Source organism: Drosophila grimshawi, unplaced genomic scaffold, assembly GCF_018153295.1.
Source record: "Drosophila grimshawi isolate 15287-2541.00 unplaced genomic scaffold, ASM1815329v1 contig_848, whole genome shotgun sequence".
Lineage (NCBI taxonomy): Eukaryota > Metazoa > Arthropoda > Insecta > Diptera > Drosophilidae > Drosophila > Drosophila grimshawi.
Window position 1 is genome coordinate 16679601 of NW_025063692.1, and position 143303 is coordinate 16822903.

Below are 143303 nucleotides of genomic sequence, written 5' to 3' on the forward strand. Positions count from 1 at the left end.
AATTTCCAAATAACATGAACCGATAACCGATAACGATAACTAAACATTAAATATGGCATTTTAGGCGTGTTCGTACCAACCTACAATGGGTATCAAAGTATCGATGTAAATACAAAACCAACTTGGCCATGCCATATAAAATACAGTGTATTGCAGAGCGAGTGTATCTCCCAGTCGAGTACACTCCTCTTCTATGTGTTCACTTGATTTGCATTACAAATTCAAATTCAAATTCAAATTGAAATATGCAAATGCGTTTAGTGTGTAACTAAATGTTTCAAATTCCAAGCATTCCGCTTGGCAAATTCGCACAATTTGATGCGAATATAGAGAGACCAACAAGGACATAGAGAAAAATGCCAAATGTAAATCAATCAAATCTATTTTTAAAGCCTGATTGGCTTTAAGGCAACCAATTTTTTGTCGCCTGGGCAGCTCTGCTCAATCGCGCGTGAATTGTCATCATTCACAGCGAGCAGCTCGGCATTGTGTTGCCGTGTGTCGGGTGTACACAGCTGCCACCCACCCCTCCTCTCTGCCGCTCTCTTTATCTATTGCTCTCTCTATCTCTGTGTCTGTCTCTGTCTCTGTCTCTCTCTTTCTGTGTTGCTATTGTGCTCAATGTGCTGGCAAGCGTGACGGACGACGATACAAACAAATTTCCTGAGTGCCTTCTCACACACAGACAGTTGATGCGGGAGGCGGTGTTGGGGGGCAGTGAGGGGGGTAATGATATGATCGGTAACAGAGCCTCAACCAACACGACAACAACAACAATAACAACAACAATAACAACAACAACAACAACGACAAAACTCGCAATTACCGATGCACCCAAGTCGTAGGTCAATGCAATTAAGGCATCTCTTGACCGCAACAGCTAACGGAAGGGGTTGGGGTTAACACCGCAAAATGCCAGTCCAAAAAGGTGTCAACTCAATAAGCCCCCCCTCTCCTACTCACCCACCAAGAGCTCGCTTAGAGCAAAGTACAACTGATATTGCGAATTCGCTGTGCAATTTTTAAGCAAATACTTTCCTGTAACCATAAAAATCGCCAATAAGGAAAATACTTTATAAGTGCAAAATACTCATTAAAGCTTTTTTCAACGTTTTTTTGTGTAACTTCCTATGCAAGCTACTTGATTTTGCATATTTTTTATATTAGTTATAGTTTACGAACTTTGCACATAGCTGGGCATGTTTTAAGAACTAATAAAAGTTTAAGATTGTTTTCTTCTTTTTTTATTTGTCAATTGTAATTGATACATACCTAGATCAGTGTAGAGCGTTGTGTTCAGCACGATGTCGTTGAGGCCGTTCATTCCAGAGCCCAGGCACGAGTCGGAGTCCTCGTTCTCCTCGGCCAGTGTGGGCGGACCATCCCACAGCGCCTTGGCCGGACGTCGGACGCGATCGAGTCGCACTCGCGGTATATCCTCATAGCACACATCGCCCAGCTGTTGCAGCGAGAAAAAAATAATATATAAATAAAATATAGTTTGACTTACTTCAAGATGGGCAGAAATTGAGTTAGAATTGTAAGTTGATATGTAAGTTAGTATGTTTGAGCATTACCCACCTCTAGCTCCTTTTTGGGCGTAGCCGGGAATATCTACAAGTTAGTAGCGTTTAATGGTCCATGTTAGTGGGTGCAAGAGAATGAGAGAGAGAGAGAGAGAGCGTGGGGAAAAGAGATACAAAACAGATGCACAACATACATATACGATGAGCGATAGAATACATGTATATATGTACAAATATGTGTATATATAGTGGTATGCAGCTAACAGATACGATGTTGCACTCGCCAAACATTGCACGTTACACTTTACTCGTTACTTACTAGTTGGATCGTCGTTTATTACTGAAGCATTCGTAAATTCTTTATATTCTATCGTTACTCATTACTCGTTGCTGTCCATTCGTAAGTAATATTTCTTCATCGTTTCTAGACGTTCGTTGCTATTCGTTATTTGTAAGCAAGTTTATCGTTATTTTTAATTCGCTAATCGTCATTTGCAACTGTCTCGCTAGTCGTATTTGGTTACTCATCACTCGCTACACGTTTATCGTTACTTGCTAGTCGTTACTCGTTACTCCTGTCACTGGCTATTTTCGATTCGCATCTAAAAGTTATTCGCCAATCAGCACCCATTAGAAATATACTTATAAGCGTGCCTCGACTTGCAGCACGCTACTCGTTGGCCAGCACTCTCTTATCGTTATCGTATTTGCTGCACGCTGTGTGTGACTTGCCACTCGCTACTCACCGAAATCTCCTCGCTGCAGTAGGCGGTAAATGTTTGATCGTCCTGCTGCAGCACACAGTACAGCGGTCCCCAAGGCAGCGTTTTTATTAGGCGTGTCAGTTCACCCTCCGTTTCTGCAAAATAGCGAGAGAGAGAGAGAGAGAGAGAGACGAAAGATATATGTTAGATAACTATACAAGAAAGTAACAAGAAAGACAAAAATAATTTGGGGAGCAAAGTGTTACAGCAAAACCTATCATAGAATTCTATAGTTGATCTATGGATATGACAAAGGCTCAATCTTCACAAAAGTAATCTTAGTGGAAGGTGTTCTTTAAATCACCATTTGTACATAAATGATAAGCGAACATCTGTTTTTTTTTTGGTTTATAAGCTTAGTCATCAGTAGGTGGTGGTAGTCAATGCATCGGCTCTTCATATTCATTGAGTTCCTTAGTTAATTGCCACAAGTCAATATTCATTGCATATACACTGGCGCCATCTAGCAACGAGCGGCGATGTTAACTGTGCAAAACGGGGGAAAACCATTGCCTGCTTTCAGGCGGCGCAATGAAAAAAAATACCATTTTTGTGTGCGCGCGCAGCGAGAAAGCACAAGAAAATGACAAAAGCTAAAAAAACAGAGGAGCCCTCCTCCCCAACCCACCAACACAGCCATACCCCTTGGCAAACCCACAATTGTTTGTTTGTTGCCGCCGCTGCTGCTGCTGCTGCTGCTGCTGCTGCTGCTGCTGCTGTAGCTGGTGTTGCACGCATGCGTGTTGCTAATAAGACAGCGGTACTAACAAATTAGAAATGCATCTGCAATAGCAACTGCAACTGCGTCAAATGCCGTTTGTCTGTTGCAGTGTGCTGTGTGTGGAAAATTGTGAAAAACTGTATGCATTAGTAGTAAAAAAGAAAAGAATTACAAAAACAACAACTGACAATGGGCAACCAAGTTTAACTAAGTAACTGCTTACCCCCCCTCACACACACACACACACACACACACACCTCACACTAACGTCCGCTTCGTCTCCTCGTCAACAACTCCCATTTGCCTTGCCCGCATCAGATTCAATAATTTAATCTCATCGCCTTTGCGCCACCTCCTTGCCCCTCTCCACCCTCTCGTCGCTCTCGCGCTCACTTGTTGCGCGGCCCTGCAAAAATTTCAAAGTTCGTTTCACTTCGGTTCCTCCACGTTCTTGACGGCGAATGCGATAACAATGTAACAACAACAACAACAACAAGATAAATAATAAAAATGAAAAAAAAAATCGAGGGAAAACTGTTTTAATTTGCAGAGACCGACAGAACGAGAGAGAGAGAGAGAGAGAGAGAGGTAGAGAGAGATGAATTGGAGAGTGGGATAGAGATGTGGAGATGAGACGACCCAACACGACCCCAAAAAAAAAAAAAAAAAGAATAAAAACGTCAAACCAAAAGAAGAGTTATCTGCGAATATCCGATGAAAAATACCCTTTAAAGTAATCTGCGTAAATATGACTCTTCTAAAATAACTGCGAAAAAGATTTGTCACACAGGAATTGTAAATAAATAGTCATCAGATTAAAGTCCATATAAACATATAACAATAATAAAGGGCGCAAGATGTTGATAGAATGTTTGATCTTCACATAAACCCTGCCATAAACAAAGAATTAAACTCTTATCGTAAACAAAGAAAAAATTATATTCGATTTATTTAAGTTTTTGTTTAATGAAATGCAGAGTTGAGTAATGATGAATCCCCAATTTACTAAGAAAAACGATTAAAACGCAGAGCAATTCAATATTTACTCTTGTACAGTAAAGGAGATATAAAAAAAATAAACAATAATTTTCAGAAAATTATACGATTTCTTTGAAATTAATTAAAAAACGAGTAAAGTCGTCGCATAATGTTTAGTCTGGCTTGACTATCTGAGATGACTAACTTTGTAAGTTTGGTGCATATATTTATTACTTCTATTAATTATGTTATTATATTAAGTACATTAAGACACACTCAATGCACAAATTGAGATTCTCGTCTGGTAAGTGTATAGCAGTAGTAATAAACTCTAAGCCAATGTGGAGTCTCAGTGCGTGGGGGCAAGTACTTAGTACAAACAGGCGGCAATACGGTCTATGGGAAAAAAAGGGGGCAATTACTGTCGAGGGTGGAGGGTAGGTGAGGGGAGGGAAGGGGGGGGGGGGAGCATTGTCAGCTCTTGTGGCATCCATCACAACACGACTACGGCGAGCCATATTCAAATTACGGCGCCTGTCTGGCCACATTTAACACAAGTAATAAAAATAATAATAATAATAGTAATAAATAATAATATTGTATGTAATTGTGTGAAGACCACAACTGAAGCTCAACTTGAAGTCGACATCGACGTCGACGTCGACGTCGACGTCAGCGTTGCTCAGCAAGTTTGCCTTAATTTTGAAACGTTCGTTGGCAGTGTTTTTTTCTTCTTTTCTTTTTTTTCTCTTTTTTTTTTATTTTGTTTTCTTCATGATTTTTTTTCTGCTGTTTTTTGCATAAGAATTTCTCGCTTTCGAGTTCAATGCACTTGCCGAGGCGCTTTTCAACAGTAGCAGCAGCAGCAGCGGCAGCAGCAGCAGAAGCAGCAGCAGCAGCAGCAGCGGCAGCAGCAGCAGCGGCAGCAGCAGAGAGCTTTGCACTGGCCTCCGCTCAAGGGCAGCAGCGGGCCGGCGGGGAGGGGGGTGGGGCAGCAGCTGTGGCATTTAGTTTGCCCACCTGCCAAGCGGCAGCGTTCCAGTCACTGGTCACTGTTTAGAGAACAGCTGTTTGTTGGTTACGTCACACACACACACACACACACACACACAACATCGAATGGCTGCACAGGCGTCAGTTTGTTGTTGCAGCTTTTGTTATCGATCAGTTATCGATTAGCGTGCAATCGCACTGCTATCGCACATTTTCCAACACTGTTGTGTGCGGCTGGCTAATCACAGCTGCCGAGATAATACTGCACAACTTCGTGAGAATTTCAACAATTTGCGAACGCCAAGCGCCGTGCTTCAAGCTAAACCATTCTTCTGAAGCGGGTGTGGCGGGGGCAGGTGGACAGGTGGACAGGTGGGCGCATGCTGGCAGAATGCAACAGAATACTCGAATACTGAAGCCGCATATACCCTGCATAAATCCCAAAGAGATTCAAAGAAAGAGCAGAAGAAACTATATATGACTCCAACTGTATAAAGATAATTCTGATCAAGTTTTTTGCTAGGAAGGAGCTGCAAGGAATCGTTATCGATTACTCAGTAAAAATATTGAAAGAACTGTTGAACGATATATGAAACAAGTCCACAAAATACAGAAACTAAATATACTAACGGCATATATATGGCTAATTCAATAAATCAGCTCAATTTATAAAAATAAATAAGTCGAAGATTTATGTTTTGCTGAGTGTTCGGTTTGCTTCAGATTATCATGAATATTGCATTTTTCAAATCTTTCATATTTAACTTTGCAGCTATGTTGAACAGATCCAATTGTGGCTATTTTTATTTTTATTCTTATTTTTATTTTTATGCACTTTGCAGAGGATATTCTAATTTTGTGCTGACACTTGTAACGCATTGATGGAGACGAATATATATATATATATATATATATATATATATATATATTCTTGAACGGCATTGTGATGCCGATGCTCAATCTTGAAGCTATCTTCATGAAATTTGTTTGACTTCTTGCTGTAGGCAATAAACATATTTCGATTTTCAATGGTTTTTGTGTGGTTTGTCAAGATCTCCTACTGAAAATCTTTAACATTGGATGATTATATCATATATCTGCCATATAAATAATCGGGTAGATTTTCGAATAATAATTAACTTTAGAGATTGTCCGTTTGATTCCAGTCTGCAAGGTTATTTAATCTTCGGTGTGTGTAAGTCTGTCATTCTTTCTGGTTATTTTTATTTTGCGCAAAGATCTTAATAATTTTCTAAATTAAAAACAGGGGAACTCCATTCTTAAAGTGTTAATAAACCAAAGAAAAATATGATAAAAAGTCATTCAGAAAAACTTGATATTTAATTGATTGATTAAGAAAAGTTCAGGATCTGAAATCTTTTAGCTCTTTCACGATCAAATCAAACCAAATTGAAATTGAAATTGAAACTCGATTATTGGTCGGTCTAGTATCAAATTACACTCCACCCAAATTATGATTACAGCCAAATTAACAAAACGCAAGAAGAGCAACACAATTAAATTATCAAGCACCCCAAAAAAAAAAAAAAAAAAGCAAATAAAAAATAAAAACTTTACCAATTAAAAGTAATTTAAAATAATTTATGCGATGCGATGCGTCATGTGTGAGTGTGTGTGCTGTGTGTGTATGCTGTGTGTGTGTGTGTGGGAGGGTGTGGCTGAGTGTACATATGTTGCGGTTGATCGGGGTAGGTGTCGGGACAGCCGGGCGGAGGGGGGTATTGGGGGTGTTCAACTATGGTGACGATCGACGCAACAAGTTTGTCTCTGTTCTGTTTCCCCTCCTCTGTTTCTTTTGTGTTTCGTCTGTTTCCTTAGCTAAGCTGTTTTCATTCCAAAAGGAGAGGAATAACCGAGAAGCAGCAAAAAAACCTATTTGCAATTGGCTGTCGAAGGCGAAATACCCTAGATATTTATATATCGTATACACAAAAATACTTCCAGCCAAAATATGCAATGAGGCATTTCTAGCAATTAGCGGCATTGTGCTGCTGAAAACTCTAGCATTAACATAATATTATATATAGAATACAAATAAGACAATACACGCAGAGAAACATCGTTGTTCGTTCAATTAAAGTGAGTCCAGCGAAAGACCAAGCAATCAACCATAGTACAAATCATAATTATTTCTTTAATGTTCAAAATTAGCGTTTCAAAATAACCAAATTGGTCATGCAAAAGAATAATACAAATCTCAGGGATATAGTGTTACGATCCGTTCGACTTTGCTTATTGAAACTCGATTAAGATGCACATACAGATATATTATTATTGAAATCAATCGATCAATCGATCAGTGAGCACAATATAAAATGACACACACAAATACATATACATATATATATATACATATATACATATATATATATATATATATATATATATATATATAATAAAATTAGAATACCCTCGACAAGCATGCATGTAGGGCATCAAAAATGTGTGTTTCATTTTGTCATGGCAGGCGCCAACATGAGAAGCAACAACCAAAAGTTGCAGGGCGACAACAATGAAAGCTAAGACGCAGCTACTTCCGCATAGTCACAGCAGCTGTGCCACACAATGCAGCACCTCCTTCCACCCACAAAAAAAAAAAAAAAAAAACGCCAAACATATGCTTCCCTCTCCAGCAACACAACCTTCTCAGATGTGTGTGTGTGTGTGTGTGTGTGTGTGTGTGGGTGGGTGAAAAACTGACAGACGAACAACAGCAGCAGCAGTGGGTGTAGTTAGAGTGTAGGCATGAGAATGGGGGGTTGGGTGGGTGGAGAGAGGGGTTAGTGTGTTTGTGGCATCTAAAGTTTATGGATGTGCATTTTTGGATTTGGGCCATAATGTGCGTAGCGTAGAGCACAGCAGCCAGAAAGCAGAAGCCCATAAGTACAAACATGTGTATGTCTGTCTCGATCCACTCGATCCATTACCCCAACACCCCACCGGCAACCCTTTGGCCGTCTCTCCGCACATACAAACATGCAATCTAACACAAATAGTTGCGTAAATGCAACAACAACAGCAACAACAACAACAACAACAACAACAACAGCTTTTAATTAGGTTTATGGGAAATATGCGAAACGTAATGTTGGAAAAAAAAAATCGAAAAAAATCCGAGCAAATACTGAAGAAAAAACAAAAGAAAACAACAAACAAACAAAAGCGGAGTCGATCTCTCTTTCTCCCTCTCCCTCTCTCTCTCAATCTCTCTGTCTCTGTTTCGATTGCTTGTTGAGAGCCCCACTCTGCCTTGAGTCCCCTTCTGCGCCCCCCGCGCCCCCCCTCTCTGTGAACAAACAATGCAGAATTATAGCATAACTTGAATTTCGCATCATGTAATCAGCTCAAAGCCCGAAACTGAACCAAGTCGCGCCGCATTTTATTTGTCAATTCATTTATAGATTGTTTTTTTTTCTCCAGTCTGCTATTTGTTGTTTTTGTTTTTGTTTGTACCCTGTACACACTGAAAGTGATTCCAATTGGGTAGCATATAAAGCAACAACTTTTGTTCTCTGTTGAGACATCTTCTGGCTAAATATGAAAACTCGAAATAAAAAATTGAGGCTGTAAAACGTTTTTGAATTGAAGTTTTTTTTCTCTTCGCTGCAAAAAAATGCTGATCAGAGCCAGATGTAAAAAAAGAGAGTATGTCCCAAAGAGAGCATGTCCATCAAAGATATTTTCCACAGTGTAAAACAAGCCCAATCTGTAAAGGGCATCTTATAGTCGAGTTGTCTTACTTGTTTCTGTTTTTTTTTTTTTTTTTTTTTTTTTGTATCTTAACGATTGCGAAATTCATCAGACTAAAGAAACGAACACACATAATAACGAACGGCGTTTTAATTTTTCCTCAGCTTCTTCTTATTCTGCTGTTTTTCAGGGCGTATACGCAACGGAATTTTGTAATATTTCCTAGAAGACACGCGAATTTTTTGTGTGAGACATATGCATTAAATAAAATATTGTTGCCAAGTAATATTACGCATATGATCAGCTCACGATTTGTGCCAATTTTGTAATTTGATGGAATCATTTCAGAGATGGTTGCCTTCCGTTCATAGAAACTAAGGTGCTCCGAAGACGGGGTCAAACTGTTGATATATGTATGTGTATGTATATTGTATGGTTGTCCGATGTTTATACTCTTGTCGCCAAATGTTCGAAACATAATGAAATTGCTATCAAGTGAGTTTTGTCCGGTTATCTTGATACATCACAAAGTTGTCCATACAACAACATACAACAATCGGAATGGAAATGCTTTCTTTCTGCCTGTTACAAACTCTTGCAGAAAACCATTATACCCTGCTTACCAATTATTAATGGCTAATTTCCAAAATTTCGATTAATTAAACAATTTCATTAATTTATGATATATACAATATCAGAGACTGAGACGCAAAGTAATTTCAAAATGAACAGATCTAAGGAAAAATTGATTTTAGTTTTATACTTTTTATCAGAATCGGCTACGGAACTATTACCTTAAAATGTACAGGAATCGAAGTACGAGAAATCTACAAAATACTCTGCCATTTATCTTATGGAATGATAAGTTAATTTGTATTTTACTCAATCGTCTCTAAATGCTAACAAGCTGGAATAGCCCAAAGAAAACTAGGTGTGAGGAGGAGAAAAATATCTCTGAAGAAAGAACAAATAAATAAATAGGATTATGAGAAATTTGAGATTATACATCGATCGTAACTGGAACTGTCTCAGTTGATTTTTCAATGGTCCTGTTGGCATTTGAAATATATGTTTTCTATATTTTTTCCAGAAAGTAAATATTTATATATATTTTTGATCAGCATCAACAGCCTAGTTGATAAGCAAGTCGTGCTCAGAGACTATATGAGTTATAGCCTCGATTAAATCGACAAATTGCTGAAAAAATAAACAATTTTGAATATTCATCTTTTAAGTAAAATTTTCCTAACTTTTCTGTAAACAATACAATATTTATTTACTAGAGGTGTACGAGAATTTTGTCAGCTTCATTCGTTTGAATATTCGAGACTTATCTTTAGGGTATTCAGGTAGTCGAGCACTCTTAATTGTACTCTGATCTAGGCTTTCAATTTCGAATACATTGCTGAAACTTGGTACAGCTGCTTCTTGCTCTTCTCAAGTTCTTCTTATTACATGCCAACACAGACAAATAATTTGGCAGAAATGCCAGCCAACAACCTGTTGGATGAGATCATAATGTACGACAAAAAAAAAATCAACATGAGAAGCAAGTCCATTTAAAAGAATTAACGTTTGACACACATATATATATATACTTATTATAAACATATATATATATAGATATATATGTTTATAATAAGCCAATATTTGAGTTGATTCAGATAAGACCAGAAACTACAACTTGGCACATATAAATCGATAGTGATTAATGGTAATAATAGTAACACCCCAAGGATTTCCAGTTCTTCAAGTTCTTCTTCTTCTTCTTAAGTATATAACATTATTATTTGCATGTAATTTGAATTTCTGTAAGAACATTTTATCTACATATATATATGTATAAATATAAGAAAAAGAATTTTTAATTGCTTGTAATACACCACAATTGAAATTCTTTCGCTTGTAGTTTGTATGTAAATGAATAATACGGCTGCAGATCACGATAGTAATTTCGAGAACTTCTGATTGATATTTAATGATGATATTTAAATATTTTTCACCTGCGTTCGTTCATTTCGTTTCTGTTTTGTTGTTTGTTGTTTGCTTAATGACTTTCAGTTTTCAATTGATCAGCAAATGTGATATTATGTATCACTGCAAGCCAGCTCCTCCTCCCCAACTGCTTCCCTCAGAGCAACCAATCTCCTTTTGGCCAAGTTAACAAATGCCCCTCTGCATTACTGTTAATCTGTGCGTCTATCTCGTTTGGCATATGGTGGCTATAATTTCATGCGATCAACAGGTTTTGCAAATTTCCTTTTTTCTTTATATTTCTTAATGTTGGTTTCTTGTCGCTGCTGTTGTTGCAGTCGTCGTCGTTGTTATTGTTGTGGGGCATTGGAAAAACCTGAGACGCAGACGTGGCGGCAACGTGTTAATCCATGTCGACGTTTGACGTTTGCCAAAAACAACAACAAACTGTGGCAACGCGGAAGAAAAGGGGCCTGAGGGAGTGATGCGGGGGAGATGCGGGTTGGGAGTGTGACTATAAAGCCTGATTGGAACTGAGACAAACGTTGCGTCGTCGCCGACAAACGACGTCCCCACCACAAACACACACACACACTTGAGGAAAAAGTGAATTTTTTCATAGAAAGTTGCTGGGCAACATTTAGCGACGAGGAAGACGGGAGGAGGTCGAGGTGGCAGCTTCTGTAGCCAATACTTGAAAATAGAAAATGCAACAACAACAACAACAACGATAACAACAACAACAGCAACAGCAATGTGTTTTGCGTCTCTCTTTCGAGTTCCGAATTCTGTTTTTATGTTGTTTTTGTTTTTTGCAAGTTGTTTCACTTTCTAGGCTTCCATCCTTTCTTTGGCTCGCACTGCAGTCGCAAAACTAGCCGCAAACAGCGCATTGAACTTTCTTTGTACCGACAGGTGGCGCTGCCAGCGTCGTTTAACCCATAAACCAAATCGAACCATAAACAACAAGAATTAAACAACGGTAACGAAAATGACAGCTGCACTTTGCCTAAAAACAAAAGCAACAGCAACAAAAAATGAAAGAAAAACAAAAACTGTGCCACGGCGACGCGTCGCTAATGACGCCATCGGCAAACGTCGCGACGTTTACGATCTCGCTCTCCTTCTCTCCCACTCTTTTTCTGTGTGTGCGTCTCCCTCGCTCTCGCTCTAGCAAGCTTTCTTGCTCTCATCTCCTTTAACGCGCATTTGGCTGGGTTTCGAACGAGCTTAGAAGAAGCGAAAGATCAGAATAAATGAGTGCTCACTAAGCGATACCCTGTAGAGAGAAGGAGAGAGAGAGAGAGTCATGCAGAGGCATATGCACACAGTGTGGCCCGGAGAGGCAGCTGCCACGCCCTAAATTTCAACTTTACAGCGATAAAAAGTGTTTAAGATTACAATTTTTGAACAAACTGCAAGAGACGAAACTATTCACTGTAATACAATAAATAAAGTAATGAAAACATCTTACCCAGATTCTAGATTTTACCTTATAAATAAAAATACCTTGTGTATGATGAAAACCAACTACCCATTGATAAACATTAATTGCAGGGTATGCGGAGAAATGCCAAATGGCCTAAAAGCTATTTAGCTGAGCGGTGCGTGGCCCAAGAACCGTACCAAGACGTTAGTCCACTTAGCCAAAAGCCAAAAAAAAAAAAAAAAAAAAAAATATAAAAAAAAACAAAATCGAAGACGTGTTAACCAAGACGGTCAAGTGACATGCAAAGCGAAAGCGGCCAACAAACTTAAAACAACAACGCAACAACGCAGGCAGACAGGCAACAAACATGACAGAAATGATGTCAAGCCAGCGGGCATGAAGCAGCAGCAACAACAACAACAACTGGTCTCTGCAGCAGGGGGCAATGGCCAAACCCAGTTGAGACCTCTCCCTCTCTTTGTGTGTGTGTTGTGTGGGTGTTCAAAGGCAAGGCTAAGCGGCACAAAGTGCCGAAAGGCTGTTAGAATGTCACAATGACCTTGACACACCAACCGGGCACACACACACACAACTCGCACACTCACAACGAAACACACCTTCCTTCCGCTGCGGGCGCAAAAAAGAATAACAATAAAACAGCAAAAAAAAAAACAAAAAAAAAACCTTAAAACCATAAAGAAACGAACGATATGCGGTAAATATGGCAATAAGAGCTTTTGCCATTTGCCACTTGCCACTTGCCGCGAGAGACTGCCTTGAAGCCTTTATGTCACGACTCGACTTCATCGATGGGAAGCACCCACAACAACAAGCACTTTTGCCAGCCAGGCAACAAAAATGTTCAAATGAGTTTCGATCTTTTGGCAAGGAAAATGTTCTTGACGCTTTCAGCTTTGCTAACTGAAAATATTTGTTCAATTTGTAAGTCCGAATTCTTAATTAGCCTTATCAAGTGAATAATAATAATAATTTATTTAATAATAATAATTTATAATTAATCGAATATATATCTCAATTTCCATTTAGCCCTCAAGCAATTATACAATTTGTAATAAAAACTCAAAGAATTTTGATTCTGAGAACAAAGAAATGCATTAGCTAAATATTTTCGTATTTTGGGTTTTATTTTGAGAAGCACTCAATTAGATATCGCAATAAAATTTTAATTGGTGTCACAAGTCTTTAATTTTTGGCAGCTTAAATACTATCTATAGCTATAGCTATAACTATAGATATATTTAGGGGTAATAAACAAATTTTGGGTAAAAATGTATGAGAAATGCATTAGAAAAGCATTAAAAGTAAATGCAAGGTTAGCTCATAAACAAATTTATTTCTTTTCGTCGCCTGCACGTGTTGTCGTCGCTGATTTGTGTGTGTGTGTGTGAATGTGTGTGTGTGTGTGTGTAAAACAAGCAACCCCTCGAACTACAACAAAAACAACAAGAACAGCAACAGCGACAGCAAAAAAGTGAAGCGGATGAGCGACAGGTAAAAATGCTAATAGTAGATAACGGAAAACGGAAAACGGCAAACAACAACAACAACAACAGGAACAACAGCAAACAGTGACAGCCTGCCCAAAGTTGTTAGTTGTCTGCTGTTTGTTGTTGTTTTCGTTGTGGTTGTTGTTGCTGAGAGACAGCCCTGCTGAGTTTTCCCAGGCCAAGCGGCATTGCTTGCATTTGCACAGGTGCTCAAAGAGAGGGCAACGGAAGAGAGAGACAGACAGGCAGAGAGAGCGAGCGAGAGAGAGAGAGAGAGAGAGAAAGAGAGTCAAACAGCATCCGCAATATCTGAGCGAGCGTTGCCACCCTTAAAAACAAATACACACACACACGCACACACACACACACATGGGGACACAAATAAAGTAGCAGTCAAATCATGATTAAAGTTTTGTTTTGCAGTTATTTAACAAGTTTATATCTTTGTTGACCTCCACGGAATTGCCGTTACTTTAAGCTGCTTTTTCTCGATTCTTCTCCCTAATTCCCCCTCTCTTTTGTTTCATAAGTTCTTTTTGGCATGTCTAATTCTCACTCTCTTTAACTCTCCCTCTCATTTTCTTCTCTCTCTCTCTCTCTCTCTCTCTCTCGATGCATTCTTTCTTCTTCCTGTTTCACTGATAACATTGGAATTGCCTCGAGTATTGCATAATCATTGAAGTACTTTTGAAATTTGGTGACTTAGCTCAAAAACGTGGAATGAAATTGGCATTTCTGGTTGCCGGGCTTACGGGATGGGTCTATATATATATATATATATATATAATCGACATAATAGTAGTGCACACATATCTTCTGGGAAATATTACAAACAAATACTTAAAATATAGTTAAGATATGAACATTATATTTAAACACAAGCAATCAATATTGAAGACAATCATTTTTATATTTATTTATATTGCTTTTTTTTTTATTAAAATAATGTTCAAATTGATTATAGATTTTTATATTTTAGTACGTTTAGTATTTGGATAATAATCGTATTTGGAAACATTCCCAGATGAGAATAAAATCTTCGTTTATATTGAAGATTTTGAAGAGGTTTCGATTGTATGACCATAAAATGAGTTATATCTTTATTAAATGCTTTAAGATGCAGCGCAACATTTTTTTTGACCTCAACTGAAGCCTCTTAAAAATCAGTGGCCTAAAATGGTTGCTTCAATAATTATTTCATCATTTTGTGGAGCTTAACAATACGAATTGAAACAGGCGGAATTTGTCTGAGGTCAATTCTAGTTTCCGTTACTAATTTGTAAATTCTTAACTTCAATTTATATCAAATCTTTACTCTCTCTCTTTCTTTCTCCTTCTTGCTATCTCACTCTGTTAAAGGTATCTTTGATATTGTTTGTTGTGATTGTTGTTTTGCTTTTCGGCCATCAAATTGGAGCGTACATCCGCTTTCAGCCTGGTCAACTGCTGTTAACGCTGGCAGGTGTTGATGTGTGTGTGTCTGTGTGTGTTGAGATAGCGATTTACTCTTTATTGTATGCAATTACGTGAACTTATTAACTTTCTCCCAAACCAGTGGATCACCAATGTGACAAATAGAAAAAAGAAGAGAAAATACAAAAAAAAACATCAAACTTTTGAATGTGCTAAGTCATTATTTTGTCAAAAGAATCTAAAATATCAAAATCAATATATATGTTTTTTCTACTATATGACCAGGTAGCACCAGGTAGTTGTTATAGTTATGAGCAGAAAGCCAAACAGTTGAGATTTTTCAAGTTGTAAAAGATTTTGGCTGCTATTTTTCAATCCGATATCGAAGTTTGTATCTCGATAAAATATGATCCACATATTTAACTCCAAAGCGTAGATTGTTAAACTTAATCTGTATCTGTATCTGTATAACACGCAAATATTTGTGCAACATTCGAATTTTACAATGTTGAATGTGGCATATTCATCAGATTGCAATCGTATTATGCACAAATTGAGAATCCATTTTGGCAATGATCCCCTAATGCGTAAGGGTGCTGTGGGTGCTATTGGATGGGGGAAGGGGTAAGGGGGAGGGGAGGGGTTGTTGGGGTTATAATAGTATACGCTTACCACACACATCCAGCCAGCCCTCGACGCGACTAGGGTAGGAAATTGCATAGGCTCGATTCAGATACGTGCGACGTCCCATTTTTGTTGCTGGGTGGTTTTCTATTTTGCAATTTTGTGATTTTTTTGTTTTTTTTTTTTGTTTGGGATGCTGTTCCGGCACTCTCTCTCCCTTGCGCTCTTCTCTCTCTCTCTTTGCCGCTGTCTCTCTCGGTCTGTTTTGCGGGTCGTTATCTTTCGGCTTATCGACAAGTTGTCGAATAGCGGCTGCTGCCGCTGCTGCTGCTGCTGCTGTTGATTTTTGTTGTTGTCTGCTTAATTTGAATATTGATTTTGTTGTCGCTGGCTTTTGTTGCTATTCTTCTTTTTTTATTGCACTTGTCTTCGCCATATACACACACATATATACATATATATATATATTTATATATATGCAAACAAATTAAAATCAACGTTTCGTCGAGTTTCAGTTTTAAATTTCCATTTCTTGTTGTTGTTGGTGTTGTTTACAGCCTTTCGATTAAATGCTCAACCAACAAAAGCAACAACAACACAAAACAAAAGCGCGTTTCAAGAGCACAAGAAAATAATAAAAAAAAAATCATTTATAATCACGATTTTTGTTATATTTGTTTTGCTGTTTTTGTTGTTGTTGCTGTTATTTTTTTTTTGTCGGTTTCTTTACGCACACGGTTCAAGCTTGAATGCTTGCTGTCACTCTACCGCGCGCGCTCTCTTCTCTCCCTCTATTTTTGAAGTGTGTCCGTGTGTGTGATTATTATTTGAGCTATTTTAGCCTTTGCCTTTAACAGCTGAGTGCTCAACGATTTGAGAGAGAGAGAGAGAGATTGAGAATGAGAGGGGATGCTCGCTTCTCCAACTCCCTCCGCGCCTCTTATTGTTATTACTGTTGTTTCTCCACACACACACATACATTCGTATGGATATTGTTAATATTCTGCGTCGAAGGCCGGTCAGCGCATATTGAAGTTTTATTTATTGTTGCCGCTGCTGCTGCTGCTGTCGTTGTTGTTGTTATTGTTGCTCTTGTCGCGCCAACGAAACCAGAAACTTTTTTAGCAGTCACAGACACCGCTGCTGCTCTCACACACACACACACACAGGCATGTGCATACAAGTGCATATATCCATGCGCTTCAGTGTGTATTATTTTTAAAAATACAAAATCCAGCAACAACAAAACTGAAACAACACACGCACTGCCAACAAATACAAAAGACACACAAAAAATAGCACACACTTTTATTCAGTATGAAACAAAAAAAAAAAAAAACGTCACGAGATTTTTTCAAAATGCACCTCAATAGCGCGCGACGTCGGCAAATGCAACAACAAACATTTGAAGAATCAAAAAAAAAAAATCTAACTGTTTCGCTGCGTGCGCATAGAGACGCGCGTCGTGCCAACCGCGCAGCAACAAACATTAACTAACTATTAAACAGTGTGACCAACAGCTGCCAAAGTCGAAATACGCCAAATGCAAGAGCGATGAAAACGACAAAAAATACCGTTTAAGTACCAGCATCGCGGCACTTTCAGGCAGCAGCGAAAAGTATGCTGTGAACATTTTTAACTGATAGTAGACGACTTCAAAATAATTTAATTGATATTGCAAGATTTTGTGGATCAAACATTTTTGTTGCCTACTTTCAGGGATGCTGCTGAGAGAGGCACGCGCGCAATTTAAATGAAAACAATAATTTACTTGTTGAACGGTTTACATGAGTTTTAATAGTGCACATAATTAGTAGGTAGTTATTAGTATGTAATCAAATAAACATAAAATTAATAACATTATTTATAAGTAAGTAGTTCTTGAACTTGTTTTGTTGTTGCTGTTGTTGTTGTTACATTATTCGCTTTGCATTGATTTGTTGTGCAAATTTGCGTAAATAAATTACAATTACATCTACAACAGACAGCAACGCAAGAGCACAACAAATATTTTCTACTATATTTTATATAAATATGTATGTGTATGTGTCGATGTACATACATATGAGAAATAGTACATATACATATATATATATATATATTTATATTTATATATATATATATATATCTATGTTTATGTAGGTATACGCATATTTTTGTTCAGTCTTTGATTTTAAGCTTAACGGGTTAAAGAGAGAGGGAGATAAAAAAAAAAATTGTATACATATATATTATGTATGTATGTATGTGTGTGTATGTATGTATGTATTGTATGTGTGTATGCGTTTGCAGGTAAGCTAAGTTTGGGAATTGGGTTAATTATAATGATTTATCATTTTTGTTTTCATTCGTTTTGTTTTAACACATTTTCTGTGGAATGTGCTAGGAAATGTCCTTGACGGGGCACAGCCCCAATGGAACGCTTCAGTATCATCGTTAGCTATATGGATTACAGATTACATGTATGCATATATATATATATATATATATATATATATATATATATATATATATGTGCAGATTTTTATCATGCTTTGCCATTGCTTTTTCACATTTTGCTGGCCGCTGGCTGCTGCTGCTCCTCCTGGCTGCCGCATGATGATGCTGGCGCTGGTGATACCGACCCAGATCCAGATCCAGATCCAGACCCAGAACCAGATCCAGTACCGGAACCAGTGCCAGATGCCGACTCAGTTTCGATGGCCGCCTGCAGCTCGACGAATATGTCAATGAGATTGTTGATGCCAATCAAATAGCCATCCTCATGATTGCCCACCTTCCACGCCGCATAATGATCGATATGCATCTGTGCCGGCAGCGCCACCGTTTTGGCAAAATCAATAAGCCAAACGCTGGCGTGCGTCTGATCGTGGACGAACAGCAACGAGCTCCCAATCACCTCGTGCGTCTGGAAGAACTCCGATACGGCCAGGGTGGCGCGTATGGCCCGCAAGCGTTGAATATAACGTGGCTGTAAAATGATGTGTAACATTAGCCACATTTATCCAATATCCAATATCGGGCACAACAACAATGAACTAAGAGCGCTCTCGAGTCGAGATATGTCAATCATACTTCATTCTTCTTCAATCACCGTTCATTATTCATCAATCAAGTCCCAAATTGTGTACTTATAACAAGCAAAATAGAATTTCCATATGATTAATTGTACTCTCAATGGATTCAATATCTAATTGTAAGCAGATGCCTTTCTCAAAACATAATCAACCCTTTCGCTCTTTGAATCCGTACTTAAATTGATGCTTTGACAATATTTAATCAATTTACTGAGAACCGTTTCGATGTGTCCTTGGAATTCTTCTTTCAAAGAGTCAAACTCGCACAGTTTATATTTTTTTTTGGTCTTAACTTACCAGAATATGTGGATGGCCGCTGAGGAACTCGGAAAAAGCCAATTTGATTTGTTCGCGTGACTTGGTCGTTTTAAAATCTTTGGAACTGGTGCCATCGCTCTTCTTGATGCCCTGCAAAGCAAGAGAGTTGAGTGATGAGTAAGTGGGCAAGATGAAGGGGGGGGCAGAGGCACTCACCTCAATGCGAAAGCCCAGCGTGGCGGTGCTGGAGATGGTCTCGCGCCAGACCATGTAGCGTGGCTTGGTCACCGCCTTGGCGGCATGCTCCTCGGCATTGGGGGCCATTGCATCGATCTGTATCATCTTGTCGTACATATCTTTGCGCAGCTTCGGCTTCTCCTTGGCCTTGGAGAGCTCCTCCTCCAGATAGGTGCGCACGCCCACCTTGCAGTCCATAACGCACGGCTGCACGTAGTCGCTCAACAGATCCTGCAGCTGCAAATAGACTGCAAAATGCCGGGCAGTTAGAATATATATTTGCATACCTCCCGACATGATTTTGTAATAATCAGTCAATCATAATTGATAGACAATTAACCAGTAAGTCAGTAATCTATGAGTAAGTCGATCATTTAGTTAGCAAAGAGTTAGTCAATCATTCAGTCAGTTAGTCAATTAGTTAATCATTCAGTCAGTTAATCATTCAGTCAGTTACTCATTCAGTCAATTTGTTTATCCATCTATCAATTACTCAGATTAACAATTAACCAGTAAGTTAATATGTCATTAAGTTAACTATTCAGTTAGCAAATAGTAAATTATTTAGTCTGTCAATCAGTCAATTAGTCGAGTAAGTTAATCAGCTAAGAGGTCAATCAGTCGTTGAGTGTATACATAATTAGATAGTCAGAACTTACGTTCGCCATCCTCGCTAGTCACCTGACCCTTGTAGACGGGGACATACGGTCGCAGCACATCCTGCATCAGCACCTGAAAGCACTCCTCCTCCTTGGGGCAGAGTTTCTTGAGGACGGTGCCCGGCTCGGGACCGGCCTTGAAGTTGCCCTGATGACCGGCTAGCTGCACCCATGGATACCGCTGCTTCTTGTACGTTTGAAAGAAGGGCGTCCATTGCACAATGTTTCGTATCTTTCGCCAGCCGGAGCTCTAACAAAGACAAACAGACAGAAAAGGATATTGATATAATTGAAATGTGAGCATATCGTGACTTAGCGCCATCTATCGCTTGGCGTAATTGTTCATTAGATGGCGCCACTTAAATCATACGTTTCATTGAAAAGCGACAATGATTAAGCAACTCTTGTGTAAGCCACAGATAATTGCTGAATAGTACTAGACAAGCATCGGATAATGCCAAACAACAGCCAGATAAATATAAAAGCGGTCTAATAACGGCAATGACAGAGCAGCCATTCGGTTCGCGTGGGTTAGTCCACATCAGATAAGTGCTGATGTCGCCGTGTTGTGGCTGAATTCGGGGTCAATGATGCTGTATAGCACGACAGATGTCGAGAAGGGAGGTTAAGGGCGTCAACTGTTAATCAACAACGTCACTCGATTCTGGGTTAACTGTAGGTACTGTAGGATAAGAAATCCATATTATTGGATAATACCGGACAATCACGGATAAATCGGATGTTGTCCACCCGGTCAATCGGACAATTTCCAGATACTTTCCGGATAACCGCGGATAACACTCTCAATGATACTAGACATACTCAGAAAACGTTGGATAACACCGGATATATCGGATACTTTCCGGATAACCCCGGATAATACACTAACACACTCGGTAATACTAGACATACTCATAATATGTTGGATAACAGTGGATAAATCGGATACTTTCCGGATAACTCCGGATAACACTGTCAAAATTATTAGACATACTCAAAATACGTTGGATAACATCGGATAAAACGGATACTTTCCGGATAACACTCACAATAATACTAGACATACTCATAATACGTCGGATAACACCGGATAAACACGAATAACATAGCTTCACAGCAAGGAGCACAGCAGCATCCAAAGTATCCGTCTTACCTTCTTCGTGCTGCTTGCTGTGGAACCTGTGGAGCCCGTTGCCGTTGGGGAGGTGCCCGCCGATGTGGACACGTCGGAGTCCCATTCGGAGCTCAGATCATCGCTGCTGGCATAGCCATAGTCCCTTGGCATGGGCACCTCCAGCAGCGACTTGGAGTATTGTATGTAGCCGGGGCACAGACTCTGCCCCAACGGCGAATGACTGCGACGTGGCGTCGACGTCATCATCATGGGATGCGAGTGCTGCTGCGACAGTTTCCGCCCGGCAGATTGACTGGCATGCTCGCCGATATTGGCTGTGATGCTAATGGTGGGCATCGATAGCTTCTTTTCGGCACGCTGCTTAATGCCATGTGCCTGGGCAAAGGCCAGGCTGCATTTGCGTGGCTGCATATTGCCGCCGGAGTGTTTGCGTCTCAAGATCTTTTTGGTGGCGCCACCGCTGCTGCCAGCATTGCTGCCGCCACTTGCCGTCGCACCATGTGCCATTTCGGTCTCACTATCGCCATCATCACTATCGATATTCGGCACTTTGCTGCTGCTGCTGCTGGTGCTGTTGCTGATGTTGCGACCCACATTGCTGTCATCGAGATCATCGTCATCAACATCGGCATCGGCATCGGCATCGTCATCATCGGCATCGCCATCATCGTCAAAGCGCAGTTTCGCAATATCCTCGGGCAGGACGTCGGGGAAATGCAATAGCTTCACTGTCACCTTCTTGCCGGCCTCATTATAGTAGACCTCCTTGGCGCTCATCCTATCAAAGTCCTCGTAGATGCGCACCTGTGGCGATGTCACTGGCGTTGTTACTGGCGTTGTTACTGGCGTTGTCACTGGCGTCGTTATTGTTGTTGTTGTTGTTGGCGGTGACGTCGGTGTTGGGCTCTGGCCGTTAACGGCGGCTGTTGCGGGCGGTCGTGTGATTGCGCACACGGACATTTTACACGACATGTGACGGGCGTCGGAGCGACGTCCGCGACTTGCGCATTAGACGCACTGCTTCTGACCAAAAACAACGACTACACAGAGAATCAAAAGAATCGAAAGAATCAGTGGCTATCGCCAACTATTGTCACTTGTTGTTGTTGTTGACTTGTTGTTGGTTGCTTGTTGTTGTTGCTTGCTTGCTTGCTTGCTGCTTGCTGCATTTGACTTGATTGATTTCTGCGCATTTGCGAACCTGTTCGCGCCTAAGCCACTAAATGCTGAATGTTGAATGCTGATCGCTAGCAGCCAGCCACAATTGACCCACCGAGCAACCCCACCAACGACAAACGGCAAACGAACCAACTAACAAACACCGACTTGATGAATACTCTAACAATTATTAAGGCACACAGGACATCCTCTCTCTTTTAGAGACTTAGACTTAGAGCCGAGGCTGGGCAGAGAGATAGGATGTTTAGATGGATAGATTATTAATCACTTCCAATTAACTTCTGACCCCAACACAATCTGACAAGTGCTGTCAGCTTTTTAGACTATAATGCTACTTTCTGATAAGTATGAACTATATATTTGCTCCGACAATCTGCAAAAGCTAGTTGTGAAGTTGGCAGTTGGCGACTATTTATCAGATCAAACTATTGTGACCTGCCCAGAGGAACTAGGGACTAGATGGTCGTTAAACTATTTTGCCATTGTTGATTCTGTCATTATCTTGACTAGAAGCGCATCGGCAATTCGTTGTTGCATAGCTCAAAAGCAGGCTGGTGCTTTTTTGGGTTGTTGTCGACGTGTTGCTGTCGTTGTTGCTTTTGCAGTTGTTGCATTGGCGCACACATCAATCAAAATTGATTAAATTTAATGCCTACATACGTACACACATATGAGAGTTAGAGAGAGACAGAGGGAGAAGCGAGAGCGAGAGAGAGAGAGAGAGAGAGAGCGAAGCGCACGCATTTAAGTAGGCATTGCAGGAGCGTGCTGGCATCTCAACTGCTTTGCTTAGCTCCATCTGCGGCCCGACGAGAGGCCTCCACTTGCAAAATCGTCGAACCACCAACAAAAAAAAAAACACCCAAAAAACCACCTTAGGTAATTATGTATTGTGTATATCTATTAGCAGCAGCAGCAATCGCTAAGTCAACCCAAATCGGAACTAAACTGGCCCAGGCAGTGTTGGGGGCAAGGCGAAAAAACAACCGCATTATGATAATAATGGCAATGGTAATACCAACAACAACAAGAACAGCTCACAGCACAACCACAGCAGAATACAATATAGGGAATGCCAAGCAAGCTATCCAGTTACACACACACAAACTCAGACACAATAGATATAAATGTTAAATACAGTGAAAAATACAAAAATGATAAACGCAAAATTTGCAAATATCAAATTCAGATTAAAAATAATCGTTAAGATTTAAACAAAAAATTGTTTGCAATTCAACATAAATAAATCATTTGTTATACACAATTTGTTTATGTGGTTCAACATTTTCATTATGTTCAGTGTATAGCATTTAAAATTAATTTATACCCAAATCTTATTTTCAAACACTTTAATTCGAATCTTGAATTTTTTTTATTTTTTTTGCCTTTTTGTTTATTTTGAAATTGAAAATAATTTGCGAAGCATTGATTAAGTTGTGTGTGCGATCCACAGTACAGTGTACAGTGTAGTACACTGTAATTTCTCTCGCTCCGAAACATTTGACGTCATTTGCAAAAGTTATTCGTTGCGATAACGAACCACAACTTGTGGAACCTTGGAACGGCGACGTTGAATGAGGCAACTTTTGTATATAATACACACATACATACATATCAACAGTTGAATGTGTGTGTGTGTGTGTGTGTGTGTGTGCCCGCAGATAGACCACAATATGGTGACTATAAGTAGGCCGATCATCATGAAAGATACAACGCAACAATCAAATACAGCTGTAACTAGAGAGCGAGACAGAGAGATAGATAGAGATAGAGACAGAAGGTGATTGCCAAAGTAAAAGGAAGGAAGTACACAGGGCATGCTTCTGCACATGCTTATAAACATCCATATAAACATTCGCATTCACCAACGTATTTATGAAAACAATCAGTCTAGTACATATAAACAATCAGTAGAGGTATATAAACATTTATACACTTGAAGAAAACAAAATGCCCAAAAAAAAACAAAAGACATCCTTTCCAGTTGTTCATTCCTTAATTCCTAGCTGAATTTTGTAGAAAAAATATTCTGTCTTTTATTCTCAGAGTTCCTCAACTAAACCATTATCTTTTTGCTCTGCTGATTTGTGTAAAGAATGTTATTAATAAATGTTATTTTGGATTTTTAGAAATATTTTGCTTAAGACAAAAATAGAAAAACATTCCAGTTTGCAGGTATATATTGTTTGTGCTTAGTGCGATTGTTTTTCTGAGTGTATACGTGTATGTAAATAGCCAATATACTAGACTATTCGCAAGAAGTGCGCTTAATCGAAACTGAGCAATGTGCAACGTCAAACTGATAAAGGAACACACGAACTGAGCGAATTTGAACTGCCACACTCTGCTAGGGTCTAGAGTATATCAAATAATGCCCCGATTTGTCGCCGCACCCATATACTCTCTATATATATATATAGACTTTGTCTAGATAATCTGAAATGCGTCTTTGTTTTGTTTTCTGTGTATAATAAACATTTCGCGGCCTTGACTCACGCAATCTGAATTTAAGGCTATACACAAGAATTGGCTGGACTTTGTAGCAACCTGGACAAATATATATATATAAATATACATATATATAGAGTAAGCGTAAGACTAGGAGATACCCCAAATCAGGCTCGAAATATATTAAATCCAACATATAAATTGGGCAAGTGTTCTACACTTTTATGAAATCAATGGCATCGGAGATGCTTCCTTCTGTCTGCATGTTGCATACCAGGGCACCTCGGCATCAGCTCCATTTTGAATTGGATCAGAGAGTAAAAATCTACAATTCTCAACTCTCGAAGCTCTAAATCCTTCAGTATTGTCTATATTTTTATTTTTCCCTCTCTCTCTCTCTTCTCAACTTGCATTTCTCTGCTGTCTTTTGTCCTTTCTCTGCTGTCAGCTTCTGTTCTTCTTTCATCTACATAACTAAATAACTTCCTGCTCTTCTCGGAACTCACAGAAGTTCTCTTCCATTATCAATCTCATTAGTTAGTATATGTCTCTCTATCGCTCTGTCTCTCTCTCTCTCTCACACTGTCTCTATTTGTGTCTCACTCCAGTCTTTATTATTTTCAATCTTTATCTTTATATATATATATATTTTTATATATCCAGCTATCTATCTCTTCTATATGATCTGTCTCTATCTTTATCGTAATCTCTTCTCTTTCTCTCCCACTCTTCTTGCCCTGGTCCTTGTCTGCATTCACATTCGCTTGCTCCCTATTCTCTTCTCTTCTCTTCTTTTCTCTTCTCTCTGCATTACATTGTCTGGGGAAAGTGTCGAAAAAGGCAAATTGACTTTTTCGTTATCTAATTAAAAACAAAAACAAATTTTCGTCGACGACAACAGTTCGATATACGCCCAGAAATGTCTATTGATATAGATATAGATATATATATATGTATCTGTATATATATATAGATACAATATAGCTATCTGTATGTACATAGTTGTAGATATAGTTAGATAGAAACACACAAAACTATAGCTTGTATCTAGGTATGTACACAGATATACAAATGTGTCTGGAAAAACGTGTGCAAGTGGATGTATCTGGGTGTGGAGCGGTACGTAACGTCAGAGTTTTAACGATCTAACGATCCCAGCATTCCTCTTGCTGCTGCTGCTGCTGCTGCTACCACCCAGCCACCCCCACCACCCCACCTCAACACACTCCGCTTCCCTTCCAACCCTGATCCAGCTACCCCCGTCTGAGTCCAAGTCCGGACTGCGCTTAATGTGCGGCATTCACGCCGCATAACAATGACAAAAAAAAAAAAAAAGAAAAAAAAGCAACTTTTTTATTTTTTCATTTTGCTCTCTATGTGTGTGCGAGTGTGTGTGTGTGTGTGTGTGTGTGTGTGTGTGTGTGTATTTGTTGTTGTTTCTTAACTGCCGAAAGCTTAAAATTAATAAAGTAAACACTATTTTTTTATTATTTTTTTTTTCTATTTCGATTGCGTCGCTATTGACGCACAAAATGCGGTAGAATGGCCAGCTGGACACAGGGAGGTGGTGAGGGGGATGGAGGGGGAATGACTTGGGAGTGTGTAGAGAGAGGAGAGGAGCGGGTAGAGCAGTGAACGTAGCTCGTTGAACGTCATCGTGTGGGTGGTGGTGGTGGTTCAATGGGTGGTTGGTTGGTTTGGTTTGGTGTTGTTTGACTTGGTTTGGTTCGATGGAGCGATCAGAGCGGATGTGTATTGAACGATTGATGCCAATTATGGTGGCAATCGTGTGTGAAAGGGGGAGCTGCGCTGCGGGAGGGTGTGTGAGTGATTGTGTGATTGTGTGTGTGTGTATGAGTGTTTAAAGTAGATGGACATGGGTCGCCCATTTTTGGGGACGCTGGAGCTAAATGAGCTTCAATTGCCAAATTGATGCAAATGAAATTGTTGAATAAAACATGCGACAACACGCTCAAAAGACGATCGCGTCTATTATTATATAATTCACAATAGCTACACACACACACACACACACATAGACACACACACACATACACAGAAACACATACACACCTTTCTACCCCCCAGCACGCACATGCAAAGTGCGTAGCATTCTCTACATTGACGTCGTTGAAATGTTTACACAAACTTGAATTAATTTCATTGCAGAGCTGAATATCAGCCACCCCCCCTTTGAGTAGCCCCTGCCATCCGCACCCAATCGTTAAGACCTTTTCGCAACCCCCACGCCCTTTTCTTTGGCGCGTGCTTCAATTAACACTTTTTGCACTGGCAGCAGCAGCAAGAGCAGCAACAGCAGCAACAGCTGCAGTAATAAGAAGATGATGCAGCAGCAGCAGAACTTCAGCAAACCAACTGCGCAACTTGCAACAGCGTTCAGTGTTTCCAGCATTTCCAGTGGGAAACAAAATAAAGGTTGTCAGCACGCAAGCTTTCATGTTAAACAAGCAGCAACAAGAAGTGATGTGCACATACATACATACATACATACATACATATGTATATGTATGTACAAGTCAATTGGAAAAAAAATAACACACGCACACTCACAAAAAAAAAGAGGAAAAAAATAACAACAATAAAATAAGAAGACAAAATGAAAACACACAAATACGCGAGCCGAGGCAAAATTAAATTAATTTTTTTGTTTCAGTTTTTTGTTTTTGGAATATTTGTGTTGGTTTTTTTTTTTTTTTTTTTTTTGGAACAACACAAGCCGCAGCAGCAAGCGTCAGAAACAGCTCTGCTTAAGTTATTGTTGTTATTGAATGTAGTTGTTCTTGTTTCGTTTATTGATATTATTTTTATTTTCTTTTGTTATTGTTGTTCTTGTATTTGTTGTTGTTGTTGTTGCTGTAGTTACTGTTTCTGTTTGAGTTGCTGCAGCTGCGACGCGGGCCTGACATTGGCTTAAATCAAAAAAGAAAAAAGGAAACAAAACAAAAACAAAAACAAAACGCGCGGCGACAACAGGAAAATTCGCAACAATAACAGTTATAGTAACGATAACAGTAACGGTAACAGTAACAGTGACAGTAACAGTAGCTGTAGCTGTGGCCAAAATAACAGTGACAGATGCAGAGACACAGAGCCCAGCCGCACGCGATCGCTGCGAAAGCTCAACTGGTTGGGGGAGACAGACACACCGAGCCAGAGCCACTGCGCCAGCCGCAATGTTACGCGACGCGAAGCGACGCAACGCAACGCAACGCAACGCAACGCAACGTCCGCGATGAGCAGCGACGTAACGCAGTCATCGCCATCGTTAGCAGATATATTCAATAACACTGCGGAGTCCTCACTACAAATGGACTTGCGCAGCTGATAACAATAAGTGTAAGCAAGCAGCGAGCGGCGCACGACAAGAGAGAAAGAAATCAAGAGTGAGAGCGAGAGCGAAAATGAGAGCGAGAGTGAGAGTTGCAGTTGTGCTAGTGGGTGAGATGGCTGCGTTGCTGCGAAGGGCACAGACACAAAAGCAGTGTAAATGTGAAGCTTGCCATTGGTTGGCTCCCCGGTCAAAGCTCATTTTTCACTTGCTCAGCGAGCTCAATTATTTATTCATGGGTCAGTGACGTATATCGCTGCAGGGCGAGAGAGAGAGAGAGAGAGTTCGTAAACATCAGAGCGTAAATGAAAGGATAAAAGCAAAACTGAGTTAAAGCTTGAGAGAAATCAGCGAAGAGCGTCGTGGAATGTAATTTGATTCTTGTGATTCCTGGCTAAGTCTGCTTTTTCTTTGCTAAATTGATTTGGCTTAGTATTTCACTCTCAATTTCTTATATATATATATATATATATGTACATATGTATGCTTTTTAGATCTGCAACTTTCTCCATTTATTAAATTTTAAATCATGTGAAATGCACTCAAATTTGCTCTTTTTTCTTCCTTTTTATCTCCCTCTCTTTCTCTCTCGCATTGCTTGCCAGATTTTACATTTTATTCAATGAAATTTCCCCTAGCTTTCATACAACAACAACAACAGCAGCATGTATTTAACGCATGAGCTGCGCTGTAATAGTTGCTGCTACTGCTGCTGTTACTGCTGCTGTTACTGCTGCTGTTACTGCTGCTGCTACTGCTGCTGTTACCGCTGCTGCTACTGCTTCTGTTATTGCTGTTACTGTTGTTGCCGCTCTCAATGCGCTCTCATTATCTCTCATGCGCGCGCAGGTAAGGCCAAGCGCGTCAGCGTCGAGGCGTACGTCTCATCATCATAAAGTCTGTGACGTCAATGGCATCGGCATCGGCGTCGGCGTCGGCGACAACGATGCCAGCTTTCGGACCGGTCCAACAGTTCAATAATTCAATAATAATTCAATGCGACAACAACGACGCTGAAGCTGAGACCGAAGCCGTTTTGACCAAAGCTATCAAATGCTGCTGCTGCTGCTGCTTCGGCTGTGAAGCTAGCGCGCGTGCCAAAAAAAAAAACTAAAAGACTTTAATTGCAAAGCTTTCAATCGATCGTTTCAGTCAAGTTGCAAACCAGTCGAGAGCTTTCGCTCGCTCTGCCGATTAAAGCTAATTGAGTGCGAATGGAAGCAGCTTGCAAACGGCAGCGTTAACTAAAACCTGCGCCCCACCTGCGCTCCAGCTGCGCTTCACCTACCTTCTTCTTGGCCGCCTCGGCAGCGCTGATCACGTACAGATCGACAATGCCCAGGAGACAGTCGTCGCAGCGGCAGACATCCTCGCCAAATGCCAGTGAGCCCAGGCTGCTCGTCGAGTCCAGCGAATCGGTGCGACGCAGTCGGCTCACAATCGATGCAGCCCCGCTGCCGGCAGCAGCAGCAGCAGCGGTCGTTGACGCTGGCAGCGGTATGGAACTGGAACCGGCAATGGAACCGGAACCGGAAGCAGCATTAGCTGAACCAGCGCCACTGCCGGCTGCGGCCGCTGCTTCGATTTTGCGCGCCAGCAGCTGCTCCATTAGCGTGCGCGGACGCGAGGAGGAGGGAAACAACGCCATTTTGCTTTCCCAAAAACGCTTTAAATGCGCAACGTTGGAAAACAATAAATGCGGCAACACACGTGTGGCGCCAGGGCCCCTTTTTCTTTGCCTGCCGCAAGTTTTTTGCTTAAGTCTTTTGTTTTGCTCAGTGTTCGCTCTTCGCTTTAACTACGCTCAAAGTGCAACATACCTGCAATTAGACAACGAAAAATATACAGGGTATTAAAATTCAAGTTGAAGCAAAAAATAGTTACATTTATATTTAAATATCTCACATTGCATGATACAAGTTTGAAACCATTTATGACTGTACAAGGCTTGACCTTAGGGTATTCGTAGTCGAGCACGCTTTTTACCCCTACATATGCGCATATGTATAAAAGTAAATTGCTTTGCTTTCGTCGAATCAATTGTATTCTATTCAAGGCAATTTGAATACTATTTATTTCTCCTGATAAATAGTTAAGCATGTTTCGAAGATCGATTCAAGATTTCGTATACCAAATAATTTTTTAAAGAAAAAAAAACCAACTTAATAGAAAGTAATAAACTATTTATGTAGGCGATTTATTTCTACTTCACTTTGCAGGGTATTCAAATCTACAATCAACACTTTTCTCTGCCATTTCTAAATAGGAGTCCCTGTTTCTTTATACCCTGAACATAATCAAAAGGAAGGAAGCATCTACGCTTCCATTAAGTATATATATTCTTGATATCTATGGTTCTATGAAGCTTTTAACATATAGTGGGTATCTCATAGTCGAGCTGCCTCGACTTGAGCATTCAACTTGTGTGTTTCTTTGCATTTTTAGCTGCATCAAACAATTTCTCGTCTGTCGCATCTTATCGCAGGTGAAGTTTCAGTTTCAGTTTCAGTTTCTGTTTGAGTTCGATTTCCATATGGATATGGATATGGATATATGGATATGTGTGCAATCGCAGCTGATCAAAATTTCTTGTTAATTAACATGAAAGTGCAATGGGAAGTCTAAAGTCGAAAGTCTGGAGTTGCAAAGTTGCAAAGTTGCCAAGTTGCCAAGTTGCCCAGTTGCCTAGTTGCCAGTTGGTTAGTTGCACGTATCCAGTTGCAATTGCAATTGGCTGCGTAAACTCGTCCAAAATGTTGATGCCCCCAAACTGGCTGCTTGGACTCCTGGCCAGGCTTTTTTCTTACTGGCCTTTATGTTGCACGCAGTTGGCAACGACGCTTTCAGTCGTCGTCGTCATATTGCCGCACTTATGCGCACATAAAAGTCAAATAATAGATCCAAAAAAAGACACTTTGCCACAGCACAGCACAGCACAGCTCGTTGCATGCAGCCAGCCAGCCAGCCAGCCAGCCAGCCAGACAGACAGACAGAAAGGCAGTTGTTGTTGTTGTTGTTGTCGATTTTGTCAATCGAATGATTTATAAGCATAAGTTGCTGTTATACCCTGACCACAGCCTGAGATGAGCAATACAATTTGAGCGCATCAAAATTCATATCACAATTGCTACCATTTATATATATATATATATATATATATATATATTTATATATCAGCTCAACTCCAAGATTGGCTGCTATTGTACAGATTTGAACATTGGATTCGATCGTATTTCAGTCAAATTCTTGGTAATTGTTTGATTATCGCTTCAAATCAATAAATCCTTCGTTGCTCTAGCTAACTTTGTTGATCATAAATCATTTATTAAGTCTGTGGCTCATAAATTTGTTTAGTTTTATCAGATCTCATCTCGTTTGTTCGAGAACTTACAAATAATGATAGTTTTCTGTTGATCAATGGGCGATCATTACAGAAATGTATAAAAATATACATATATAATAGATTAACAGATCGTTCAGTTCGTTAGCTCTTCAGCTTATATATATCATTTAATCGAACAGATCTACCCATTATCATTACGACTATTGTCATCATCAATCTTGAAAGCATTTCGATCACAGATCAAGCTGATCAGTTTCTACTTTACTGGTCAATTTATGGCTTTTATTTTTTTGCCGATCAATATCTAAACATAAAAAAATTGTTCAATAGACGATCACATTTCGTTGATCGTTAAGTTATCGATGCTGTTCGTGTTCAATAATAAATCAATCTAGTTTTTTTAATTTTTTTTTCCGATGTTTTTTCGATTCTCAAGCGATCTTTAAAGAGAATATTTTTGCTGTACCCTCAATGGGGTATGATGAAGGTGTGCAAAAGTATGCAACAGGCGGAATGGAGCAACGCCAGTACTTATATATATATTCTCGATCCGATCTTGTACAAACAGATATCAGAGACAGACATTTTGGGAATTGAAGTTTTATTTGATCGATCAGTTTTCACGTTTTGGGATTTTAAGTTATTATTCAAATTGATTTAAAATGAATCTTGACAACTTTTTTTTAGCCTTGAAAGATTTAAAGATAAAGAAAAATCGTGTTTTCAACGATTTAAATATATTTATCAGCTGGTTTGAGCGTATCAGCTTGTCGAGCTCTCCCGACTGGAGCATTCTGTTTTTCATTTAGTTATTTTTTTTTGGATGTAAGAGCAACTGAGCGTCGACTTTGCTCGCTGTTGTTGTTGTTGTTGTGATATTTGTGTTTGTTATTGTTGTTGCTATTGTTGCTGTTGCTGTTGCTGCTGCTGCTGTTGTTGTTGTTGTTGTTGCATAAGCCAACTGTCTTGTACTTTTATGGTCGGGCGTCTTATCAATAATTTATGTCAGATTATACCGTTATGTCACAATAAATTAAAGTTGGCAACTTATTTTCCCGGCCAAGCGGCCGGCTGCTGCTGCTGCTGCTGCTGCTGCTGCTGCATGGATTTTTCGTTTTTTATTATGGCCAAATCTGTCAGTTTAGTGGCGCATTTGGAAAATGGTGAAAAATTGAAACGGCCAACCGGCTAACCAGTAAAGTGGCAAGACACTGCCCCACCTCGACAACACAACTTGCAACTCCCACAAAAGTAAGCTTGGCGTGCGGCGGCAAATTTCACTGTCACGCCTCGTTTTCAATTAACTTGTTGGCGACCGCTGGCCAGGCCGATAAATCAAATAAGCCGCCGATCAGCACGCAGCACTTGGTAGCTTTTGTGGCAACTTTGGAGGCTGGAGGCTGTAGGCTGTAGGCTGGCAACTGGAGGCTTGAGGCTTCAGGCTGGCCACTGGTGGCTTGGCGGCTTGGCGGCTTGGTGGCTGGAAGTCTGCTCTTTAGCCAGTTAGCTATTTTTGATTTATGAAGATCGCTTCATTTGGCTGCTGCCGCCGCTTCTGCTGCACGCATCGATGTCAAAGTTTATCGCTGGCCCGCAATGATTAATGTGGCAAACAGCAATGTTGCAGGCAGCTAGGCTCAGCCCACTGTCTGCCTGCTGCACTACACTTCGACAAACCAAAAAAAAAAAAAAACAATAAAACAAATCCCAAATCGCTCGAAAAACTTGTTTCTGGACATCAAGAAATAATGCCGAATATCATTCGAAAATATTCCATCTAATTTAAGAGTTCTAAGTACACATCAATAAAATAAGAACCTTTAATTTTTTACTTCTTTTTTTGATTTCAAATAGCATCTAAGTCATCAAATATATTGGATTTCTAAAAAATGACGCAAAATTCGGTTTTAGAAATTGTGTAAGTTGAGCTGCCCGATTTGCTTCAGTTGAGTGCAAGTTGAAGGCAATCATTTTTCTGAGTGTAGCATGTAGTCCACAAAATCTGCTACCAGCTGCCTGCATCCAGGTTTGCTTGGTGGCTTAGTGGCCATAAAAGCGCAACTGCAACTGCAACTGCAGCCGGGCTGCTGTTTATGGTAGTTGCCGGTGGCCAAGTTGCCAGCTGCTAAGTTGCCAAGTTGCCCAAGTTGCCCAAGTTGCCCGTCCACGTTCGCAGGGGTCAATCCGTTTGCGTGGCATACAGATACGAAAAGTATCTTTAAGCGCTGACCAAACCAGTATCTTTCACTTAGAAATGTTTCGTTTTCCTTTTTGCAACAGCACTAAGCTCTAAGCTCCTCAACTATCTTTAACTAGCCGCAATTTCAGAATTTATCGCCGAGTCTTAAGCTTGACTCTTGACTCTCCAAGCTCGTAACGTTGTAACTCAAACAGACTTATAATTTTGTGAGTTTCTTTTTTTTTTTTTGGCAAATTCCCAAGACATATTTTAATGCCCGGGAAAGTTACTACCAGTGCCACAGCTAGTAAAGTATCTACAAACTGCTCAATTGGTATTTTAAAATATTTAGTTTAGAAAGCATTTCTAGAACTCATTAAATTCATTGTTAATTAAAATAATAGTAGTAATAATAACAATAATAATAACGCTACAAGTATTGTTCTCAGCAACAAAAAGATCTTTCTTAAACATATATCTAAACAATATTGTTTTGAATTGACAAAAATATGAATAACATTAAATTAATCTTAAGCAGTGTATTTTGGATAAAATGAACATAGAATATCTAAAAGTTGAAGAAGATAATTATATGTTGCAACTACGAAATGGGAATGATAAATGTAGAAAAGAAAAGTTAATTTTGAATATAAGCGATAATAAATCATTAAAATAATGTTTTGAAAGCCAAGTTAACATTGAAAAGAATCATTATCTGTTTCGATATCTTTGCTACTTTTGCCATTACTTTTATTTCAAATCATTTTTTTGGCTTATTTTATTTTTATTTTTAAAACGGCTAAAATTGTTTAAATAATAACATTTTCAAGAAGAAGAAAAAAACGGTATGCAATATGAATTTATATGTGATATTTATATTTCCATAGCTGTACAGATATATGGATATAGATATCATGCAAAAGGAACTTATGAAAAATCAGTTAGAAGAGTATCTGCTGGATCGAAAAGTATTTCGCGGATAACTGTAATTGATATATGTTTTGGAAAGCTTTTCAACTGTTATATTTAATTGCAAAGTGTTTGTGCTATCATTCAGTCAGTCATTAGAACATTTAAATGTATCTGTAGCTCAAACTCAAATAAAAGTATCTGAAAAGTATCTATCAAATGTAAATCCACAACAATTTATCAATTCTGTTGTAAAGTATATGTGGCCCTTACAAAAGTCTCTGGCAGATAACAAGATTGCTAACAATAATAATTCACAGATTAAATAAATAACCCGAAGCAAAAAAAAAAAAAAACACAAAGTATCTACAGTCGTAAGAAATGTATCTGTTAGCTTGCAAGTGATAATTTTCAGAGCTAAAGCTGTAAAATCAATTACCTAACCGAAAATCCATTAAATTAATATCTATAATTTAAATTATAGATATGTGGCATGTGGCATGTGGTATAAATATGTATATATATATATATATGGATGAAAGAAATGTATCTGCCAGGTGGCTGCTAGTTGGGTGTACGCTGCAAATTAATAAATCGCAGCAAAAATAACTTTTAATTAACAAGCCCGCGAGCAGAATCAACAAAAATCAATTTGGGGCCGCAGCGTTTCTCAAGCTAACAAAACAAACAAACAAACAAACAAACAAACAAACAAACAGCCAAAAAAAAACTCACAAAGTAGATAACTCTTCGGGATATTTGTTGCTGTTGTTGCTGTTGCTCTTGCTCTTATATATATACACATATATATATATATATATATTTTATTTTTTTTAATTTTTTTTTTCTTACTCACTTGGCTTGCTGGCTGCGCGGACGCTGCTTAGCTGCGAAAATCGTTACAGCAACCACTGCGCTGGCAGTGCTCATTGGCAGCAAAACAATTATGCTGCCAAAACAACCACAAATAATAAACAAACAAACATACAAAAAAAAAAAATACAGCAACAAAAAAAAAAGAAGCAAATAAATAAATAATAATAATAATGAATTATTGTGTTTTTTTATTTTATTTATTTTTTATTGATTTGCAACTACAAATTTCAACAGAAATCGGAATGCGCGCACAGCATGCAAGTGGTGTGTGATAGAGAGCGTGTCCGTGTGTGTGTGTGTGTGAGCATGTGTGTGTGAGCATGTGTGTGTGTGTGTGTGCGTGTGTGTGTGAGCGAGAGACGTGTGTTCGCGCGCGACGCACACAGTTGGCGAACGATCGATCGCTTGTTGACTTTGGAACGGCGCACGAGCAACTAAACTGAACGCTTTGCCGGCAGCCACAAGTAAAGCTTCCACAGATTGCCAACAGCGATCGTAGCAGGCCCGAGGAGTGGCCGAAGATGTTGCGACGAACCTGCCGAACCGCAACGAACGCCAAGCGATGCCTTTTCGATACCCTTGCCGAAGCTATTATATTATACATACATACATATATATATATATATATATATATAAAGGAGGATCTTTGATCAGTTGTATATGTCTACTATAGTGTCCTGTTGTCTGTCCAGTCTACTCTTTCCCAACTTAGCTTGGAATATATTTGCGTGGCAAATATTAATCAAAACTTGAGTTGCTCCATGAACAAATTTAGATCACATCAAACTCACAAGTAATTATCATAAATAAAATTTGGCACTCTAAGATATTTAAAGGCATCGTATATATGTATGTATATATATATATATATATATATATATATTATATATATATGTTTGTATTACTTGCTAATAATCAGTCGCTATTTTTGCATATTTTTTCTGTTAATTATAATATATATATTTTTTAGTTGCCAGCACGTGATCTGCGCTCGGCGAGGGTATCACCAACGGAGTGCCAATTTCCTAGTTGCTATCGCTCTTTATATATATATATATATATATATATATATATATATGTGTGTCCCTCATCCTCCCAGCTTAATCCCAGGCCCTGATCGAAGCGTACAACAACAGCAACAACAACGACGACGACGACAGCGACGACAACATGATGGAATAATGGCGCTGATTGAAACATGAAAAGCATAGCGACAACTGTCCAACTTCCCTGGCTGGGTGCTTTGGGTTAGGATCGTGTCGCGATCCTTAACAAGGCTGCTAATTGCGTCGGCAAATTGCGCTGGCATGCATTTGATTTGCATAATGCTTCGTTTCTTTTTTCATTTCTTTTCTTTTCTTCTTTATTTTATCTTTTTCTGTTTCTTTTTCTGTTTCTGTTTCTGTTTTTCCTCACCGTCCGATATGCAAATTGGCATTGGCCTAATCGGTGCCGGGCGATCATTGGGGCCAGCTAACTTTATGACAGGCTCTGTGGCGGCCTGTCACAATATTTGTATGGTATTAATTGCCCACTTGACGCCTGTGCCCCTGACACCCCTGCACCCTCCTCCTGCACTCCTTCAAATCCACCAATGCCACGTCTGTGCGTACAGAGAGAGAAAGATGCAGAGAGAGGGAGAGAGAAAGACTTCGTTTAAGTGTTTTATGAAGTCAGGCCAGATGGGGCGACCCGATAAGAGGGGCAATGTACCCAAGGCACCCAAGGCACCCAAGTTGGCACCTAGGCAGCAGCGAGACATAGACACACAACACTCAGGGACTGTCGGGCTCATAGCTCATAGCTGTCATAGATATCGACTGTCCACTGGCCACATGCAACAGATACAAAGCGATACATATGAAATGAGCTCGTCTATCGGAAACTCCAGATCACTTGACACACACACACACACACAACAACAACAACAACATTAACAACTGCAACAGGAACAGCGACACCCAACAGCATTGGTAATTGTTGTCTGCAAATTGATCTCATACTAAACGTTTACCATACACAATTCTAGATGTATTTTTTTTGCTTTTTTTTTTGTCTATGCAATCGATGTATACTTTTTACTCAAGTGCTGCTCCTTCTGCTTGTGTTCTTCTGTACACATTGATCGGAAATTGTTGCTATCTAATCTTATCGGAACACTTTAGTACTATTTGTGTACTGTGTACATTGTTATTATAACAAGCATTCTCTATCATCTGTTAGATCAAATTATTCTTCCTTGTGTCTCAAATTTCCGAAAAACTTGCAACAATTTCTTCTATGTGTATAATTCTTCATCATTTCTTCTCAGTATGTGTCTTTTACTTGGAATGTCTTAAGACTTGTTGCATTTTGTATTTTTTTTTTATTTTTGGTTGCCAACAGCATGAAGAAGATATACATCTTTATAATGACGATAAAGATATTCCAGGAAATGGAATAGTTGATAGTTGATAACTATAGATAGAAATTTCCTGAAACTTATGTGAAGAGTAACTTGAAATTGAAATTGAAAAAGAATATTATTAAATACGGGCAATTTATGAATGATATTTTTATGAATGATTCCATGGGCATAATATAATTTAACAGATTAGTTATATTATATAATGACATAAGATGTGAGTTCCGGTCAAATCTTGGCAATATTATGGATATATTGTAGTCAATCTAGTTTAGCTTTGCCTTGAAGGGGTTTTCCCTGCTCGTCTCAGTGTTCTTATAGGCAATCCTCACTGTACTGGCGCCCAACTGGCAAACGATATTATTTTCGATTGGGAAACAAGTTGCACATTTTCTATGCTTCCTCTCTCTCTCTCCCTCTCTCTCTCTCCCCACTTCACCCTGCCCTCCCCCTGCCCATAGACCACCCTCTCCCCCTATATTTCTGTGCAGTGTTTGCGTATGTCTGTTGCATGGTCTGTTTGTGGCATGCCACAAAATGTTGTCGCCGTAATTTCGTATCTACACTGCGAAAAGTAAATCTGTAACAAAATACTCACTAAAATTACGAGTGCTTTTTACTCAATTAACGAGTCGCTCAACTTTTTTACCAAAGCTGCAATTGGAGCCTTAATTTGAGAAATTAAAATATCCTTGCTTTTAGAGATCGGAGACCGCAGTTAATGACGGCTTCTACAGTTACAAAACGGTAAATCAACTTTTTGCAACAGTGTAGAAGCAGCCCACAGCAGTGTGGATTGCGCGGGCCCATGTTGCATGCACCTCAGCGCCGAGTGTGAGTTGCTGTTGCTGTTGTTGTTGTTGTTACTGCTGCTGCTGAAATCGTCGTCGTTGTGTTTGGGTGTCGGATGACAGGCGACATAACCTTTAAGGCAATCGGAGCAGCAACAGCAACAGCAACAGCAGCAGCAACAGCAACAGCAAAACAGCAGCTGTTGCAGCTACAGTTGCAGTTGCAATCGTAATGGCAGGAAGTGCGGAAGAGAAGTGGCAAAAGCACAGCATACAGCAGCCAGCAGCCAGCAGCTTGCAACAAGGCGGCCGCAGGAATGACAAATATGCTGGCGGCAACCGGCACGCAACTCCCCAAGGAGCCAACAAAACCAACAACAACTTGGATTGCACTTGATCTGCCGGCGACGACAACTCGACTCGAATTCAGCCAGATTGAGATTCACTGGAAATTGGCAGAACACAGGACACATGTGCGAAAACGCATTCGAACAAAAACAAATGACAAATACACTAACAAAACCAATTAATCAACATCAATTTTAGTAAATATTTGAATGCTTTTAGCAAAGAAAAATATGAGCAAACCAGTTGAAATCGCAACTTGCAACTTTTTGTATTCAATAAATTGCACCTTCAACTGAACCTTGAACTGCACCTTCAACTGATCCTTGAACTGCACCTTGAACTGAACCTTGAACTGCACCTTCAACTGATCCTTGAACTGCACCTTGAACTGAACCTTGAACTGCACCTTCAACTGATCCTTGAACTACACCTTCAACTGAACCTTGAATTGCACCTTCAACTGCACCTTCAACTGATCCTTGAACTATACGTTGAACCACGCCTTCAACAACACTTTGAACCACTGTTAGAATTACGCTTGAGATATTTTGGTAGATCCTCAAGGAAAGATCTTCAAACCAAATTGTATTTTATTGATGTCAATCGTTTCTATTTTTCGATAATCGATTGATATCTTGATTTTTCAGATATGTTACCGATATGTGCCTGTCAATTTCAAGATCAATGACTTCCAGCTTGGCTGTAAGGCTATAAAAAGTGCAAAAGATAAGCAAACTGATAAATGTTGCCACATCTGGCAACGCTTGGCTTGTATGTGCCAAGGGTAGGGTATTGAAGCAGCAGCAGCAGCAGCAGAAGCAGCAGCAGCAGCGGACAAGGGCAAATGACGCAAATTGCACACACAGTGAATACCCCCCAACAGTGTTACTTGTCTTTCTTTCTTGTTGTTGTTGTTGTTGGGTTTGGTGTTGGTGTTGTTTCTTGCTGTTTGCCTTTGCCACTCTTGACTTGCGGTTTTTGCTGTTATTTATTTGCTTTGGCATTGCCATTGTTGTTGTTGCTGCTGTTGTTTTTTTAGTGGCTTACAGTGACGCCCGCTCGATCATGTAATTATTTTGACGATCACACGGTGGTTGCTGATGGGGCCCCGCTGACGTCAACGGAAATCAACGCAACCGCCGTCAGAGGCTGTGCTTCCCAGACCGAAATGGAGTCTGAAACGGAGACCCCGCTAAATATACATATATATATATTTATTTATATATATATGTGTGTGTGTGTGTGTGCATATTATACACTCCCCCCGAAACTTGCCCCACTTGCCACCACAGGCATTGTCCCAATCAACTTAATCGATTCCTCGCGCCATTAGCGGGCGTCATAATTCAAAGCCAGCCATCCATCCAGCCACCCCCAACCCCAAACCCCAAGTCGAGCGCCGGCGACGGCGACAGCGACGGCGAACTGATTAGATATGCCTGAGCCGACTGCGGCTGTCATAACTATGGGCTGTTCAACTGACGGATGGCCGCGACTATAAATGCCATGAAAACAAAAATAAATAAATAAATAAAAATAAAATATATAAAAACAAACAACAACAGTGCAGCACCCCCAAAGCACCACTAACCAATTATAATGGCGAGTATTATGCGACACATCATCATCAGCATCATCATCATCGTGGTCATCATCATCATCATCATCATCAAAATGATCGCTATGTGAAACGTCAGACAGCGAAATTTCCATGTCACACAGCTGATGATATATGAACACATTTCGATGATATATGCGCTCAGATTCAGATTAATCAACCCCTCCACACTCGGTGATCTATGGAGAAAACGAAACAAGGTTAAGCATGGGCGGGCACATATATATATACATACATATATTATATAATATATGGAAGAGTCGAAATGTCAAAGTGTTTGCCTTAAATTTGAGCAAATTTCGCTGACCAAACCAAAGCAAAGAAAACAAATCGGATTCGATTTGAGCAACTTTTGACAACTGAACAGTTCAATCTAGTTAAAGGTTTTAAGGATCTGCAACTATGGAATGCATCTGCTAAGCAATAAATGGTGCTACATCTGACATTTAATTTATTTATTATTATTTTTCTTGCCCGATCCACTTTCTAGGTGCTTAATAACAAATGTTGTATGGATTGTCAAAGAAACTGTAGTTTAGCCAATCCTAAAGGGAGAGAGGAATTTGATGATCCCAATGGTATTCCAAGGCTTTATATTTATTGATCTTATGTATCTTATACAATATGATCTATCATTTATTAGGCTCACTAAGATCATGAAAATGTCCTTCGATTTCTTAGAACTGGAATACTAATTGTAGCCTACCCACTTACCGTCGTTGACTTTTACTAATAGGTCTTCCATCACTTGCTGATAGAATAATCATGCCTGGTGTAATCTTCTTATACAAACAGGTAAATAAACAAATAAATAAATAAAGTCAATTATTATTCCCCATGAAAAATGTTCAAATTTTATCAGTTATAATACTTTTTGACACAAAATAAAAAAAATAGTTTAGAAATATTTTGATATTTGCAACTTATAATCAACTAACCAAAAATCAAGAATAAATTCCAAAATCGTGTTTCAAAGGTAAACAAGTCGACGAAAACAAACAAAGAAAACTTAAATCTAGTCTTGATTTGAGATTGTAGATCTTCATTGGATACGAAATAATTGTTAAAACCAAAGTTATTCGATGGACTTGTCAGAGTATATCAGATTCGGCTTCTTTGCTGACAGTTTATCAGTGATTTGCTGTTTATTTTTTTTTTTACAATTTGGTTTTATTTGGCTTGTTGCTGTAAAGTTTTATGATTTTGGGGCCCCGGGCTAGTCAGACCCAAGATTTGCCATTATTAATGACCGCGACTCGAGACCGTATTTCATAAGTCAAAATGGTGACGCCAGTGACGTCACAGCGCTCGCTGCCTTGACGCCCACACACACACACACACAGACAGATACACACACACAGACAGACACACACAGACACACACACACAGACAGACACACACAGACAGACACACAAAAATAGAGGCGAGCAATCTTTATCTAAAGTAATCAAAAGTCTGAATGGCTCGACGAAACCCACGTCACAATCTCGAGAGGCAGTCAGCAAGACAGTCAGACAGACAGACAGTCAGACAGGCAGTCAGACAGGCAGTCAGACAGTCAGACAGACAGGCAGTCAGACAGGCAGTCAGACAGACAGACAGACAGACAGACAGACAGGCGGACAGCATCTCCAAAATGGAATGCAAAAATATGGTTAGCCAAACAAATGCTGCCCGTTTCACTAGCTCAACCACCCCCTCTCTCTCTCTCTCTATCTATATCTCGCTCGCTCTCTCTCTCTCACTCTCTCCCTCTCTCTCTCACTCTCTCTCTCTATCTCTCTCTCTCACTCTTTCTCTGTCCAACATTGTGTCGGGAAATGTGAGTGCAAAGTGTGGCAGTCATATAAGATATTCATAGGACAATAAAATGAGCTCAGAATGAACGAAAAGAAAGTAGATATCACCACAGAATCATATGACCCTTCCTTCAAGCATGTCAAGAAAATAAATACACATCAGATGATAGGATGATACACAGATTTGGTACAATTCCATGGTACTTGTACATACATATATCATTTTGACAGAATTTCTGGAAAAACAAAAACCGCATTTCGTTCTCGGGGAAAAGTGCAAAACTCGTATCTAATCGGAATGAAAACAGCCTTCAGCAAATGCAAAAATAGATCCGTTCATATCGAAAGCGGCTCAGTTTAATTGTTAAACCATATCGTATTATTATTATAAAAATAACAATGACGTATATATAATATATATATATAAGCCCATGTGTATATATTATAAATCTGACTATAATATAAGACTTAAGCAAGATTTGAATGCCTTCTTCGAATGAGAGCAGCAGAATAAAGATAAATAAAAAGAAATGGTGATTTACAACACTGGCTTGTGCCGATGATAAGCACGAGTTTGAGTTAGAGTACATTCATGGATACACTCATCAACATTGAGAGACATGTTTCACAATCTATAATCATAAGGCGAAGAAGAATTTCACATTAATTGCCTTGAGTTATTTGGAGGATAATCACAAACTTCAACTGGAAAAAGTCAGAATTAAGAATTCAGACTTCAGAGAAACGATAAGTTGAAACTGAGAGGCCACAAAACAATTAATCAACAAATAATTCAATTTTCTACCAGTAGGAAGGGAATTGCAATCGAAACACAAGAAAATAATATAATTTGAATTATGACTTATGTTGAGCTGTGAAGGTCTAGAACTATATTACATATATTACTCGGATAGCATTTGTACTCCGGTATCCAAACCTAACAATTCACTTGAGACCTGCAACCTTTTGAATATTGAAAACGCCGCGAATTCGAAGAATTGCTTTAAGAACAAAGACTATATTAATAGTTCAAGAATTATTTGCACTTACTTCTGCAAGAGCGAATTGCCAATCCCAATCCCAAATTCGTGAGCAATATGCAATTTGGCAATTGTTGCGTGGGCACGTACGCAGTCTGAGATATCTTTACGGATGTTTGTATATATTTCCAAATGAGCTTAGTTCAAAACTTAATATGACAATACTGGACTAGTAGAAATCTATCGGGACGCTTGCTATCTAAGGGTATATATAGATATATATGCATATGTGCGCAGTCATGTGTGAGGCACGCAGAGAACGCTCGACCCTCATCAGCGGAGGCACATAAAAAAGGCCACAGATATAGATAAACTTATATAGATAATAATAGAGTAAAGCCCAGATAAGCGCAAAATACTATATATATACATAGATAGTGTGTATATATATATATATATATATATATATATATAGACCTTTAAACGCATGCGCATAGTTTGTTCAATATTTATATTATGATTTTATTACATATATTAGTTTGTATATCCAAATATTTATTTACTTAACAAATTTCTATAATTTTTGTTGTTGCTGTTGTTGTTGTTTTGCCTGCTGTCTGTATTGTTGAATATATATATATATTTTAATATATATAAAAGTATGGGGAAAAATATATGTAGGTATGTGTATATATATATATATCTATAATACTACAATATACAGAGTTAAACACTAAGATAAGCGTCCGTCGTTGCTGGTGTGCGTATGTATGTGTGTGTGTGTGTGTGTGTGTGTGTGTGTGTGTGTGTGATAGCACAACTCTAAATATATACATATATATATTTGAAGTCTGGGCCACAAAAGTTTTTTTATCAGCGCACCCGCTTTCAACATCATCATTTGTCGGCGGAAAGTCATAAGATACAAAAAAAAAAAAAAGAAAAACAAAAAACAAAAACAAAAAGAAAAAATACTGAAAATAAAAAACCGCTTGTACTAGTACGTTCCGCGGCAATGGAATCTCATACGGCGATAAGATAAGCGCCAAATTAATTACCCGCACACACTTGTTCCCCCCCAGCACATTCCACGCCACTCCTCACCCCAGCCCTCTCTAACTCTAATATCTCTCTCTCTCTCTCGCTCTCGCTCTCTATCTATCTCTCTCTTTCTCTCTATACTATTTAGAAAATTTATCATATACAAAAAAAAAAAGAAAAAAAAATTACCTCTACATAATGCGGCCAGTAGGAAATTAAATCTTGCAAATCAATTTTAATTGCCGGAAACTTTAATTTTTGCAAAGATAAACAAGACTTTTTTTTAGTTGTTTTTTTGTTTTTTTTTTTAGTTTTGCCAAAGTCTTCGAAATATCCAATATTAAATTCAATTCAATTCAATTTATAATTGCCTTAGCACTAATGTAATTTTTTGATAAGAATTCTCGATGACTATCTTCGTGACTACTTAGAAATTAGGATTATTTGGAAATGGCAATTAGTGAGCAACCACTTTAAATATATATATATATATAATTATATATATATATATACATGTATATATGTGTGTATATGCACATATGTATATGTATGTGTGTGTGTGTATAGTAGTAGACTATAATAAGAATACAAAAGTTAAACAACAACTGAAAATATTACACAGATCACACACACAAGCCAACCAACCAACCCCCCAACCCCCCTCCCCCTGCCACCCTCTCTCTCTCTGTCTGTCTGTCTCTCTCTCTCTCTCTCTCTCTCTCTCTCTCTCTCTCTGTCTGGCTGACCAGTAGCTAGCCACTTGCTAAAAAGTGTGTGTCTTTTATCTTAATTGAGATTTCCTATATATTTGTGACGCTGCCGTCGCCGTCGTTGCTGCTGCAGCGCTGCCTGCGGCTGCTGCTGCCTACCTTCTTAGAGACATCGCCAAGCTGTGTGCCAGCCAAAAGCTCGCTCAGCTCGCGTTCCCCTTCCAATTCCAGTTCCTGTTCCTGTTGCTGCTGCTGTTGTTGTTGCTGCTGCTGTTGCTGTTGCTGCTGCTGATGTTGCTGCTGCTGTTGTTGTTGTTGTTGGTCCTGGTCGTGCTCGTGCTCGTGCTCGTGCTCCTCGTGCACTTCCAATTCGCCATCGTCACTGCTGCTGCGACTCGATTTGCGGGCAAGTGCAACGCGTATCCCGTTAACGATGCACTCGCCACCATCGAGTGCTGATATCGTTGAGCCACAATAATATAGATTGCTGCAACTGCTCGCGGCACTCACATCCGACTGGCCGCCATCATCCCGGCCAGCGACGCCAGCGACATTGGCAGCGCTCGCCTCCAGCGAACAGCGACGCTGGCAGCGTGCACGCTGCAAGCGAAAATATTCCATTTCCTCCATGCTAATGCCACATGCAGTTATATCATCCGAATAGTCGGAGACAACCACCGATGGCGTTCGCACATAACGCACCCCCGCCAATCCGCCCAGCTCACTGATGCAGCTTTGCGTCGACTCGCGTCGCGAGCCCGATGGCGCTGACAGTGCCGCCGCCACCACTCGCTCCTCCAGCAGCACTTTGGTCGGCACACCGACAACACCACCGGCAGCAACACCAGCCGTGCCCAGACCCATGGCATGGGCGCTGGTTGGTGATGTCAGCGGTGAGTCGGGCAGCGCTGTTGGTTCGGCTAGCGGTAATAGGGCTGGCCGCAACGGTAAATCGGTAACGGTTAGCGTCATGCGTCGCTGCGGCGTCGGCGCCATCACTTCCATATTCACATCATCCGCTTCAACTTCCAGTCCCAGTGCCGAATCGCTGCTCGCACAGCGCGTCACTTTCGGTTTGCGGCGTGCAACGGCCGCATTGATGTCACATTCATTGTCGCTGCTGCACGGACTCAAACCGCCCGCATTGCAGCCCTCATCTGAATTGGCAGCACTATTTGCTAATAACGTTGCCGGTTTCAGCTGCACCTGCGTCTGCGCCGGCGCCGGCGATGGCGTCTCTGTTGGCTGCTGCACAATCATTGCCTGATATTTTTTGATCAGCTGGCTTATGTGCTCTGCGCTATTGACAGCTTTATCACGCTCTCTCACCGGCTGCTGTTGCTGTTGTTGCTGCTGCTGCTGTTGTTGCTGCTGTTGTTGCTGCTGTTGTTGCTGCTGCTGTTGTTGCTGCTGCTGTTGTTGCTGCTGTTGTTGTTGCTGCTGTTGTTGTTGTGCTGTGAAAGCGTGCAAATCCTTGAAGAAAGCTGCGCGCAGTTGCGCCTTGTGCTGAGAGAGTCGAGACGACGCTGTTGCTGTTGTTGTTGTTGTTGCTGTGGTTGTTGCTCTCTCTTTTGCTATAAATGCTGCTGCTCCTTCTTCTTCTTCTTCTTGGAAGTCTGTTGGTGCTGCTGCTGCTGCTGCTGTCTGTTCGAGGCGTGCGCAACGCTCTAGTGCTCTCTGATAACTAAAAGTCGTTGGCGCTGCCGTCGCGCATTTATTTTGAGCGTTAACCGTTGTCGCTGTTTCTGTCGCTGTTGCTGTCGCTGTCGCTGTCGCTGTCGCTGACGCCGGCATCGCTGTCATTATCTTGAGCATGGTATCGGTTTTGGTTTGAGTTTTGGTTTTGGTTTTGGTTTCGGTTTCGGTTTCTGTTTCGGATTCGGTTCTGTTAGCGATTTCAGTTTTGTACGCGGCATTTTGTACACCGTCGCGGCGCGCACTCATCGCACTAAGCGTATTATGTGTATGTGTGTGTGTTGCTGTGTATGTGTGTGTGTGTGTGTGTTGCTGTGTGTGTGTGTGTGCGTGTGTGTTTCTGTGTGTGTGTACAGCGTTTACAGCGTTGCGTCGGCGTTGGCGTCTGCGTTTCATGCGTTTTAAACTTGGTTTTTTGCGATTTTTACGCGTCCGCGCACTTCAAATTCAAATGACACCTGCCGCTGCCGTCGCTAAACTGTCGCTCTGACTATAAAACTTGGTATCCAACTGCGACGGCGACGTCAACTGCGACAGCGGCAGCGTGACGCTGCTGACGACGACGGCGGCTGCGAATGATGTTGCTGCTGCTGGCTGCTGCTGGCTGCTGCTGCTGGCTGCTGCTGCTGGCTGCTGCTGCTGCTGCTGTTGCTGCAGTTTAAAGGTGGTTCTGCTGCTGCTGCTGCTGCTGTTGCCGGTGTTTAATCCGTTGTATTGAATTTTCGTAATTGCTGCTCATTGCCCGCTTACCGCGACCAGCTCCGCTATAAAGTGGCAATTTTTTTTTATTATTTTTTTTTTATGCTGCGATTGCGGCTGCAACTCCAATTGGAATTGGAATTGAGTGTGATCTTGAAACGTTGACGCAATGTGCAATGATCCCGCATGTACACACACACGTACACACACACACACACACACAGACACTCGCACACACACTCGCTTATTGCTGCTTATTTATTTATTTATACTCGTATTTCGTTTTTGTTGTTGCGCTCCAATTGCTTTGCTAGTTTTCTTAACTTGAGCGCGTAATTGCATTTAAGCACAAAAACACACACACACACACAGACACACACACATGCATAGACTTGTGTACATGCACAGCGACTGACAGACTGACAGACGTCGTGCTCATACATAAATATATATGTATATATATATATTTTTCTGTATATATATATATACAACAAAAAAAAACATGCTGACGCACAGTGGGCCACAATTGTGATTCACAGTGCATCGCAGAATTGAGCTGCATCGGCATCGACTCGTTAAATTTGGCTTTTTACGTTTTCCCGAATGACGTTTATTTGTATTTTTTTTAATAATATCACACATTGAAATGAATTGCAACAAAAAACAAAAAAAAAAAACAAGAAAAGAAAAGAAAAAATTTGCTAGTTTTAATATGTTAATTATTCGTCTGTTTCTCTAAATAGATACAAAGAGATACAAAATTAACACTTGACTTTCACATGGCTAAATATAACTGCTGTAAATTGCTATTTTCGTACAAGTCGCAATAATATAAATAATTACAGTAGCTAATTAACAGAGTATACATCTGTCTAGATATTCTATGGAACAGGCACAGGGTATTCGCATGGATATCAAATAACTTTTCCAATAGTTAAGTACGTCATTCCAACTAATCGCAACTATATATTAAACCATAAAAAAAATGCAATTTTTCAGATAAGATCTTTAAATTTCTAGAATGTGTAAGTGCACATATTATATATAATATATATATGTAACAGGCTTGGTGATTAATAACGCTCTGCAAGAAAATACATATGTATTACAAACTATTCCCTCGAATCGGATCGAGTCGCGAACGATGACGAAGTATAAATCATCCATGGAATACATACAGATGCCGATATGATGGTAGCCTGTTCTGTTAATAAGCAAATCATCCGCTCATCCGGTATAAATGTGCAGGCTTATGTTATCAGTGACCGGTATATAATATGTGCATTTATATATATATATATATAAACATATATATATCTGTGGCCCTGATGAAGGATGTGTCATTTAAATACATACACATCTGGACATTAAAATATGTGTGAAGACAATAACATTAACAATAACAATACAATCATGACTAGAATACAACATATTATTTTGTAAAACTTTAGTTTCTCTATTGATTTTCTTTGCAAAATGTATGCTTTGAATATATCCACTATGATCAAGTCTTAACAGATCTAACGAATAATATTAAATGGACATCAAGGACATCAGTCGAGGACTGAGGATAGAAGATAAAGCATAAGATCTTAGATCAGGGAAGAACTAAACAATTGCATAGCCACATCAATTGGACGGTATCCAAAATTCTTAACAAATGCCTCCAAGTTAGAAAGCGCAGAGGATTAAAAAGAATTTCAACCGGAAATCGCATGGTGTTATGGGCCTAAAGGTGATTTCCCTGAGTCATCCATCAAACGAAATTGCTAAATTAAATTAGCTAAAAAGAATACCCATTAAAATTTCATTTGTTCGAACAGCAAATTTGAAGATGGGGGAAAAAACGTTGCATTCTTATTGGAATGGCCAGGTGTGTATGCATGTGGTTAGTTGCAAGTGCGGAATTCAGCAATGAATCAACAAGCCGCTTAAAAGCGTGTTGGCAATTTGTCATGCTCCTCATTTCAAATGGCTCCAAATGATGAGCAGCAGCATTGCCAATGGCCAATCGGCGAGTTGACAATGATCGATAGCAGCCAGTTAATGGACAGGTAATGTCAGCTCAATATCAATATCGATAGCCAGCCTACAGCTACAGTAGTCGAGCGAGCGACGAAAATGGCAACTGCCACAAATTGCAATCTGGACTCAAAATTTAGTTTTCAAAGAGATTTGCAATGTGCCTGTTTGAAGTTGTTGAAGTTCTTTCTCCCATAAATACTTTATTATTTATTTCTTTAAAAATTGATATTTAAAAAACAATGATAAGAAGCGTTCCCAATATCGAGCGACCCCTGTACAATTTACGATCGGTGGCCCATGGTGCGAAATCGCACTTTGTTCACGCCGCGCTGTGGCTGTGTGTGACGTCAGTCGTCGACGGTTGACCGACGTCGACAGCATGACGCGCGCATGAAGATTGTCAGACGCAGACGCAACCGCCAACGAACACAGGTACAAAATAAAATTAAAAAACAACAACAACAACAACATCGAGATAGAGTGGAAGAGGAAGAGAGAGACAAGGGCGCACCTACATCTGTACATGTCTGTACATGCACACTAACGATCAGTCATGCAACAAGCTGTGGGCGGCGTCGGCGTTGTCGCTGGCAGTGAAATTGCCGCCCCATCAAGCGGCATAAATAACAAATCACAATTAAAATTACAGCAACAGCAACAACAAACTAAGTGCAATTCTCTTCTCTTGTTATTGTTGTTGTTTTTTTTTTGACAGTCAAGTCAGTGACGCTAACGCTACTGCTGACGCTGATACGACGTTAAGCTGTTGATTCCCCGCCGACCCGTTGTCTACTCGGCGAAATCGAAACCACTTTGGGCTACACACCTGCGATAGACTGTAAGTATCTTAGTGTTGTTGTTGTTGCTGTGTATGTGTTTGTGTGTGTGTGTGTGTGTGTGTGTGTGTAGTGTGCGAATTACATTACGTCAATGCAATTGACGAAATGGCAAGCATTAAACAAACTGAAGGATAATCATCGTTCTCTCTCTCTCTCTTTCGCTCTCTCTCTCGTTCTCACATGCCCATGTCTCAGTTAATTTATTTTCTCTTATATTATTGCTTGTCGTTGCAGTTACTTGCAGCAACTGGCACAGTGACCGAAATCATCAACTGGTTCCAGTCAACTTTCAATTAAAAGCTTTTGCCGCGCCATCAAATTAAATGGTTGTTAGTGTGAATAGGGATGCAATTCATTTCACACATTTAAAAGCCGAAGCTTTATGCAATCTGTGTGTTGGCACACGAAAATGGCAAAAGCAAGCGATTGATGCGAATACGCACGCGCGCATTGTGCGATCGCTGTTTTGGGTATACATACACACATCTACATACATATATGTATGTATATTATTTCGAGGGCTGCGCACACCACAACCACTCACTTGTGAGCAAATTATGGAATGCGGTTTGTGTGTGTGTGTGTGCGTGTGTGATTTTTGTTTTTGACAGCACATTAATTTATTGTTAAATCGTTTTGCGGTTTGTGCGGCCAAAATGTTTTGCAAGTGTATTGCCAGCCCTGGTTGTTTCATTCATTGCATTTTCCCATGTGCGCTGACACTGATCAATTGCAAACACTTTAATGCATATCACTGTGTGTGTGTATGCTTGCATGTGTGTGTATGTGTGGATTGTTTGGATTTTAGCAGCTGTTTGAAACACATGCAAATTACATTTTCAACTCTTTTAACTGTTTTAGCCTTTCGGCCCGCAGATCTTTTTCCGTTCTTTTTTGCGTTTTCTTCGTTTTGTTGTTTTTTTTTTTCGTAACGGTCGCGTCGTTGCGACGGCGATGGCAACACGTTTGTTGACGCGGTCGACGACGACTGAGTGGACAAGAGAACGCGACGGACGACGACGCTGGCAGCGCTTGTTTCGCGTTTCACTGTGCACAAGCAACTGTTTTCTTTATATCTTTTTAATTCATTATTTTTGTTTTTGGATTTCAGATTTCAGACTGAGACTGACTGAAATTCTCACACATCGTTTACGGCATGTAGCTGGCTGAATGGGAGGCTTGCCCGCTGTTTAAAGCTGCTCGAAGCTCCTCAGCTGAGCTCGAAGTTGAGCCGCAGCTACTTAATAATCTAGGCTGGCTTTATTGTTAACACACACACACACATACATACACTACATATACGAAAGTATAGTATATATGTATGTATATCTTTATTATATGCATATGTGTGTATGTAGTTCTCTCAACAGCAACAATAAAACATATTGTTTATTTTGGGCGCGCATTTCGTCTAGTTAAATATTAGCATTAATTCATTGACTGCACACTTCGCTCTCACCTGTCAATTGTTTATCGAGAAGTTGCCAGTTCCTCATTTATTTGTTTGCTTTTAAGCAATTCTTCTTTTTTATTTTATTATTTGTTTGTTATTTGCTAGCAGCCGGCTAAATTTATGTTTATGTGAAATTTGCTGATTCAATAATGTGTTCGTCACTAATTTTTTTCATTCGCACGTTTTCGCCGGCTCGTGTCAAAGATAGCGGGCACTTTAGCATTGTTTTCCCATCTGCCCGTTAGTTAATTATACAGTTAATTCAGCTGATAAATGGTTTTGAATCTCATGAAAGCTGTATTCAAATCCATTACTCGTCTAACGCTTGCATGCGAAGAATTGCCACCTTTTAGGCGTTGCCAACTTATATTTATTCTCATTTGAACTTTTTGTCCAATTTTCAATTTTGTCTTTTCATTCTTAATACAACATCACGCTTTGCCTTTGCTCTACAGTGTTTCACATATTTTCGGGTATTTTCATTTATTCATATTTAATCTCGTTCTTATTCATAAAATGAAGCTTCAGGGTTTAAAACAAAAAAGAGTTAATAGTTTACCCTCAGCGCTCTTTTAAATTTCGATTCAAATTGGTGATAATTTTGGAATAGCATACTTTAAGGATTAAATATAAATCAATGAGAATAGTTTGGTTTGCGATTACACTGAACAAAAATCGGAGCAATCAGCAATGAGAAATCGGTTAGCTTAAACAAATGTTACTTTTATTTTGCATCAAAACACAACTTGAAAAATGTACATTCAGCATTAAAAGTTAGAGTTATGAATTATAAAATATAGCCATTCTGCTGCTGTTGTCTGTATATGTATTGGGTGTGTGTGTGTATGTGTGTGTGTATGTGTGTGTGTGTATGTGTGTGTGTGTATGTGTGTGTGTGTTTATGTGTGTGTATATGTGTGTGTATATGTGTGTGTGTGTTGGGTGTCTGTTTAAACCTGAGTTAAATATTTGTAGTCTGATTGGAAGTTAATAATAATGAATTCGTGGAGTTGGGTAAGGGTGGTACGGAGGCGGGAAAGGGTGGGGTGGGCTGATGTGGGTTGGGGGGAAGGAGAGAGGATGGAAAAAAAAGGAAAAAGCAACTGCAAACATTGCTCAGAGTTTGCTACAAATGTAACTGTGCATCAGCCAATTCACCGATAGCGCCGCTCCCGTTCTCTTTCTCGCTCTTTATCCCGCTCTCGCTCTTTATCCCGCTCATCATAGTGATCGTTGTGGCGATGCCTGTCGCTGCGCTCCTCGCGCTTGCTGCGCTCGCTGTGACGCTGACGGCCGCGGCTGGCACTGCGACTGCTGCGATGACTGCGACTGCGGCTGGCGCTGCGGCTGCGACTGTGGGAGCTCTGCCTGTGCTTGTGCTTCTTCTTGTGCTTGCTGCTGCGTCGCCGCTCGCCGTGATCCCGCTGCTCTCCATGGTCCCTGTCGCGCTCGGTGCTGGCGTATGGCATGCTCATGGCAGCCGGTGGGTAATCGTCGTAGCCGCGACTGCGCCCGTAGGATGAGCCCGACGCATGTCCTCCTCCTCCTCCTCCTCCTCCTCCATAATAATAGTCGCGATCATCGTGATCATTGCGATAGTTGGCTGGCGGATAACCGCCGCTGGCACCACCGGCGCGTGCCAAACTGCGAGCGCTGCCACCGCTGACATACTCGTACTCGTCGCAGCTGGTGCCAACGGATACGGTTGCTGTCGCTGGCGCCGTTGTCGTTGCAACGGGACCCCGACCCGTGCTCAGCTGATTGATTGTGATGCTCTGGTCGCGACAATATTGCTCAATTTTCTTCTCGATCTGCTTCTGGATGGGCACCGGTATACGTGGAAATAGTGTGGAGAACCAGTCCAGTTTCGTCATAAACTGGTAAACCATTTGGCCAATGGTCACCACCTGAACGGCAATAAGAAAGTAAAAAAAGATATTTATATGTGTAAATGTGACCGCCGTTAATAGTCATAATTCGAGTGCTGCGTAGATTGTTGTGCATATTGATTGGTGGCTCATACAGTTGACTCACCTGGCCGCCGCCCGCTTTCACATCAATCTCCTCCTCGTCCTGCAGATAGTCCTCATACCAATCATACAAATCTCCCGGCGGCTGTGTATAGCGTAAGTACATAAAACCTAAGCCAAAACAGAAAAAGTTGATTCAAACCAAACAAAACAAAACAAGCGACAATTAAGTACAAATTAGCAATGATATGACAAACAGTTGTAGGACTAGTACGCAGCTAAGCCAAAAGTGCTTAAGCAAAACTCTTTGTGCATTTTGTCGTAGAGTTGGAGTTTTATCTCTGAACCCAAAGCGTTACACTTTTCTTTGCACTTCAAAACATGCGCCCCTAGAAGGCTGCTTCTTCTTCTAGCTAAGGCGACACACTCTGCTAGGATGTGTATCGAGGATTCCTCCTCTCTTTCACAAAACCCGCACAGGTCACAGTGTCCTGTCAATAGACCGGTGAGTATCCTAAGGCTGTTCTTTCCCATGGTTATAATTTGTTTAAATCGTACAAGATTATAACCACCTAGGAGACATCTGGCTTGTCGGAGTCCCACTGCTTCCGACCAGCTCTGATGCCGTCTTTGCCTCTCCTCGTTTCTAAGTTCCAGTCGTATAGTGTGTCTCCCTATGCCACAATACGGTTCTGGTCCTGTTAGGGGCCTTCCTGCCCCCATTCTTGCTTGCTTGTCAGCCGCCTCGTTTCCCGCTGTGTCCCGGGACACATCGTAGGGTGAGCCTGTTATGAGTCCCGAGTAGGTCTAGCTTTGAACGAACTTCATGGACTACCTTCGATGTTATCTTAGTCCCCATTATAGCTTTCAATGCTGCTTGACTATCGGATAGGATGGATATTCGTATTCCGATAGTTACGTTCTATATTGAAGTCCGCACATCTCCCTATCGCACACACCTCAGCCTGAAATATGCTGGTGTGCGTTCCCAGGGATTCATGGTAGAATAACCGAGGACCCACCACTCCAAGGCCTGTACCCTGATTCGTGAGTGATCCATCGGTGTACCATTTTATGGTGTGCGGTTTCATGGGATGGACTTACGAACTGTGAAATTGCGCTCGAATATGTATTCGGCTACCATTTCGTCCCTAGGTTGCATCAGCAGGGGCAGTTCGTTTGAAAGGAGTTGGGCATCTTTGTGGCTTAGGATATGATTGCCCCCAACTCCTTCTGCTGATATCCTTAGAAGCGTGTCTTTATGCTTGAGCCTTATGATATGGTGGAGTGGTGTGAGCTCCATTAAGGCTTCAAGGGCCATTGTAGGGCAGGTGCGCATAGCTCCTGTCATACATACGCAGGCCATCCTTTGCAACTTTTGTAGTTGCTTCTTCACGGTGACCAACCGCGCCCTGTCACCCCATGCTACCACCCCATAGGTTAACATGGGCCTTACTACCATCCATAAAAGACTATAGAAACCGTGATATATAAAAAGAGAACAGTCAAGAATAAAATTACAACAAAAAAACACGCACAAACACCATTTCAAGCTTCTGTTTGATGTAGTTGCCAAGCAACCACAATATCAGACAGTTCTATTCTTTTTGCACGCTTTTCATCTGCTTGTTGAATGAGTTTCCAAAACGATAAATATTTTGAATAGGAAATTATATTTTCCTAGAGCTCAATCACAAATGGGGCGTACTAGCCTACACTCGAGTGAAAAACAAATTCAGAAGAAAAAAAAAAAACAGAACAGAAAACGCGGGAGGAGCAGGAGCAAGCTATGAGTGAAAACACGGCTGAACTCATGCGACTTACCAACACCTACCTAGTGCCCGTATGTAGGCCGAGTCAGTGTGATTGAGTAGACCATTCACTTGCTTGCGGGTCAGTCGCAGCGTGTACAGTTTGTAGAGCAGACAATAGGCGGTGGACACGATGCCGCCGGCGCCAACGCCACGTACCTGTAATAATGGGATTTGGATTAGCAAAACGGGATGCTCTGTTATCCAACTGTCGAGAGGACAATCGCCAACGATTAGCGCTACATTTCATAAACTCACTCCGCCGCACATGCCCGTCTGGCCGGATGTTTTGCGTGATCCCCGCTCCCAGGGCTCCATGTGTTTGACCTGGTAGTAGATCTCGTCGACCACCTCGTGATACGTTTTCAGTTTGAATAGGTGTACTGTTTGTGTGTAGGAGTTTTTTGTTGTTTTTTTAACAAACGTTTATAAGAAAATTTGGCGGCAAAAACTTTGTAGCGAGGGTTACCTTTGAAGTAGCTGGAACTTTGTATGTTTGCCAATATGAGTGGATTCAGATTCATAGACGTCTCATTGCCCCACAACGGTAACGTATTGTGCTGCTTGCCCATGCCGGCCTTCTTACCGCCGCCACCGCCACCGGCCGAAGATGCGGCCGAGTATTCTGTTAGCGTTAGCGGAACACCAACGCCGCGAAAATGAGAGAGCGCGCGTGAGAGAGGGAGGCGAAACGAACGATATAGTTTTAGTACACAAAATATTGAATATTACAGGTATGCCCGATGATGGGGCGCACACTACCTTACCTTCGTCCATGGCTCCGCTTCAGAATTTACTATTTATTTGGTGCATTAATTTTGCAGCTCGATGTGAGTTTGGACCGAGCAGCCAATCTCGATTTGCAAACGTTTGCGTACTGTGAAAATGCCAATGTGTGTTGGTTACAAATTGGGGATGTGCAAAATGCAGCAATGCAAACCGATTTTCGAGTTGCCTCAGCAATTGTTTTAAGCGCGTCAAATAACGATAATACACGTTAGGGATTTGTTGCAGCGCAAAGTTCAATTTGACAATATTTTTAAATTTTAACACAATTGACATCTTAAATTGTTGTAAATCTGTTAAGATTATTTCGAAAATTATTCAGATTTTTAGTTTATTTGATGCGGCTAATATCGATAGACACATCTATGCACAGATGTTTGATGGTTTGCTGCGTAATGTCTACACGACAACTATCTGTCAACTATCGATTAATGAAAATTACAAGAGATAGACTGCGGCTATATTTTAAAATGCATTTTATGTACAATGTATAATATATAAAATGTATAAATATGAAATGGTTGAAATATTATAGATATACACACAGGCGCTGTTCGATTTATTTCAAATTTAGCACTTTGAACTTGACTCAACTTTTTGGTATAAGACCATTACATTGAAGTTTATATTACATAGCGTGGTATTGTGCAGCCGGTCCATCTACATATATATATAAATGTATATATATATATATATGTGTGTGTGTGAGAGTATAAATTACCTGTAAGCCCATAGATGCAACACCTAGTTAATTTTCAATGTCCAACTTGCACAGTTGTCGTTTCTTATCGACATTATTGATTTCGCGCCTTTTTTTCATAGCAAACTATCGATAGATGTGCGTGAGACATGGAGGTAATAAAGCTGTTGTCGATTATTTAGTATGTAAGTGCTATCGAACCAGCTCAGAGCTGAACTTATCAACTCTACAATATACGCAACGCAGCAGCAGAAGCAGACGCATAAGCAGAAGCAAAAACAGAAACAAGCATTCTCGGTTCGCGTTTTAATCAATTAAAAAGTCGGACAAGTGAGAAAAATGCAGCCGCTGGCTGCCAGCAGCAGCAGCCTTTGCCTATCAGCTGATACTGCATCTGCACTGTGTACACCAGTCGATGTGGATGCAACAGCAGCAGCAGTGGACGTGGGTGGTATCCAGTGTCAAGCCTGCAAATTCTGAACGCAAGCGCAAAACAAACACAAGCGAACAAAACGAAGAAGCAAAGCAAAAATAGCAGCAGCAGCAGAAGCAGAAGCAACAACAAAGTTCAGGGTCATGGTCAGCAGGCAGCTGTAAAATAGAGACAGTGAGAGCGAGAGTGAGAGAGAGAGAGAGTAGTTGAGTGAATTGTGCAAACTGGAAACTGCAAGTGGCGCAAGATGTCCAGCGAAGCATCAACGGAAAGTGACAGCGAATTGTACGATCCACTCGCCGATGAGCTGCACAATGTGCAGCTGGTGAAGCATGTGACGCGCGAAAGCATTGATGCCCTCAATGCTAAGTTTGCCAATCTGCAGGAGCCACCAGCCATGTACTTAACAGGTGGACACAATAATCCTTTCATCATCCATCTATTCCCTCAGCCACATTTAACATTTTGTTTTTTTCCTGCTTTTGTCATTTTGCACATATAGAATACCAGGAGCTGACATCGAAGCTGCATGAGTTGGAGGCCAAGGAGCACGAGTTGATGGAACAGCTGCACGCACAGCGTCCGCAGGAGGAGGAGGCACACAGGGACAGAAAGTTGGCTCAAAACCAGCAGCAGCAGCTTGTGGATCAGCCGCATTATCAAAATCAAACGCAAATCTTGCAACAGCAGCGACAATTGGCGCGACATGTACACGAGATGAGCGACAGTTTGGTGAGCAGCAGCACCATGGGCATTGGGGGCAGTGGAGGCGGTGGCGGTGGCTCCGGTACGGCCAGCCAATCCGGCACACTCACCCGCCAGCCAAAGGTGCTGCTCCGCGCCCATTTGCCCAATCAGCAGCGCACCTCCGTCGAGGTTGTGGCCGGTACACGATTGTGCGATGCACTGATGAAGGCGCTCACCCTGCGACAACTGGAGCCGTCCATGTGTGAGGTGAGCACAACGCCGCATAGTGGACGAAATATAATACCGTGGAACCGGGACATTGGCACCCTGCACGTCGAGGAGATCTATGTGCGGCTATTGGATCGATTCCCGTTGGGTCCGCACATAAAGCATCAGTTCATCCGCAAGACATTCTTTTCGCTGGTCTTCTGCGAGGGATGTCGCCATCTCCTCTTCCAGGGGTTCTATTGCAGCCAGTGCAATTTTCGATTCCATCAGCGCTGCGCCGGCCGTGTCCCGATGCTCTGTCAGCCCTTCTCCGTGGACAGCTACTACGAGTGTTTGCTATCATCGTATCCGGAGAACTCAGTCGGCCTGCCGGTGGGTCGCAGCAATGCGGTGCGTTTCAATGTGAGTAACAGTCGCAGATGCAGCAGCAGTGGAAGTAGCAGCAACACGACTACGACTACCACCAACGCCACCATCCACATCAGCAGCAGCTCTAAACCTTCTGCCAACCGACAGGGTCGACCGCCGCGCATCAGCCAGGACGATCGCTCCAATTCGGCGCCGAATGTCTGCATCAATAGCATACGACCCCTCACCACCGAGACGCAGCGCAGCCTCATTATGCAGGCACGGCCTCCATTGCCGGTGAGTATAATCAGCATCAAAATCAGCAGCATCTCGCCTCAGCAGATACACCCTGATCACGCCCAGCCTGAATATGACAATGTCTCAGTTGACGCTTGTATCCATTATCGATTTGTGATAAGTGCGGATTGACACAACTCCCAGTCAGCTAACCAATGAGTATCCATAGACAAAATGACTTATCTATGTAATTTTTTCCATTTTATTATGTTTCTTTGCCCTTTTTTCGTTTTACTTCTCCCCCTGCTCTCTCTTTCTCTCTCTCTCTCTCTCTCTCTCTCTCTCTCTCTCTTCCGTCTGCAGTATCCTTGTACGGATCACGCAAACTCAACGCAGTCATCGCCCACCAGCACACTGAAGCACAATCGTCCTCGCGCCCGCTCCGCCGATGAGAGCAACAAGAATCTGCTGTCGCGCGATGCCAAAAACTCCGAGGAGAACTGGGTAAGCCACCACCACAACATCCCCCATCATCAACAACAACAACTAAACGATCGTTTTGATGATTTGTAGAACATCCAAGCGGAGGAGATTTTAATTGGGCCACGCATCGGTTCGGGTTCATTTGGTACCGTTTATCGGGCCCATTGGCATGGACCCGTGGCCGTGAAAACGCTGAAAGTGAAAACGCCGAGTCCGGCACAGTTGCAGGCATTCAAGAACGAGGTGGCCATGCTAAAGAAGACGCGCCACTGCAACATTCTACTATTCATGGGCTGTGTGTCGAAGCCATCGCTGGCAATTGTCACCCAGTGGTGCGAGGGCAGCAGTCTCTACAAGCACGTCCATGTCAACGAGACGAAGTTCAAGCTCAACACGCTCATCGACATTGGACGCCAGGTGGCCCAGGGCATGGACTATCTGCATGCCAAGAACATTATACACAGGTCAGATCCAAATCGATCCATATCCATCCCCCCTGCCTACTCTTTTCACTAAATTGTTGCTAAGCTGTTTAAGTTTTAAATCCATTTGATTATCATCTGTGAATTTGGTCATCTGAACGGATAACTATGTTAGTATTTTATAACTTTATATTCACTTTCGATTCCATATCATTTCTGCTTCGAGCCAAAGAAGCCACAATCAAATCTTTCGTATTGGTTTTCTTTCCTACCAAAAATACCAAAAAGATTTTAAGCTGGAAAACATTTTTGCCCATCCTCAATTCCTTTCTTTTTATTTTGAAATATTCATTTGATATATTTCTTAATATTGTTTTGCAAAATATAAATATAAAATGAATAACATTCATCTGCAGGGATCTCAAGACGAACAACATTTTCCTGCACGAGGATCTGTCGGTGAAGATTGGCGATTTCGGTCTGGCCACGGCGAAGACGCGCTGGTCCGGCGAGAAGCAGGCCAATCAGCCGACGGGCAGCATTCTATGGATGGCACCGGAGGTGATACGCATGCAGGAGCACAATCCGTACTCGTTCCAATCGGATGTGTATGCTTTTGGCATTGTGATGTACGAGCTGCTGGCCGAGTGTCTGCCCTATCGCAACATTAGCAACAAGGATCAGATACTGTTTATGGTCGGTCGGGGTCTGCTGCGACCCGATATGACCCAGGTGCGTTCGGATGCGCCGCAGGCGCTCAAACGCCTATCCGAGGACTGCATCAAATACAATCCCAAGGAGCGGCCACTTTTCCGGCCGCTGTTGAATATGCTTGAGAATATGTTACGCACGCTGCCCAAAATCCATCGCAGCGCCAGCGAGCCAAATTTAACCCAATCCCAGCTGCAAAACGATGACTTCCTCTACATGTGCCCCAGTCCCAAAACGCCGGTCAACTACAACAATTTCCAATTTTACAACAGTGCTGGCAACATTTAAGGAATGTCGGAAAGAAGGACGAATAGGAGTAGGAGTAGGAGTAGGAGGAGGCTGTACCTGTACTTACTTACCCATTGATGGGAGGCATGCAAAAACAAAAAAAACGAAAGAAAAAACAATTGGATACTTTTCCATTTTGTTGTTTATTCAAATGGTCAAATTAAAAACCGAACAGCACACAGAGAGAGAGAGAGAGAGAGAGCATTGTCTCAATCAGAGCGAGATAGACTGGTTTGGTCTCGCTCTCGCTCTTGCGATCTGTTGTCGCTCCTGTTGCCTGTTCGGCTGTGTTTCCTGTCTTAGATCTGTCTGGACCTGAGCAACTTTAATGTGCATTTCTCTTATCATATATAGAAAATGAAAAGAAAAAGCAACTGAAACTATTACTGTAAACTAAAACCACAAGTGAAACGCGCATATGTACATACATTTAAATACACATATATATGTATATATATATATATATATACATATACGATACACACACACTCGACACACACATACGTTAGGCATCTACTAAAACTAGCTGATCGATAAATTACATTATAAACAAACCAATATACTACTTATTACTATAACAAATAATCATGTTTTTATTCGGAGAACAGCAAAAAAAAAGAATAGGAAGAAAAAATCAGCTTAAACATAACGACTGGCTATAGCCAGCACCTTGGTGTAGTCGGCGCCCTTCGCCAGCGTCTTCTCCTTCAGTATGGTGCGCAACACTGTCGGTATGGGCACGTGGATGCGTGTGCCCAATGGACTGCCATTGTCATCGATCAGGACCAGATTGTTGCTATCGAATTGGGGCTGTTTCAGTCGCTGCTTCTGCTTTAGTCCCACGAGGATGCCCTTCTTCATTTGGCCCTTAATCGCCACCAGCACCTTGTCACCGATGAGGCCCACACCCCGTTTATTATACACGTGTATGCAACGCGGCGGACGACCCTCGGCCATCGCACGCTTGCCGAGATCACTGTTATCCACCACACGCAGCCGGGCCAATTTCCGTATCTCACAGCATGCCGGCGTTGTGTGTAGCTGTTGATGCGAGATGCCGACAGCGGCAGCTACTGTCAGTGGGCTGGCGACGGAGCTGTGGGTGAGCAGTGCTCCAGCATTGCCAACTCGTTTGATGTTTCTCAACAGGATTTGAGACATTTGGTCGAAAGGCTTTTCGTCTCTTTACTGTTTGTTCAACACAACAGTTGGGAGTTATACAATACTTATCGATGTATCGCTGGATGTTCAATGCAACAGTGTCAATATCGAAACTGTACTGCGCAGCTATCGATAGAGGCTTTTAGGTTATCGATGGTTAATGGTGACGCCATAACAAAGTAGTTGCGCGCGCTTTATGAATTTCCATTAAAAAGTAGTATAATTTTGCTTTAATTGCAATATTGCAATACAATATTGTATCGATGCTGATCGACGAGGGTGCTGCAAAGCTGATCAAGGTTGATGTATTGGCTACATGAACCAACGTAAAAACACAGCATACTTTTAGGGTTGATGATAAGAAAGCCTGCAGAAATCCAGGAAATCCTTGATTGCTTAAAAATATATGTGAGTTCAATAATATTTGTGCTTTCGAGATCCTTTAGGATAGAGTTGAGTTATGGCTTCAAAACGGTTATAATTTTTGCAACTTGGCCTAGGGATATTGTGGCCAACTACACGCTAGGATTACGGCATTATCTACGAAGTCAAGACAGCTAAGAAAAACGTTCACAATCAGAAAATCCTCATTCGTTTGTTTTGCATTTTATTTATTAATGTATCAATACAATATAGCTAATTGCAGCGCACAATATATATATATATATATATATATATATATATATAAATTCATACATACATATATATATATATTGTGTGTGTGTGTGTGTTTTGTTTGTGTGTGTGTGTAAGTATTTATAATAATTTATCAGCATTTATCAGTTAACGCTTCAATTCGTTCGCTAATCGCTCGCTTTGCTTTTGTGATATTTTGTTGGTTTTAATGTTGTTTTTGTATTTGTATTTAAACATAAGATTAACTTGTTGATTTTCTTTATTGTTATTTTTTATTTATTTTTTTTTTGACACGACTAAGTAGACCAGTCCCATTGGTTAGAAAATTGGTTACTATAATTCACTATGACATACAAGATATATGATATATGGGCATATAACGTATATATGTATCAATTAGCGTTCCTTTCTTCGCTTTGTGCTTGTGTTTTTCTTCTTCTTTTTACGCTTTTTACGCTTTTAACGCTTTTTACGCTTTTTACGCATTTTACGCTTTTTACTCTTTTTGGGTTCTTGTTTCGACTGTGGACTAAAACAAAAAGTATTAAAAAAAAAGTCGCATTAAATTACATAGTTCATAACAAATATTAATAATAGTTTAAAAAAAATTGATATATAGATATATATATATGTATGTATATATTCATATATGTATGGATATGTTATGGTAAAGCGCGCCAAGCATTACAAATTGTTACTAAAAAAAATATATATATAAACAACTTCATGTACAACAACATTTTGCTTGCTTTGCATTTGTTAATTATTTACATTTATAAAAGAAATCATAAAATAAACAAAAATAATAATCATTAAAAATACAAATTCAGAGCAAAGGAACCAAAATAAAAAAAAAACAAAATTAAAAATTAAAAATTCAAATGAAACAAAAAAAAAACACATTTCTGTTTGTATAAAATAATATTTTTGTTTGTTTGTTTGTTTGTTTTTTTTTGTGCTTTTGCTTTGTGCATTTCGTTTCGGTTTCCATACTTCCATTAACATTAATCGCTCGCCAATTTGCTGATTTGTTTTTATTGTTTTTGTTGTTGTTGTTCGCGAACAGTTTCTATAATTTCTACAATTGTATTTGAACCTTTTTCTCTTTCTTCTTTTTTCTATAACTTTTTTTCTTCTGCCAATTGCAATTTGCGAGCGATTTGTTTAGTTGATGTTTTTTTTCTGTATTTATTTGTTGTTGCTCTCAATTCTCTTTTTAGGCTCGATTCAACTCGTCGCGCTTGAAGTTGCGTATCGCATCCAGGAGCTGGGAGCGGGGATCTGGTGAATTTGGCGTCCCATTCCCGTTGCGCATCTGCGGCTTTGCTTTCGCCAGCATTGCTGGCGGTGGTGCTGGCGGTGTGGGCGTGCTTGTTGCCGCCGACTTCAGGGCCACCTCATTGTTGTTGACTGTGGATCGCAGCTTAACCTGCAGCAATGGCGCTGTTGCTGCTTCCGTTTCCGTTTGCAGCTTTAGCTCCAGTTTGCTGCTTCTCATGATTGTTGGCTTTGTTGTTGCTGCTGCTTGTGTTGATGCTGTTGTTGCTGCTGTTGTTGCTGCTGCTGTTGTTGCTGCTCTTGTTGCTGCTGCTGTTGTTGCTGCTGCTGTTGTTGCTGCTGTTGTTGCTGCTGCTGTTGTTGCTGCTCTTGTTGCTGCTGCTGTTGTTGCTGCTCCTGTTGTTGCTGCTCTTGTTGCTGCTGCTGTTGTTGCTGCTGCTGTTGTTGCCGCTGCTGTTGTTGCTGCTGCTGTTGTTGTGCCATTGACTGAGACGCGCATGGTTAGCGCCTTCTCCTTCTCCTGCTGCTCCTTGGCCAGCATGCGCTCCTTGAAGCCCGTGCGCCTCAATGTATTCTGGCCAAAAGGTGCTGCTGGCATCTCTGCCGGCTGATGTGGCTGCTGCTGTCTCAGCTGCCTCTCCAGGGAGTTGCTGTTGCTGCTGCTGATGCTGATGCTGCCGATGCTGTTCGGCTGCATATGGATGCTGCTCGCTGGCATTGTATAACGATTACTTTTCGCTGGTCGCGGCAGCGTTGATGGTTTTAGCTGTTCGCGCAAGATTTGCGGTTCCTTTTGCTCCGTCTCCTTGAGCTGCTGTTGCTGCTGCTGCTGTTGCTGCTGATGCTCTTTTACCCAGTCGGGTTCGCGCTCCTGCTCCCTTTCCTGCTCCCTTTCCCGCTCCTGGCTGGCATCGCGCAGCGGCTTAACCGTTATGGGCACATGATAATCCTTTCGTGGTATGCCCATTCGCAGCATGGGCGAAGCCACCTCAATTGTTAGCTTGGCGGGCGGCGATGTTGTTGTTCTTGCTGGTACTGCTGCTGTTGTTGCAGCTGCTGTTGCTGTTGGTGCTCTCATTGTTGGTGTTGTGGCACCGCCATAGATGTAGTCACCCTCATTTTTGATGGCCACCTGCGACTTGGGTCGCTCGCTCCACGTGGCAAAGTTAATGCTCGGCGGTCCGGAGTAGCGATAGGTGGGCGGCAGCGGCTTGGATGACGGCGCCAATTCCACTGTAATTGGAGTTGGAGCTGCTACTGCTGCTGCTGCTGCTGCTGCTGCTGCTTCTTCTTCTACTGCTGCTGCGGAGCTATTGACTCTTGTTATGGTCTCCTTAACTGGGTTGTTGTTGTTGTTGTTGTTGATTCTCGTCGAGGATGGGATGAGACTAGAGAGAGGGGTTGACGATGTGGAAGTCGACTCGACTGTGATTACGGACTTGGACTCCACTTTGGTTGCCGGCTTGCCGGTAACGGGCCTAAGCACCACTTGGGATACGGTTGTGGTAATGGGTGTGGTCACAATTGTGTTTGCTTTTGGTTGGGATACCAGTGTGGAGACAGGCGTGTTGGGAGGTGTGGCCACAGTTGTGGTCGGCGTAATGCATACGGATGTAGCTACTGTGGCTGTGGACACAGCTGTATTCTCGTGTGTTGTAGATGGATGCGACACCACTGTGGTGGTCTCATCTGTCTGGGATCTGCTCTTTGGTTTCTGATGATGCTGCAGCAGTTGCTGCTCTGACTGTGAATCCGGACTGCCGGCGAGACTGTTCTTGCGTGAGTTGCTCAATATATTCTTGATCAGTTCCAAGCTCTGCAGCGATGGCGATTCGGCGATGCTTAGCTCACTGGAAGAGCGGCGCTGCTGGTGCTGCTGCTGTTGTTGCTGTTGCTGCTGCTGCTGCAGATTTCCATCGAGCTTGTTGAGCGAGATCTGCGAGGAGCTGCGCAAACGAAGGCTCAAGTTTTGGCGCTTTGGCTGCGACTGAAAGGAGTCGGCGCGTTGTATCGATGGTGAGCAATTGCTGCTGCTGCTGATCGAGCTGGAGCTGGAGCTAGAGCTGGAGCTGTTCTTGCTTTTGGTTGGGGCATTAGTGCCGTGTCCATTACTGATTGTCGCAATGCTAAAGTTGGCCAATCGATTCGGTTTGGCTGCCTCGATTTGCGGTTGTTCCGGCGCCTGGCGGATAAGCGTGTCCAGGCGCTGTTGCTGTATAATGGACGACAGCTCATCGACAATCTCGCCCAGTGGCGAACCAGCTTGGCTCTTGGCGCATTGCATGCCATCGGAGAAATCGGGCGGCGGCGATATGGCACCAGCATAATTCCACGATGAGAGCGATGTCAGTTCGCTGGCACTGCCCGGTGTGGATGCCATCATTGGTGCATCATTTGTTGGGGATTGTGGCTCCTCCTCCTCGTTCTCCTCGTTCTCCACTTCCAGCTGACGCAGCTCGGCGAGCGTTGTCGCTGTCAGCTTGTGTGAGCTCTGACTGGATGTCTTGAAATTGTACACCTTGATGGCCTCCTCATCATCATCCGAACTGGACACAGACTTGGATGCGGCCTTTCTCTGTGCTGTCACCAGTTCCAGTTCCAGTTCCGTTTCCGTTTCGTGTTCGGGTTCGGGTTCCGGTGAGGGTGTGCTGGAGGGCAGAGGCTCACCAATGCCAGAATCGGCCTGCTTGGAGGCGGCATCATTGTTATCCTCCTCCTCGCCGTTGACGCTGCTCAGCGAGCGCGGCTCTGGTGTCGGTGTGCGATTCAACAGCACCTTGGACACATTCTGGTTGCCATTCAGCAGCTGGGGCGCTGCACTTGCCGGCAGCGGCGGTGGTGCCTCCATGGATGTGGTTGTGGTTATGGTTGTGGCAGTGGCTGCTGCTGTTGTTGTATTTGTTGTTGTTGCGGATGTGGATGTGGATGTGGGTGCGGGTATTGGTGTGGTTATTCTGGGCGCCGGCTGCGGTGACGACAACACATCCGTTATGGAGGCCGTTGTTGAGGCCAGCGATATGGTATCAGCAGCTGCTGCAGCTCCTGCTCCACCCATGACCAATCCATCGGGTGGCGGGGCTGGGGCTGTCTTCTTCTTAAGCTGCACTAGACGCTTGCGCGGCGTCGGCTCCGGTAGTGATTTGAGGTCCAGTGTCGCATAGTGTCCACCATCGGTGGCATCCGGTGTCTTGGCACTATTGCCATTACAGTCCAGCTGATGCAACGACTCCGATTCCATTTCCATATCCGTTTCCATTTCCATTTCCAGCTCCGGTGTGCTGGCCAAATTTGGCGTCGACATGCACATCTGGGGACGTTTCACAATCACCGCATATGCGGGCTCCGCATTCTGTGTCTGTGTCTGTGTCTGTCTCTGTGCCTGGGTCTGCGTCTGTGTGGCTGGATACTGGGCCACCGATTGTTCGGGGATGACCAGCTGGTTGGGTGGACGCGGAGCGACACGCTTCTTGCGGGGCGGCGGGGCCACAGCAAGCGCTTTCGGCGGCACCACCGGTGTCCGCGTGTAGTTCATGCCCGTCGAATCCATCGAGTTGAGCGAGTTGCTCGAACTGTACGGACTGGGCGTCTTGGCCGTTAGCTTCGATTGCGAGTGCCGGCTGCTGCTGAAGTCCGAGCTGCTGCTCAGCGAGTCCCGTGCGGCGACCGTGCGCTGAAACTTGAGCATTGCGTCGGCATTGAAGCTATCATATGACTCGGACTTGTGGCACAATCGTATCTCCGACAGACCCACGGCTCCAATTGTCGACTCGCAGCTGTACACCTGACTAGCATCCACTGTGACAGAGGGATTAAAGACAAGGAAACGCAAATTAGATAAGGAATAAATCGATTCGACAGTTGACAGTTTCTTTCTAGAGTCTCTCCAAACTACTCCAAATTGCTGCTAGAATTGTATTCAAAATAGATATTCTGGACAGTGTTGGGGATATGAAAAGGTTTTTATTACCCGGATTGCGGAACTCGTATTTATCGGCATCCAATTGTTTGTTGTCACAGACCAGGGACAGCAGTTTGCTGAGTGGCACACGGGCGCCCAGTCGTGTCACATACAGCTGATCCTTGGGCAGGAGCACAGTGATGCGAAACGTCTGCTCGAACGGTGCATTGCTGGTTGCCGCCGGCAGCGGCGTAATCCGATTGTAATCCAGCTGACTAGCCTCATTGATGTGCATGCCCTGATCTGTGGACAAATGGTGCAGTTGTGTCGTCGATTTCGATAGCTTTCCATTCGATGCGACCCCAGATTTGTCTAAGCCACAAAGAGAGAGAAAGAGAGAGAGAGAGATGTACAGGTTTATCGATAAGTTTTTTTGTGGGGTGAGCTTGAGATTGAGTTTAACTTACCTTTTTTGCGGCCAAACCAGCGATTTAGTGTGGAGAAGCCGCCCTTCATGCTGCTCATTTTTGGGGCGTCACTTGCTTGCTGGCTCTCACTCACACTCACACTCACACTAGCTCCTTCTCGCTCTTTTAATCTCTTTAATTAGCGGTATCTTCGTCCTTCAATTTTTCGATTATTTTCGATTTCCGTTTCCGTTTCCGTTTCTGTTTTTAGCTTGTTGCTTGACTTCCTTGCTGCAGTTACTGATCGTATTTGCTTATCGTTACTTGTTGTATTGTAGTCGTATAGTTGTTGTTGTAGTTCCTTGTTCCGTACGCCCCTCTCTAGAATGTTTCGTAATATTTCTGAAGCATACTACAAAATGGCGTGCGATTTGTGCGTTGCAAAATCTGCAAGTGAAAATCATTCGAATGCTGATTACGATTACTCCAAATATGTACAATGCGAACAAAACGAAAAGACGTCAACGTTCTTATCAACCCAGAGAGAGAGAGAGAGAGGGGGAGAGAGAGAGAGAGAGAGAGAGGGAGATTACAAAAGAACTGATAAAATTCCATATTCACCATCTATGTGTAAATGGATGAGCTGAGCGGGCAGAGTGGTCGCAGAGGAGCTGTTGCCCAAGCCCTCCCCCCCATACGCATTCCTTGTGTAATGAATGGCCTTCTTATCGGAGCACCGACAACGACAACGACGACGACGATGACGACGACGACGCCACCGACGGCAATGAGAACAGAACGAACCACAAGTGAATACACTCGAAACACTCACAGACACTCTAGGTAAGGTCTGATAGCTATCGGATGTGGCTTTGCCAGCTTTAATAAAACTGAGCAAAACTGAATACTGGGTAAATAAACTTAAGCACCAAAGAACTCAAAACCTTAAGCGATACAATACAAATACAGTTAAGAACATAAAGGTCGCAATTTTTGAACCGATCGCACCTATCAAATAGTAATCCGAGCATGATAAATATTTGCCAGCCAAGTTTGGATGCATAGAAAATCGATTAATTAACATATTTCGAGTAGATAACTTCAAAAACTAAACAAGTGTCCTAATTAAGATCGATGTAGAAGTTCAATGTTCATTGATTTATTCATAGATATTTGTTATGTATTTTCTAATCGAAATTTGAGCGGCTCTCGAACAATTCGAAGCTTGTAAATGTTTATCGAAGTGGCAGCTAAAAAAAGAAATTATCGAAACAGGAATCTTTTAAATACCTCTTTTATGAGTTGCTATATATATGTATATATATATATCTGTGGTAAAAGATGATTGTTTGTGTTTGAGATAATAGCAGTAGCAGTTAAGTTAAACATATTTACAGCATGCAAAATTGCATCCGATCATAAAGCAATCTTTATTATAGTCACACATTGGCAGGTCTTTGTCATGAAACTATTTGTAATATGTTTAGTATGAATCAGCAAATGCTATACGCATATATTTGTGCGCAGACTGCGAATTTTTGTATCTTTAGTTTAGTTATTGTATTCGTTAAGCTTTCGGAGCTGATGATTCAGTTCCTTTTAGATTAGATAAAGTATTTGTTTTCTTGTTTTGTGAATATGTACACATTTTTGGATACTATATGCATGCATATATGTATATATATATATATATGACTAATACTTTATCCCAGCCAATATCGGAGTCGTGTCACGAGTTGCTTTTGCCATCTCCACTATCAATTAACCCGTTAAATTTGTTGCTATTTGCGTTAAGCTTAACGCCAATTGTTGTCTATATTAATGAGCAAACAAACACCAATGCAGACAGACACAATACACACAGATAAACACACACACACACACACATACACAGAGATTGGCCCGGATATTTTGGTTGGTGGATAAAGACGCGAGTCGCGCGCGTTTTTTTTGTCGCGTGCGTTCAATTTGCAAACAATGCGGCCGCGAAGGAGGGCGGCGGTTGGTCAGAGGAGGGCCTTTGGATTGTGTGCAATGGCATAGTTCAAACTTCAGTTGCGTTGCGTCAGTGTGTAACCAGCAGCAATTGCATGCGGCAAGCAGATGCCACACAACTCATTGGCCATGCAAATTACGCTCAATTGCAGCACAAATCACACAAAAATAACAAAACCCAGTTGCACATTAAACAATGCCTGACTCGATACCGAGTTATCGTCTATGTACATCAGAGAGGGGTGCATATCGATAAATATCGATTAACGATTATCGTGTATTAGGTGGTGAATAGGTTTGTTTAGCTAAATATTCAAAATATTATGCTAAACTCAATCAATTTGCGTGTATAATTTTATAATGATAAATTCCATTTCTCTAGACTGATCGATAATAATATTTACATGGAATCGTGGCTTTTGAGTAAAACAATTGTGAATTTACATCTTGGATTTGATAATGATAATGATGTGACTGATATACTGACACAGCATACAAATAATTTTGGAAATGAGAAACAAATATCAATTTTAATGTAGATGGGAAAAAACGTTGTTCTCTTTTTTCTGATCAATAATTGGATACGTTTTACATTTGACTTGTTTGCAAACTTATGCCATATTTAACTTTCTTCAGTTCTGATTACAGAAATATAGCGCCCAACTGCCTGCCGGATGATAATAGCCGCCGTTCTGCTTGGTATTGCAGGGTATTTAATAATTGCAGGACATATGCGACTATTCGCATTTGCATCCATACATCCAACTAGTGCAATTGAGGCACGTGTTCGACTTACTGTTGCAATGTCGCCCAGCCACGTAGTGGCAATGCAACCCCCCCCCCCCCCCCCCTCTCCCACTCCACACATACTTTGTAGCGTCTGTAAATCGATTTGGCGATTTGGTGGCGCACTAATTAGCCTAACTTTTAGAATGGCTAATTTAGATTTACACAATATTTGGCTGCATTTTTGTTTTGTTTCCAATTTGTGTTGTTATTGGTCATTTTAACGATTTGAGTTTTAGGAATCGAGCAACGTGCAACTCGCAACTCGCAACTCGTGCCAAACAAATCGCATAGCATTTTTATTATTATTTTGGTTATCAATTTTTGTTGTTAACTCTTTTGACTATTAAAGCACATAACTCACTGTGTGTGTCTGTGTGTGTGTGTGTGTGTGTCTTGGGGTTTTTTTTTGTTGTTAAATTTAAAGCTTTTATAGTCAGTTAGTTAGAAATAAAAATGAGTAAGAATAAAAATTCCTCGGCTATCAAAGCAGCGACAAGGCGCCATCGAAACAATTCTTGAAAAATCATCACGTTCCATAAAAATGTCATTGTTATGATTCTTGCAGTTAACAACAAACCTTTAAACAGCTGATCAGTGTGTGTGAGCTGAGGGTGGCAGGTGGCAGGTGGCAGGTGGCAGAAACTAAAAAACTTCAAGTCTTTTTCTGTCGATTTAAAGAACTATCCGAACTATCTACTTATCGTATCACTGACACTGACAGTGCCATGTGTCGCACGTATGCGATATCTTTATAACGTCAAACTAACGACTAAAAAAGTTGCCAGAACTCATATATATATATATATATATATTCAGTTTGCAATTATATGTGAGCGGGCTAAATGGTTGAGTGATTAAGGTAATCGAAAGCAATTAAAATGTTTCTTCCACCATTAACTCGGAACAGCATTGGCTATGGATGTACACTTATGTACTATGTAAATTCTTATCTGTATAAATACAATAACTTTATGGTAATGATTATTGAGCAAAGTCTACAGAATCATTTAACAAAGTTTTATGCGCTTGTTATGATTATTGCTGATGGCATTTCAAGAATATTTATGATGAGCGCTGTTTGCAAAACGTTTGCGAATATTGTTCAAAGAATAACCGAAACGTGTTTTGCGCTTAACACAGTAAAATATCAAAGAGAGAGACAGATAGAGAGAGATAGAGAGAGGGAGAGATAATCGATCGAGTAATATTTCCCATTGATATTTGTTTTTCATTTTCAAATTAGTTGTATGCTGTCAGAATGTGTATAATGATGCTGATGTCACATCAAATTCTAAATTCTAAATTCAACTTCAAATTCAAATCCCAACAACCTGTAACATTTATAAATGTATAGTTAAGAGCTGTATAAGTTAACAACATTCCAGTCACGTAATTCATTAGATATTCTTTGGCCGTTTAAAAATAGTTGACTAAATCTCTAAATAGGCACTATTAAATAAACACAACAATTTAAGGAGCTGCTGATGACGAGCAATTTATTTAATTGAATGACCTTTCAGTTTAGTTTTATGGCTCATTTGGGGGCATTTCATTCGTATGTGAGGCATTATAAATATCCCTGTTTGTTTGTAGGTATTTATGTATATATATAATATATGTAGCCTTATTGACGCAACCGATTACCGTTAGGACTGGCCACAAAATTGGTAACTTTCTACCGTTATGCACACGCAGTGCGATATAATTGTATGTATGCTTTTTAAATTATAGTACCAGCTCAGTACCATTTTTGGGGCCACCTTGCGCTAATAAGCCGAATCAGAAGTGCAAACATTCCAAAAATACAGCAAAAAAAAAAAAACAGAAAAAAAACACCAACAACAACACCAAAAACGAGGTAAACCACAACGAAATTTCCCTAGAAAAAATGTAAAAAACAAAATAAAAAAAAAACAACAAACAACAACAACTCAGTGATTGATGATTAATCGGAGCTTAGGAATTACTGATTATATTTACTTGTACACATGTCGATGTGCATGTATAAATAAATATAAGCCTGAGAGTCACATTGTGGTTTGTGTTGGCATTTTTACGTTGTTTGGAGTGAAACACAGGCTTATATTTAGCTGTGTGTAAATGTTATTTGATTGTTTTCAGATACATTCATTTGTATGTAGATATTGTGCAATAAATCCAACGACATTGCCATTGGCATTGGCACTGCAGCTACGGCTAAAACGGAAACGGCGAGGGAGACGCAGACGCAGACGCAGACGCAGACGAGTGACGACGAGTCAAGAAGCTGGGATTTCAGACTCATCCAAACTTAGGCGATGATATCACAATTGGTGGCGACGTGCCGGAATTTTTATTGATGCTCATCACTGCGTTTCATTATGCAGTCTCCCCCAGCGCCAGCGAGTCGCGAGTCAGCAGCAACAACTATGCAAATTCTGGCCAACTACTAAATACTATAGGGGCAAAAAGAATAACAACAAAAAAAAAAAGAAGAAACTCAAGCACCTGTGGAAAAGTTTACACAGTGACATTATCTACACTGACTAAAAAATAAACAGGCAAGTAGAAATTGGAAATTGGAATAGAAAAATAGAAAGAAAAAATGAAGCGCCGAGTTATCAGCCGGTTTCGTGACTAATACCAGAACCGATGCTAAATAACATTCAGCAGGCCTTTATCAGACTAATTTCCATTTGTGCCACTTTTGGTTTTTGTTGTTGTTGTTGGCTGGATGCCACTGTAAGCCCAGCCAGACTGGGTCACATAAGCGGATGGCCCATGCAGGTGCCAAGTCCATTTGTTTCAGATAATTGAATGACTTTGCTACTTAAGATATCGTTTAGTACGGCAATCTATTGTGAGACAGACAATTCGATTGCATAACTCTAGCTTCAGGGTGAAAATATAAATAAAAAGTGGAATCATATATTTATTACTACAGCTTCTGTTGACATAATAGCGATAGATATTAATAATAAATGTCAAGTGCAAGTTATTCTATTACAATAAAAAAAATCATCGAGAATTGTTAATATTGAAAAAAGTCAAGAGATGAGGAGATTTTTAGAATAGCACGCAGATCAAATGCAACAGAAACTGAATATATATATATATATATATTATTTATTGCTCTGAAGGTTGTAGGATATAATGAACGGTGTTAATTATGCAATCATAACAAGTCGGTTTATCAAAAGTTTCTAATGTTTGCTCATAAGCCCCCCAAGTTCCACTTGTTTCCAATAACAGATAAATAAACACAAGCAAAGCACAAAAAAATTGAATTTGAAATTAACAAAAAAAAAAAAGAAAAAAAAGTAAAGCGAAACAAATGAATAAATAAAAGGAATGACAACAATTATAATAGCAGTCACAGAATAGTCGCATCTCATGCGAAGTTATCACAAAAAGAAAAAGCAGTTGAAACTCTCACTGATTGGCAGCAAATTTGTTCCATTTTATTGTTATTGGAGTCATTCATCATTCGCCGATCGGAATTGTGGAAGCTGTCAAAATGACAATTGCCTGCCGCAATGTCAACAATAGCTCACTTACTCTCTCACACTCACAGACACTCACTCACACACACACACACACACACACACACACACTCACTCTCAGAGCCGCTCACTCACTTGTACCAACTGTATACTTGGGCGGCCCTATGGGGGTCATTTTCTTATTGGCATTATTTGTAGCTAGAATTTCGCGTGCCACTTTTCATTGTGTTTTGTTTTGCCAGCACTCGTGCACAGCTACTGCAGTTTTTGCTGTTGTTGTTTTCTTTCTGTTTCTGTTTTTTATTTGTATTTTTATATTTTATGTGCAGTTATTGTTCAACAATTTTCAGCTTGTCATTAAAACAGAAAATAAACACACACACACACAACACGTACACAAACAAATATACAAAATATAGTCCGCATTTAAGTAAACTTGAAAAAAAAATGGTGCTTAGAACTGCGTACTAACTGCGGCTAGCGGTGTGTTTGCTTTGGTCTTCCTTTCTTTGCTTTTCTTTTATTTTACGTTCTTGCCTTTGCTGCTGCTTCTTTGTGTTCTGCTGTGGCGGACTCTCTGCTTTGGCAGCAGCGTTGCGAGGCGGCGGCGACGACGACGTTAACAAAACTGAAAACAAAAAACGCGCAAAATATGCATAGAACACGAACACGAATACACAACACCAATACTAGCAGCAAAGCACACACTCACACGAACACACACACACACACGCATGCGGGCAAATAATAGTAGCTTTCGGGCAGGCAATAATAAAGCAACGGTAACTCTCTAATAATAGCGGCAGACGGCAGCAATCCACAGAGTAATAATAATAACAACAATAACAACGCACGCACCAATCAAGGCTCTCTCTCTTTGTGTGCTCACACTTGCGCTCTCTCACATTGTTGTTGTTGTTGTTTGCTGCTGCTGTTTTATCTTATCAGCAATAAGAGCAATTGGCGCCGGCGCAGTGAAAGGAAAAACTGCAGCGCACAATTGACAGATTATAGCTGTACATGCACACATGCACACACACACATAGACACATACAAATACATACGTATGTATGTAGTTTATGTGCTGCGCAGCGAGGCTTTTGTGATTACCGTTTATGCGGTGTGCTATCTTCACTTGTCGCGCCAGTCGGCCAAACTGAACTGCGAGCTGAAAGCCGCGTGCGTTGCATAAGACATAAGACAGCAGGTGACGGCGTGGCGTCGCTGCTGCTGCGATTGCTACTGCGACTGCGACTGCTACTGCGACTGCGACTTCTACTGCGACTGCGACTGCCACTGCTACTGCTATTTGCGAAAGCTTTTAAAAATTTATTCTGAGTGCGACCTTCAGCGCTACGCTCGCTGTCGTGGGTTACGCTCTGGGTGCGCTCCTGACTGCTGCCACTGCTGCCACTGCTCCCACTGCTGCTGCTGCAGAAAGTTTGTGCATGGGAGTTGAGTGTGGCAGGAGTGGCCCTCTGCCTTTAAGCGGCACATGCGTGACCATTTTGTATCGTGCCCCCTATCAATTGGCATTGACTAAGGAGGCCGCCTTGCCTCGCCTCGCCTAGCCACACACAAACACACACACGCACACACACACACACACACACGTGCACACATGACATCATCTATAATTTTCTACCATCTTCATTAATTGCTGGCACTCGGCAATTTTCAAGTTGTTGCCCCCAAAGATGGGCATATTGCCGCAAAGGGGCGCGCCGCAAGGTTTGACTAGCAGCCAAGTCAATCAAGTCAAGCCAATGGGTTTGGATTTTGGATTATTTAATTACTTTGATGCCTACATATTTAAATTCTACCCGCTAACAGCTAACAGCCAACAGCTAACAGCCAACAGCTAACAGCTAATAGCCAACAGCTAACAGCTATGGCAAACATTAGACGCAGCTAAACAGCTGTGTGGGCGGGCGGTAAACAATTTAGAATGGCTTAATGCGAAATCTGATATGCACATAATAAAGTCATCAAATAATGTAATGAGCCTGAAATAAATGAAGCTTTAGCTACTCTTGCATAACAGCTGAATAAATCTGTTTGGCCAACACGTAAATCTAGTTGTAAAAAGTGATTGAAATTGATTTAAGATGATTTATTGTTTTTAGTGATGGATTTACGTAATAAACCCATTAGATGTCTTCAAATTTTAGTTTCATATTTGCAGTTCTTTTATCTGCCAGTTGCTGTCCTATTTTATAATAGAAAAAAGGCGATATATTTTTATGTAGAACAACAAGTTCAAATTGACTTTGGATTATACTATTTCCATGATTGCCCAAGACCCATGAGCATTGCTATCATTATCTATCCACACACACACACACAGACATAATTAATTCTATACGTGTTTCTCAAGGCAGATATAGATGGAGCTTTGGTGGCAATCCATTAACTAAAACGAACGCCTCAAAGCAAATTCCCAATTTGTTGAAAATCCAAAAAATGAAGCGTGCATTTGACACGCCGAGCGCTGCTGAGCTTTTAGTTAGTCGGGCCACAAAAAAGCAGTTACAGTTATTTATTAACAAATTCCATAACTTGTCGGGGCAGATAATTCTGATCGAGTGTGTGTGTGTGTGTGTGTTTGCGTGTGTGTGTGTGTTTGCGTGTGTGTGTTTTTTGGGTGTGTGGCGATTCGCATCTAAATCACTTAAGGCATGTTTGACTCGCATATTAACGACCCTATTTATATAGAGGGGGGGTCCACAGCAAAAAAAAAAAAAAAAAAAAGAAATAAAGAAAAAAAAATTGCTTATTGTTTCCGCTTATCAGAAAGCACTCCAAAGTGTAAACACAACAAATACCACACGATGCTTGTTGTTGATTATGTTGGCGATGATGATAATAATGATAATAACGATATATAATGACGACAATGGCATGCTCCAAGGGCCCGTCAGCCACTCGGGCCAGTGTCTATCGGTTTTCCATTTTACCTTCACGCCCCCCTGCACACCGCCCCCTGCCCCGACTATCCCAGTTAGTTGTTTATCAATTGTGTTTACATTGTTATTTCGGGCGTCCTTGTCTTTGCTGTGATATTGTGTGCTTTAACACGTTTTCTGCTGCACTGATAACCTCAACCTTAACACACAACATTGAAAATCGGTTCTCACAGTCTACACTCTGTATCTGTGTGTGTCTGTGTGTATGTGTGTGCGGGGGGAGTGTTGGATTGAGTGTTGTATAAGTACAATTAACAGGTCGCTGCTACAGCAATGCAGAAAGAAGAAAAAAAAACGAAAGCATCAACAAATCGTCATGCCAAAACATTTCACTTGGCCAACATAAAAAATGAAAAAACTAAAATAAAAAAAAACACAAAAACAAAAACAAAAAAAATTAAACGCATTGGCCAAGAGTTGTGTCTCGCTGTAATCGCGCTGTTGACCCCGTTTACGGAAATTCTTTTTGTTGTTGTCTTCAAGAAAACGAAAAAGAAAAAAAGTGGCACAAACTCATTCCGAAAAAAGAGCAACAAGAACAACAACAACAGCAACAACAACAGCAACAACAACAGCAACAACAACAGCAACAACAACAGCAACAACAACAACAACAACAACATAAACAAGTTTCACGACGGCAAATTCGACAATAAAACCATATGATCAGCGTAATGATAGTTATGATCATTCATTGGCTCTCTTTTCTTCTCGCCGCAGCTCGCTGCTGTTGTTGTTACAGTTGTTGTTCTTCTTGTTGTTCTTGTTGTTGTTGTTGTTTTTGTGCTATTCTTTTTCTGGGGCTGTTCTTGCCACTCACAAAGCGAAAAGTGAAAAAAAGAGATTTCTACACAGATTTTCTACATTTGCAAGTCACAAGAGGCTGCAACGTTTTACTATTTCTTTCAATACCCTGTAACCAGCGGCATAAGCCAGAAGGGCGTTTAACACAGTTATCTACATGCTAAAGATATAGATATATCTATATATATATATAGTCTGTTTAAGGTCTGACTTGGTACTGATCATTAGTTGGTTGAATCATATTAGCTGGCAAAGAAATCATTTACCTGAAGAGTTCGTACTTGAAAAGATTATTTGTTCTCACGGGTATTTAACTTCAAATCGGTCAATGTAAATTGAAAAAAAACGCTGAATTATTATTTACAATGAAAAAAACAGAAACTCACAAATTGGACAGCAATATAAAATATGTATGGAAAATAGAAAAACACCATGATTCGATGGGAATGTTATGCATACCATATATGGTACATCTATCATATGCATCGGTATTCAACTCTTCATACTTATATATACATATGTATATATAAATTTATATACGTGTTATTGTGGCATATATCTGCTGGTGGCTGCTCTAGATACAAGTAGTACAAGCCACCACTGAGATCTGCCCAGATCTGCTAGTTAGTCAGTGAGCGCGTCTTTTACTTTAATTAGGCTTCAATCAATGCCAGCTGTTAAGTTTGCGCCCTACTAGCCCACTAGATAACACTGCAGCACACTGCACCACAAGCAGAATAGAACACAACACTGTCAGCCACATCGCACCACACTGCATCGCTGTCAGCCTTAATGACTGCAAAAAAACACATGGCAATAGCAGCAACTTGCAAACAACAGCAACAACAGCAACAACAACGGCAGAGAATTGGGTCAATTGCAGGCCAGACCTCAGTTACAGACCCTCCCTCCTCACCACCACACCCAATCGACCCCTTTGGAACACTCTCTAGAACTTTTGCATGACAATTGCATTGCGTCTCAGGTTCAATTACGGCCAACTGTGCATGTGTGCATGTGTGTGTGTGTGTGTGTGTATCTTTTATATAGTATCTTTATATCGTTGAGCTATCAGCTTGTGCCTTAAGTGAACCTATCAGTGCACTTTGTTCAATTGATCCAGCTGCAAGTTGGGCTTGCATGATACTCACTTAATTGCCATTAGCCCGCTTGGGTTGCCACAATTCCATTGTTCAGCATGCAATACTTGAATTGAAGTATTTAAGCTCGTATCTAGGGTATATTAAATGCCCCATTCACCACATTTCCATTTACTTTTACAAATCATTTGTCAATTAAACAGCTAAAGGTGGTTTACCACAGAATATTTAGTAAGTCCCCCAGAAAATAGGACGCAGGGCAAGTGAAACCATAACTGAGAAAAGCAGACTGAGGCTATAAGATAAGAATGTCTTTTAAATTCGGTTATATTTATGATTTATACCTTCACTATTTTAAAGATATGTTATAATAAAAGCAATCTCATTAAGTATAGAAAAAGTGTTTGTTTTTGTTGTTTTTAAATGAGCTTTAAGACAAGTTAAAAGGCACTTGAAAGCCATGAGTGTAGGAATAATTATTGGTCTGACAAGGATGACATGCAAATAATTGAAAGTGTTCATGCTTAACTGGGACATTTCCTTGAATTAAACATCGAGTTAACTTTAACAAGCAGTTTGTTTTAATTTCTTGATGAATTTCGACAGTTAAACGAAATAGACTAGCTCAGTTGATGTTTGGAATCCGGTTTGAAAACCAATTTCAAGATTCACATTTTCACATTAAAAAAAAAATGTAATTTTGAAAATAAACAATTTTGAATGAAAAGCCTAATCTCAAAGTCTCGGCTCTGATCCAGAGGAATACCAATTTCTCAGTCTATCTCTCTCTCTCTCTCTCTCACACTCTCTTTGCCTCAGTGTGGTTCTCTATATGGTCGCGGTGCGCTTTCGATTTCATTTCAATTAACCTTTTTCTTTTTTCTTTTTTTTCTTTATTTTTATTGCATCTGCAGCAGTCATGAGATCAGACGATTGATCATACGATCAAAACAATGACAATGGACAAGCTGATCCCTCTCTCACGCAACTATTTTTGTAAGCAGCCAACTCGCTCGCTCGCTCTCTCTCTCTGTCTCTCTCTCTCGGTCTGACACTTGTTCAGCTGGCTGTTTGTCTGTCTCTGTCATTATCGAAATGCTGCCCAGCTGCATGTGTCGAATGTTGCATTCCGAATGCCGAATATGTCGCCCAATAATCGCAACCTGGGGTAACCTGTCGCAGCCCCCCTCGAAACAAACAAACAGGCGACAACAACAACAACAACAACAACAACAAAATCATGGTGCAGCTTGTTGCTTCGGTACGGGGTCTGGTAGTGCTGGTGTTGCAACTTGCAACTGCAACTCAACAACAGGCAAGTGGTGCTCATAAATTTGTTATAGCGCCGCACATTTTTCACATTGCAACGAGAAACAACAAAATAAGTAAAGGTGCCAGTTTTTTTTTTTTTTTTTTCTTTTTTTTTTTTTTTTTTTTTTGCCAGCCCAAGCAACAAGAGTCTGCACAGCGATCTTGCCGTGGAAGAAAGTGAAGAGAAATGAAAATGTTGTCGTTGTTATTATGGTTGTTGCTGTTGTCGTTGTTGTTGCTATTGTTGTTGTTGTTGTTTTTGTTGCACTGCCAGCTGCAACTTTTGCTTTGAGGCTTTCTTGTGCACATACTTGGATAATAACTGGATTGCATTTCATTTGAAAAGACGTTTAGCGCACTGAGCCTTAATTGCGCGCGTCAAATCAAAACCTGAAACTGTGGGCAGCAGCCAGCTACTCGATCTACGAGATATATATACACATATATATATATATATATATATTTATACATGTATACTGCAATTGCACAAAAGTATCGTTAAGATGTTGCGATTGCTGCTGGGCTTGCCGCAACAACCTTGACATGCAGCAAAACTAATGACAGGAAATCGTCGACAAGTGCCGCGCGCATCCAAACCAATCCAAACCAAAAAGCAAAACCAATCCAATCCAATCCAATCCAATCCCAAGTCCCACACAGATGCGCAATGCTCTTAACTTGGCTCGTTAGCTTTGCCCGGCCGCGCTTTTTAATTACAATTACAAGTATGAGTGCGCGTTGCGAGTTGCGCGTTGCGCGTTGCGAGTTGCGCGTTGCGAGTTGCGCGAGTCGAGAGTCGAGAGTACTCGCATTCAACCGGTTGCCAAGTTAAACAATTGCCGCCCAGGCCCAAGCGGCAAAAGTATCTTGAATATGTATTTGTATCTGCAACTGCATCTACAGCAACTGCCTGTTGTTGATTAGATTTGTTTCTTTTCTGCTGTTGGGCATGTCAAATATGCAGCTCCCTCCCATCTCCCCCCCCCCCCCCCCAAACAAAAAAAAAAAACCGTCCATCGAAAATTGCATACCCTTGCAGAGCGCAGTTAACCCGAAGAGTTATTTGCTTACTTAGTCCGATATTGGCAGCACAACTGATGAGTTTGATTCGATTAGCTTGGTTATCTTTGCAGTAGCTCAGCTCTCGACCGATTGTTGCTATGGCAGCTTTATAATATAGTAGTATAATTCTATATATTTGCTGCGATCTATTTTACTCCCTTCCGAGTCTATGGAGACTCTTTCTTGCACAAGCTGAAGTATTTTTATTGCGAACTTGAGGAACTGTTTGTGTTACAAATTGCACGACAAAACTATAATATTCTCGGCAAGGGTAAATAAAAATAATACAAAACAATGCAGCTAAATTCATTTGGCCATATTTGCTTGTATTTTGGTCACTTTTGGCTACATTTTGTCCGCCCAGCCTGCTGCTGTTGCTGCTGCTGCTGCTGCTGCTGCTGTTTGCTCTTTGCTGTTGTTCACCTGGGTGGGTTCGCATTGCAACGGTGCTCCAAATGTGGCTCACCTTGGCTTCGCTGTCCCAGCCAGGCAGATATGTAGATATGAGTTTGCTCTGTGTGTGTGTGTGTGTGTGTGTGTTGGAGTGGGTGGGGCGAGCCGTAACTTCATCAATGAAATTGGACGGCTGAATGGGCAGCCAGGCGGCTAAGCTGATTGCACACCAAACATCAATTAGCATTCATAGACAAACAATTCTGGTTGATTAAACCAAGCCAGTGCTCAACAATGGTGTATAAGCCACAAATCTCACATAAAAACGGCAACAGAGACCTGACCTGACCTATCACAAACCATAAGCTTGGACTAATCTTAGCCCCAGCCAGGTTAACCTGATCGGATTTAAGCCCATTGAACCCAACCCGCTATATAATCGAACCTAATCAATTTCTACACAATGTCAGCTCAATAAATACTGGAGAAACAAACAGTGTATCATTATTTTGGTTACTAGATACAATAAATAAATAGATGTGAACATTTCTTGCTATTATTATTGTTATTGTTATTGTTATTGTTATTATTATGATTATTTCTATGTTGTGCAGTTGTGTGGCATGTAGAAAAATGCACAATGCACAAGGGAAGCTTTCTCAATTTACAGTTTTATTAAACAACTTCGAGAGATCTGATCTAAATTGGATATAAACCCATATTAACGTTGTGCATTTCAGTGTGCGATTTCAGCGGAACTAGAAGAAATGCATCCGAGAGAGCTGCGGTCTGGTGACCCTGTTGTATCGATTACCAGCAACCTGCCACGTACACCACCACCCGACACTGGACAAGTGATGAATTTGTTGTTGTTTGCTGTTGTTTGTTGTTGCGGGTATCAGATTCCAGCTCGGACTCGCCTGAAGAAACTCAGCTGCGAGCCAAAGATGGGAGAGTTCAAAATTCGAGTTCAACACACACAAGTGGAGACTACAGACAACAGACTGGAGATTGGCGAATGGAGAATGGAGAATGGAGAAGGCAAGGTGAATGTATTTGGCTCAGGCCAAAATGTCATTGACTGGATACGGATTTTGGGGATTCGCAATAATTGCATATACACAGTAAGGCATTTGCAATGTTGCCTGTCAGCTGTTGAGACTCTCCTCATTTATTTTGAGAAACAGAGAAACAGAGAGACAGAGAGACAGAGAGAGAGAGAGAGAGAGAGAGAGAGAGAGAGAGGGAGAGAGAGACAGATTATTTGTGTGCAATTTGACAGCTGGCGGTGAGAAAAGAGCGCGACCTTGAATTGGACCCCACAACAAGGTGCTAAATGCTAACTAGAAAAACCTGAAAACATTCCACAATGATGAACACGTTTGTTGTTGTTGTTGTTGTTGCTGTTGTTGTTGCTGTTGTTCGCTTTTGGCCAGGGCAGAGAAAGTAGCCAGGCGGTGTTCGAAACGAGTCGAAACAAGTTGGCCAGGCAAGAAAAAGTAAAATTATTTTAGGACTTGCTGCCGAAAAATGTATGTCACCTGCAGTCGTCGTCCCAGGCATGGACCCCGAAAACAACAACAGCAACAACAACAGCACCAACAATAACAAGAACAACAACAATTGCAACAGCGAGTCGCGAGTTGCAAGTTGCGAGTTTTACTTTCTGCTGCCCCAAAATCGAGTATGCAACCCGTATCCAGTCTACTGGCCAAACAAGTTGCGCCTCACGCTCTCCCTTTCTCCGCCTCGCCTTTTCTCTCCCACACGATCACTTCACATCTCTCTCTCACTCTCTCTCTCTCTCTCTCTCTGCTTAGCTCTGTGTGTCCAGTGCGTGCTGATGCATGTTTGCAACAAAAAAAAAAAAAAAGCAGGAAGCACTTGCAACACGCAAGCCAGCCGCATGATTTGAGCCGTTTGGCCATTTGGTTAATGGCATTCGCCAAAAAGTCTCCCCATAAACAACTGCCGCCTAACTAACTTATATAAATCTATAGCTAAGCCTCTTATAACTCAGCCATGTCACGTATGTCCATATGTATGTATGTGTGTGTGTGTGTGTGTGTGTATGTGTGTACATATACCATATCGTATCACAACGTGTCGGTTTTGCTTGTTACCATTGTTAGCAGGCCGTCGATCGCCTCTAACAACCTCATTATACAATGGGCGCGTCTTAAGAGTATTTCACGCACGTCTTCATTTGGGCCTTGCCCAACATCTTCCAGCCTCAAATACACACACCCACACACCCATACACCCACACAACAACAACACACACATAAGGTAAAAGTTATAGTACATAAGTATTGCTTTCGATATACATATAGAATATAGAATACTTGAGTAATTGTAGCGTTTTTATTCTTTTTGTATTCGGTTTACCCAGTTTCCTGGTCAGCAAATATTATACAAAAAAATAAATTAATTAAATAAATATATATATATATATATATATATGTATACCTTTATATTGGAAACTGGTCACGTAACTATTGGGATTACACAGCATTGCCAATGTTTTGGATTTCATCATAGAGCCTTACCCAACATCTCCCAATATCTATTCAGAATAGCTTAGATATAGTATCTTCAATAAAGTTGACAAAAATATATATATATTTTTGATAGAATTTAAACTGGTTTGTGTATTGAAGCGGATAGAGTTTATCATGATTACATCGTATATATTTTTAGATCTCCTGAAATTGTGATTGTTTGCCAAAATATGTTTTAAGTTTATAATTTATAATTTGCTTAAAAAGTAATTTTCAGCGCTATCAGTTCTAAATGGTCTGCAGTTTCCAAGTTCCCACAGGACAGTTGGTAGACTCTGCAAATATTTTCAAAAGTATTTTAGAGTTGCAGTTCCATATATAAAATTTAAGCAGTTGTTATCCAATTTATATATTTGACCTGTTAGATCTATTGGGCTCCCTTCTAAGAATCTAAGAATAGGAATCTTTGTCGGGTTGAGCGTGTCCATCTCAGCCGAGTTTAAAAAACGTATTCCCAAGGTAGGAGATGATATATCTCCTGGCCAAGGCGACACAATGTGTGTGATATGATGTGCTTTGAGGATTGTTTCTCAGGATCATAAAATCGGCAGAGTTCGCTTTCGCATATATCTAGTTCAGCTAGCTTAGTTTACAATGTCGCATCAAGCGACTGGTAAGTATTCTAAATCTGTTCTTTCCCATGGCTATTACTTGCCATTAACTGAAACTGTTTTTGATTAAAATCACTTAGAGACTTCAAGTGATTAAAATCACTTATGACTTTTTCCCCAGTTCCTCAGTTGCTGCCGTTTTCTGTGCCTTCTTGTGCCACAAAATGGTTCTGGTCCTGTTAGGGGCTATACACAACTTATATAAACACATTTGAATATATTTCTTTTCTGGATTAAGCCTTTTATACAAAGTGCCTAAATGATTAGAATCCCCGATGGCTAAACGAATGTCAAATAATGTCAAATAATGTCAGATAATGGTTTTTGTTTTGCAACCCATCAATGTATGTCAAGTTTCCTGACTCTCTTTCTGCTTGTAGTTAAGTCATGTCACTTATTCAAATGATATTATACAATGTTTTGGCCACATCTCGAACTCGCGTATTTCACGCACGTCTCCAAATGGCCCTTGCCCAACAGCTGGTTAGCTTTGTGACCCATTTGCCTCAATGCTTATGCTGCTCACATTTCATCTACGCTACCAAAAACGTAGCTTTTCTTTGCGGCTTCTTCTTCTACCACTTTTGCAGCTGCTGCTCCTCTTTTTTTCTCTTTTTCTTTTTTTTTTTGTATCGTGCTTCTTTCTTTCTTGGCCCGATTTTCAATGTCAACGCTTTGGTGACAATGAAACCAACTGGGATTGTTGGGTTTTAAATTAATTCTTTTTGTTTTTTGGGGCTTTTTTTTGTGGCGCGTGTTTTGTTTTTCTACGTTTAGAAAGAAGCTACATCAAAAAAAAAAAACAAAAACCAAAAAAAAAACATGAATTTACACACAATATATGTAAATATTGTGGCTCATTAATATATGCAGACAGTCACAATAAAATGGGAGGTGTTTGATTATGTTGTTTTTCTAGGTTTTTTTTTTTTATTTTTGTTAGGTGTTTTCAGGTTCAAAGCAATTAAGTAATAATACAAATCAAACGGTAGACAAAACAGCAAAACCAACAGCAACAGCAACAGCAACAACAACAACAACAATACAACCATAAACCACAACACACTAAAGCAAAAATTATGCAATCGACAACACAAAAGAAATCAACGAACTCCGACACGGCTCGCAGAGCATCAAAACTAACTAGAAACAAAAACAAAATAAGGCTAAAACTAAACAAAAAATCCCTAGCATAGGGCATAGGCATAACTCAGCTGGGGCGCTGTTTAAATGCTTAAATGTTTAAATGTTTAAGTGGCCTCTGAATGGGCTGCTTAGAGTCAACTCAGTGGTTTCAAACACTCAAATTACGGTCAAATGCATTACCAAATATTATGGCTCAGCGCTTTAGCTGCAAGTTGCAATTGCTACAGTTACCAAAAAAATCCTTTTCCACTTAATAACTACAGCCCTTCTAGTAAATATGGTGTGCGAAGTGACTTTCTTACTTTATAGATAAATCTATGTGATTTTTTTCGACCAATCAATCAGTTTATGATTATATATTGCGGCCTACTGGCAATTATAGAAAGCTAGCTTGGAATGTTCATATCGTTTAGAAAGATCTAAGTTATATAAAATATTCATAACATAACACCTCCATTTCGATGTTTGCGATATCAAATTATGTACATATTTTCATATACGAATGAAAGCAGTATTGAGCCCCTTCCTGATCAATATATATATATATTGATATATATAGATGTATGTGCGTGAGTGTGCATGTATTTATTATTCTGTTTATTCATCGGATGGATAGTCGCTGTTTGAAATCAGTGCGTTTTCACGCTTTCATACGCAACACAATCGTCGAGCGTTGCAATTGAAAATGCATATTAATCTAAAACTAAAAAGAAAAACAAGAGAGGCAGGCTATCGCCGGCCACACGGAAGATTACATACCCTTGTAAAGCGTATATATATATATATATATATATATATATATATCATATATGATATAGTAGTCAGATGTTGAGCAACAACTCCTAGAAGCATAACTTTTGAGCTTGCTGCGAATGTCTTTTCACAGAAGATCGCATCGGTAGACCGATCGTTCCTATATATGATGATATAGTGATGCAATCCGATTGACTCCAAAATCGGTTATGTGCCAAGCCTCATTAGAACAGCTTTACAACTAAGGAACTATATATAATCGCGACTAGTGATGCAGATCAAGCTTATATATAGTTTTGGGTGGACGGACAACATATATATAAAAAAAAGTATATATATATATAGTAAAAAAGATAAAGAAACTTGTAATAAAGAGATGAATTATTGTTGGGTCGCATTTCATTTATGACTGAGTGTACTGTGTAATGAGAGGCATGCCACGTGACCCGCCCCAAAATATAGTAGACAGCGGACAGTGTCACATAAAAATCTTTGGAGCGTTGCCAGAGTCTACAATAATAATGAGTGGATGACACTTTTCTTGCTGTACAAATATATAGTGTGTAGAAGGGAGGCAGTCTGAACTGATACCGGTTTCTGTGCAAACATGTTTTTAAGCGAGCTGCGCCCTTGTCAAGGTCATGCCACAAGCTGCATCATCCTAAATAGCAATTATCTATATTTATATATATACATGTATGTGTTTATGCATATCTATGTATATATATAGATATATACATATTAATTAGTAATTGTTAAATCGAGAGGCATTTGCAACACGGCTAATCAACGCCGCGCAGGTCCGTCTGCCTCAGCCACAATCTCAGCCAGAGTCTGAGTCGGAGTCGGAGTCGGAGTCCGAGTCCGAGTCCGCTAAGCGTTTATCATAATTAACTTGGCGCATAACTCGGCGAGTTCAACGACTCTGTATGACAATTGGCCATTGTTGTTGGTTTATTTTGTGGTGCTGCTGCCGTGGCATGCTTCGAGTTTGGCTGTTGTCTGTTGTCTGTTTGCTGTTGGTGTTTAGCTTTTAGCTGTTACTTTTAGTGCTTCCAGTTGGCCGGGGCCCAATTAAAAACACGTTAATTTGTCGACTTTTGTTAAGGAAGAGCTACATGCACAGAATTCAATTTGCTGAGCTGTGATTAATGGCAGTGGCAGCAATCGGACATCGAAGTAATCGCGACTCTGTCGGCAATCAATTTGGTAACGATTTGACCATTTGCTTTTGGCCAAAAAAACAGAAAAACAGAAAAAAAAAGAAAAAAGAATTACAACACCAGCAACAAAATCGAGAACAAAACAAAAATCTGTTTGCGTTATTTGATTCTTTTTGGCTTTGTTATTGCTTAGCACAAACGCAGCCATGTTTAATGAGCGACAAGCCATAGCCAAATCTAGCAACACTGAGCGAAATGCTTTTGTATGTAATGCGGAAGGTGTCGCAACCTATTTCAAATTTCAAATAATTGAACAGGTTAACACTAAAAAAAAAAATTTGTATACCATTTATATATATTTATGAACAACACTTTGCTTAAATATTCAAATATTTATTCTTAAATAAGAAAAATGCAATGCAACTATAGAATTCTGGCAAAATAAATAAAAGCAAATTCATGGAGTGCATACAGTATTTCGCTGAGTGTATTATACATAGGCAGCGTCTTCAGCTCTATGTGGCTATGGCATGTGATTATGAGCAGCAAACAGCGGTCTCAGCTGCCAGTTGGCAGTTGGCAGTTGCCAGCCCGCAGCTCAGTAGCTACGGTTCTAGGCACAGTCACAGTCAGTCAGTCAGTCAGTCAGCGAACTCACACACACACACACACACACACACACACAGCAATGACTACACACCCTGTAAGTGGCAGCTATGCATGATTCTAATTATTATGTATAGTAGAATCTCTGGCTGTAGACAATGCAGCAGAACCAAAGAACTCCAAAGTACTAAAGAACCAAAGAGCAGTCAAAGCCATCGTCACCGCTGTGGGGTTCCATTGTTAGTGGTGCCAGAAGACAACAACAACGACAACAACAACGACAACAACAACGACAACAACAACGACAACAACAACGACAACAACAACGACAACAACAACGACAACAACAACAACGACGACGACGCAGTAGATGATGAAGAAGAAGAAGAAGTTCAAGTACCCTGGAAAGCATTAAGCAAGATCTGAAGCATACCCACATACGACCACTATATATATATATATATATATATATATAAGTGTAGGAAATGGCTGTTAAGATCGCTGGAAGAAAGTGTTGATAAAGAAAAAAAAAAGAAAAGCATACAGAAGATGTTTATCAAAGGCAATTGATCAGATAAGTTGACTGCTTAACGGTTCAACGGCTGCATAGATACTCTGATAAGAAACAAACAAACAGTTATAATGGAAACAATTGTATCAAAACTAAAACAATTTGCGAACATTTACCAGAACAGTGAGTATGCATAAATATTTAGACAGTTTGCTGAAATTCCAACTGCAAAATGAGTCCAAACAGCAAACGATTGAAACAAATACATTGTATACAGATGTATAGATGTATGGATGTATGTATGTACGTATGTATGTATGTATGTGTGTATGTATGTATTTTCAGTTTCAGTTATGAGTTGGAAAAGCCAATCAATTAGCGGATGAGCGCCAATTCCAGCTGGGAATGAGTGAAAAATCAATGTAATATTATCACACTGTGCACACACACACACACACACACACACACACACACACACACAGAGAGAGACAGAGATTGAGTCAAATAAGAAATTTAGAAAGGTCCCATAAAGGGAATGAGATCGTTTCAGATGAAAGTGAGTGGAAAGACGGGAACATGAAGCTCGCATCGATGTGAATGGAAATTGAACAGCATGGGCCACCGCCAGGTGAATGAAAGGCGAGCAATCAGAATGCTCTCAGCTAGCTGCCACTGCCACTGCCACTGCTCTAAGCTCTCTCACTGCAATCACATGAAAGTACAACAACAACAGCAACAACAACAACAACAAGCAGCAGTAGCAAATGAGAACAATTGTTTGGGAACACAAAATTCATACAGTTCAAGGCTTAACTGAATTATAGAACCCTGTTTACACATAAGTATAAAGAATGCTGCTGTTGAATCTTGTTGTTGTTGTTGTTTTATTTTTTTTAGCTTTATATATGTATGTGAACCTTAAGCCTCAGACAGCTGCTGCTGCTGCTGCTGCTGCTGACACTTTTCATAAAAGGGGTTGAGGTTGGGGTTGTCTTGCCCTGCTCAGCCATGCCCTGCCCCCTGCCCCCTTTGGCCCGTAGACCAGTATTGTATTGTGAGCTTTTATTTAGATATATATATATATATATATATATACATATGCGTATATATATATATTATTTGCGTCGTTGGGTTCAAATACCTTGAGCTGTTTTATGAGCATGCCCGGAGAACCATCTTGTTGTTTTCTGTTTTGTTATTGAACAAATCAAAAAAATGATTATAAGAAAAGAAAACAACAACAACATATTTCAACATTTCAACATTTGAAGCGCTTTTGCGTGCGATGCAAATGTATAAAATTCAATAAACTGGGAAACCAGTTTATCACTTACTCCGTTGCTGTTGTCCAGTGAAATGTGTTTAACAAAAGTTGCCAAAAAAAATCAAATATATAAGAAATAAAACAAAAATCAACAAAAACAAGAGAGCAGACTTTTCTTTGCAATGTTGAATATTCAATACCCTTCCAAGACCTATATATATATATATATATATATATATATCTAAATGCTGACCACAATCTTGTGGCAAATCAAATTGTTTTTTTTTAATAGGCTTTTGGCAGCACAATCACAGTCGCAAGATGCTTGTTTGGATTTCTCAAGAAAATCAATCAAATGTATGTTTCTCAGTCAATTATATTTAACATAAAACGATCACATCCGTTGGACTTAGATATACATATATATATATATATATATATATGTACAGCAGTAAGCAGTCGGATCTAAGCAAAATGAAATTCAGATAGATGGATTCTATTATTATTGCTAGCTTAGAACATTTCTGGATTTATGGATGAGTTTGCTTTTCATAAATGAAGTGACAAAAGCGAACAATACGTTTTAGACAAGAGTATTATAAATAAAAGCTGTCGCCATTCCAGAGCGTTACGATCACAATAATAGCTACAAGTTCCAAGTTCCAATGATCATCTGCCAACAAAACCATCATCATCATCATCATCATAGTCATACTAATCATCATGAGCATCGCAGTAATCATCATTATCATTACTGTTTGTCGGCACTTTTAAACTGTTTGCGTTGCGTTTGATTTTTATATGAGATTCAATTAAAAATAAAAAATAAATATTTTCAGCAGCAATTTTACAAAATTTAAACATCTGTACGCACGGATAATGGGATGGCGGCCAGGGGGCGTAAGGGGGGGGGGGGGGAGGGTGGTAGGTAATGGTTTGCTGTTAATCAATTTTCGCAATAGATTTTTGCACTTGCCGTTTTGGCACTAAAACTTGTTGAGTTCACAACAGCAACAACAGCACAGCAACAGCAACAACAGCACAGCAAAAGCAACAACAGCACAGCAACAGCAACAACAGCACAGCAACAGCACAGCTACAACAACTAACTAGGCAATTTATCTTGCTGTCTATGCACACATCTATATGTATATGTCCGCATATCCGCACATCCGCATAGATGTGTTATCTGGTGTTGTTTTGGTTCGTTTCAAATTACTTAATATGCATTTAGCAGCTGTGGTTTTTGACCTTAAGATACACAACAAACAGATACAGATACAGATACAAAATGACTGACCAAAAAAAAAAAAAACGATCTAAAAGCAAGTGGCACGTTTCCGTTGCGGCTTTGAGGCGGCAGCAGCAGCAGCAGCAGCAGCAGCAACTTCAGCAACAAGCATCAATAGATAGTTATGCGGCCAGATAGTTAGATAATTATTATTGTTGATGGCTCTCAGATGATGTTGATGGAATGTTAGCAACAGCAGCAGCAGCAGCAGCAGCAGCACAACTTAAGTTCTCAGCTGGCAACAATTTTAGTTTTCCAGATACAAATACAGATTTAGATACAGATACAGATACAGATACAGATACAGTTGCTGATACAGATGCAGATACATATACAGTAGACGCAGATTTGACGCTGCTTTCACTGGCTAACACTAAACTCCAGTGTGGAATAACACAGCTGCAGTTACACTGTCTATCTGTCATTTTGATTTGCCGCATTTGCCGCGCACAGTGGTGCAAAGTACAAACTACACAAGTCAGATGTCAGAAGTCAGTAGTCGGAAAAACTTTACTTTTTGTGAATTTAGAGGTTATTGCTTTTGGGGCTTTTATTTTTTTTTCTTAATTTTTGTATATTTATTAAATAAATTGCCACTAAATATTTTTGAATGTTTCTCAAGGTCGTTGGAGATAATTAACATTTCGATGCAATTTCTTGGTCAGAGTGCCAAATTCCTTATAATTGCTTAGCTAATCTGAACAGTTTGTCATTGCTGCTCAGCTATTTTGAGCACTGTGCGATTTCAATAAGTTGTAAATGGCATGTGCACCACTGTGCGTGCTGCAAAATTTTGCCTTGGGGAGTTACGGGCGGTGCTGTAGCCTAAGCACCGGCAATATTTACCGTTTGACTACGAACATATGTACACACATACCCACATGGATAGATAGACATATATACACTATGCACCTTCATGTATCCGTGAGTAGCTGCATACACACACACACAGATACATATACATGTGTATCTTTGTAGCTATATATCTTTTGTCTTTATGTTGCTGCTGCTGCTGTAAGTGAATTTCAATGACGGCTAAGGCAAACGGAAGCATTCGCAGCAGTGGCATAATTAGGAAGAAGAATAGAAAGAGTGGGAGAGAGAGAGAGAGAGAGAGAGGGAGGGAGAGACAGATCACAACTTACCTAGCGACGACGACCTTAATTAGCCAGTCTTGGGCTCCATGGTTCTAGCTGCGACTGCGTACTGCGTCTGCGTCTGCGTCTGCTTCTGCGTCAACGTCAACGTCAACCAACGCGTCGTCGTCAGTTTAATTGCTCGTTGTTTCCTGTTAGTTCACATGCAGCTTAATTCACACACACACACACACACACACATACATACATTCAAAGTGCAGTTTTTTATTCTTGTCTATTTTGACTTTTTTTTTTTTTTTTTGGAAAACACAACAAAATAAAACCAAAAAAAATAAAACAAAAAAAAAATAAAAGAAACTAATATTTACTAAGCGGTTGCCCCCACACACACACAATTGCACTCGCTGCCCAATTAAAACGCCAAATGGATAAGCATGTAATGTATGTAAATAAACAATGCACACACATACACATACACGTACACATACACATACGCATACAGATGCTGATGCTGATGCAAAACAGTTGGGCGAGAGAGGCAGCGGTAAAATTGTTTAGGGCCACGAATGCGAAACTGCGGACTACGACTGCGGCAACGGACTACGACTGGCGCAGATCGACCGTTCGCCACGAAACTCGTTTTCAAACTGAGCGCTCAGCTGAGCGTCGACAGCTTTGAGCTCGCCAAAGCTCAGTAGCAAACAGCTGCGACGGCGGCGCCTCGGTCTCTAAACGAACTGAAACGAACCTTGCCAGCTACTGCAGCAGCAGCAGCAGCAGCAGCAGAGAGCACCCTCTCCCACTTTTTTGTTGTTTTCTTTTTCTATTTTTTTTTTGGTTTTTGTTTTGTGTTCGGCACGCTTCAAAACTGCATTTCACTGCGCGTACCAACCGATGTTGGGGGGACGGCGACTGCGACGGCGACGGCGACTGCAGCTGAGTTCTGGGCTGAAGCTTTGACTGGGGTTGGGCCCTATCAATTAATTTGTTGCTGCCATTGTTGTTGCTATTCGTAGCCAGCGATGCGATGTGCAATCAGAACTATAGATAGATCTTTATTTTCTTTTTTTGTTTCTATTTTTGCCATATAGAGCCGGATACGTTCATTGCTGCAGATGACTACAAAAAGCTGGAATCCATTCAATGGTGGGAAACTGCATATATTCAAAGCTTAATCAGCCTCGATTGCCGCACAGTTTATAGGCAGTCCTTAAAATGGTATTTCGATAGTTGTATGATCTACGATTGTTTCCAGTTCGGATTGGCATTTTTTTGGAGTCCTCTCAGATGTCTCGGGATGTCCTTAAGCGATTCACTTCACTGCTTTTTAATGCAATGTAGAATTCTACACCAACTTTTGCTTTTTAAGCTGCACAAGATACACAACGCCACATTTAAATTGACTTTTTCTTTCGAGTTTGATTTATTATTTTAAATTTCAAGTTGTTTTTTTTTATTTTTATTTTTTTTTTAAATAATTGAATTTTAGTTTTGAACTTCAAGAGGAAAATTCATTTCGCTAAGTTTATCAATTTACAATTTAGTGATCAAAAACAACGTAATCCTTAATGTGTGTGTTTATGTTTTTAATTGGATTTCAAAAGTGTTTTAATTTTAATTTTATAAAGTAAATTATGAATATCTATGTATAAACTTTAATTGTAAGAAATTTGACAAAAAAAAAGAAGATAAAGATTTGAAAGCCCACCTGCCCTGCTGGGTGAGGGATTGTAAGTGGACGATTTTTCTAGCTGTAATCGAAATACGCCTTTTATTCATATTTAAAATTCATCATCATCTTGTTGTTGTTATTGGTTGTTGTTGCATAATGATTAAAAGTGATAAATTCCTAATAGTTCGATCTTGTACATGCTATTCAAAGTATTAATGTATGTATATCAATTATATAACTACGTATGTGGTTTTTTTTTTATTATTTTTTAATCTATTAGAATTTCTATTAAAGCTGATAAATGTACTTGATCATTTGTTGTTGTCAGTTTTTAAATTTATTTATGTTTTTTTTTTTTATTAATGTCATATAATTTGTTAGCTTTTAACAATTTCAATGTGAAATAAACTACAAAATGCACATCCATTCGATTTCTATATGTATACTTATAATCCATTCCCCCAACCCCCACCCCATACCCCTCTCTCAACAACCTGTCCTCAACACTGACTGTGTGTGTGTGTGTGAGTGTGTGTGTGTGAGTGTGTGTATCCTATCTGTGTCTGACAAAAATGCATGTAAATATGCTGTAAATAGTTGAGAAAAATGCGATTTTTATTTTTTAAATTGATTTTGAACTGCTTTACTGCAACTACGATTACGATTTAAATGTAATTTTTTACTTTTAAGTTGGTTTTTACCTTTTACTGGACAAATGACAATTGCAAAATGCCATAAAATGTATAAAGTTATAAGGTTTCTCTTCTCTTCTCTTTCTTTTAAAGCTACAAATACAATTAAATAGTTAATATTATACGTAAGGCAATTTCATTGTTAATTGATGAATGAACGAATCAAAGATACAAAAAAAAAAACGAAAAAAGAAAACAAATTCGAATACAAAGTGAAACACAATTCAAAAGCCTCTCATACACAATAGATAATCTAGTGTGAACCTAAGCTAATTTAACTTGCTACCAATTGCAATATAATTCTCTCTAAAAAATAGTCTAAACATATTTCATATGCTTCACTAGTATTTATTAATATTATTTGCTAAATTTCTTTTGGCTCAATTGTCTGTGTTTGTGTGTGTGTGTGTGTGGGTGTGTGAGTGAGTGTGTGTGCGCCCTATGACCCGCCCAATTAGCTGTTTGCTAAATGTGTGTTTGTTAAATAACAGTTAATAAAGCTTTGCCTCCAGGCAACTCCATTCGATGTCTCATTTTTCTCTAATATGCTTTTGGCTGTTCATTTATTTCTAGGTTAGAGCAATGTTTATTTGTTTTTAGTAATTTGTTTTTTGTTTTTTTTTTTCTGTTTGGCTTTGTGGTCTTGGCCTGGCTATTGTAGTTAGTACGACTTGTTGCCCAGCTGTTTGGCAGGAGTCACATTGGACTTGGACGCAATTAGACTAGTAGCGTCCATCATTCGTTTTTTGGGTTGTTTCACTACCTACAAATTGTATCAAAAAACTTAGCATAAGTTTTACATAATTCTTCTTCTTCTTCTTCTTCGTCTTCATTGTCGTTTGATCGTATTCGTTTTGATGGATTTTCGCTCAATGTATCTAAATATCAGTTAAAACAATTTGCAGACCATTCTCACATTGGCAGCAATTAAACGTTTGCAGTGGCAACGCACCACTTTTCGACTGCCAACTGTCGACTGTCGTCTCTCTCCTGGTGGCTGCAGTAACAAACTGCATTAACACATTGGAAACACTTTGAGATTGAACATTGATATATTTGAAAAGTTTACTTGCGTTTTGTTCAATTATTTCCCAGTAACTTTCTGCATTACAATGGAAACTGTGCTTTTTGCTATTTACTATTGACTACGGCAGACTAAGACAACCAGCAGTAAGTAGCCTAATGCATAGCAGTGGAAATGCACACTGAAATTGTTGTGATTTAGTGCCAGGACGGGAAAGCTTCAAGTTCTCTTGGTTGACTTATTGCTGCACAGTTACTGCTCTAGCGCCAAAGTAAAGCATCTCTCTCTCACTCTCTCTCATTCTCTCTCTCTCTCGCTCTCTCTCTTTCTCTTGAGAAATCTGAAAACTAAACTAACTCTTAACTGAATGAATATATATGTACGTAAAACAATGAAAGCTTTACGCTGGCAAATATCACACATCTGTTCGCAGATACGTATCTATCTAAACATGTGAAAGAAAAAGAGAGAGAGAGACAGAGAGAGAGAGAGAGAGAGAGACATAGTGTGTGTCGAGTAGCTGGGTTTCTAGCCAGCGACTATCTGGGATACGGAGTTGGTGCGTCTTCGTTTGGTGATTTGCTTCCACAGGCGGCGATTCAGTGAGGGCTTGTCCTGCGGGAGTTAAACATAATTAGCATCAAGTCAAACCATGCAACAACAGAAATAAGAAAGTTAATACAAAAAATCATCATCAGAATTTACGAAGTGCAAGTCGCCTTCATTCAAAACCCTGATGATGATTTTCGGTTGTGAAATTTGTAAACCAAGGCTGCAAACCGACTCGAATCGAACTGAACTCAATGAAACAGTTCTCAAATAAATAGCTGAATTTGAACAATACTTTTTTGATAAATATGATTGTGATTTAATTGGATTCTTTTCGAATTAGAAATAGAAATTAGATTTGCAGCCTTAGGTTTGCTGGCACTTACGTTGTCTTTGCGTGGCGACATTGGTGCCATGTCCGCATTATCCGGCCCCTGAGCTGACTGAGACTGTCTAAGCAGCTGCTGGCTGCTCGACGGTGGCAGCAACTGCAACTGCAACGGTTGCTGCTGCTGCTGCTGCTGCTGCTGTTGCTGAGAGTCGTTAGCGAATATGCTGTCAGAGTGGTTGGGATTGCTGTTGCTGCTGTTGCTGTTGCGGCGCTTGATAAAGTTAATGCTGCAGGTGGAGTGAAGAGGGGTGGGGTGGTTGGTGGGTGGTCGTGTGTATGGATCTCAGATGGAATTTGAAGATAGTAGTGCCACATGTGGCAAGGCACTTACAGGCGATTCGATTTGCCCGCTTCCGTTTCGAGGCACGCTTCAGTCATTGTTGTTGTCGTTGTCGTTGATGCTGTTGTTGTTGTTGTTGCTGTTGATGTTGATGTTGTTGTTGTTGCTGCCACTGCGTCCATCGAAATAGTACTCGTCGTCCTCGTCAGAGAGACTGCTGCTGCTGCTCGGCTCGTTGGCAAGAAACAGTCGCGTCTCGTTGCCATCGTCGTCGTCGTCTGGATCGTTGTCATTTGCGTTGTTGTTGTCGCGGATGTCGCCCTGACTTGATAGCCACTCCTCGATTGAGACATGCAGTATATCTTCTCGCGTCTCGCTAAGATTTCCAGATCGCCTAATTTGCTCGCGCCGTTGTTGCTGCTGCAGCTTGTGCTGTTGTCGGCGACGCTTTCGCTCCCGCCGCCTGCTCGACCCACATATGCAAAACTGTTCCATGTATTTGGATTTGGATGCGGGCGTTGTGGACCGACGACGGCACGAGCTGAACCACCGGCGTGCGGACTTCCGTGGCTGCTGCTGCTGTGACTCCTCTGTCCCCCGGACACATGACTGCCGGCTGTTGACAGGGCGGGACGTGGTCGCCGATTCACCGTCGGTGTATCCATCTTGGAGTTGCGTTGTTGAGAGTACGATATGACAGCCTCTCTTGGCTGCACCCGATTCGTGGCTGAACGACTCAATAAATCGCGACCCGTCAGTCGATGAAATGTGGAGAGGTCGTGCCTGCCAATGCGAAACAACAGTTAGTCCTCATTTCGCATATCGCACATTATATAGACAACCAATTAGCTGATCAATGAACACAATGAACAATTCAAATCTAAAGAGACAAGGAGCTACATCCTATATATTTGTTATGTTTTGACCGGGTACAGCTTGGTGGGTATCTTCTAGTCGGACACGCACCGGTACCAATATTGTCGTCAATCTAATCTTTTTGTTTTTGTTATATATATTTAAACATTGATCAACCTATTGTCTTCACTCTAATCTAATCAGAAATCATTTGATGAAACCATTTTATTTTCGCATCAGATCAGCTTTGAAATTATTTTCAAAAATCTTTTCAGATTTGAGATATTTGATGTGAAAGATGGGCTAAAGATTATTTGAAACTGAATAGTGGTTGTTGATATCAGACGTACCCCAGAATAGTTGTTAGATCTGGACCAGGCTCGTAGCAGATCAAGTCCTCGTCCCCGAGAATGTCGTGGTTGAGTGCCAGACGCATTTCCAGTCTTGGACTTAGACCGCAGCCAATGTGCGGCGCTGGGGCAGCGACCGACGAACGTGGACCGATTGCGTCCACTCCGGCTGCCGTTGCCGCTGCAGCTGGGCAGCTCTGTTTGCTGGTCGGGCGTATCGGCCTTGCTATCCTCGAGACTGTTGCTGATGAAGTGGTGGAGCCGGCCGGCGCTGCGGCACCCAGCAGGCAGGTCTCGATTATCGTTGACGATGGGCGTTTTGGGACGGGCACCGGTGCTGCAACCGCCAACGGCACCGCTGATCCCACTGACTGTGCAGAGATTCTGGTACTCACAGGCGTTGTCCTTGACCCGGTAACGGTTGTGGGCGAAGCGTTGACGGCGTCGACGACATCCGCCGAGTAGCCACTGTCAGCAGTAGCGCCAGATTTTCTTTGAGGTGGCTGCTGCAATCAAATTTCACAAAAGTCTCGTTTATTATTATATTTAAGATGAGCATTAAGCCGTTGATGGATTTAATGATTGTTAAATTTACCGTTTTGATTGCTGCAGCGCTTAGATTTGTCTGCGTGAGCAATAGACGACGAGGTGGCGGTGGTGGTGGTATAAATCTCGGTGGCTTGACGATGACTCTGGCGACGCTGTTGATAGTGCCGCTCCCGCTGCTGATTGTTGTAGTAGTCGATGAGGGAGCTCGACTCACCGTCGTCGCTGGTTCCTTGATTCTGCTGCTCAAAGTCGGCATCGCCGTACTCATCATCATCATCGTCGTCGTCGTCGTCATCGTCGTCGTTCTCGTCGTGCACATCGCGTATGTCGTTGATGTCGTTAATGTCGTCGTGGTCGTGATCAGTGTTGATGATGGTGCCGTGCGCAGAGACGGGCGCTGTTCGAGTAGATACTCGCAGGATGAGGCCACTAGCGGTGGCGCCACTATGGCGGTGGTGGGTAAAATCATTGTGGTGGTGGTCAACGGTCTCGGACCCAATGGTGGTGTGACCAAATTCGGTTGCAGACGCTCCTCGCTGGAGTGTGGCTCCGCATCCAAATCCATATCCATATCCATATCTAGATCCAGATCCATATCCATTTCCGGATCCTCCTGATACAGCTTGTTGTTGTTGTTGTTGTTGTTGCTGTTGTTGCTGTTCTTGCTGTTGGACGCTGCTGGGGCTGCCTCGTCGCTTGAACTTCCAGCCAAATCCTCTAGGTAGTGGCCATTTGTCGTTGCTTCCCCCTACCAATTGTTGGGAATAGAATTCAACTAATCAATTCTGGTTTTGATAAAGCATCCAGCTTGCAGTTGATGTGGTTTATGAGTGGTTCGTTTTCAATGGTTTGATTTGGTTTGGTTTGGTTTATTTTTATTTTTACTTTTTTCTTTTGTTTTTTGTTTTTTGTTGATTTTTGGAATTTTGGAGTCTCATTCGATTTGGATATCGATTTGGAATTGTTTGGGTATTTGATTGGTTCTGTTTTTTGGTTCATTCATTTGGATTGTCTATCGTTTTCAATCGCTTGTGGGTCTCTGTCCTGGCGTGTGATGTTTATGAGCTCGCAGTATTGCAGGTTTGGCTAAAGCTTCACTAATTTCACTACGACTTTCTATATATACACATATATATATATTGTATATTTTCAGTTTTATACACACGCATACATATACAATAAGTAAGGAATCAACATTATATATATATATAAAAATATCAAGAATAAATACAAGTGATTTTTGGTAAGTTTTAAGCAAAGTTTTCGACAAGCAAAGTTGTTGCAAAAATACAGTTTACACACATAGAGTGAAAAATTGAGATGTTTGATGTTTGATGTATGCAATGTGAGTTTGTGTGCGTGTGCGTGTGTGTGTGTGTGTGTGATTGATGATTGAGCGATTCATGATGTTCAAGATAGATGATGGATGGTGATGAGCAGTTGGAGCACATTTTGTTGTGATGATTATTATTATTATTATGTTGGTTGTTGTTGTTGTTGTTGCATATGGAAAAAAGACGAGAAAATAAAAGTCAATAATTGAGCAGATCAATCAAAGTAGCATTCGTTCGTTTGATTGTTTGATTGATTGCAATTGATTGCATGCAGCACACTGTGTGAGCAACATTTTAATATACACTTGCAGCATACATACAAAATAATGGCATAATAATAACAATGTTGATGGATTACGATTCAGAAGTTTTCGATTGAAAACCAACGGATTGCAGATGCTTTACAGTTTTTGAATATACTCAAAAGTTATTCCACATTCGGCGAATGTTTAGTTCAGAAAATTGAATAATAGAATTTTTGTAGGGCAGCTGCAAGAGTATTAAAGTGTCGGCTTTTGCCGAATACACAGCTTCAATATCATTGAAGGAGTACAGTGGCATACAGCTGCGGCATTGCCATGCGCCACAGTGCGGCCACTGTTGCCATGCGCCACAAAAACAAATACGTTGTGATATTTGAAACGATATTTGAAAAGAGTGCTTTAATCTGTTTGCTGATTCGGTTTGTAATTTTGTTTTTTTATTTGTATTTTTGTTTTTGTTTTTGTTTTTGATTTTGTTTTTGATTTTGATTTTGTATTGATTTGGTTCTAAATACGACCCACCTTTTTGATGTCATCGCTGTCCTGTTGGGTTTTCTCTTCGTCGCTTTCGGTCTCCTCCTCGAACAGGGGCTCAAGACGGCGTCTAAGCATTACAAGTTACGATATACGATTCGATATACGATATGAGATGCAATGAATTTTTTGTTGTTTTTTTTTTTTTTTTTTCGAATTTGTTTATAGTGATGGAATGATATAAATTTTGATTTGAGCGACATGTAGATAAATAATGTAGTATATAGCACAATACAGATGTAGTAAATACTCGTATATAATTATCTATGATTACACTCGACACTAAAAACTACAAAAGAGATGATGGGACTAATATAATTAATTTATAATTTTTTTTTTTTTAGTTTTTTGTTTTTTGTTTTTCATCAATGGTCTATACCATAAAGCTATCCCAGGATGATATTTATATATTTCGAATGTGTTGGCATCAAGTATACAAAAATGAATAACGAATTGAATTCAAATGGTTATCGAGTGGGTTTCAATGTGAATAGAGTTATAGAAAGAACGCAAGAAACACCTGTAAAAACTACACAAAAAATACCAAAACGTATAAATAAAAAGAAAAAAAATAACAAAAAGAAAAACATGTGAAAGAGGAGATATATTTATGTTCATCTATATATGTATGTACTTAATTACTTAATGAGAGAACTATAGATCAGCGTTATTTTGTTTATGTTTTTGTTTTTGTTTTTACATATATTTATTTGTATATATGTATGTAGTCTAACTAAGGCCACTAACAAATTTGCTAGTTAGATAAAAAAGATCTAGCTATATCTCTTTCTCTCTCTCGCTCGCTCTTTCTCTCTCTCTCTCTCTCTCTATGTTTCTATCTCTCTCTCATTTCTAAACATACCGTGGCAATAATCCTCGAATGGTGCTCGCCGTCATTGGCGGCGCCATCAGCAACTCATCCATCATTAGCTCCGTGTCGTCGTCATCGTTCAGCGAGGTGCTCGATTTGGTGGGTGACTGCATACAGATTACATAATTGAATATATTAAATATACATATATCTATCTATATAGAATAGCTGCAAACAAAAATGTAATGCTCTAGTCGAGAGAGCTCGACCAGCAGAAGACTTATGAAGAACAACGAATCCTGCTGCAATATTATGTCAAGGTATATTCCCATAAAATAGGAAAGCTGTAGCTTAAAGGATTTGGCTCTTTGATTGTTATCAATAATCGATTTACATGTTTTTGTTTTGCAGGCGGACAAAGTTATCGATAAAATGATATCAACTTGAAGTAAACTTATTTTTCAAATAGTGTCTAACTCTTATAGTCTTTCATACAGACGGACGGGCATGGTTAAGTCGAGTCGGCTGTTGATGCTGATTACGATTATATATATTTATATACTTGTATATACTTGATGCTTCTATTATTATACCCATAGACACTTACCGAATGCGTGTTCTCCGAGTTGATTAGCTGCATATCATCGTTGTCGCCGCCGCTGGTGGGCGTGCCCCAGACCTCCTCGCCACTGGTGGCACCCGAGGTGCAGTCATCTAACTGTTCATCCGTCTCGGAGGCGGTCTGATTGGCGGTTAGGTGCTGCTGCTCCTCATTGGCATTCCAGCGGCCCAAGTACTTGTCAATGAATGCACGCGACTCCTCGAAGAAGGACATTTTGTCGCTGACAAAGGCACCGGCACGATTCGTCCATGCACCGCTGGCTAGTATATCGCCATTGGTGAGATTGCTCCCAGCCGTGGAGCAGCCGGGCGCCAGTTCATTTAGATTATGCGCCAGCGCCTTGTCCGCCAATGCATCGTCCACATCGTCCACATCATCCACATCATCATCATCGTCGTCGTCATCGTCGCCATCGTTGTCGGCATCGTTATCGTTGAGGCCATTCTGTGTATACGTCTCGAGATCGTCGTCCACCTCGTCGGAGGGTAGCTTCTCCAGACTGGACATAGTGCCATAGCGACGCAGCGCATTGCTCATCGGCCGATAAGGTGGCTCCTCCTCCAAAGGCGACTCATCGCACGAATCCTCCGGTATGTTCTCAATGATTGCCTGCCTCGGCTGTTTCGTTGTTGTTGTCGATGTGGTTGCCGTTGTTGTTGTTGTTGTTGTTGCTTCTGTATTTGTTGTTGCACCTGCTATTGTTCCTGTACTCGTTTCTGTTCCAGCTCCAGCTCCAGTACCAGTTCCTGTGCCAGTACCATTGCCTGTGCTATGATCGAGAGCACCGCCACTGCTATTATCCCAGACATTTGTGCTGGTCTTGGTGAGGATTGCATCCGGTGTGGCTGGAACTACAGCAATCGTTGGCGCCGATGCCTTGTGTTCCATCTCGTGAGCAGCACCGCACAGTTGGGCAGCGGGCGCAAATTGTGCCAGTCCGATAAGCATCAAGGATAGCTGGTCATCCTCCTGGCGCTGCACAGCTGTTGCCATCTGCTTGGGCGACTCCAGCAGCTTGCATGTTTGCTGCTCCATTTTGTCCGGCGAGAGTTGGGACTGTGTGAAATCCTCGGGAGCACAGCGACAGTGACAGGCAGCGTATTTGGCTGGTGAGCCGGAAATAGAAGCCGAGCTCGAGCCGGACACGGTGTTGGTGGTGGCACGTAGCTCGGTGCTGCGCATAATGCGCGCCGTTTCCGTAATGGTCACAATGGCCTTGACCTGCTGATTGGCCCGTGGGCGCGCCGGCTCCTGGCTGAGATGGGCCACCATACGTGTGCGACGTGGCGGCGGCTGTGGCAGCACCTTGGGCGGGGACGCAGTAACGGATGCGGATACGGATGCAGATGCAGATGCAGATGCAGAGACGGAGGCGGATGTATGGGCGCCGTAGCAATGACCATTGGCCAGTGGCTGCGGATCTAGAACTCGTAGCTTTGTGTCGACGATGGCCACAATGGCGCTGCTGCTGCTGCTGCTGTTGGGCATGGCGCCGACGCTGTCATCGGTTGCCTCTGATTGCGACAGCGACAGTTCATCGGTGATTAGTTGGGCCACATCGCTTTCGGTGTCGCCCGTTTCTCGCCGACTACTGCTAGCGACTACCTTGGATGACAGCTCACCGGTGATGGTGCTGCTGGACATGCTAGTCACGCTGCCGGTGCCCCGTCCAGTGCCAGTGCCAGTGCCAGTACCAGTACCAGTACCAATGGCAGTGCCATCGCCTGGCCCATTGCTTGCTGCTCCATTTAGCTTGCAGCAACGATTCGGCGAAGATTGACTGTGCTGCACCTTGAGCGATGTGCACAGCAGCGACGAGGAACCGGCTGCACCACCAGCTGCCCCAACGATGCCACGTCCCCCGTTCGCCGCATTCTGCTGGCAATTCTTGTGGCAGTGACGGCACACGGCCAGCTTGTCGAGCACTATGGGACTCGAGCGCACGGTGATCTATCGGCGGCCAATCAAATATACAAAATACCAGCTCTAGCAATACCAACTAAATAAATACTACAATGGCTACAGTAGCTACAGTTTTGGGTGTGGTCCACGCTTTGTTCAATCGTCTTTGACTGAGTTACTTCGAAAAGCAATATGGTGAAGCGCATTGGTCTGGCTGAAAGCGATTAGCAACTGCATTTTCAGTGTTTCACTATATCTACGAGGTTGCACTTCAGTTAAATCAAATAGAATAGGTGCGAAGTGAATCAAGCTGACTAAATTAAAAATCACTATTCGTGTTCCTCAATTCCAGTGGAGTTTTCTAATTTTTCTGAATCTTTTTCAAAATGTTCAAACAGGCATTTGGATATTATCTACTTTTACAAAGCAATTCTGAAAAGACCACAAGAAATATGATATTTTTGGGTTTCGAATGAAAGCGGATTTACTTTGCGGAAATTGTTTTCAACAATTTAAATGAATATTTGAATATTTGAGACTCTTGTGTTTGTAGCTGCCACACCCAACTCTATTTAGATTTGCTTGTCTGTGGACTCACCTGGCTGTCCGATGTGGTGCTGTGGGATTGACTAATTTGGCTAGGCACCACCTCGACGTCCACCTCAGCTTCGGCCTCCGAGTATATGTCGGATATGGCGCTCATGCTGAGCTCCTCGACGCCGCTGAGTCGTTTGCCGCCAAAGTTTGGCTTGGCGGACAATGCGCCATTCTCTTTGGCCAGATTGAGCTCCTTGGTGCGCTTCTCCAGCTGCTGGCGCGTCCAATACGTGATTCGTTCGTCCTGCTCGCTATCGCTAAATATTAATTGCTCATCCTCGGCGCTCACATTCTCCTGGGAGCTGCGGGCAACGGCTGCCAGACGCGCCTGCTGCTGCTGCTTGTCCAGCTGGCCCTTCATCCAGTTCGCCAGATGCAGTGCACTCGACTTGGGTGTGCCCGTCTTGTTGAGTATGCGGCACTTCTCATCTATCAGCAGCTCGATCTGCTCCACGGCATGGCCATGGCCATGGCTTGTGCTGCGCGGCTGCAAGATTCGCCACCCCCACGGCTTTATTAGAATGTACAAATTTTGTATGTGTGTGAGAGAGTGTGTTCTTTTTTTTTATAGGTGACGCCACCTCATCACGCATTCCGCCCTGCCCCATCCACCCAACAGCCTTCCACCTTCCACCTACCAGCTACCATCCACAACCAAACCACACCTAGACCCACACACAGAGCTGCAGCTGCCCGACGTTGCTTGCAAATTAAAAGTTTGTGATGGGCTCAAATTGAATTGTTAACTTATTTCATTTTTTTTTGTTGCTTTTAGTTTTTAGTTGTTGTTAGGCATTGTCATAAAATTAATTTCTTTGCTCTTGTCTTTGGCATTTTGGATTCGTTTTTGGCTCTTTGACTTTTGGTATTATTTTCATTTTGCTTGTCTTTCGAGAAACAGAAACAATAAAAACGCGCGACATTATTATGACTTTTTTTTTTTTGTTTTGGCCATCTTTGATTAAAAACGCTTGCACTGTAAGAGGTTCACACTACGATAACGATAGCGATAACGATAACAAATTAAAGAAATGATGATTATAATGACAGAAGCGACAAAAGTTGTTTGCAATAGAACTTAAACATAAAATTGAGTCCATCACAATTTTTAATTTGTCAATTTTGGTTTTTTTCTATATATATAAATTAATTTTTTTTTTTTTTTTTTTTTTGGTTTTTCTGGTCAATAAATTTTGAACGCAGGATGAACCGGGACCGGGAAATTAATTTTTTATTATTTTTTTTTTTTATTTTTTTTTTTATATGTGGAACAGTTAGAACATTTTGGGCAACGTACAGAGTGGTACAAAGTGAGTGCTCGGTGGGTATTTTTTTTTTGTTTATTTGGTTGGAGAATTGGCATTTGTTTATATTTTATTTTGTTTTTTTTTTTGGTAGGAATTGAAATAAAAAGAACATCACAAGCGTTTTTAGTCAAAGAATCATTTGGTTTTTATTATTCATCGTTTCTCAACTCAACTCAACTCGACTCGACTCGAGTTAAGCAATCTTAACTCGTCTCAATCTAATATACGTATTTTTTTCACTTTTCTGGGAAGAATATATCAAAAAGGAAACAATAACAAAAACTCGTTTCAAGTTTCAAGTACATTCTAAATACATACATTGAGCGCCACTTGCCTCGCAATTATACATAGTATGTATGTAGATGTCTGTTTCGTGTGTATGTATATATAAATATATATGAGAGATTACATATTAGGTATATATAGCTTAATGCAAAGGGCAAATAAATCAACTACGGCTACGGCAACACAAATTTGCTCACTAGGGCGCCGCGCACACATGGCGTATACGTTATACATTATACATTATAATATGAAATACTAGAGAAAGAACGTTGGGAACTAGGTTCCTTTTAGCCAACTTTCTTATCTGTGTGTATTAAATCAAAATATGAAAGTATGTGTGTGCATGTTTTTCAAGCTTACATTAAATCATAGTCAAAATTTGTATAATGCAGTCTGATAGGACGACTCACCAAATGAGGTTGCACAGTGGTGCAAGCAATATGGAATTTAGCTCACAAATGATTTTTACTCATTTTGTTTTGTATATATGTATGCATATTTAGTATTTTAAATCCATCTAATATAATTAAATAACAAAGTACTATATTTTTAAATTACATTACATATTCAAATAGTTAGTAAAAATATTGTTTTATGAAAATATCACATTTGTTCGTATCAAATTAAGAACTTGGCTGTTTAGTAAAGTAATACTTCTAAATTGCTTAAGAATGTGAAAAACTATTCGAATAGAGTCCTCAAAAATAAATTAAAGTTAACAAAAAGTATTAAATACGTTATACATTCAAATATAGGGCATATTCCTAATTCTCATGACAATTAATCCCTTCTCTCAACTGTCAACTCATGACATTTTATCCCTTCCATTTTATTTTTTTTTTTTATAAATTTACGCATGTCATTTGCTACTTTTTAGTAGAAGGTAAGTACACGAAATTGAACGAAAAGTGCAACTCAGAACATGACTTGGCTCAAACTTGTAGTTTTACTTGGCTAACAGTGAACTACAAAGTACTTTGGCATGCAGTATGCAAATCCAAATTGAGAGCTTTTCCTTATTGCTCGCCATTGCGAGAGACTCAAATGATTGTGTGTGTGTGTGTGTGTGTGTGTCTGTGTGTGTGTGTGTGTGTGTGAGTGTGTGTGTCTGTGTGTGTGTGTGTGTGTGTGTGTGTGCGTGTGTGTGTGTGTTAGTTTAATTACGACTAGTTAAAAAGGCAACAAAGTGCTTGTCATAACCATAAATAATTGACATCGATATCTTAGCCAGAGACGCAAAGTTAGTGTATATAGTATATTGATGTATGTGTGTATGCATGTATGTATGCATGTATGTATGTATGCATGTATGTGTGTATGTGTGGTGTGTATATATGTGTCGAAACATAATTTAGTAATATAACAACAACAATAACATTAATAGTTTCATCTTTTGTTTTTGGTTTTGGTTTTTTTTTTTTTTAGTTTTTTTAGTTTCTTGTCAATTTGGCGCTTGGCTACAAAATGGAAGCATTATTTATAGGTTTTTTTTTCTTTTCTTAATTTTGCTTTTGCTTATTTTACTTCTTTTTTTTGTTGTTTTTTTTTTTTGATTCTTTTCAAGGGTGTTGGCAAAAACATTTTAATCGAATTAATATGACGATTATTACGAATAGGTAATAGCTAAATGTAAATACAAATATAAAACAAAGTTTTGTGTGTGTGTTTTTTTCTTTTTAGAATATCGTGTTTTGGGGAACTGCGCGTTTGTATATGTACATATGTATAGACATATGTATTAATATATATGTATAAATGTGTATATTTGACTATCTACTACTCTAGTAAATACTAGGCTAGAAATAACTATATGAGAATTGCTTTCATCTAGAAGGACACATAAATACATTACATTAGCGTAAATATCGTCTCTCAATTAACAAACATATTGATGTATACATCATATTTGATTTTTCGATTTTTCGTTTTTTTTTTGTTTGATATTTACACTCAATTGGCTGCGGATAATACGGGTAGACGAATACGAGAACGAGTACAATACAATATATAGAGATACGAGTATATACATAAATATATATTGATCGAAATCGTAATCGATAATGGGGCATTCGCTGCGCTGAATACACTCAAAAGAACACTCGATTTTTGTTAAATATATATATATGCATTTATATATATATACAATTTTTTTTTTGCTTGTAAATTGAGTGGTTTGATCAAAGAACTGGAAATGGAATGCGAATGCGAATGCGAATGAGCATACTCAAGCAGTGCCCATAAATACGAGTACTATCTAGTAATTAACCGTTAGACAATTCATAATTGATTATCAACAAATGTTGTACAATTTGATTATACAAAAGACTTGAATACCAATGCCAAGACAATTCAATAATTTCTTATCAACCTTACAGAGCGTCAAGAGTTGCAATAATGTTCGTCCGTTCGTTCGTCGTTCATTCATTCATAAGAAGCCAAAAGTCTGTACCTATATGTATATATACTATATAGTATGTATGTATGTATGTATGTATGTATGTAAGTAACTCCTGCATGGAATTTTAAATGTTAATATTCACTAATTTTGCTCAATTTTACAGTTACAGTTACAGTTACAGTTACAGTTACAGTTATCTTCCATTAAGGCATTCGTTAGATAGATCACACTCATTTGCTAAGGATCGTTGGTTGTTTTTTGTAATATATGTTGATGATTGAACGCAAGTTGTGAATGCCAATTTGACCCAAATCGGTGCCTCAATTTGTGTGAATCGCATGAGGCATTCTCTGTATTTTCTCTCCATATCTATATATAAAAGCTATGCGAAACTGAACGTGGAATCTAACACAATCTAGCAGCAAGGCAAAGCGAGCGATTGAGCAAATAGCAAATAGAGTAAGACAAGGACGAAGACCAGGGCAAAAAGGCAACGGATCAGCACCAGTTAGCTTCTTGAAGATATAGCGAGTTCGAGAGAGAGACAGAGAGACAGCGAGAGAGATAGAGAGTGAGAGTGGGAGAGAGAGAGAGGTTGAAAGGGAAGGGGACAGGTGAAGGTTAGTTTTTGTTTAGTTTAATATAGATTAGAGTTGGTTTTGGGGGGCTGTATCAGCATCAGTTTGAGTGGTGGTTGTCTAAGCTCATTATTGTTATTAATTCAAAATAGTGCTAGCTTTTCCGTATCGTTTAACCAAAAGTCAAATCACAGATCCAGCGAATCCGGCGGCGTCGGTCTAGTGGGCAGCATGCCAAATGGATCATCGACAACGACGCTATCATCATTATCATCGTCATCATCGTCATTATCGTCATCATCATCATCGTCATCATCGTCACTGTCATTGTGTTGGGCAGTTGTTTGGGCACTGGAGCCGGCACCGCCGACGCCATCGCCCAGAAAGATGCATTCCTCGACATCCGTGTCATAGCACGGATCGAGATTCACCTCATTCAGCTGCAGATCCAGCTCTAACAAATCCCATGAGCCACCGAATTCCGCTAACGGTATATTGGCGGCACGGCCAGAAGATGTTGTTGTTGTTGCTGTTGCTGTTGCTGTTGTTGCCGGCACAAAGTCATTGGAGAAGGCATCCGAGTTGCATATCTGCGAACTGGGCGATATATTCGGCGTGGGTGTTTCCGGTGTGGTCAGCGACACCTGCTGACCATGCGGATGGGCGGACTCATCGATAAACGAGCGACCCACCGAACTGAGACTGAACTCGAGCATCTTGCGGGCATGTGTCGGAGCTGTCGACATCGCTGCCGGCTCGCTGCTTGCCTCTGGTATCGCTGTAAGGCACTTGCTGCTGGCGGTGGGCAAAGATTGCACCGAATTTTGTGTCTGTGTCTGTGTCTGCGTCTGTGTCTGTGTCTGTGTCGAGATCTGCGTTTGGGTCTGAGCTGTGTGCTGAGTTGTCAGGCTAACGATGCTGCTGCTCAAACAGGAGCTGTTGGTGTTATAGCGTCGCAGCAACGAGCTATCACCGACACCACCCCCGCCAGCAGCACCAGCACCACCAACCCCATTGGGCATGGATCCACCACCGCAGCTGCCCGACTGTCGGGCGGGTGAAGTGGTGCGCGATGGCAGCGATGCCGAACATATCTGAGCCGTTTGGGTGCTGGCCGTAATTCGAGCATGGACATGGGTATGGACATGGGCATGGGCGTGACTGCGGGCAGAGGCTGGGGAGGGGCCGGTGTGGGGCGTCGGGACCAGTGCACTGGCCAAACGCTGCAGATTCTCATAGGAATCGGCGCTATCCAGACGCTTGCTGCGAAAGAGACGCACCTGCTGTTTCTGCTGTTTCAAGTTGATGCTGTCCAGCGATGGCAGCTTCATTGAGCCCATCGATGCGGAGGTCATCCCAATGTCACTCAGCGGCACCAGCGTGTTCAGCACATCCGGCGAGTCCAGCGGACTGGACAATGGTGTTGACCCCAAGGCGGCATTCACCAAAAATCTGCAACGAAACAACGTAAAAAGTTTCAAAACGAATCCATAAAGTGTTCCAAAACAGTTTCCCCCTAAAAGCTGACTTAATGCACATAGATCAAGTTAGTAGTTAACAGTGGAATCTCACTTTTTTTGGTTATCCATTGAAAAAGTTCATTCAAAAATATTCTAAACATGTTAAATATTGTGAAGATTTCGATTTTCTATAATTTTTTTAATTCTTCATTATATATTTTGTATTAACTACTCCTATTATAATATGATATAACTCTTTAGTTTCTTTTGTTTTCGGTTTATAGATCTACTCGTTAAGGATCGTGGGATTTTGTAAAAAGTGCCTAGCAAATCTGAATGAAACTGAAATGTGCCAATTGATTTTTGTGAGTGATTTGAAGGATGGCTCATATTGAGGGGATTCAGTGGGGTTTTTAAGGGTGATTTTGCTGATGCGATTTATTTTGGGAAGGCAGTTTTCTTAAGTTTGACTCACATTTGACGCTGCAACAGATTCTGCCAGACGGCCTTTAGCTCCAGTGATGGGGCGCGCAGGATCAGACTTTTTCGCCTCGCGCCACGCCTGGGCGTGCGCGTTAAGTCCGGAGCACAATAACCCGTCGGGCTTTCAGCCAGTCGACCATTGGGATCCACAGTGAGACGAAACTCGGTAGCTGTCGAATGGTTTATAGATTAATGATTGGAAATACGCGTTTCAGATTGAACTCACTCTTCTTGCGCATGTGAAAACAGGAATCGACCACATTGGCAATGGGTATGGGCTCCTCGGTGATGAACAGCACCCGATCCCGACTGACCTTGGCAAACACAATGATGTCGCTGAAGAGCAGCGTCCAATATGGTTTAATTGACCGACCCTCGACCCGGGACAGATCACCGCCGAATATCCATTGGCGGCCCTGGACGGCCAACGTGAACGGTTTGCATTTGGTGAAGACCATCCGGGATTCGAGATCCTGCAGAGTCAACAGTGGACGACCCTCGCCCAGTGGCTCCATCAGGCCGCTGCTGACGGTTATCTCGCGATAGGCAGCCTGCAGCTCACCGATCACAGTGCTAAAGTTCTTGTGCTCCTCCGTATCGACGTGACAGTTGCTTGCGAGCAGCTGCATCAGCTTGAGAATTTCACGGAAATGCTGTAGCGGTCGGTGTATGAACATGGTGAGATCGGGTCGCTTCCGTGGCACAGCCGGCTCTGTGATAAACGCTATGAACTCGGAGCCCGCCTGCCGTGACTTATTGACCAGTACGCAATCGGCCCGCTTGATGCCATTGCAATATTTCTTGTAGGCCGCACATATCGCCGTCGTCTTGGACAGATAGACGCGTGAGGCGAAGTTCATGTGCGGCTCCTGATCCTGCGGATCGTTGCTGCACAGCTGCTCCAGTATGTCCTCGGCAATGCGCAGCAGCTCATCGATGTTCTGGAACAGAGTGCGATGATCATTCGGCGATATCAGATCCTTCCGATCCGACAGAGGCTGCACAAAACGCTGCACCCCAAAATGTAGAGCAGCCGTAAAGTTCTGCTCCCGACTGATGAGCTGCAGCAGAAAGCGACGCCGATTATCCGTTATGGGCACAATCGACTGCCGATCAATGTGGGGCGGGGGAGAGAGAGAGAGAGAGAAAGAGAGAGAGAGAGAGAGATGGAGAGGGGCTTGTTAGCTTAAATGAACGAACTGCATGCCGAGCATTTGTTATGCAAACTATGCCCAATATTTAGCAATCTTTTGGAATATCTGTTTGAGTTCAGTTGTGACAAATTAGGATTTTGAAAGCATTTGAAAGTTGTATAAAATTAAATGCAAATAGGCCACTTCTCTCATTGCTACAACCAGCTCATTCTTCTATATAGATACGATCTAAAGCAAACTGAGTTTTCGAGAAATTACCTAATTTATATATATCCTTGTAGAGTGTATTATATTTGTGTTGTGAAGCTTGGAAGTCTGCCCCCATTTTTGCATGCATTCTTTTATTTAGTTTTTACTGCCAGATTTGTAAAGCCATCGTTTTGCAAATTGGTAAATAATAATCTTGTGGAATCCACCTGCCTCTTACAATATATCTACACAGTTTCAAAATTATTCAATTCGCTGACTGTCCGGAAACGGAAAACTTTAACTAGTTTAATTCTGATCTGCAAGGGTATATAATTTTCTTTCTTGTTTTTTGTATTTGCCCGAAACTAAAAGAGAGACAGAGACAGAGAGAGAGAGAGAGGGAGCGAGCGAGAAAGTCTTCGAAACCCCCAAAACTATGCTGTGCAAAACATGAAAAAGAAATGAAAAATCCAATTAAAATGGCGCTAGAGTGAATGCAAACAAGTTGTGGGAGTTGATTACACTCGTCTGGACAAAGGCACTCTAAGCATCCGCCAGATTCCAGCTTCCAGCATTCCGAACTCCCCTTTGACCCTTTCTTCTAAATATGACCAACCAAAAGCGAAGCAAAACAAAGCCAAATACAAAAGAAATAAAAAAATTCAATGTAAAAATCACATAAAACCGAAAAAATTTTTATTGTTAAGCGAAAGGCGTGAACTTATTTGTGTGTGTGTGTGTGTGTGTGTATTGGGGGAAGCAGGCTTAAAAAAATGGGCAGCAAAATATGAGTATATAAATATAACCACATGACAAAAACTTAAACGTTAAAACTTAACAATAATGCGCTTAAAATATGTACAAAGTGTAAAAGAAAAAAAAAAAAAATTGTTTTTATGCTTTAAAATAATGACAAATTCAATAAAAGCTTAACTAAAAATTAGGTGCATGGCTGAGGTTGGGATTAGTGGTTAGGGGTAAGGGGTTAGGGGTTAGGGGTTAGACAATGACGCCCTTGCCTACCTCCTTGCTGAACGTAACCTGAGGCAGATGCAGTCGCCGCTTGGCCGCCTCAATGGATGAGTTGGTGCCGGAGCAGGCGGTCGCCGGTCTGGACATCGTGCTGCCCAATAGCTGTGGACGCTGGACGCTAATTCCCGTACGCTGAACCATCACACGGTCCGGACCACTGCTCGTTGTCTGCTCCTCGCTGAGTAGTCCACACAGCTGTTGCTGCTGCTGCTGCTGCTGTTGACGCTGTGGCTGAGATTGCTGCGACTGGATGTGGATTGGTGTCTGCTGGGACTGCTGCTGCTGCTGGTGATTGTTCGTGCTGGTGCTGATGGTGCTGATGGCATTGACTGTTGCCGTCGTGATGGTGGGATGCGTGCCGGCGATGCTGGCGCCCGCGCCTGACCTTCTGAATATCTCCAACGTCAAGGACGAGCCCTGCGATCGTATCAAATTCAGAACATCAGCCTCGGGCATCGTGACCACATTGTGCTTGTCCACAAAGATGACATAGTCGCCCGGCAATATGCCGCATCGATCCGCTGACAGGCCACCCTCGACTTTTTCCACTCGCGGCGGATGCGTCCACACAATGGAGAAACCAAATCCGCGCTCCTCCGTTCTAGTCAAACGTTTCGTCATCGTGAACGGCGTCCGACCCGTCGGCTGGCGTTGGACCAGTGTTGAGCAGCGGCGCGTATTGCTGCCATTCATATGATTTGCATTGCTGGCATTGGCATTGGAAGCATTGGACGCACTGCCGCCGCCTGGAAAGCCAGTGATATTGCCAGTGCCGATGCCTGTGCCATTGCCAGTGGTGCTATTCGCATTCCCATCAGCGGGCGGATCAAGTTCGAGGAAACGCAAAAAGAGATTCTCATCGGCATCGCGCTGATGCAGCGCCTTCTTGCTGAGCACCATCGGCTGATGATGTGACAGCTGCTGCTGCTGCTGCTGTTGCAGCTGTACTTGTATATCATCCTTGCCAACGACTGTCATGCTATCAATGCTGATGCTGATGACATCATCACTCATAGCAGTAGCACCAGCACTAGCACTACCAACAGCAGCAGCAGCGGCGGCGGCGGCGGCATTTGGTTTCATTGGTGCCGCCATCGTTGACATATTCGATATAACGGCCACTGCTGTGGGTCTAACTAAGCCGGATTGCGATTTCTTCTCGGGCTCCAGCTCCTGCACCTGCACCTGCTCCTGCTCCTTATCCTGCTCCTTCTGCTCCTGCTGCTGCTGCTGCTGCTCCTCCTCCTCCTCCTGCCCGAGATGTCGACGGTGGCTGGCGGTGCTTGTGAATGTAACGTTGGCTGTTGGTTGGGCGGCGTGCGATTTGATGCGGCAGCTATGAAGGCATCCCTGCGAGTGCAACTTGTACGATCCCGTTGCGCAATGGCTCTGCTGCACTAAAGCGCTCAATGGAAATGTGAGGCAGCCCAGGAACTCACTGCTTCTGTAAACGATGAAACACCAAATAAATCTCAATCAGTGAACAGCAAAAAAAAAAACAAGAAAACACAAACTAAATTATAAAAGCTATACTTGATAGCCAGTTGATAACTCCAGACCCAGTTAACGTCACCCAACGAAAGGTGGAGGTAATTGGTTGATTTCTCATTATTAGATAATAGCTAACAAATGGAATTGTATTACACCAACATTAAAAATACCAATTAGGAAGGCGCCAGCAAAACGAAAGGGTTTCGAAAAATACCCACCCCCATCCGATAATGCTGGTGGCGGAAATGACTTGCACTATTATCCTGAGCAAAGAAAAACATTTCCACAGAGAAAAACATTTCCACAACCAGCCAGCTGGGAAACTAAATCCAAATTGATTCTAAAGAAAGCTAAAGGAATTCTCAGCACTCTTGCAATTCGTGATAGAATTGGGGCCAATGGTGAAGCTTAAGGTTTGCCAGTGTTATATGTACGAATAGATCTAACAGATAGCAGTACACATAGACACACAGACACACACACACACACACACACACGCAAAATAGTTGGCATTTATAGCCGAACGGCAGCCGACCTTTTTAGGGCAGTTTCCAATTTGCTTTCAGGTCTTCAAGCACCCAACAATTCAAACAAACCCTGTACAACTTTTATGACTGGACTAGCCTTTAAAAAAATAAAAATAAAAAAAATGAAACATGTAAGCCAGCTCTAGTCGAGAGCGCTCGACTAGTTGATACCCTGACAATGCTCTGTTTATAAGTATGTATGATATGATAAATATGAAAATCGACTTTCCTCAAGTGTTTTCTTTGCCGATGATCAGAATCATTAGAAAGTTAAATCTATAAAATTGCCGACTTTTTTGGTCTTGACGGAAACGGGGAATATTATAGATAAAATAAAGTAATATTGATTTACATCAGGAATATATATGAATTTGCTGAGTTTAGAGATGCTTTCGCCTGCACAACTTTATTATACCCAATTTAGCCACTTTTAATCGGTTCAGTGTATAAAAAAAGTAGAAAGTAGAAAGATAAACAATTCAACGCTGTCGAACACTGTAGAAATGTGTTGCATATGACCAAGGCGACACAAGGAGTTTTGGGGTTCGGGTCAAGCCGCGAATTTTTGATTGCTTGAATGTGTGTGGTTTGATAGGATCAATTTTGGACGCTTTTGCGTCACGTTGCACTGACATTTTGTTTACTATTTATATGCACCACCACTGTGCACCCACTCACACCCACCACCCAACTAATTCCACACGTTTGCTCGTAACACTTCCGCCGACCTTATCCCCCCCTCCCACCCACCTCCCCCGTTCCCAGCACTCGCTGCCCAGCCACAGAGCAGCTGCGGTACGTGACATAAATCAATTAGCGGGCCGTCACAGCTGTCCCTGGCCTGGCATTCCCACAGATCCACAGCTACGCAACTCAAGCCCCGGAAATGCGCCTTGGCCCTCAGTTTATCTACTTTTTTTTGTTGTATTTTTTACTGTTTTTGTTTTTTAAATTTTTTTTTTTTTTTTTGTTTTTTTTTTTTTGCTCTGTCTCTGAAGTTTTGCCCGCGCAAGTATTTGGGTCAGTTTTATTGATTTTCATTTGCTGCTTGCTGCAGCAGCAGCAGCGCTTAAGTTTTGCGATTGCAATCACAATTGTCAGACAGACAGTTGGGGGGATAGGCCAGGCAGAAGGGGAGAGAGCGAAGCGTTTTTTGGGTGGCAAACGAGCACGCACCCCCGCAAATGGGGCCAGTGCATTAAAAATGTAGAAGGCTGCAAAGAAACTGTTGCCACCTGACGAGTAAACTACCAAAAAGGCTTGACTGGTTGGGCAACCCTTGCCACATGCCTCAAAAAAGCGGCCAATGAATTATTTAGCAAAAACTGTCGTTTAGCAAATTTGCTTAAAATGTTTAACGAGGCATTTGGAAATGGGCAGCAACAAAAATACTAACAAATGCTTATCATTATGCATGCATGCACAAATGTGAGCTGTGCATATATATATATATATATGTGTGTGTGTGTGTGTGTGTGTGTGTGTGTAAGATGTCCCAGGTGTGCATTTAGTTTAGTTGCCTTTAAACAATTATAATGGGAATTTTATAGCATTTGACCTGTGGCCATTGCATAATGAAGCGCGCTTATCGATTTGACATAAACGATAAAGCGGAATGAATAGCGGATGTGACGGACTGACGGAATGACTGTATGACGGAATGACAGAATGACGGAATGTATGAGACGGCTGAGTGTGTGAGACGGTGAAAATGCGTGCGTTGGGCGCCAGTTGTCATGTCCTTGAATTTCAATTAATTTGGCCACTGTGCGCGTTGAAAACGACATTCACACGCAAACAACCGCACACACACACACACACACACACACAGCACGCACACACACACACACAGCACGCACACACACATGCAAATACGGCTGCCTACAATTAATAAGCAGCATGCCTGAAATTATGCTACACTCAAATGGAAACGAGCTGAAATACTGGCACGCACACACAAACAGTTATATAATTTGGCGTTGCATACTTTTTGGCTGGCCAACATAATGAAACGAATTTCAAAATTGGAAATAAACACACACATGTAACACAATTGCTGCTGCTGCTGCTGCTGCTGCTGCTGCAAAACAACAAACAAAAAAAAAACAATGTATATACATAACGTATATATACATATATACACATATATATACATACATACATATATATATACATACATACATATATATATACATATATAAGTAGGTAGATTTAAATGTAGCTTGAGTAAAAATTATATTTTTCTTTTTTGTTTTATATATTTAGGCACACACACTTTTTCGCATTTGTTGTTGTTGTTGTTGCTGGTGTCGTTGGTGTTTTTGGTTAGCTGCTAACACGCCGTTGTCGTTTTTTATATTTAATTGGCCGCAGCGTTGCCAGCCTGCGCCGAATTTTGCGTCTGCGTCGCGCGAGCTAAACACTCGAACTGAGCGCACTGTGCTGCCAACCAGCAGCGAACCCGATGTCCAAAAACGAAACCAAAATCCAAAATCACACTGAGCAAAGCCAAAGCCAAAGGCAAACGCAAAATGCAAAACCCAAATAACTGGAGCCCAGGCAAAAATGTTACAGTTGGCTGGAAAGCGGCCTAGAGACGGTGGCCAAAACGGTTAACAGCGCATGCGCTGGATGTGCGTGTGTGTGTGTGTGTGTGTGTGTGTGTGTAATTGTGGAAGTCACAGCAGGGAAAGGCAGCAACAACAACATCCAACGCAGACCAACCACCCCTGGCACCCCCCCTTGCACCCACTAAAGGGGCACTGCATTTGTTGTTGATGTGCAGCAAATGCACAATGGCAAAGTGTGCTACAGGAAAACGTTACAATTAGACTGAGAGACTGGAGCGCAAATCAAGGCAAGCCAAGGCAATGCAAGGACTTTGCCTTAGCCTTTTGGCTGGCAAGCGACGCAGTCCCACTATGTGTGTGCCCTGTCAATTGGGGGTGAATGACACGCACTTTGCTGCAGAGCAGACAGCTTATGTTATGTTGATGATGTTGTACATGGTTAAATTGGATGACTGCTATTGACCTTACTCGTACTCACTTTAAATGACGATCCCGATGCCAAACGGCCAGCTGCAGTTGCATCGGCTGCGGCGACTGCGACGTGGACAGCATAACATCCTGGAGATGGTAGCTAAAGCGCTCATCAAAATACGGACGACTCGAATGGCGATGGACGGCGGTCCGCTGGAAGCGACTCGAACTGTTGCTGCCTGCGCCGCTGCCACTGCTGCTGTTGTTGCTGCTGCTGTTGGTAGTTGTGGTGCTGATGGTGCTGCTGGTGCTGCTGTTGATGGTTGCCAGGGCCACCTTGACGTACGCATTGATGCTGCCCGTGCCGTGTGTGCGCTGCAGATCGCGACAGCGTATAACTGCAATAAATAAATATAAATAGATTTTTCAGTTGCAGCGATTTCTTTTGCAGCAAGATCGAGCGGCATTCACCAAAAAGAGTGAATGCCGCTCGGCACTTTGAGTGGGCATCTCTGGAACTCACCATGTACATTTAATTGTTGCTGTTGTGCATCGTAGCCGATGCTCAAATCAATGCTGCCCCTTGCATGTGGATGTGGATGTGGCTGATGCTCGCCATTGCTTGCGCAAGCTGAGGCAAAGGCTGAGGAGGTGGCGGAGGCGGAGGAGGAGGAGGAGGAGGCACAGGATGCCATGGAGCCGCGTTTGGCAAAGTGCTCGTCATCCTCCAGATCGCTGGATGCGGAACTCGAGGAGAAGCTGAGGCAACGCTTAATGCTGGGTATATGCTCCAAGCTGGGTGGTCTGTTTGCCAATTGCCCCAACTTCTGACTGGCCACTTGGCCCTGACTGTCGTTGCGTCTGTGCTGCTGTTTGCTGCTCTTCTGCTGATTCTTGCGCCGCACCACACGCTGCCGCTTCAGGTGTGTGGGTGTGCGCACCTCCATCTCATGGACGCTGCTCTCGCTCCACTCCCCATCCGCCAGCGTTGACGCTGATGTTACCGCTTGATGCTTGCAACGGACCTCTTTGCGCGCCGACTCAATGATCGCGTCCAGCATGCGATCCAATGTGGTATCACCCATTCGCGACGATGACAATTGTGAATCCTCCAGACTGACTGCTGCTGTTGCTGTAGCTGCTGCTGCTGCTGCTTGTGCCTGTCCAGGAATGCGGGGCAGGCAGCGCAGCGCTGCCAGTTGAGGCGTCGCTTGACGTGGTCCGCTGCCCTCACTGAAGCTGCGACGCTGCGGACTCTTGCCATGCACATTGCTCAGGTCCTGCAGGGCAATCAGGCTGCTGTTGCCAAACGGGCTGCTCGTGAAGTGCACACCAAAGTTCTCCTTGTTGGCATCGTCGCCGGGCATTGCCTTATTGCGCCGACGGCCGCGCGTCTCCTCGACGCCATTACTTGAGCTCGAGTGCCGTTGCATCCGTGTCATTGTGGGCATGACCTTGCCCAGCTGCGCATAAGCATAATAGTAACAAATAAGAGGCAATTGCATCAAATTGCATTCCGCAACAACAACAAAAATCAACAACAAATATAAATAGTTTTGAAAAAAACAATCTAGAATGCCTCGGCTAAGAGATACCCTGCACCCAAGTCCTCACTTATCATTTTCAATGGATTGTTGTAACCGATTGGATTGTACTTAACCTAAGCACCTATTCAGTCTGATCCATCTAAAAGTGCATTTGGATAGCCAACATGAGAATATTTAATTATAAAGCGATTTGTTGTGGATTTTGCTAACAAACTAACTACCCCTAACTATATGCCTACTCTCAGCTGTTATAACTAAATCAATTTCCTCAAATGACTTCATAGATCATATATAAAGTATGAATGGATCTTAGTATATATATATATATATTTTTACCTAGCTAATTGCATCACACAAACTGAATTTGTCGCCATCTTAAATGCGACCCCGAACTTAATGCGGCTACTTAATGCTACCCTCCCCTGTCCTCCACTGCCCTTCCCTGCTTAAAATCGAACTCATTTTAAATCAATGTGTCAACATTAAAGTTTATCAGTTAATAAGATTAGATCTCATAATGACAAAAAGTGCTTGAGGAGTTGGCCTGTTATCTGGGCCAAGACAGACAGACAGACAGCTGGCCGCAAGCGCTCGTCTCGACGGGTTTTTGGGCATTGCCAAACTGGCTGACAATTTGATGCAAACGGGCAAGAAAGCAAGGAGGTATGTGTCTTCTATATATATATATATATATATATATATATATATATATATATACATATATGCATTATGCGAGCATGTTTTCATATGTAGTAGTAATGAAACGGTCCATGACAATGGGCAACAAACCAAGAAATTTTGCAAATTGTTTTTTTGCTTTTTTTCTTCATTTTTTGCCGCAAACGAGTTCCTTACGTACTCGTCCTGCAACTGCTCCTACTCTTCGTCCTCTTTGTCCTCGTGGTTTGGTTCTCTTGCAATTTCAGGTTTGCCTTTCAAAATTCAAATTATACTTATGCTAATTTTCAGAACAGATTCGATATATATATATGTATATATATATATATATATATACGACATATATGTTTTTTTTTTGCCGCAGCCGCAGCCGCAAACCATAAAATTGAGCGAGTCCTTGTGCAGAAAGGATCTGTGCGCTGCATGCGTGTGTGTGTGTGTGTGTGTGTGAAACAATTACGCCCCATCATAATGATGCAATTTTTGCAAACAGCCAAATCCAAAGGAGAAACTGCTTGAAAGGATCGTCCGAGCAGAGCTCTCAATGCTATTCTGTTTATCTAGCTGCCAGGCGCACACACACTGACACACACACACAAACATACAGTGGAGAACATGAAAATAGGGTATTCATGTAATCCATAAACGTCACCCCGATGAAAATTGAAAATTGTGCACACAGCACACAGACAAGATGCAGCGAAGCGAGGTGAGCAAAAAAAATGTTTTTCCATTTACTTAAGAACGCTTCGATTTTGAAATTTTTCTTTGATATCCAAAAAATCGAAAACGAAAAAGGGAAAAAAAATCCCGGCTCGCTCCCTCTCGTCTGGGGTCTGACTTGTGCCCCGAGGATTAGCAGCTCACGCGGGGTAGCAAACCATCGGCGGCGGCGAAGAAAGTAAGGCAAAAAAGAAGGACGAGATCAAAAAAAAAAAAATGAAAAGAAAAAAACAGCAACAAATTAAATGTATTAGAACAGCGCAACACCCCTTTTCACCTCCTCGGTGATCTATGGATGGTAGTAATATGTGGGTCTAGGGGTTAGGTCTCAGGGGTTTTTTTCTTCTTCTTTTTTTTTGTACCTTCTTTCTCTTTGCTTGGCTAAATTAAAATTAGAGCTAGAGCAAAAGACAAATAGGGCATGGGTGCATGGGTGCGAGCGCAATATGTTTGCGTGTGCGTGTGTGTGTGTGTGTGTGTGTGTGTGTGTGTGTGTGTGTGTGTGTGTGTTGCCAGGTGTGGTGGCCGTGCAAACTGAGACTTGACCGAGATCTAAGATAGACATATCGCTATCGATTACTTACAATCTATGAACTAATCTAGACCATGCTCATTCATTCAAACATTGTAATACGATCTGTAAGGAACGGAAGGAATTTTGCTTACCTGTTAACCGGAGAGTTGCGCGCTCTTTCTCTCTCTCTCTATATATATATATATATATATATATATGTTATATAATTTGCGACTATGTCGCCTTGTGTGTGTTCGTATTCCTGCTGAAGAAAAGCACTTTCAGCTTCCAGAAATCTTTGACACTTTATCACCGTTAACGAACGAAAAAAAAAATATAAAAGAAAATACGAACTGAGTGAGAGCTTTAGAATAATAACTGTTCTTAGGTTAGTTGATCGATTGCGCAGCCGCGCCGCTTGTACGTTCGCAGCGCACGAGGCAACAAACGGAAATGAGGAGCGATGCACGCGTTCGTGTATGTTTATTCGTTTATTCGGGTTCGTTGTCGTTATCGTCTTCGGCAAAAACCGATCAACCACCGCGAGCCATCGTGCAAAACACGTGAAGAGAGCCTGAGAAAGAGAGTGTGTGCGCTCTCTCTCTCTGTCTCTGTTTGAGGCGCATGCATGCAGAGTGTCACAGATACTAATAAAAGTAGCCAGAAGCGTGGACAAAACGAGGAGAAGTGATTGTCCATTGTCCTTTAGGGTTACTAGAAACTTCATTCGATTGATTTTGATTGGAGCATATGGCAATCTGAGGATCTATTATAGAGATATGAATGCTTGAGATATAAATTTAGTGTATATTAGGTTTTAAGCTGCAAAAGGCTTTAAGACAAGTGTTTTAAACGCGTTTGATACTTCCTTTGATGCACTTTCCAGAAAACTCTCTTTGCAATGATTTAGGCGAGCTGCCGCTACTCGCCGCTAGAGGCGCCCGCTTAAGAGCTGCACATGTGATGCGCTCTCTTAGAACCACTTCCCCTTTTCTGTTCTCTCTCTTTCTCTCTATCTCTCACTCTCTTTTGGACGCTGTGCCTTACCTGCCGTGTCCTTTGTTCCGGCCAGCTTTGCTTTGCCGTCAGATAATGCGTCAACAGCTGCCGAACACTAAAAATACGACAAAAAAAAAAACAAAAAAAGAAGAAAGAATAGAAAGGAAAGGTAAGAAAAACCCACACGGCGGCAAGACAACGTCGCAAGGTGTCTTAGCCCAGATTTGTCTCGTGTGTTGTTATTTTCATTTCAAATGCGGCACGAGAACCAACAGAATGGTCCAGGCAGAAAGTGGAAGGAGCAGCTAACTCAGAAATAGAATGAACGGTAGCCTAATGTCTCTGTCCAGCGCTGATCTTTAGGCTGGAGCGGACAACGGACAACGGACAACGGACAGCGGACAGCGGACAGTGGTCATTGCTTTCACTTTGATATTGATTTTGTGCTCCTGAGCCTTTTGTACGTAGGCGGCTGTTATCCACTGCCAATTTACGAGCCGGCAAAGAGAAAGATATATATATAGAAAAATATATATGGTTGTATAGGAAGCTTCGGTCAATATTTGTCCAGATGCTGCGCTGCATTCTCGCTCGTGCCTTGCATTAGCAGCCGTTGAGTTTTTGGCCCAATTGTTGGCCAACAATTTATGCGCTGCTGTCCATTTTCAGATTTTACGAGCACTTGGACAACATTTCGACCTGGCCCGAAAAATCATCATTGAATGAAGGCGCCTCGACTCAACACGATTCCCATTTGCTCTGTGGCTGTCGGGGTGGGGGTGTGGATGGGGGTGGGGGTGGGGGGTGTGGTTTGTTGGCTGCAGTTCGTAGAAATGTCCTTGACAATCATCAAGGATTGCAGCACTAAAGTCAAGTCACGGCAACTCACTCGAGTGCACAGCTGCTGCTGCTGCAGCAATTGAGCTTCTATTTAGTATTTGCTCAGCTGCTTGAGAAAATAGAAAATGGAAAATTGAAAATGGGAAATGGAAAGCATAAAATAATTCACAGTTATTTAATGAGCGGAATTATGCTAAGCTTGAGCGCTCAAGCGGAAATGCTTGATGATGACTTATTGATATTATTGCATTAAGGACACATAAAATCATTTTCAAGCAGATTGATTCACAAATACGAAGATCTGATAATTTCGCCAAGTGTTTGCTTAAGAATAGTTCCAAATCGAAGCTGATTGTATACCCTAACAGACGAGGTATTCCAACATTGTCGTTAGATTTTAAAGGAGGCGCCTTCGAACTCCGATGCAACTTGGATTATGTTCTTAGTATTTCTTTCTCAGTATTTCTTCATCAAATCGAGCTTCGAGTTTTAAAAATTTAAAAATACAAGCAGGTATACATATATCTATATATATATAGACAACACACATCCATGTTACAAATCACTTTCCCCTATTCTAGTCAACTCAAATAAAATGTTGATCAACTCTGGCCGATTTATCTTTGATCAATATTTATGCTTTTCACTGCTGTAATCAATATGATTTTCATTCGATGCGTTTTCGATTTGAATTTCAATCAGATTTTGTTTGTTGTTGTTGCTATTTTGTTGTATTCTGCACATCATTAAAATGAAAATTAGCAAAAACAAGGAGTGAGCCGAGTTTGGATTAAGAATTGAAGGGTTATCCGCTATCTCATTGCCCCTCGGGGTTGATATGCTTGCAACGTGTGCGGACCACTTTGTTGCTCTTGTTGTTGCAAGGCATATTGCAAATTTATCTAAATCGTTTATAAATTCAATTTCCCACTAAATATATATATATATATATATACATATGGATAGAAGGGGTGAGGGCTGATCGTTGAGCGTTGAGGGGCTGAGGCGATTTTGCCAAACTAATTGCAAATGCATTTGACACTCGGCCACCGAAATCGGATCACAGATCTGACAACCCCTTGACATATGCGGTCTGTCTGTCTCTCTGTCCCTGTATGTGTGTCTGTGTGTGTCTGTGTGTGTGTGTGTGTATTGGTGTTAAATTTGCCTAATGGGCAGAAAAAGGTAATATCGTGAAAATTAGCATCAACTTGATTTCTGCTTGTAAGCGATAAACAATGTGGGATTTTTTGCACGATTTGCATTTGCTGTGGATAAATTAAAAATGCAAATCTCTGACAAAACCATGATTTATACCAATCGGAACCAGTGAGAATCAGATCGAGAGCTGAGAACTGAGAACTGAGAGCGAGAGCTGTGAGAGCTGAGAGTTTGAGTTTTGTTGGTTGGTTGGTTGGGCAACATGAGGCGCATTGCAAGATGCATTTTGATTGACAGCTTGACAACGAGACACAAAACGCGCGCCCGAATGACAAGAAATGGGATCGACAGTTCCATTCCGAATCCAAAGGATCGACACCCGATTTTGAGATGAGAGCGCACCGTCACCGTTTGGGCAAAGCCTTTGTTTTGATGTTCACTTCAGCAGTGCACACACAAAATTCTCAAAACACATTGAACATTGAAAATCAAAAACGAAAAACGAAAAATGAAAATGTGATCTGCTTTGGTCGTCGCGACAATTGTTGTGGATATTTGCTTGAAATTTGATAAATGACCAAAAAAAAAAAAATAAATTTAATGACTGCATTCATTTTTTATGCACCCTCAAATCAAAAAGAAAAAAATAATGGGAAATGGGACTTGGGCATGCCAAATGGGCATCTCTTTTATACGAACATAGCAGCTATATGGATCAAGAACATATATGTATACTTAAGTAGAGAGGCAGTGTTATGTATAAGGTATTTATATACCCTGTACTGGGCACATGTTAGTCATTCGAGTAATACGATTCAAAGGAGCAGTAAAGAGCAAACTTACACTTTGTGTGTGTTGTTTTTGTATTTGTTTTTTTTTTTTGCCTTGATCGCGAGCCACAGGAGACACAAGGATCATTGAATGCGCTTGCTCGGCGACTGCGACCCTTTTCAACAACTAACTGCATATCTCGACTGCCCGTCTGCGTCTTCTACATATCAAATTAGTGCAGTTTTTTTTGTTCTTTTCTCTGTTGGCTGGCCAAGTTCCAGTTTTCGGTGCGATCTGCTTACAAATTGAACAACTTTTTAGTCACCGCCGAATTTGCATTTCTCATTTCTCAGCGAGACAAGCACAAAAAAAAACACACACACACACAAAAAAAAAAGCAAACAAACCCAAAGGAAAACAACGGGCGAAAAGGCGAATAAGGATTGTCTCTCTTGCCGTGCAACTGTGCGGCGACTCCGGTTCGACTGTTGCCAAGGCACCCGAAAAAATTATTCAAAAAACGCACCAAAAAAAACTTAAAAAAAAAAATGAAATGAAGAAGTCTTCAACGTTTGTCTGCACTGCAGTCCTGTTTCTTTTTTTCTTCTTTTTTTGTTTCTCCTTGAATGATCATTTGCTGCAACTGCGTTCCCGGGCGAACCCACAAAAATTTCTCAGACATTGCGGCGCCCTCAAGGAATATTTGACATACCAAAAAAAGAAAGAAAGAAAAAATAACATTAACATTTAAGTAACTGAAGCGCACTCGCTCGAAAAGAAGAAACCAAAGCTAAAAAACTAAAAAACTTGTTAAGCAGCATTGCAAGTCGTCGAATGACATTTTTGAATTGATTTACGAGGTCCCGCAGGCTCCACAGTGGAATGCAACCCGGACTAAGTATACATATATCCGTAGGATCAGCACTGAATTTCAATTAACGCATTGAGATAAATATTGAAATCCATGGAATCGATTCACGCTTCAGTTTTGCAGCAGTTGACGGAGATCAGCCATTTACAACTATTTTTGGCACTTAACTTTATTTAAATTTAAATTGCAAAAGCTCAAATAATTCACGATTTTAAGCCATTAAAAGATATGTGGTATATATAAGTTAAACTTATACTAAATAAATATCTACAATACATAATTATTAACAAGTTTTATTTGATATTTGCAAGTTGCAATAGTTGTTCTTAGAATATTATAAACTGTTCGATGTTCGATATTAGCAATGGCGAAAAGTGATTATAACTAGATAGGTTAATTAGTAAGTCCTTTGCTACACTGAACGTAGAATACCAATGAAAACAAAAACACTTTCAAGTTTCAGTTCCAGTCAAAGTGATCATTTACAGGCGAATAGTTGAGTTGGAGTAATTTACCTACTTATACCCCTGGAAGAGCAAACAGTCTAACCATTCATAAGATCACTAACCATATCAAAATTATAGAAAATTGCATATTTTTGCGCCAAAAGCAGAAGAGGAAGAAGAAGAACAACAACAAAGGAAGTCAAAGTCGAACAAAACGAAAGCAAAGTGAAAGAAGAAATGCGCTGTTGTCCAGCATCGAAATTTCATGGCTAATTTGCGAGCGTGTCGATTTTGGACAGCAGCTGAACTGCTGCTCAGCTGCCCAGGAGTAGTAGCAGAAGGACGACAGACCACACCAATTCCATTCAGCTGCAGACGAAGCTTTGATTTGACATGATGAGCAATCATTCGATATCAAATACAAAAAACAAAAAAAAAAAAAAAAGAAAAAGAAAATAAAAATAGAATGCATCTAATGCAAATTCCCAAGGAACAAGATTTGTATGTTTGTGTGTGTGTGTGTGTGTGTGTGTGTGATTAGCTACCACACAGATGAGAGAGAGGGCAGCCTCGGCCAGCCTCTGAAAATGAAGCAATTTCATGTAAATTACGAGACAAGCGCCCTATTCACCAATCTCTAAACGAGCCATAAAAAATCCACAAAAAAGAAAAGAAACGTGAACTAAAAAAGATGAAAAATGAAAACATTAAAATACAAAATCACCCATGGTCAATTGCGGTAAAATCTCATTAATCTTTGAGGTAGATTACAAATGCTACGCAAAAGATCGAGAGCAAACGGCGATATGCAAAGAGGGACACGACGAGGGTTCGTCGGTTGGTCCGTCTGTCCGTCTGTCCCTCGATCCTGAAGGATCGTTCGATATGCCGAATATACATGTATGTGGTCGATTGTGTTCGCAGGATCGTTCGCATAAATTTCCCGTTGATTTGTTGTTGTGGTCAACAGCAGAGCCTGGCAAAATTCACGCACGGCTGCTTCTTGGGGACACTTTATGATGGGATCAAAAACGAGCAAATGAAATCAGCAGACAGTTTATTGATAACTTCATTAAAATCCATTTGGCAGATCGCCGTGGGAATCCTTGTCGCCTGTCCGACTCGGCCTCATTGTAGTCGTAGTATATCTACTAAGGCCAAGGATAATGGCACTGAGTGCAAGTTTTGTACAGTCGCCTAAGATTAATGATGCAATTTCAACGATTTTCGAGCGCAAAAAAAAACAACAACAACAAAAATATGTTGCCACAAGCTGCAAGCAATTGGAAACCCAAAAACCACCAAGCTGTATGCCGTGGCACGTTCAATTTACTAACAAACTTGTCACGCAATGCCACAAGACCACATCATTAATCACGATGATCAATCCGTCAAGCGGCGGCGTATGAGTGTGTGTGTGTCTCTGTGTGTGTGTGTGTGTGTGTGTGTATATGTATGGTGTCAGATTGGGTGTGGGTAGCATCGGGTTGTTGGTCAGCGACGAGCCAATCTGACATCATAATTAGTGCGAGGGAAATCAGCAGGAGTTGCTGTTGTTGCGGCTACTGCTGCTGCTGCTTGACAGGATCAACAGGATCGACAAAATACACATCATTTGAATGATTGCCGGTCAGTTGCTGTTCAAGTTCAAGTGATAGAGATATGCCATCAAGCCTAATTACAGGAAATACCACAATGAGTTACTGTACAGCAGAGCAACACACACTTACGTGCATGTGTGTGTGTGTGTGTGTGTAGGTGTTCGGTGAAGGGTCGCAAACCCAAACGGGAGACAATCAATCAAACGATCAATCAAATCAGTATTTGCATACAAATTTTGTTAAGAAATGCAATAGAATGGAACTTCAAATTCAGATTTGAATTCAATTAACCCATGCACAAAGTTCAAAGATCAAATGAGGCCACTTTAAGTGTGTTAGTCTAAGCAATTCTAAAACGCCATCGATCGATCAATATTTGCATAACATATTATAAATATTTCTTATTTTTTTGATATATATATCATTTTAAATTTTATCATACATCTAATTTAATTGAAATTTTTCTTACTTTTTGTGTGTTTTGCGTCGATTGAATAAATAAATAAATAAACATGCCAAAGTCCAGTTGGGATGCACTAAAACTGTGTCTGTCCCTTCAATAAAGGATGATCGATAAATAATAATATAAATTGAGTATATCTACAAATTGACAACAATATAGATTGAGTATATGTCTAAGCTTGTCTATATGCATACAAATAAATATTGCTTTTGTTTTCGTTGTTTGATTGTTTGTAGTCTTAGATCAAATAGGCTTCAATCAATTCAGTTTCAATTTGATTACAATTTTGAGTTGAAAAGATATTTCAAAACTTGCCACAAGCAGTGATTGGCTGCTCAGATCACATCAAAGATTATCCAGGGGGCAGTTTTGTTGATTAGTTTATGCATAATACAAAACACATACACCACAAGTATTTGGCATTGTTTGTGTTTATAGTCGCTGAGATAAACAATAAGGACACTGAATGGGAAACCCTGCTGACTTAAGATGAGGATCAGCAGCTAGCAGCAGCTCAAGCAAAACCATTTATTAATATTCCAAGATTCGAAAGATTTGCACAGACGATGACGACCCCAGATGGACTAACTCGACCCCCTGTCGTCCTGCTTGACCAAAAAAATAGGTTTGTTGGTTTTTTTATGACCCTCCAGCCAACAAAAAAAAAATACATATTTATATATATGAGTGTGTGTGTGTGTGTTTGTGTGTTTGAATGTCACATTTTTTTTACGACTTTTCGCACATTTTTGTGGACCTTTCGACGTGGTCAGCCAGTTGCCATAATGACGTAGGCAAAAATGCTCTTTATGATTTTGATTAGCATGGCAAGCACAGTGAAAAGAAATTAATGTGAAATTGAAAATAGGTAGAAATGCATATGGAAATGGAAATGGAAATGGAAATGCGTATTGCAATTGCAATGAGATGACGATGACGATGATGAGAAATGAGAAATGCGAAATGAGGCACAGCTCATAAACTAGCTGGCAAACATTGTTTTGATGACACTCAGGGGCAGCCGCATAGAGCCGAGACAATGGCCCAACACCCCTCTATCATCTATGCCATGGGAGACGATGCGTATTTAAATTTTTCGCAACGAATCCCAATCCCCGTTCCGAACCCAGACCCGATTCGTTGCACTTAATTGGCCTGCCAGCGGAGAAAGCAGAAAGTGCACAAAATTTATGCCTCATAAATGTCAATACATTTCGATACCAACACCATACACCGATATCGGCCAATCGGCCAATCATAGTCTAACGACACGCTGTCACAATCACACTGCGATGTCAATCTCCATCCTTGGAAAAGGATTACTTCAATAGTTGTTGCTGAGGCGACAGTTGACGCTGCGGGAAGTTGATAGATCTGATCTACATTGATTTGTCATAGTATTCTGTGCTAGTGACAGGTTTATGCCAAAAGAAAGCGTCCTTTATAATTTATATATATATATATATATATATATATATATATGTATATATGTGCTTGATCAGTATCAACAGCCGTGTCGACTTAGCCATGTCCATCGATCTCTCGCTTTCTCACAGACTACAAAAAACTGAAGACTTCAATGCAGATCAAATTTATTGTATTATTCTTATCGATAAGCTCCAAAGAGTAAGTAAAGAAAGATATAAATCGTTAGCCGATAGCAAAATAAATCCAAAATTGGCCATATATCATTTGTTTATAAGGCTATTTAAGTTTCTCTAAAGGAATAACTTTGATCAACTGTATCAAAATGAACTTTAATGATTTCAAATCGATTTCAAGACTTGTGAGTATTGCCGATAACCGATTAACTATTCGATGGGAAACCGTAACCAACTCGAACTGTGATCAACCATATCTTACCATACCTTCTTAGCCATATTCATAGCTTGCAGCTGAAGTTTGTTCCCTGTTCGCTGTTCGCTTGCCAGTTGCTGTCCAATCGCGATCTTTATCTCAAGTGTTGGCCTGAGGCAAGGGTTCCGTGTGCACCGAGAGTGAGTAGGGGGTAGGAGATACAGTTAAACTTGGGTGCTGACAATTGTCGATGCTTGAAATTTATGTGGCCTGTAAGTCATGCACAATTGTCCCCGTGTTGGCCATGGAGTGTTGGTGTTAGCCAGAGATAGCCAGAGATAGCCAGGCCATATGGAACTGGTTCCGCTTGTTGAAGTTTTAATTTAATTTACATAAATTTCATTGCTGGCTGCTCGGGGCAATAGTATGGATGAAAATTACAACTGCAACTGCAACTGCAACTGCAACTGAAACTGAAGAAACGTTTAAGTTTCTTTCCACGGAATGCGCAATTGTCGCAATGGAGGCAATATTGCAGCTCAACTGTTATGCTAATGCCAATGTTCCATTGTCGTGGCATATGCGGCTACGAGCTGCTGCCTTGTGGCATGCGGCATGCGGCATGCGCCTGCGCCAAGACGCCCGCGCCCTCATATCGTGCCCAATGCGAATGTAAATGCAAATGAGTTGCGAAGGGTGCGACAATAACAGTAATTAAACGCGACCATTGTTGCGGTCACTCGACCAGCATGCCACGTGCCACCTCACACACACACACACACACACACACACTCAGCAGATGAAAAGTGTAACACAACGTTTTAGATTATGCCGATAGAAATGGCCCAAATAGAATAGTTTATATGAACATATATATTTATATATACATCTATGCATGTTTGTGTCTATGTTTCTTTATAGTATACAGTAACAGTAAATACAATCGAGGCAATCAAAGACACGACTGCGCTCTACTCTGTTCCCAATATGAAAATATTGAGAAACTGTTGGAAAAAACCATTTCCTGGTCATAAAATCCATTTAAACCTGTATAAATTGTTATTCCTTCTTTAAAGAAGCTTCTCAATTTTCTGTATTTTTTTGTCTTGGCTAATCGAAAAACATGCGAAGAATTTGAGAATAGCACCATTAATGGGTATTTTAATTTATGGGTCAATAATTCAATTCTTTGGTAAATGGATTTAAAAAAAACAACAACATTTTTTCTCACTGATCAAAAAAACAAACAATTAGTTTTGCAATTTTTTCAAATGCTGAATTTGCATAAACTGTTTAGTAATCGCCCTATAAATATATATATGTATATACTTCAGCTGCAATAGCAGACAGTGAAGCCAACAATATACACTCTTTACACTTGGGGAACAGAGTATTCGAAACAAATTGGTATTTGTAATAATCATACGATTACTGGGTAGAGCCCAATAGGCGTTGCCTGTCCACTCACTGCAATTAGCTGTGGGCTGGTCACTGTGAACCACAGCTACAACAATGGAATCAACAACAACCACAGCTGGCTTTGAAAATGATGATGATGGTCCTTGAGTGCACTGAGTACAATCAACGATCTATTCAGATCGACACACCTACATATATATACATATATATGTATATATTAACAGGATATCAAAATCCCGAGAAATTAGTTGGTTAATACGTTTATATCCCTCTGTGACAACAACAACATTTGTATTTGGTCAGTGAAAAACTTGTGTTAATTCTTGACTTTTACAATGACTGACTGCGGAATACTCAAAAAAACTGATCAACATTATATCATATAATGAAATTGAGGACAGTAGTGAGTGAGTCTGGCTTTCTTTCTTGTTCGACAGAGTCGAAGAGAAGCATAATAATATAATACACTCATTCCTCGCTATACGACCGCTCTTAAATATTATAAGTAAATATAATAAATAAGGAATAAACATAATCTTCGCTTAAGTTTCTCAAGGAATTAACTCAGCCATTATCTAATATAAACCACTGAAGATCGAAATAGACAAGAAGGCAGGACATCTTTACCAGCGAAAAATGATGACGATCTTCGGGTTATCATTTCTTCAGTGTCTTCAGATTAGAGTCACTTTAAAAAAATGATGTATACAATGATGTATACCTACACATATTTGATGTAACATGAAGTTGTGTCGCTTTTCTTTATAGATTATATTAGTTGTATGTACTTGTTACGTATGTATTTTTGATTTAAATGAAATAAAAAGATCTAAAGATCTAATCCATTTTGAATGATAAACCATAACCAATTTGGAACCGATCCCATTGAATTTGTGTGAATTTGTATTAGAATAATTGATTCCATCTACGGTTTTTCGCATTGCGCTTTATATGTATGCGTGGAGAATCGTAAAGTTCTAAGAGAGTCTACTATCAAAGATTGATTGAAGCGTTCACAGTTGTTGATCTATGACTGAGTGATGTGGAATCTGAATGTATTTGAAATATGTTCGATCCTCTCGCAAATCTTTGGGCACGTCTTTGGGCCGCTATTCGAAACGCTTCATTTGGCATCATTTTCAGTGTGGACTTTGAAAAACTGCCGAAAACGCTTTGTTTGTCTTACAAAGAATGGCAAAAACAAACCCTCGACCAAAAAAATATATATATATATATGTATAAAACAACAAAGAAAATACACATTTTTGCAAGGGTTTTTTCCCCGCTGCGGTTGCTAAACAGCAAATTTCCCTTTCTTTTTTCTTTTTTTTGTAAATTTTTCGACACTTTTTGCGATTGGTAGAAAAATGGTTTTTGTTGCGCCTTTTGTCTGTATTTTTCCTATTTGCCATTCTTTTCTCTGTTTTTTTTTTTTTGTTGGTTTTTTGTGCGGCTTTTTAACAGTTATTCAGCAATTTTGGGAAGGCTGAGTTTTTCATTTGAGCTCATTAGACGAGCGCCGTTTAATTTGTCACAGTGGCAAAATCAATCGCAGAACTCTCTCAGAATTGCGCCCATTAGCGGCAACCAGTTGACAGCTTGGCCAATCAACGATAAATGAATGAGCCACTGGAAAGTCGCCCAAAAAAAATAAAAATAAAAAACAATAATAATAATAAACAGCAACGGCAACTCGCTCAACATGTCCAGATCCTTTACGATCCTTAACAGCGGCCACGAATCACGTGCAGGCAATTACAAAAACCAAAAAAAAAAGTGTAACTGAAGCCGCGGGCAGAAATTAGCCCAAAGCATTCGCATACACACCGAAAATAGAAAGCAAGTAGAAAAAAAAAAAACAAGTATGTTGAATGCAACGAGGAGTTAAGTGCCCCGCGCCGCTTTTAATAGCGCATAAATTAACATTGCTGGCGGCGCGTTTCATTGTCGCATTGTTTTGGCAATGACGTTGCACGAGTCGCATGTAAATACCGAGTGCTAAGTGCCCCGCCACCAACAGAATCCCATTCCCAAAAAATCTAAATCTCTGCCACATAGGGTGGCTCTACCTATTACCCCTCTCCCTCTCACTCGCTCTCTGTCTCTCTCTCTCTCTCGGTTTGCACCCACTGCGGTTTTTGTTTGCCCATCAGATAGAAATTCTATGCATGCCATGCCTGCTTCAGCTTAGCGCCTGACTTAAACTTGCCTCGAACTTACCCCAAATGATGTGCGCCGTGCCTCGTTCGTTGTTCGTGCACCAGACACAGGCACAGGCGCAGGCGCAGGCGCTGGCGCGTCCATCGAGTGGGCCTGGCCTTGTTGCACAGTTAGTCAACAGTTTACAGTTGCTTTACATTTGCTAGTTGCAAATAATAAGTAAAAAAAAAATAGTAAAAAAATTATTTTCTTGTCAGTGATTAAAAGTTGAAAATAAATGCTAAAAAAAAACAGCCAAAAATCCATTAAAAATCATTTTTGAACATTATTTCTCTCATCGGATGTTATCGATTTTTCTATATAAATATATATATATTATATCTTATAGTAGACAGCCCAAATATCCATTTATATATTAAATGGTATTTAACGACAAATAATGCTCTCAATCGCATGTATTTCAAATTGTTATTTTTATTTTAATTGCAATTTTTATGTGTTAAAATCTTTTACAACATTTTGGGAACTGTATTTGCTTAAATTTTATAGATACATAAATATGCTAGTAGCAGTAGTATAGCCGATAAATAAGTATCATATTCTAAAAATCTTTTTCAAAATTTTCATTTTAATTTTTAATTCATTTTTTAATTTTTTTCTGCTTTTAAAAAGTGTGCATATTTCATTTAATTTAATTTGAAAATCTTTTCAAAAACATGTACGTTTTATGCATTGCTTTTTCTTAAAGGTTTTTTACGTTTGTTTACTTTATTTTTGTTTATTAATTTTATTTCACTTTTTTTTGTATTTTGTAAATCTCTGCGAAAATGTGTGGACTTTTTAAAGTCAATAAGATAAGGGAAGCAATATATAAATGCCAAATGCTGAATGCTTCAGACATAATTGGCACTGTATGCAGACAGACCAACGTGCGTCGACGCAACGACTGCAAAACGCTTTGGCTTCATTACGCGATTAACGCTGACGCTTGCGCAGAGGCGTTCCACAAACCGTCAGCTATTCCGCCCGGGACGGGACGCGATGCAGTGCGACGGCTGCTCACTTAATACGCGGCGCAGCAAGTCAAGTGCGAATTCGATGTCAATCAGAGCGCGAGCGTGTCCGTTAAATGAGAGGCAGACAGAGAGGGTGTGAGTGAGAGAGTGAGAGAGTGAGAGAGAGAGAGAGAATGGCACACACCCCGCCCTGTGTCGCACTGACTGTCTGTCAGTTGACAAAGTGACAGGCAAATGTCAGCAATTTACAGAACCGTTTAAGCTCCGCTCCTCTCCTGTCCGCTCCGGTCGTCTGTTCCGTTCCGCTTGTCCACTTCACTGCACAGCAATAACAAACGCAGCCAAAACCAAATGGAGTGCCTTGAATGCTGCTGTTCAAGGCTTTTCCCCCTTTTTGCCGCTTTTCCATTTCCATTTCCCTTTCTGCTTTTTTTCCCATTTCATATTTGTTTTTCATTCAACGCAAAAAAATGTAAATTTTCACCCAATTCTTGAACCTGGCACGCGTGTAATCGCCTGGAAGCGTTCCTCTCACGCTCTCTCTCTCTCACACACACACTCTCTCTCACTCTCTGACTCACTCTCTCTCTCTCTCTTACTCTCTGCCTCACCCTGTCTCACTCTTTTGTTGTTCAGCGCATGCGTCGCGTTCGCAGAATGTGAATGGTATGTAAATGTTGAATGTGAAATATGAAAATGATTATGATGATGATGATTATGATGATGATGAGGAGTAGTCCTGTTGCCACCCCGTGCTGGAATATTTTTACAGCAACAGCAACACACAAAGCGTGCGGGGCTGCAAGTTGCAACAACTGATAGGAAAGCTTGCAACTTGGCTGCTAGCAATAATTGTGTCATGTTATCATTAGCAGCAGTCAGCTCTTATGTTGCACAAATTTGCATTGACTTTTGCAACACACACACACACAGAGGCATATTCACACTTATGCATATGTAATGACCGGCGGCGCTGTGTGGCAACACTGGCAGCTGCTGGCCACGCGTCCTTTTTGGCCAACTGTTGTTTGAATGTGCTCTACACAAACACAGAAAACACAAGAGTTGCAGCGTCATTGTTGCAGTTACAGTGATACCTCGCTGCAACTGAAACAATCAACTCGAATTTCAACAGAAACTATTTCAATTTTGGCAAAATCATATTTATTTTATACACTGCCAATCATCGTTGACTTTTGCTAGTCGAGCTTGAATTGAGACTTAATCGGTTTTAATCTTCTATTTATTTATAGAAGTATTTACAGATATATGCATACATATGCGCATATTGTTAATAGTTTCAAGTAATTAATTAGTATTATGAACTTATTTCTAAGTTATACAATAAACTGAAATTTTAGTTGTTTTTTAATTGAATATTTTCAAAGAAGTTTCGAAGAAGCTAAGAATGTTTGCAATAAGCAAATAAACAAATTGTTTTCATTTGCGAATGACTACTGTAGCACAGGATGACTCTTCGTATAACAACAACAAACTGCCCACTCATCAACAGTGGCAACATTCTCGACCGATCCCGATCCCGATCCCGTTCCCCATTCTCTGTGTGCACTTTGACTTTCAGCAGCTCGTCCCTTGGCAGCTGACGTTGCAACACTGCCATCCCAAGTGGGCAACACTTCACCAACATCGACATCGACATCGACATCAACTTTGACATCGGGCATTGGGAATCGGGCGGGCGCTAAGCTAATTAGCTGAATGCGCTGAAAATTTGCAAAACGCCGCCGGCAGCGCAGCGGTTGCCAAAAAAAAAAAATAAAAAAAATGCAGCAACTGTGGCAGCAACTGTCGCAACTGCATCGCAGTCAAGCCAGTTGCAACCCTTTTCATTTTCAAAATTTGTTTATCATTAACAGATTTTAGTCGCTGCGCAGGCAAATGAAAATGAAAATGAATTCTAATTACGCTGATGATGATGCTGATGCTGATGCTGATGCTGAGCTACCCTTGCTCTGATTTGATTATTCGAATGCCCTTACTAAAGGGTATTGCTACTCAATGGCAAAGTATGGAGTGTGGAGCAAACATAGTGTATACATAGTGAACAGAAGTCCATTTAAGCAGGTCCTACTGTACTTGGCTCTCTGCGAAACTTATTGAAACTTGGCACAGCCACGGTGCATATATTGTTCAGATAGAATGACTATATCACAAAGCAACTCGAATTTAATATTAGTCTGAGAGAGAGTACAATATATATATATATATATATATATATATATATATACAGCTTATCGGTGGGAATCATACACACATATCTCAGTCAAATGCAACAATTACAATTAGGATTATTATGAATTCAATTATGATCCTAAACTCAAACATATTTCAGATTTCGAGAAGTGATTTGACGAGATCTAAACACATACATATGCAACTGATATATATATATATATATATATATATGTATGCGGAATTAATTGATATTATATTAAATCGAGGAAAGAGTATCTATTATTTGCTACCCCATTTTGTGGCCTGTTTGCGTTTTATTTTCCGGGTGCTACGTTGGCGGGGAGATTTGAATATTAATGGTTTTTTTGCTGTTGCTGTTGTTGTTGTTGTTGCCACATTTTCACACTGGCACATGATGCCACACGCGGTGACTGAGCCTGTGGATTTGGAAATCTTAGGCATTGTTTGCATAACATTTTGGCAATTATTGCTACATCCTCGCTGACAGTCACTAGGCTAGGATGGCAGGATGCTCTCTAAGCCGGCTTAGGCCAAACAGGATGCGGAGCAGTCAGCACCAAATGTCACCTTTTTTCGTTAGGCTGTGTGTGTGTCTGTCTGTGTGTGTGTGTGTGTGTGTGTGTGTACTTGTGGGGAGAAGAGCTGCGTCTCAGCTGGCAATCGCAGCTAGCAGCTTCTGCGAGCGAAAGTTCATCGCCTGCGGCCAAAATTAGCGCAAATTGAGAAGCGCAAATGGACTCCAGGCGAAATACAAAGATCAAAAGGTAGAGGTAAAGGTAAAGGCATCAGGCATCAGGCATGAGGCAAAAAAAAACAGCAGCAGGAGTGGCAGTGGCAGTGGCAAGCAGTTCCATTTGCCAGCGGCTTGTTTGTCAATCAAAAGGTGTGCGCGAAGATCGCGAGTTGGCATCTGGCAATCTGGCAATCTGGCAAACTGGCAAACAGTTGTTCAATCTGGCAGTACGGGTTCTTTTCCATTTAGCGTCGCCTCGAGCTGTGGCAGCCACTTCCTTTCTGCGGCCAGCTGTTGATTAAGTGCATAATAACTACACACACACAGAGAGAAACATGCATGCACACAATTAAAGGTCCTTTGAATTCGTTTCCTTTTCTTTGAGTCATTTGCATATTCTGCACTGCAATCAAACAACAATTGATTGATTCACAAAACGATTCGAAATGTCCTTCAAATAAGGCACAAGGACACGCTTCTCCAATGCCAATTCAAATGCTCATCACGTTTTCAAAGTCAAAACAAATTAATTCACATTCATCCTTCGTAAGTCTTACAGACTTTCATGCTTACAACATTAAAGCTCTTTCCCATTTTATTTGATATCGATATCAATCGAGTTATCGACTATTCTTTTATTCGCAGCATTGTTATCAAATCGGAATAGGATTAGAAATGAGTCTTAAGCTTAAGTTAAGTTGGGTATCCAACTTCTTCTGAATTCTGCATGTTTTTGCGATCTGTTTTAGTGTTGTTGAGTTGAGTAGTTAACATAAATATCTTTTAGTGCTGCTCCGTCAGCTGTGACCAGTTCAAACCCCACCCGTTGGCACTCCTCAAATTATTTATCACATTTACAAGCAATTAATAACAACATTTTATCGATTAGACAAGTGACACCCGAAAACTAAAGAAGCCAAATGAAGAAGAACGGAAATGTGCCGGAAATGTGCCGACTGCTCTTACAACTAAGGAAAATGTAAATTTTCCTTAAAGGGTTACCTGTCTATTTCTGTGTGTGTGTGTGTGTGTGTGTGTGTGTGTGTGTGTGTCTGTGTGTGTTCGTGTTTGGGAAATTAGTTTAGCGATGCGGGTGAGCACAGCTGGCGAGCTGGCAGAGCAAGTGCAAACTGCGGGGGCAGAAGAGATGAGTGAAAAACAGTTGAACTGTTACCGGGAAATGTCTGCAGCCGAATATAATAAAAATAATTCAATTAACGCGCGTCCGCTCAAAGGCTAAATGGGCAACAAATTAGGGACGAACCCACAAGAATGTGAGAGCCGATGACAGGTCAAAAGGCAGTGGCAGTGGCAGTGGCTGTGGCTGTGGCAGGGGCAACCTGCGCACAGGTTGCTGTTGCGGATTAAGCGGGTCGCTGCGGGTTTTCCGCAGAAGCCCAACAACAACAATAACAGCACTAGGCTAACATTCTCTCTCTTCCTTCCTCCGTCTGCCTGTCTCTCTCTCTCTCTCTCTCTGTCTCTGTCTCAAAAGGAAAAGGCCGCACGCTCCGAGCTCCGAGGGCGTCAAAGTGTTAACAAGTGTCATGTGAAATGCTCTCGACGGCTGTCGCACGAGCTAAGCCAAAACACGAGCTATAACAGCAGCAAAAGGAGCAGGAGAGCAGAGGAGCGGGTCCAGGTGAGGGTGCTGCTGCTGCTGGTGCGAGGGAGATCGTTGAGATCAGTCGGCTGGCAGCTGTTGTTGTCGAGAGCAACGGGGGCGTGCTGAGTTGCTGAGCGTCCTTTTGATCCGACTGATCGACTACCTGCTGCTATTTTGAACACAAGCAAAGCAAATCACTTGGTCAAGCAACAGCAACAAGAACAACAGCAACAACAACAGCAACAACAACAACAAACAATAAAAGCCGCAACACTATTTAAGCATTTCTGCCCTTTTTCTGACAGCTGAAGCAACTGACGTAACATGCGCCAAAAAACAAGAAATGTTGCACAAATGGAATATAATCTTAGCACCGTTAGATCTGCCAAGAGCTGAGTCGGCTATTTTAGCTAAGTTTTCCTAGCATTGGTTACTTGGGTGAGCCGAAAGTGCATCTTAATTGTGGTCTTAAAGCTGGTAGCCCATAAGGAGTAGGAGTAAGCACAGCTACCAATTGGTATAACCTGGAAGCACTATGCTTCTGTCAAGTAGCACATTCATACTTTTAATTGATACTTTTAATCAATTGAATATTTTTAAAAATCGATATAAAAATAATGAAAGATAATACAAATGCATGAATTTGTACTTAATTAAATATGTGAAAGACATTTAAGTTGATTTATTTAAATAGCTCCCTCAAAGGCGAAAGAAAAAATGCATTCATTTGATTTTACTGCAGAGTTTTATTAATATAATGAACAGAAAAAAAATAGATATATGGTAAAAAAAAAATGGTTTCTCTTAAGAATAAATAAATAAATATGAAAAAAGTGATTTACAAAAACTACATAACAGCAGCGGCAAAAAAAAATTAACTTAAATGCTAATTTCTGTACAGGATGCTAAAGTAAAAAAAAAAGAAATATATAAATAAATATATATATATATATATATTATTTAAGATTCCACTTAGGTACTAAATAAGCGTCATAGTTAAGCGTTTTCCCCCGTTTGTCAGCGTTGGCTAGCTCGCATTATCTCCTCCTTTCTCTCTCTATCTCTCTCTCCCTCTCTCTCTCTCTCTAGACATAAATGGAGGAAGGCAGCGCCAGGCCGACCTCAAAGTAATTGCTTGCGTCCACTTTGTATCGCTTCAGTGGCGACTCGGCAATCTTTGGCTGCACCTCCCGTCCCCGACTCCTTTTGAGCGTACGCACAGGCGTCTCCAGGCAGAAGGTATCCAAGTGTGTTGGCGTCGGCAACTGCACCAGTACGCTGTGCGGCAAGCGGCACAGCGGTGATGCCGGCTCCGGTGTTGCAGTCGGCAGCAGCGGATGCACACTAAAGCTCAAATCACTGGCCGGATCATCGCCGGCAGCATATGAGGGCGATAATATGGCACCGCTGCACTCCGTCTCCAGCTGCTGTTTGACCAGTGTGCGTCGTCGCAAATTGAATGACTTACGCGGCCTCTTCTTCTTGCCACCGTTCGTTCCGTTCGCCTTGCACGCCGAATCGAGTATCGCATCGATGAGCTTGTCCAGCGTCTGATCGCCCATCTGTGTGGATGGCTGCGGCGTCACTGGACGCTGGACCAACTGCTGCGCTCTGCTGGCCAGCGCAGGTTGCAGTTGCTGCTGCTGCTGCTGTTGCTGCTGTTGCTGCTGACCCATGGTGGCCAGAAAATCGGCGTCCAGTCGTCGCTGCTTGAGCTGCTGTGTGGCCGCCATATAGCGGGGCTGCTCCAGAAACGGATCCAGTGGCAGCAGGCCGCGCAACGCCAAATGCTGCCCGCTGGGCAATGTAGCCGTTGATGGTGAATATTCGACCTCGTAGCGTGGCAATGTGGTTGCATAGCGCACACTCTGCACCACCCGACGATGACGATGACCGGATGGAGATGGTGTGGCAACCGTCTCGGGCGTCACATTGCGTATGTCGCTGAGCGGTGCCAATACCAGCGGACTGTTGCGCACCCTCGGCATGGCCATGGGCGTGGAGCTGTAACTGTGCCTGTTTATGTAACCGTTACTGCTCTCACCCACATGGGGCACGTTCTCCTTGTTCGCAATGGTGGCCCGTCGCTGTCGTCTCTGCCGTCTCCCCGCCCTAGCCGGCTCCTGCCCGGCTGTGCTTTGTACGGGCATCTCGTGCAATCGTTGCGTGGATGCCGTCCACTTCAGCATGTCGATGGTTCTGTGTGTGTGTGTTTTTTTTTTTTGCTGGATGGAGGATGTGGGTAAGCGGAGTTTGTCGCTCCTGTTCGCTGGATCTCTGCTAGTCTCTCTCTCTCGCTCTCTCTCTCTCTCTCTATCTCCTTCTCCTCACGTCTCGGCGTTCGCTGACA

The 143303-nt window shown here is 41.1% G+C and overlaps 9 protein-coding genes and 1 long non-coding RNA gene across 17 annotated transcripts; 2 read left to right on the forward strand and 8 right to left on the reverse strand.

The window, feature by feature from the left end:
• Positions 1-955: 955 nt before the first annotated feature.
• LOC116805564 (ras GTPase-activating protein raskol-like) lies at positions 956-15813 on the reverse strand. The gene is made up of 5 exons (XM_032738143.1): positions 15690-15813; positions 2273-2385; positions 1582-1614; positions 1273-1459; positions 956-1038 (listed from the first exon to the last, which is right to left on the reverse strand). The coding sequence occupies exons 1-5, from the start codon at positions 15766-15768 to the stop codon at positions 956-958; spliced, it is 495 nt and encodes a 164-aa protein (XP_032594034.1). The 5' UTR covers positions 15769-15813.
• A 2062-nt stretch (positions 15814-17875) lies between these two features.
• LOC6565487 (inositol-trisphosphate 3-kinase B) lies at positions 17876-29711 on the reverse strand. Of its 3 annotated transcripts, XM_032738364.2 has the most exons (6): positions 27519-27714; positions 21026-22047; positions 19873-20122; positions 19193-19461; positions 19016-19126; positions 17876-18612 (listed from the first exon to the last, which is right to left on the reverse strand). In XM_032738364.2, exons 2-6 carry the CDS (start codon positions 21977-21979, stop codon positions 18190-18192), a joined length of 2007 nt encoding a protein of 668 aa, XP_032594255.1. In that variant the 5' UTR covers positions 21980-22047; positions 27519-27714; the 3' UTR covers positions 17876-18189. The 3 variants fall into 3 exon arrangements, with proteins under 3 accessions (XP_032594255.1, XP_032594256.1, XP_001991729.2); XM_032738365.2 differs by lacking the exons at positions 21026-22047; positions 27519-27714 and adding an exon at positions 29272-29711; XM_001991693.3 differs by lacking the exon at positions 27519-27714 and having other exon boundaries at positions 21026-22803.
• A 26-nt stretch (positions 29712-29737) lies between these two features.
• Positions 29738-46317, reverse strand: LOC6564667 (AF4/FMR2 family member lilli-like). Of its 2 annotated transcripts, none has more exons than XM_001991691.2 (2): positions 45141-46317; positions 29738-29803 (listed from the first exon to the last, which is right to left on the reverse strand). In XM_001991691.2, exons 1-2 carry the CDS (start codon positions 46239-46241, stop codon positions 29759-29761), a joined length of 1146 nt encoding a protein of 381 aa, XP_001991727.2. In that variant the 5' UTR covers positions 46242-46317; the 3' UTR covers positions 29738-29758. The 2 variants fall into 2 exon arrangements, 1 of the variants encoding a protein (XP_001991727.2); XR_004365273.2 differs by lacking the exon at positions 45141-46317 and adding an exon at positions 35271-35395 and having other exon boundaries at positions 29739-29803.
• Positions 46318-49765: 3448 nt separating this feature from the next.
• LOC122322828 lies at positions 49766-51517 on the forward strand. The gene is made up of 3 exons (XR_006246878.1): positions 49766-49832; positions 50116-50238; positions 51351-51517. It is a non-coding gene; the product is annotated as an uncharacterized LOC122322828 (long non-coding RNA).
• Positions 51518-52399: 882 nt separating this feature from the next.
• Positions 52400-56351, reverse strand: LOC6564666 (pre-mRNA-splicing factor 38B). 3 transcript variants are annotated; one of them, XM_001991690.3, is made up of 6 exons: positions 56241-56351; positions 55943-56098; positions 55732-55856; positions 55497-55632; positions 53727-53833; positions 52400-53599 (listed from the first exon to the last, which is right to left on the reverse strand). In XM_001991690.3, the coding sequence occupies exons 1-6, from the start codon at positions 56248-56250 to the stop codon at positions 52847-52849; spliced, it is 1287 nt and encodes a 428-aa protein (XP_001991726.1). In that variant the 5' UTR covers positions 56251-56351; the 3' UTR covers positions 52400-52846. The 3 variants fall into 3 exon arrangements, with proteins under 3 accessions (XP_001991726.1, XP_032594257.1, XP_032594258.1); XM_032738366.2 differs by having other exon boundaries at positions 56236-56351; XM_032738367.2 differs by lacking the exons at positions 55732-55856; positions 55943-56098; positions 56241-56351 and having other exon boundaries at positions 55487-55546.
• An 843-nt stretch (positions 56352-57194) lies between these two features.
• Positions 57195-60932, forward strand: LOC6564665 (raf homolog serine/threonine-protein kinase Raf). Of its 2 annotated transcripts, XM_032738363.2 has the most exons (6): positions 57195-57802; positions 57895-58709; positions 58824-58952; positions 59256-59396; positions 59466-59839; positions 60214-60932. In XM_032738363.2, the coding sequence occupies exons 1-6, from the start codon at positions 57640-57642 to the stop codon at positions 60794-60796; spliced, it is 2205 nt and encodes a 734-aa protein (XP_032594254.1). In that variant the 5' UTR covers positions 57195-57639; the 3' UTR covers positions 60797-60932. The 2 variants fall into 2 exon arrangements, with proteins under 2 accessions (XP_032594254.1, XP_001991725.1); XM_001991689.3 differs by having other exon boundaries at positions 57215-57802; positions 57895-58952.
• Positions 60933-61356: 424 nt separating this feature from the next.
• On the reverse strand, positions 61357-62026 carry LOC6564664 (39S ribosomal protein L14, mitochondrial). The gene has a single exon (XM_001991688.3). It carries the CDS (start codon positions 61955-61957, stop codon positions 61436-61438), a length of 522 nt encoding a protein of 173 aa, XP_001991724.1. The 5' UTR covers positions 61958-62026; the 3' UTR covers positions 61357-61435.
• A 1502-nt stretch (positions 62027-63528) lies between these two features.
• Positions 63529-93370, reverse strand: LOC6564663 (mucin-5AC). Of its 2 annotated transcripts, none has more exons than XM_032738360.2 (4): positions 93130-93370; positions 68237-68623; positions 67839-68141; positions 63529-67666 (listed from the first exon to the last, which is right to left on the reverse strand). In XM_032738360.2, the coding sequence occupies exons 2-4, from the start codon at positions 68292-68294 to the stop codon at positions 63810-63812; spliced, it is 4218 nt and encodes a 1405-aa protein (XP_032594251.1). In that variant the 5' UTR covers positions 68295-68623; positions 93130-93370; the 3' UTR covers positions 63529-63809. The 2 variants fall into 2 exon arrangements, with proteins under 2 accessions (XP_032594251.1, XP_032594252.1); XM_032738361.2 differs by lacking the exon at positions 93130-93370 and adding an exon at positions 74915-74965.
• A 1861-nt stretch (positions 93371-95231) lies between these two features.
• Positions 95232-120842, reverse strand: LOC6564662 (pneumococcal serine-rich repeat protein). The gene is made up of 19 exons (XM_032738142.1): positions 119915-120842; positions 119459-119789; positions 119371-119389; positions 118684-118739; positions 114723-115836; positions 114384-114665; positions 112244-113123; positions 112010-112187; positions 111355-111526; positions 105508-105993; positions 102993-104957; positions 102437-102552; positions 102095-102103; positions 101563-101644; positions 99490-100191; positions 98895-99400; positions 97741-98472; positions 97405-97636; positions 95232-97084 (listed from the first exon to the last, which is right to left on the reverse strand). Exons 1-19 carry the CDS (start codon positions 120840-120842, stop codon positions 96998-97000), a joined length of 8877 nt encoding a protein of 2958 aa, XP_032594033.1. The 3' UTR covers positions 95232-96997.
• A 21196-nt stretch (positions 120843-142038) lies between these two features.
• Positions 142039-143142, reverse strand: LOC6564761 (potassium/sodium hyperpolarization-activated cyclic nucleotide-gated channel 1). Its single transcript, XM_001991684.1, has one exon. It carries the CDS (start codon positions 143140-143142, stop codon positions 142039-142041), a length of 1104 nt encoding a protein of 367 aa, XP_001991720.1.
• Positions 143143-143303: the final 161 nt, after the last annotated feature.

Bases quoted from the DNA above. Each gene is read 5' to 3' on its own strand.
- LOC6564664 (XM_001991688.3), bottom strand. From the start codon at position 61,957: ATGTCTCAAATCCTGTTGAGAAACATCAAACGAGTTGGCAATGCTGGA.
- LOC6564662 (XM_032738142.1), bottom strand. From the start codon at position 120,842: ATGCCCACAATGACACGGATGCAACGGCACTCGAGCTCAAGTAATGGC. The intron at 115,837-118,683 runs GTGTGTGCCTAA...CATCGTTTACAG, and splicing joins AACAACAAATGCGAAAAAGT to AAGCAGTGAGTTCCTGGGCT. The intron at 104,958-105,507 runs GTGAGTCCACAG...GGCCGCCGATAG, and splicing joins GCACCACATCGGACAGCCAG to ATCACCGTGCGCTCGAGTCC.
- LOC6564663 (XM_032738360.2), bottom strand. From the start codon at position 68,294: ATGAGCAGCATGAAGGGCGGCTTCTCCACACTAAATCGCTGGTTTGGC. The intron at 68,142-68,236 runs GTAAGTTAAACT...TTTGTGGCTTAG, and splicing joins CTGGTTTGGCCGCAAAAAAG to ACAAATCTGGGGTCGCATCG. The intron at 67,667-67,838 runs GTAATAAAAACC...CCTCTGTCACAG, and splicing joins ATACGAGTTCCGCAATCCGG to TGGATGCTAGTCAGGTGTAC.
- LOC6565487 (XM_032738364.2), bottom strand. From the start codon at position 21,979: ATGTCGTGTAAAATGTCCGTGTGCGCAATCACACGACCGCCCGCAACA. The intron at 20,123-21,025 runs GTAAGACGGATA...TGTCTTTGTTAG, and splicing joins CAGCAAGCAGCACGAAGAAG to AGCTCCGGCTGGCGAAAGAT. The intron at 18,613-19,015 runs GTAAGTTAAGAC...ATCATTTTACAG, and splicing joins GCGGCCATCCACATATTCTG to CCACGTTATATTCAACGCTT.
- LOC116805564 (XM_032738143.1), bottom strand. From the start codon at position 15,768: ATGGGACGTCGCACGTATCTGAATCGAGCCTATGCAATTTCCTACCCT. The intron at 1,615-2,272 runs GTGAGTAGCGAG...ACTAACTTGTAG, and splicing joins ACTGCAGCGAGGAGATTTCG to ATATTCCCGGCTACGCCCAA. The intron at 1,460-1,581 runs GTGGGTAATGCT...TCGCTGCAACAG, and splicing joins CGCCCAAAAAGGAGCTAGAG to CTGGGCGATGTGTGCTATGA.
- LOC6564667 (XM_001991691.2), bottom strand. From the start codon at position 46,241: ATGATTGTGCAGCAGCCAACAGAGACGCCATCGCCGGCGCCGGCGCAG. The intron at 29,804-45,140 runs GTAGGCAGCAGC...GTCTAATTGCAG, and splicing joins TTGGCGATGTCTCTAAGAAG to GTATGTTGCACTTTGAGCGT.
- LOC6564761 (XM_001991684.1), bottom strand. From the start codon at position 143,142: ATGCTGAAGTGGACGGCATCCACGCAACGATTGCACGAGATGCCCGTA.
- LOC6564666 (XM_001991690.3), bottom strand. The intron at 55,857-55,942 runs GTAACCCTCGCT...ACACACAAACAG, and splicing joins AAGTTCCAGCTACTTCAAAG to TACACCTATTCAAACTGAAA. The intron at 53,600-53,726 runs GTGAGTCAACTG...ATTGCCGTTCAG, and splicing joins TGAAAGCGGGCGGCGGCCAG to GTGGTGACCATTGGCCAAAT.
- LOC6564665 (XM_001991689.3), top strand. From the start codon at position 57,640: ATGTCCAGCGAAGCATCAACGGAAAGTGACAGCGAATTGTACGATCCA. The intron at 57,803-57,894 runs GTGGACACAATA...TTGCACATATAG, and splicing joins ACCAGCCATGTACTTAACAG to AATACCAGGAGCTGACATCG. The intron at 59,397-59,465 runs GTAAGCCACCAC...GATGATTTGTAG, and splicing joins AAAACTCCGAGGAGAACTGG to AACATCCAAGCGGAGGAGAT.